Source organism: Phoenix dactylifera, chromosome 6, assembly GCF_051530095.1.
Source record: "Phoenix dactylifera cultivar Ajwa chromosome 6, Ajwa_hap1_PhDact_Kaust_v1.1, whole genome shotgun sequence".
Classification (NCBI taxonomy): domain Eukaryota; kingdom Viridiplantae; phylum Streptophyta; class Magnoliopsida; order Arecales; family Arecaceae; genus Phoenix; species Phoenix dactylifera.
In genome coordinates, this window is record NC_143195.1 from 29906655 (window position 1) to 30021939 (window position 115285).

The 115285-nt window shown below is 42.1% G+C and overlaps 6 protein-coding genes and 2 pseudogenes across 17 annotated transcripts; 6 read left to right on the plus strand and 2 right to left on the minus strand.

Annotated features, from left to right (window-relative positions):
• Window positions 1-2136: 2136 nt before the first annotated feature.
• On the minus strand, window positions 2137-10411 carry LOC103702792 (FAM10 family protein At4g22670). The gene is made up of 11 exons (XM_008785356.6): window positions 10112-10411; window positions 9915-9978; window positions 5508-5669; window positions 5316-5403; window positions 5156-5236; window positions 5009-5073; window positions 4383-4523; window positions 4186-4302; window positions 3930-4106; window positions 3764-3821; window positions 2137-2638 (listed from the first exon to the last, which is right to left on the minus strand). The coding sequence occupies exons 1-11, from the start codon at window positions 10219-10221 to the stop codon at window positions 2541-2543; spliced, it is 1161 nt and encodes a 386-aa protein (XP_008783578.1). The 5' UTR covers window positions 10222-10411; the 3' UTR covers window positions 2137-2540.
• Window positions 10412-15563: 5152 nt separating this feature from the next.
• Window positions 15564-19975, minus strand: LOC103702791 (non-specific lipid transfer protein GPI-anchored 7-like). The gene is made up of 3 exons (XM_026802876.4): window positions 19597-19975; window positions 19011-19031; window positions 15564-15983 (listed from the first exon to the last, which is right to left on the minus strand). The coding sequence occupies exons 1-3, from the start codon at window positions 19913-19915 to the stop codon at window positions 15883-15885; spliced, it is 441 nt and encodes a 146-aa protein (XP_026658677.3). The 5' UTR covers window positions 19916-19975; the 3' UTR covers window positions 15564-15882.
• A 5713-nt stretch (window positions 19976-25688) lies between these two features.
• Window positions 25689-43385, plus strand: LOC103702789 (uncharacterized). Of its 4 annotated transcripts, XM_088723605.2 has the most exons (10): window positions 25695-25933; window positions 26017-26135; window positions 26223-26319; window positions 29636-29882; window positions 29987-30077; window positions 30213-30293; window positions 33533-35501; window positions 35585-37018; window positions 39953-40073; window positions 42695-43385. In XM_088723605.2, exons 7-10 carry the CDS (start codon window positions 34482-34484, stop codon window positions 42907-42909), a joined length of 2790 nt encoding a protein of 929 aa, XP_088579731.2. In that variant the 5' UTR covers window positions 25695-25933; window positions 26017-26135; window positions 26223-26319; window positions 29636-29882; window positions 29987-30077; window positions 30213-30293; window positions 33533-34481; the 3' UTR covers window positions 42910-43385. The 4 variants fall into 4 exon arrangements, 3 of the variants coding, with proteins under 3 accessions (XP_088579731.2, XP_088579730.2, XP_089780134.1); XR_015988013.2 differs by having other exon boundaries at window positions 25689-25933; window positions 26223-29882; window positions 39862-40073; XM_088723604.2 differs by having other exon boundaries at window positions 26223-29882.
• A 144-nt stretch (window positions 43386-43529) lies between these two features.
• On the plus strand, window positions 43530-57213 carry LOC103702788 (nitroreductase family protein). Of its 2 annotated transcripts, XM_008785353.6 has the most exons (4): window positions 43530-45052; window positions 48213-50011; window positions 50088-50277; window positions 56812-57213. In XM_008785353.6, the coding sequence occupies exons 2-4, from the start codon at window positions 48299-48301 to the stop codon at window positions 56937-56939; spliced, it is 2031 nt and encodes a 676-aa protein (XP_008783575.4). In that variant the 5' UTR covers window positions 43530-45052; window positions 48213-48298; the 3' UTR covers window positions 56940-57213. The 2 variants fall into 2 exon arrangements, with proteins under 2 accessions (XP_008783575.4, XP_089780135.1); XM_089924009.1 differs by lacking the exon at window positions 43530-45052 and having other exon boundaries at window positions 45147-50011.
• A 686-nt stretch (window positions 57214-57899) lies between these two features.
• Window positions 57900-60091, plus strand: OTP70 (Tetratricopeptide repeat (TPR)-like superfamily protein). Its single transcript, XM_089924010.1, has 2 exons — window positions 57900-59592; window positions 59758-60091. Exon 1 carries the CDS (start codon window positions 57960-57962, stop codon window positions 59556-59558), a length of 1599 nt encoding a protein of 532 aa, XP_089780136.1. The 5' UTR covers window positions 57900-57959; the 3' UTR covers window positions 59559-59592; window positions 59758-60091.
• A 1777-nt stretch (window positions 60092-61868) lies between these two features.
• On the plus strand, window positions 61869-63861 carry LOC103702787 (cytochrome P450 CYP94D108 pseudogene; annotated as a pseudogene). The gene has a single exon (XR_015988014.2). The product of XR_015988014.2 is annotated as a cytochrome P450 CYP94D108 pseudogene (transcript).
• A 32621-nt stretch (window positions 63862-96482) lies between these two features.
• On the plus strand, window positions 96483-105222 carry LOC103702786 (protein GRAVITROPIC IN THE LIGHT 1-like). 6 transcript variants are annotated; one of them, XM_026802874.4, is made up of 6 exons: window positions 96489-96776; window positions 101311-101375; window positions 101541-101588; window positions 101666-101793; window positions 101869-101964; window positions 103593-105222. In XM_026802874.4, the coding sequence occupies exons 5-6, from the start codon at window positions 101892-101894 to the stop codon at window positions 104897-104899; spliced, it is 1380 nt and encodes a 459-aa protein (XP_026658675.4). In that variant the 5' UTR covers window positions 96489-96776; window positions 101311-101375; window positions 101541-101588; window positions 101666-101793; window positions 101869-101891; the 3' UTR covers window positions 104900-105222. The 6 variants fall into 6 exon arrangements, with proteins under 6 accessions (XP_088579732.2, XP_008783571.4, XP_026658675.4 ...); XM_088723606.2 differs by having other exon boundaries at window positions 96483-96776; window positions 101311-101588; XM_008785346.6 differs by lacking the exon at window positions 101311-101375 and having other exon boundaries at window positions 96500-96776.
• A 4455-nt stretch (window positions 105223-109677) lies between these two features.
• LOC103702785 (pectinesterase inhibitor 9 pseudogene) lies at window positions 109678-110562 on the plus strand (annotated as a pseudogene). The gene has a single exon (XR_015988016.1). The product of XR_015988016.1 is annotated as a pectinesterase inhibitor 9 pseudogene (transcript).
• Window positions 110563-115285: the final 4723 nt, after the last annotated feature.

Below are 115285 nucleotides of genomic sequence, written 5' to 3' on the forward strand. Positions count from 1 at the left end.
AAATATATGAAAATAGATAGCTATCAAGTACACTATTTCAACAAAGATACATAAATCTAACAAAGATAGATAAGAAGTCTTTTTAATTTAATATAATTCTTGAATGAAAGCACATAAAAGTAATTACTCTAAATGAAGGGCCATGAAACTGATTAAGTAACTGAGATAATGCTTGGCAATACTGTTTACCATGTCAAGCAAGAGCCGAATAGGAAAAGGTCATTCCATGGCACTTCATGGTCAAGGTAAAGAAAAGAATTTGTCCATAAACGAACCTCTCTATAAGAGAAAGTAGGGTCATTATGGGAAATTCACTCCATCTAATTAATAAAAGTCCCGTCCCACCATCTCCCCTTCAAGTGAGTACCCAAGCAGCAACTGCAACATCACAGCACAGCAGCCATTCAACCCCCCCCCCCCCCCCCCCCCCCCTCCTTTTCTCTCTCTACCACCCAAGAGGGGAGAAGAAACCGAGAGGAGAAAACTAAAAGAATCTCCACCCTCCAAGAAGTCCATCTCCAATCCCCCTATCTTTCTTCCGGATGGCCCAGCTGGATCAGGAGTAATGTGAGGGAAGGAAAACCAAGACCAAAACCAAAAAAGAGAAGGGATGAAAGATGAGAGTGGCTTCAGGCGTCTTTCAAGCCAACCAAATCCCTCCTCTCTCTCTCTCTCTCCCCACCCAAAACAAAACTACAGTCCCCTCTGCAGGCCAGGAAACTCTCCACCTCCCTTCCATCAAGGGGGAAGACTCGTAGCCAGCTCTTGATCCCGTTTTAGAGGGGGCCTTTGCTTCCTTTTGGTCAGCCTCCCGGGGCTTCCATTGGCTCGGGGCCTTAGGCGACCGCCTCGGTCGCCTAGGGCTCGGGCCGGCCCTGTTTCCAATTGACCTCAAGGTCGTCCGAGCTACACTCCCACCTCAGCTCGAATTATGCGGCAACAAATTCTAATGGACACCATATACTTTATAATATATACCAGATACAGATGGAGGAAGCCATCTATCGGCATAAACCATGAATGAATGATGCAAAGAAGATGATGGAATAGTATTTGCAGTAGAATCATCGACTCCTACTAAGTGCCCATCTTCTCGTAGCTCTGGTATTGCTTGCATTGTGCCTTTTTTTCAATATAAATGGTTTGTGCTAAGTTGTATATCTTCTACTCCAATACTGGAGGCTCTTTCTTTGCCCTTCTAGCTTGCTTTGGTACCCGGGCAATTCTTGTTCCTACAGACATCAATATATATCTTTAGCATGATATCATCCTTTATTTCCATACAAAATGAGCCTTATGCGTGCACAGAGCCAGCTCCTCATTGCATTCCTCTTAATTGAAATTTGAAAGACACCATGTCCAAAACCTAGCCCTCCTTGAGTCTAGGATATCTGATACACAAAAAATCCAAACAGGGGATGATATCAATCAGAAGACCCCATGCCACCAAATGCAAGTTGAGCTTCACTTTTAGTTACAAGTCAAATTTGGCTTCTCAAATTTTTCAGTAACAAGTCAACTTTGGCCTGTACGGCACTTCGTTTCAAAAGACTTAAGCATGCCTTTAAATTGCTTATTTCGGTTACTCCATAAATTGCAGGTGCATTATTCAAACTTGAAATAGTTTCACTTCCCCCACCCCAGTAATGCTCAAGCTTGTCCTGCCTTTATCCTCTATCTTCCCTGGTGACCTATTTCCTAATAACACAAAGTATTTATGATCTAGTGGTTATTTTAATATTTGTATGAACCCTTAGATTGAACCATCCATCCATTCCCTAGCCGAGCAGATCCAACCATCCTCGAGTTCTCCCAAACATCAATCAACTGCAGTTGACAGAAGTACTATGCCTAGAATCTCAATAATAATGCAGCAAGCTTCACCCATCTGAAGCATTAATATGCACCATACAGTATCACACAATGCACAACACGAGCCACACACCCGCTCAGAAGATATTTCTCTTAGCCAAGGAGGCGGGCATGGGCAGCGGTGAAGTCTGGCCCGCATGCTCTCAAAAATATACTAAGAAGAAAATATAACGCAGTCTCAATCTGAAGGCATTTTGGAGCAAGTCAAAAACCTATTTAGCAGCAGTTATATTCATTAGATAAAACGATATCACCAATAACAAATGTTAACAAGTCATACTCATCTTTTTATTTTCTTTTCCTGAGCCACGCAATGTCACCTAAATTCATACTGGTGGTTACATTAAGATCACCCGCATGCAAATAAGCTTTAAATTTGGATAAGTAGGCAAGGTTAGCTCAAGATGACAGTTACGGAGAGAATCTGCCTGCAGCAGCCTTGCTACCTTATCCGGTTAAGGTTACTTTACAAACCACAGGAAGTTCCTGTTAAGAACCAACTAAACTCCAAATCACCATTGACCAACAAACCACCAATCACGAAACAACTGCTGAATCCACTCAATAAACATTGATCAAACATTAACTATAGGAATCACGATTTAACAATTCTGAATCACGTCAACCTATTCAAACACCTTAAAGGGACTGCGAACTGTTAAATGCTGTTACTTAGCTCCAGCAAATTTCCCCATCATCTTTGCAATAACAGGAGCTACTTTGGGATTGGCTTGGTGTTTGGCGAAACTTGCCGGGTTATTCATCACTGCACCACAAGAAAACAAACATGAATTATCAGAGAGAAATGGCAGCATATAAATCGCATCAACTAAAGTGGTGATAGTAAATGCATAAGAACAAAGATTGAACTCAGAATCAGACACAAAGGTCATATTTGTTTGAGTGAGTGATTAACCAACAAGAAAACAAATAAAAGGTTGGCCTCCACGTGCACCCTATAAACTAAACAATATTTTATTCGCCCCACTTCCCTTTTCAACTAATCTTTCCAAAAATATTCAGCTATAATGTTAAAACTGTCAGAATTAACAAGTGCAGGTCTATTTTTTTCATGAATGAACTTGTAGTGTTTCCTTTCTCTTTCCCTTTTTTCTTTAGGGTGGGGTGGGTGGTAGGATTCCTATCCTGCATATAGGACATCAAAGTGGTTAACTTAAGGAGCATGAAGTAGGGCATAAACCCGAAACTCGATGGCAACATAGACCTAGCCATCTCTCAGGGTTACTAGAGTACATCTTGTCGGCAGATTTTTGGACAGTAGTTATTAATTTAAAGCTAACAAAAGCATTTATGAGACTAAGACAGCCTTTGGATGCCAGACAGATAACCAGGTGATAGACCTCTTTAACTTCAGGCAACCACCCATAATCACTTATACACGGGTAAATAACATCCCTTGTTTGGTTTGAGGGCTAATGGGTTAGGTTGTGGAAAATAGCAAAGAGGGAGAAGTGACTTCTGGTGGTAAAACTTATTTCACCTGTTTAGCCAGGTTAATAACCAGTAAGAATTGACGCCCAACTTATTGACAGTTCTTGGCTACTTACACGGATAACCATCCACTAACCACTACTTAACTAGCAGCCAAACACTGCCAAGGGGTTTATTGTCGATTTGGGTGAAACTAAAGTTGCAGTTTATTGCTACTGCATGCACCCATAATTTTGATTCGATTATATCCATGTCTACAGCAAAGCTTGTTAACTTGCAGATTTCCTCACAAGGATATCATAGAAGTTCACAGAACAGTTTTATTTAGTAAAAAATAAAGTCAGAACTACTACTAGCACAAAATAAACATTTGATAGAACAAATTAATATAACCAGGATAAAAAATTAAGAAGCAACAGAAGCAAGGAAAACAGCATACCATCTTGGAGAGCAGCCATTATCTCTGGATCATTAAATGCCGCCATTAGTTCAGGATCCTGTTTCAGATAAGAGAGCTTGCCCAATCAGTATGATATGGTAGACCTAGAACTATCATGTAATGATGCAAACAAATAAGATAAGTTAAAATGAGTTCAGTCTCTTACATTCAGAATTTTGCTCATATCAATATTTCCAGGTACACCACCAGGCATGGCACCTGGGAACCCTCCAGGCATACCTCCTGGGAACCCTCCAGGCTTAGTACCAGGGAACCCTCCTGGCATACCTCCTGATGGTCTACTTGATGATTGTTCTTCCCTTTTTGCCTTCTCATAAGCAGCCTGGAAAAAAGGTCAAAGTCAGAATGTGTAACCTATAAGTTACATAACCTTGTGAGGGCACTAGTTTTATGCCAACAACCTGAGCCTCCGCTCGGCGACGCTGCCTCTCACGCTCAATTTTCTTTTCTTCTCTCTCCTTTCGCAATCTTTCATACTTTCTACGATGTTCTTCAATCTTGTGTGCATTGGGTTCAACCTGCATGCCACCACAAAAATGTAAAATATTAAATAGTGTTATAACTAGCAATATTTACAATTGTTTGGAAACTTTTATACCTTCTTAAGCACAGCATTTATCTCCTCGTCATAATCCAATTTGGATGCCAGGTGAAGATCCTTGGCAGCTTCCTCCCATTTCCCAAGCATAGCTAAAGCCATGCCGCGGGATTTGTAGCCTTTTGCAGAGTCAGGGTTGATCTGAGACAATGACCAAAGAAAACGTAAACCCAATTCAGGCCATAGTAATGCATTAAATGGGAAGCGTAGGAGTTCTTGTTTAGATCACAAGTGGAATTTTCACAACAGTAAGCATTGGTTTAAAGAATTGTTTACATATGGAAAGAATATGTTCATATATTATGATAAGACACATCTCAAGCTGAAACTGATGACATGCAGGCATGTAATAGATGGCATAAGCAAGTTAAAACGAAACGATATATTATGCTATCAATGCATGCGAAAAAATACTACATTATAATATAAGCATGAACACCGGAATGGATTATATACAAGATGGCAGAAGCATGGGGAAATATATGTCCCTAGTGTATTTCTGGTGCCCAATTTTGCAGGGATAATTAGATAAGATACATTTAGTGAAACAAACATGTACATAAAATGGAATCAATAAAAGCATGGCAGCATTATAATAGCACATTGATTATACTATATAAAATTACCTCCAAAGCAGCATTTGCATCACGAATTGCAGCATTCGGTTTCTTCATCTTGATATACACAGATGCTGCATGAAAATTTATCAAATGCTAAGTAGGAAGAAATCAATAGAAAATTAGTGTTAATAAAAGTGATCGAACAGCATTTACCTCTGGTTGCATACATGATTGCTGATGTTGGATTCAGCAAGATAGCCTCCGTAAGACGCTCGATGGCCTCATCCAACTTCCCTGACAATTAGCCAACACCAACGATTCACAGATTCAGATTAAGTATGGCTAAAATATGATACAACAGATGCTGCTATACCGTCTGAAATTGCTTCTATAGCTTTCCCTTTGGCCTCTTGAGAAGCATCACGACTTTCCTCTGTTACCTCGGTAGATGGGTCTCCCATCTGGAAGGAGAAAAAAAATAAAAATTGGCAGAAGCTGATATTGCACTCATTCATGACTTTTAAGTCACTCATACGCAGTAAATATGATATCCATTGCAAATCACCTTTTGTGGTGCATCATTGTCAGGTTCTACAGTTTCTCCTTCAAGCTCAATGTCAGATTCAACAATCTCATCGTCAGATTCATGCTCTACTGAAGCAGCACCCTTTGCATTGAGATCATCCTCATCAAGATCTTCATCCATTTCATCCACCATTTCGCTTTTCTGTAATTGGTATCAATTAAACGAGAACTCTGGCCTCAGCTTTCCAAATCCTAAACAAAACAGAAAAGTAGAGAAAGCCCAAAAATAATACATGATGCATGATGTCTCTCTAATGTCTTAAAAACAGATACTTCCATGACACCTGAGGGGAAGAGGAACAAAAATACAAAATATCAACAGTTAATTGCAGGAAAAAAAGCCTTGGTTTCAGCACTGCAGAAAAGGTTGCTGATGTTATTTTCTATATAATCTGCACCCTTATGGAAAGAAAGTATAGCTCACTTTCTGGTCGTAACAGATTAATTGACTAATGATACCCAACAGCAGAGAAACCGAACTGAAATTTAATCTGGACTACAAGAATAGGGAACTCATGACCATTCCAGAGAGGTAGGCTCCTCTGCCTACCAGTGTATATCTTCTGGGTTAACAGGGTCAGCGATTGCCAACTTTAGTTTATGATCTAGATAAGGCTCGGTTATTCGTTTCTAAGAGTGAAGCGCAGTCAGGGTGTCCCAATGGTATTGGAAACGCTGCAGAGAGAAGCTTCTGTGTACATTGCATCGTAGCAGGCTTTTTTTCAATTTGTCCAATGATGGAAGCAATAAGGCTAGCACAAAGCAGGGACAAGGCATGTGAATGATTAAAGAGAAGATGATATTTTGATAGAAGGTAAAGAAGATTGATGAAGACGAGCGGAGATGGAGAGGCTTTATATCGATTTTTCTATTTTTAAAAAAATTATTTTGGTAGACAAGGGATATAGTCAACTTAATTCCAAAACCTATGCTCAACCACATGAAACAAAGGTGAGATTCTGTCCTAAATTTCTGATGCAATCATATAAAGACTACTTCCTCTTCAATAAAGATTTCTATAAAAGAAGATAAAAATATATAGTTTTAAGGATTAAAAAAAGAATATAGGTCATAACTACACCAAAAACAAACCATTTTAACAAACTACCCAAGTCGGGATGTATTGAACCAAACCAACATTGGAACCACGGTGATTCTGCATATTGGTTTGGAACAGGTGTGAACCAATCCGCACCGAGCAGAAATACCCAAATTCGCTTGGTTTGACTCGATTCTAATTGACGGCTACTGGTTCAAGGTCCAACCGATCCCTTAAAAACCCCAACCCTCCTCGAACCCTCATTCACTTGATCCTCTCTCTCTTGATTGCTAGTTCTCTCTCTCTCTCTCTCTCGATTTCTCTCTTGATCCATCCATGAAGGCTCTTTGCCTTGCCGCTGCAGCTCCTTCATCCAACCACCTCCTAGATCAAGCTTGGCACCTCACTATGCTCATCCGCCTGGGCCACCAGTAGGATGCTGGCCTTCTCCTCCCCACCATGCTCACCATCACCATCTTCTCTGCCGCTTTACCAACCACTAGTAGGATGCTGGCCTCCCTCCCTCCCCTATCCCACTCTATCAAAATCTAGGCCAAATCCTAGATTGGTTGGCCTCCCTCCTGCACTTCCCTTCTCTAGACAAAGGGCAAAATCCCCGATTGGATGAATTGGAGCCTCATCGGCACCAGCATGCATACCATGTGTGGCATGCATACCATATGTCAGTATAGTATGATACCCTACCCCAGTACCTGACAAGTATGGGCCACGATATCGGTTTTGCGAACCGAAATTCTAGGCCCGAAAAGCACTATCAATTCGTAACATTGCATTTTATTGTGTATTATGACATATCAATCAAGAACCTATAAAAGAAAGTGATACGAGTCAACACATACTCAAAAAACATGATGACATATCTGCCAGAACTCCAAAAGTAATGAATCACATATACCACACTAGCACTTCGCACATGTTGTGCATGTGATAGGAAGCATTACGGCTTTGAATCTTACTAGATTAAAGATTAATAACATTTTATATAGCTTGATAACTACACTTTCAATTCTAGTTGACCTGCTCTTGTTTCTTTTCCTTAAAGATAACAAATACTAAAGCAAGGGATGTCATGGAAGTATCTACAACTATGTAGTAGACAGATATTTCTAGATTTCAATGGTGTCATTACATGGGACTCATGGGCAGGCAGCTCAAGGAATTATTACAAAAAAATGGAATAGATTTTATTTTAGATACGGATTTTATTTTTCTACTAAATTTTCATTGTGCAGATTAATAAATTAACCCCTAATTTTTGTAGTATAGTTTCCTATTTGATTTAATACATTAGACAGAGAGTGGCATGCACTTATTACAAGTGTCGTACCAATAGGAGTTAAATGCAAATAATGGAGGTCACACGGTTATGGTAACTCTTCAAGGTTAAAAGGGAATTTGCGTTACATATAGTTATATATGATACACAATGGTCGTATACTAAACTAAAAGGAAAGTTCTTTAGAATTATCATTGTGTTTTTGGAAATGATTTTCTTTTTCTCTGTAGAACAGCATGAATGTATAGGCCCTGTTTGGTTCCTGAATTAACATAGACAAGCCTGAACAAAGTCAGCTTTTTCAGTTTTCTCAGGTTTATCCAGCCAAACAACTTTTTTCTGGTTCTTGAATAGAGCCCCAATAATGAGGGGCACTTTTGGGTTTTTTTCAGAAACACTGAAAAGCATGTTTTTATTTTACAATTTTAACCAGATTAAAACTATCCAGGGGAGGGTTCCAATAGTCTTAGCTGATTAACATGGAAGCAATACCTTTTCGAATAAAATTAATAAGATATGCCAGTTAAAATTATTCAGGAACCAAACATATAGAGTATTTCTCCTCTTGCTGGGTCAGATGCTTGCAGACCTGTGAAATCTGACTCCAATGTCCATGTTCATGAAACAATGCTTCGTGGTAGTCAACTAATGTTGAAACATATAAAGACATGATATTACATTCCCAGGCAGATGCACATAAGATATACACAGATAGACACATAAGAATAGATTTAAAGAGAGAACGATGAGGAATATAGAAATAGAATTTGTGAACGTACGTATCAACTGACTTATAAGAATACACTCTTTATTACTAAGACAAAAAAGTGATGCACTTTTTCATAAAACAAGTTTTTTATTACTTTAGATAAAAAAAGAAGGTAAATTCTGTTCATAAGAACAAAGAGAAGCAGATCCCAATAAATACACTCTTTAGTAAATATACCCTTCCCTTACCCTTTAGATAATAGTTTACATAGTGAAGGAGGCAAAACAGATAAATTAAGTCTTAGTAAATACACCCTCCTGTTACAAGTTTCTGGCTCATTAACTGCAGCACCTCTAATCAGTCAGGATAGCTCTCAACCTCAGGGAGTTTATTTTTGCACTTTGTTTCTTGCAACATGGAAAATCCTCAACATTCCTAAAGTTAAACCATGTCCTGGAAATTGGTTGTAAACCAACTTTTCTTGCTACCATCAATGTTTTGACCCGGTAACATTGAAGGATTGAACATTGTGCCTTCAAAGGAGTATCCCAAATATAATGAGAAAAGCATGTTGTAATCTTTCAAAAAACTATAAAAAGCCTCCTCAATCGACACGGTAAAGAATCATGTTCACCACGTGATGCCAGTTCACATGTTGATAATGTTAAAATAATGCAATTACCATACGATTCCTATCCATTTGTTCCACAAATAGAACAGTCAGCTGAATCAATCATCTAAAATACTCCCTCATGACAATCCAGGCAACTCATGCCGTTCCAAGCCAACTTAAATCTTACTCAGTGTTCAATGCCACGTGACTTTCTTTATGAGAGTGCATACAAAAAGAGCCACAGTTCTTACCAGACTCCGAGGTCTCTATCAGAGTTAACCGAAGGATTCACGCATTTCCGGTGAATACTAAAAGCTAGAGTACAAGATTCTGAAACTTCAAATGCTCACATGCGCTATGGGTGGCCAACACTCGAATCAACAACCTTGCGAGGAAAACAAAAGATGCGCAACTCACCACAAACATTAGATATATCATCTCGGTGAACACTTTGAAATTGAATGGAACAATTTCTTGATGCACTAATGAAACATTTGGACAATTAACCCAGCAACAAGTTATCTACAAAATCAACTCTGACCCTAAGACTCTCCCAAGCGAACATCACCACATAAATGTCCATGACAAGCAAAAAAAAACAAAAACAAAAAATAGCCCGAAAATCTCAATAATATTCACCATATATGATGTGAAGATTCTCATCTGCACGAATAAATTGTATAGTACGACTAAAGGAAGGGAAGGAGGAATTAGGGCGAGGGAGAATACCGCATCCCGAGTTTGGGGAGACTCCCCGGGCATGTAAGCGGCGGGAGGAAGCTTCGCGCCCAAGCTGAAACACCATCATCCGGCATTGAGTCCGGATCCAAGAGATCGCATCAGACAGCACGAGACGACAATGGATCGATCGACGCAAATGGAAAGCAAAAAATTTTTGAGGAGAAAAAAAAAGGATCGACGGATACCTTTCGAGGTAGTCTCGGAAGAAGGCGATGGAAGGGTCACTCAGGACGGCCGGATTCTTCTCGCACTGCTCAACGAAAAGCCGCAGCTCCTCCACCTTCGCCGCGTCCATCTCCGTAAACTCCGAGAGACCGATCGAAGTAAAATGGACTCAGAGGAGAGGCGGTGGGAGAGAGGAAAGGCTGACCTAATGAGAAACGGATGAGAACCAGGGGGATTGGTGTGGCGTTTTGTTGGGGTTTTTTGTTTGCTTTTTCCTTAAACGGGAGTTACGGCCCGCTGTTTTGTTTCTCGCCTTCGATGGATTTGGGGGGGAGGGCCTAGCGGTTTCTAGCAGCTTCCGAAGGTCCAGATTGATTGGGAACGTCTGATTTTGATCCGACGGACTGGGAAGATGCAATGAATCGTTTGAGCTCGGGAATGGATGATGGGGTCAATGATACTAATGGTGGGCCATCGTCACGGGAGCATATGATACGAGGCCCAACTTTTTTCTTCTTCTTTTACTCCTTTGCGGGTAAACCATTTGTACAAGAAAAATCAAAAAAATAAATAGCTGGCCACATAAGCAACCATCCAATCCATAGCTTCATTAGCTTTTTGAAAAATATGTTAGCATACCACATTTACGCAAGAGGAATGCCAATTCTAGCTCTGATACATCCAAAAAAAATTACTAAAATATTTTTAAAAAAATATAATCTTTAAAAATATATATTTTATAAAAATAATTTTAATATATTTGGTTGATAATAGAAAACTAGCATTCCTGTTATATTATATTGTAAAATAGTATACACTATATTATATTATTATTATATGCAACCATTATAGGGTTTGGGGCATTTTAAGAACAAAATAAAAATATTTTGCTGTAACATATATTACATTATATATTATAATATATTACATAATATTCTTACACAGTATATTATAATATATTATAATGTAATGTAATATAATTATATACTATAATATAATACTATAATAATATATAACATATTATTATTATATTATTATATTGTTGTGGTAGGGTTAGGGATATTTTAGGAATAAAAAAGATTACAATGAAAAATGATTTATCCATCTTTAACATAAGTAATATTTTTTATTAATAAATATTATTTATAAAATGATAATTTAATTTTTTAGAGAAGTACCAGGATATGGACAAATTGATCCAAAAAGAAATGGATTTATGTTTTCTATGATATTATTCATCAAAGAAAGGGTTTGTGTGGAACTAGGATGCCGATCCTAGGATGAAATCATGAATAAAAGTGAACATAGACGAACAAAAATCATGTGGGGAGAGCATTATAAAATATCTTATGGGGCAGCGAAACTCTTATTTTGCCACGTTTCCTCTAAGCCTATCTTAAAGAGGAAACCCAAAAATTAAATAAGAATAAGACTTTTGCTACTAACGAAGTCCGTTAATCTCGTAACTTTAAAAAAAATAAATGCAAGATGATTAATTGCTTAATGTATATTATTTGGCCATGTAACATTACTGATAAAAAGCATGTTCTGAAAAATATATATCAATTTATCTGAAAGTATATATTTGATCACTATTAGGTATCTATCAGATAAGCTTACAGTATATATCAGAAAGTCGATAAGTATGTATCACCAGCCATATGGCGTGTATTGGCGAATATGATATTCTGGAAAGTGTGTATTAATTTGTTTGGAAGTATATATTGGATTTTATAGACGACAAATTTACTAGGTGTGTATTATCTAACTGTATACTGTGTATTAATAAACAACATATTTTAGAAATTATATATCGATTTACTAGATGTATGTATTGACTTGCTAAATAACTAATTTGTTTGATATGTATTACTTAGCTATGTAGTATATACTATATTTTTTTATTTTTTTAATTATAGAATTGACAACTATGTTACTAGATGAAATTTATAATTTTTTAATTTCTTTCTTAAGATGTAAACTTACAAAAATTTTATAAAATAGGAAGTTTTTTTTTCCCGCCTCATCTGATTTTTGTTTAACAGAGACAAAACAAAGTACAGATGAATATTCATAATTGGTAAGCATTAATATTGCTTTCATCCATTTTATCTCTTTAATTGTCACACCTCAAACCCATAGCATAATAAAAGCCCCAAACCTATAGGGTAGACTATGCAAGCATGCAAGACTATAGATCAAATCATAATAATCTCAAAGCAACAATAATAATTCTTTAATCCTCAAAAACTAATTTAATCAATATCTAAAAATAAATCATTCTCATAATCAATTACTCTAAAGTGACATAAGTCAAAATATTCAAATCAAATAAGATGTTCTAATTAAACTAGTCTAAATAATCTACAGTAGAACTCCAATAATTATGAATATCTCCATAAGATCTAGCGCACTCTCTCAAATTCTGAGTAATCATGATTCAAGATGTAAAAAATAGAGAAAGAAGAAATAATAAGCTACATTGGCCCACTAAGCAACATAATACCACAAAGTAGGGTCTAAGTATGCCAAATAAATAAATAGTTAAAGAGCATGATACTTATTGAGAATAAAAAAAATTTCAATTAATAAATATATCTTTTATGAAAATTACTATTATTTTCATAAACTAATACTAGAAATTCAACATCACCCTATGGCTACGTAACCCAATGGTATGGATCAGATATAGAATGCACAAAATGCTAAATACCACTATTCTAATCACCGGTGGTTCGGTATCTAAATATCACTATTCTAATCATCAGTGATTCGGTGTCAAAACTAATTTCTCAGATTACAAATCGATAGGGCCAACGAATAATCTCCATTGCCGAGGCTAGATCATAGCCGTGCGGAGAATTCATATATATAAAATAATTTTTATAATTTACCTAGCCATATTTTTCAAATTTCATAACATAAGACATAACATAATTTAAAATAATTACTATCGTAACAATAACATACATGACCGTTTAACCAAGTATAAAATAGATATCATAATCAAATTTAATAAAGTAATTATTATTTTATCAAAAATTCGAAAAATACACTTTGAAACATCGGGTTACTTACCTCTTCTTGCTTTAAAAGCCTACTTCATGTTGGCAAGTCAAGCTCACCTATTTTAATATCATTAAAAATATAATTAATTTCATCGTCATCTTAGAAGTCAAGTAAAATTATAAATTAAAATACTATTAGAAATACGATCTCATGCCCAAATCAGGATGAAGAAAAGGCAAGGTCGATCAAGGGCAGTACCTAACTGGATGGGTTGGTCTGAACAAAGCGAGCTAAATTGATCAAGATGAACTATAATTTAAGTGGCTTGCTAAAGGTCAATGGTAACCAAATTCTAGAGAGTACTTGACAAAGATGAGATACAGGGTCGGTATGATGTCTGGCTCCTAGGACGATTTAGGGTTTCCACCCATAGGTCAACTTGGATCTAAGCAAAGGGAGTCAGGGCTTTGAACTAAGATCCTTTGCTCTTGCTTAGAGAGAGAAAGAGGAAGAAGAGAGAGTCTCAGTTCAAGTTCAATCAAGGGTCTGGATTTGGTTGTCTATGGCAAAGATCAGCTATGCATCATGTATATAGGCTACAAAAGAGAAATTAACAACAAAAGAAAAGAGCAATATATATATATATATATAGAAATTAATAACTAAATGAAGAAAACTAAAATGGGAAGAAAAATGAGAACTAAGAAGAAGAAGACGGAAAGGAAGAGAGGGAAAAGAAAGAAGAGAGGAGAGGGAAGAGGAGAGAAGAAGATCCGGCAGTGGGTGCCGAGGATCCGGCGGCCAGTCACGGTGGAGCCGACTGTAGAGACAGTGGTGACTGCGATAGCGGCTAGCGAAGGTGGCAAGACCAAGAAGAAAGTCTTGGTTTGGCCCAAAAACAGAAAAATGGGGCTCGGTTTCGAGTTTGTTCACCAAATAACTATATGGAGGTGAGGGACTTACCAAGTGCGGTGGTTACTTGGTGCTCGACCAAAAATGGTGGTTTCCGGTGAGCTTTGCAACGGTAAGGCTCAAAATAGGGCACAAGAGAGCATTTAGGTTTTAGATGGGAAAGAAGGGGTTCGGTTGACCAGGGTGGCACGGCAACCGCCGAAAATTAAAAACAAGAAGGGGGAGCTTAGTGGTGGATCAAGTGGAGGGAAAGAGGAATTTATAAAAGGTATTAAGGAGGTGATAAGCTCGAATCAGGCCGGCCGTTCATTAGTTGCAGTGGCCCGAAACGGCCCCTTGCTGTTCGCATCAGCCCTTCAAATCTCCATCAGCCATGGTTGGGGCGTCCTTATCCCAATGGCCCAGGGATCGGGCAAAGGAGGAACGCATCCTCCTCTATTTCGATCCCAAAAATTTTGAACTTTTTCAATTGAAGTCGGTGAGCATTGTTGTCTTCAATATGAAAATGAGCCTAATTGGGCCAATTCTCACATTAATCACGGAGGCCCATGGCCTGGCCTACGTCAGCAGCCCTCTGGAGCGTGCTAGCCTACACTCTCGGAGCGGGAGAGTGGACATAATGACACAAGCTGCAGTAGACTTGTACATCTTCCACCGGGTAGCTTCCCCGATCCTAGTCTCTAGGCCGCTTTTTTTTTTTTTGCTAAAATAAAGGGGGGGGGGGGGGGGGAGGAAATCTCATCCGCGTAGCAGCCCCCACTAGCCCCCTTCCACCAGAAAATGTTCGATGCGGGTAGAAATTTACTCATACCCTCCTCGACCTGTAGGTCACCCCACTTGTGAGTACGTCACTCTAGCGCCACCTGGACCAGATAGCATTCCCACCAAGCGAGTCCAGGTAGAGGGCATCCGGTCCCCAACATTTAATCGACGCCCATGCGTTTCGAACCTGGACCATGCTAGTGGAAGCAAAGTTCCGTTCCAACTGTGCTACCACCTTGGTGGCAAAATCTGAATGAACCCAGCACCATTCACAATAACAAAAACATTTTTTATGAAAATTATTTATGATATTTCTTATTTTATGCAACTAATGTTTTTTTTGTCATGTGATAATTTTCATAAATATTTTTATTAGTAATATTTTATTATAAAAACTTCTATAATTTTTTATGACATATAATTTCAAGTGCTAAAAATTAGAATTATTATTATAGTATTTAATTAACATACTGATAAATAATCATATAATTTATAAAATTTTAAAAAATCGACGTTGAAGCTAAAAATGTTAGTTATTTTTACAAATTTTAAATCTAGTCCCTCTAAAACCATCAAATATGCTTCTCTATGCATTATAGTGGTCATCAAAATTTTGATATGAGCAATTACTTCAAAATTTTCCAGCTGCAAAACCTGGATTTGTGTCTTACACTAGCCCTACTACTTGCTCAATGGGACTTCCCTCTTAATATATATCTCTTCTCACAGATTAATCCCAACGGCATGGGGTAAGAATTTATAAAACCATCATTACAGCAGACACACAAATTTGCAATTGGATCAAAATACGGCAGTATTTGCACACCAAATCCCAGTTTCCGGACATGTTCTGATGATTATTTTATGAGGAAAAGAAGATAAAATCATGAAACCAAATATATTCTGATGTAGATGGATAACACAAAGGAACTGCTCATCAAACAAGTGACAGGATTTACTACCAGCCGTGAGCCCGTCACCCAAGTCCAAAAAAATGAAATCGGAAAACTGACAACAATATGATGACCAAACAGCGATTCTAATGGAACAATCCTTCTGCTAGTTTCTCCAGTCAGGATGGGAGATAGGATAGGATAGGATACCCCTCCTATGCCAAAATGGACCACCAGAAGAAGAGCAAGCTCGTCAAGCCTGTGATTCCAAACCAGGACGCTCTATGCCCGCTTCCACTTCCACCTCCAGGAGTAGCTGCAATTTAATACAACCAAAGAAAAAGGGGTCACAACCACAAGGATCAACACAACATCCTGTTTCTCTTCCTAGACTAGATATAAAAGTACTGTTCTCAGCAAGACAGCAATATTTAATGCCATTAAACAAGACCATAAAACTGGTGGTTGAGTGATGCCGATATGGACCCATACAGACAGCCATATACTTGTGGGAAGGTAAAGAAATAATCATTTGCTCCCTTGGTCCCTCCTAATTCAATCAACTCACTTTGAATGCCTTCAAAGATCACACTTTATTTAAGCTAGAGTAATGATGCTGAATGAAACTAGACACAATACTCCAAGGCTCCAGCATGCTTGCAGTATTCAATAAATCACGGGAAATTTGAAAATTATCCTGACAATCTTCAACTGAAGCTATGCTATGATCAATTATAACGCAACATGACAAACTTCCAGCACTCTTACTGTTTGGAACATCTACAGATAGGTATTTAATGTGACTCAGGATTTTTTTTTTTTCCTTCTCAAAAATAGTCTAATACTATCCTCTCAAGCACATGATTGTGTACTTCACTAAAAACTTGATATCCTATCTCCAAACTTTTGCAGAAATGAATCGATGACATTTTTGACTAAAAAAATCATTTGTGAAAAGTACTATGATGTCAACAAAATTGCAGACTCATTACAGTGTCATAATTTCTAATCATAATTTCTAAGTAAATTATGATAGATGGTGAAAGGTTCAAACTGACCTGCGGCAAAGATGATGCTCAAATGTCAATTCCAATCTTTTGCCATTTATACTTGGTTACCAATTCTGATCAATTCTTCTCACAATCTTTAACTTAATTCACAAAGGCATAATATGTGCATTAACAAGAGTAGTATAGATGAAAACATAGATCATCTACCATCCAAGTCAATGAGGACATGATCTGACCAATATCTTATTAAGCATTTGGTAATTTAATATTTTATGAGGACTTTATTACATTCGCTACCAGATTATATCACTATTTATTTATTTGGTTTTGTATTGGGCGTTTTTGGGGTGGGTGGAGAGGTGCGGATGGGTTTGGGTTCAAGGGCACAAGGGCTAAATGTAATCTATGAATAAAAAGACAGATATTGACAAGTATTCATATAAGTTGGTCTAGATAATAGTTTCGGCAACCTTGCGATACAAGAAAAATAATTCTATATGGTTTAAAATATATCTTTTCTGTGGCGTATGTAGGATTTTGTAATTCAACAAAATGTGATTAAAGTTCATCTAGGATGAGCTATCGGATCTTTATAAATATGGAAGGGTTAAAAATATACTTAGGTTTATGATATTCTTGCAGATTAAGCTTCATGATTCTTACTGTAACAGCCAACAATATTTGGTGCGTGTGAGTGATCCAAGAAGAAGCATCATCTAGTGGATGGGAGTAAATTAGGGGTGGCAATTTCTGACTTTACCTGTTTACCCGATCCAACCTGGACCTGACTTGCCTAACCCGACACATCGGGTTCGCAGGTCAAGTACAGATCAGCCAATCTCAACTCACCAGCAGGCAACCCATCAGGTCATAAAGGGATATGCTATATGATTATTTAATATTATATTTATATATTTTAAAATTACGTAATATATGAGCTGCTGGACCATTGAATCAATGGCTTAGAACTAAAAGGAGAGATGAGCTGTAGCACAAATAATGCAAAATAATGAAAAGCGGTCTATCCATTTAATATAAAGCCCTAAACTAAATAGCTTGGGCCAGGTCAATGGGTTGGTCGCAGTTTGGTAGGTTGGCTGCTAGTCAGGTTTGGATCGGACATTCTCGACAGGTTGGGTTGGGTTTGATTCGGGCCCTATGAGCTTCGCTATATGAGATCAACCTGACCCGCTGATTGCCACCCCTAGCTGTAATTCCTTTAACCAACAAAATGTAAGAAGTTGGATCTTTTTTCATGAAAATCCTTTATGTCAGTTGATAATAACACTCCCGCTCTCAGTTAATGCACTTTTCTAACTCCTTTAAAACATTATCCATAGAAAACGAGGGTTTCACTATTAAAGAAAATAGTTATAATGATTTATTAGTTATAAGCAACCTGATTGTAAAACATGCTAAAGATACAAGATTGCCTTAGTCATGACTAGGGTTGGAAATAGGTTGATTCAAACCGATTCATGAGTTACCCCAATCCAACTCGGTTCTTTGTTTGGATCCTAATATTAGACCCAGACCCAATCCAATAGAAGATCGGGTCGGATCCATTGCTAAAATTTCCGACCCAATGGGTCAAGTTGGGTCCATATATAATCTAGCCCCAACCCAAAAAATTCGGGTCCAAGTCAGATCCAGTTCGAATCCAAATCAGGTCCCAATGAACATGAAAGAGTATAATTGTGTCTGTAAAGCAAAAAGCAGCCTCAATAACTTTCCTTTTGGATATTGAAGAACAAAAAATTGCAAACCAGATAAGGTTGACTAGCTGCAAAAATAACATACAGTACTCATTAAATTAGATTATCTGGACAACAGCTCGTGTCTTCATATTCAAGACTTTTCAAGGCCCAATTATTACTTTGTTGCTACGAATGCTTATTATCTTTTAATAAGCCTTCAAAACCATACAATGAAATTGCATGAATCATGTTATGTTTTGAATTGGAGCTATAAACTCAAGATGCAAAATACTGCTCATATACAGGACATGCACATCAGTCATAAGGCATAACTTAGAGAACAACACGAATTTGGATTTTTTTGGGGCTCAAATGGTTTATCGAGTTTGGGTAGTAGTGTTGGAAATCCAAAATTGTCCAAAATTTAAACAGGTTGGGTCGGGTTATGTCTAAATTCAGTAAATTCAGATCCGATCCGGAAAATAGAAAGGATCTAATTTTAGAATCTAGCCCGGTATCAAATAAAAACTTTTATGTAATAGTAGAGAATGTAACTCTTAATCAATTCCATTAGCTAACAAGAGTTTTTTTTATTTTGTTCGAACTGCCTTCAAAATAATGGAGTGGGTAACATACCTGGAGGAGCAGACGCCGGAGCTGCAAGAAATTAATTGACAAGAAAAACAACGAGTTAGCAACTCACACAGCCGCAGGTAAGAACATAAAATCAAAACGGAGTAGGTGAGGAAATAGCTAAACTTCTACATGTGCATCTATTCATTTTATTTATTTAATTTTTTTTTAATACTCATAGCCGTGATCGACCGTGAAAAGAGTCGTTTCCCCCCTCAAAACGTTACAGCAGGGTCGGAGCGCTCAGTTCCCGAACGGCTGACAGACTTTTCAGCAAATAGGACATTGAAACGTACAAAAATCAGAGAGAAGCCACAGTGCGATTCGCTAAAAAGCCTGTCTGCTGCGCGGAACAATACAGCTGAGCGAGAATACATTCCAAAATGGTAAAGGCCACCGGAAAGCGACCCACTGAGATCCGATTGCCACACGATTCCCATTCGTCGCCCACGCCCGATCAGAAGATCACCGGCCGACGACCGGCATCTTAATTCACGGGAGCCAACAAGGCTCCGTGATCGAGAGGGCGATAAAAGAAGGAGAAGAAGAAGTGTCGGGGGTTCAGGGTATCCGATGGGGGCGAGATTACCTCCGGTGTCGCAGGAGAGCTGGTTGGTGATGCCGCAGCGGCGGGAGAGCTCGCGGCCCTTCTCGAGGGTGATGCCGAAGGCTTTAAGGATTTCGGGGCTCTTGTAGAGCGCGCACAAGCACGACGTCTCGTTCGTCTCTGCAGTCCTCAGCGGCCCGCAGCACGTCTCAGCTGGCGTGTTCGTATTGTTCACGTACTGCGCGCACGGCACCAGATTCGACGCGCACGACGCTGCCGTCTGCCCCCTCGCCGCCGCCGCCATCATCGCCACCCACACCACGACCACCATCGCCGCCATCTTCTGCCCTAAAAATCCCATCTCTCTCTCTCTCTCTCTCTCTCTCTCTCCCCCTCCGTCCTCTCTTATTTTCCTGGACACCGAATAGGCTACCTTGTGGGGGCTTTAACATAGCTTCCCGGGCGCGCTCCATCTTCGAGCACTAGTCGCCGTCGTGACGTGTGCGGCTCCTCGTTACCTCCAAGTCGATCGACTTGCCGTCAACGAGTGTTGGCGTTTTTTGACCGGTGGAAGAGTAGGTGGTTATTGCAGGGCCTTGAGGGATAGTTGATTGGACGGTCTGTGATGACCGGAGATGGTAAGCCGATAAGATGGACGGTCGTGGTGAACACTAAGAGCAGTCAAAAGTCCAGTCCCCCACGCAACACAAAAGCAGTTATGAAAAGGGCGTTTACAAATTAATAATGGCGACGCGGAATAGCAATTGACCGTTGCATCGTAGAGACTGGTGACATCTGGAACATATTGTTTACGGATCCATGTTTTATAATAATGACGTAACTTTTGCCCGAAACAATATCTTACACAAATTTTAAAATATTTTAATTTTTTTATCTATATGCATAGATTTTAAAATAATTATTATGTGATCCAACGGATGATATTTTAAAAAAAAAATTATAGTAGCCATGGAAATAGCTGGAGGCCAAGTTAAGATGCGTGGCTATTTAGCCGTTTTGTTGTTGGATTTTGTATTTTGTTAGTGCATAATAGATCTTTTGCATCATCACCCATATGCGTATTACTATCAGATTTTGAGACGTATGATTAGATGTGAATATGCTCCAAATAGCTCTGTAATGTGATTGGAACAGTCGAGCATACCAAAACTAGGGATTGTCTTTCACGCAAAAGACCTTAAGGCAAGGAGGAGTTTATTTTTTCACCCGAGAAGAACAAATTATACAGACAATATCAAATTGGTTTGGGTTTGCTTTTTTTTTTTTTGCTTTTTTTTTTTGTCAAAACGGTATTTCATTTCGTATGCCTCTAACGTGAATACAACCAGATATATCAAAAGAAAGTAAACAAAATAAAGCATGTGGAATGCAATCTAAACTGGACCAGAAGACCTCCTTATTATGCCGAGCAACATAAGAGGCGATCCAGTCTGCTGCACTGTTCGGGTTTCTTTCTCTCTTCTTTCTTTTTCCTATTTTTTTTGTCTCGATCGAAGGATGAAAACGTAATAGAGATAGAAGAAAAAAGTGTCTAGATGGCCGACGCGTGAACATGTTTGGTCATACTCCTATAATTGTTTTGCTTTCGCTGAAGTTGAAACTTGGAAGTTGGAACACGTCTCGGCTACCAGTTGGCAGGACTTTGAAAGTCTTTGGAACGAAATGTTTGTCCTTCAACTATGGTTATATATTCCAATTTTCAAATGATTTTGGGCCTTTCAAGGGTATAGAGAAATCCCAAAAACGAGGAATCATACCGGAAGAGTCCAAACATATAACTAATTTCATACTACATGCATTTGAATTCTAGAATAGAATGCTATATTATATGATTGTTTTGTTGGAGTGGTGGTCTCAAATGAAGACTGCAATTGGTGCATGTCACAATTCTGTGAACCTCATAAAAAAATAGGTTAGTCGGAAAGTATTATTTAAATTTCTTAGTCATATATAAATAACTAAGTTTAGTTGATATAGGAGTAAATGTCTGGCTGCACGGATCTCTCACATGATCCCACCTTTAATTCCTAGCATTTTTGTTAGACTAAAGGTCTGAAACCATTTAAATTCAATCGTAAGTATCACAAATTCAATCACAGACATCAGAATTAGCTTGTGACATGTTGTTGTGTTCCTCGATGCACATGGGCCTGAGTTGGATCCGTTCTCATATCATTAGCCTATATGGGGCTAAATACACCCATGCTGGCCTTCACAAATCTAAAGTTTAAAAGAAACTACAATATGTGGTAGGAAGAAGCTAAGCATGCACGAGTACGTAAAGAATGCATTAGCTCTTACATGTAATGGAGTATAATAGCTCAATCATGAATTAGGGGACACTGCAGCATGGATTCATTGAGGCTGACTATGGGCCAATCATGGTGCTTGTGGTCAGATTTAAATAAATTTGAGTTCTTAGCATGACGAGGAGAGCTTGCATGTGTTTAGTCCCATATCGGTTATTCGCTAGGTAAATTTTGGGTATTTATATAAAATCAACGAACTCAAATAATACCTTCGGATTAGTCTTTTTGGGTGAGGTTCAAAGTTATCGCAAACTCTCAACTCTAGAATCGCGAGAACCACCAGCCGACACTTGTAGTCAGCCTCAGGATCATATAAACTCACCTCTCCATACTATCTTTTATGATACCTCCATGGATCATATAAACTCACCTCTCCGTACTATCTTTTATGATATAAAGAGGTGGTGTCATTGAATAATCCTAAGATTCCCCTAGTTTGAAAGGGTTTTTTCTCAGCTATGATCTTGGCGAATTTGTGAGCTAGAAAGTTCGCCGTTACAAGTTTACAACACCAAGGCGTGGACGATTCCAAGTTAATTAAATCACCCATGGGGAGGAGGTGGTGTCGTTGAATAATCCCGAGATTCCCCTAGTTTGAAAAGGTTTTTTTCTCAGCCATGATCTTGGCGAATTTGTGAGCTAGAAAGGTAGCCCCCAGAACAATATGTGCTAGAGATTTGTTGTTATCTTGGACAATCAGATAGAGTATTGAAGATAATAAATAGTTATTTTCTTGCTTAGCGGATGTGATATAGTAGGTATTTCTAAGCTATCGTATAAGAGTATTAACGTGGCATGGAAAGAGAAGTGCCATCAAAGGGCTCATTTGGTTCGCGGAAAAAGAAGGGAGGAAAGTGTAGTCAACAGAAAAGTAATGAGATACCTCTTGTTTGGTTGGAGTTTTCAAAGGAGAGAGACGAAAAAGTTGTATTCCCATGGGAATATGATTCCCACATTTCATGGGAAAGTCTTTCTTATGAGAAACATGGGAAAATTACTTTCCCATGAGGAGAGAATTACTCCATTTTTATTTTTTTCCAAAAAGGCCCTTTAGCAATAAAGAAGCATTAAAAGACATTAAAGACCTAATTTTTATTAAGGGCACAGTAGGAATTATACATAACTTTCTCAAGAAAGTAGATGGCCAACCAAACATAAGCACTTTGAAAATTTGTCACTTTCCCATGGTCAACCAAACATGCCAAAAGTACTTTCCTAAGCATCCTCTTCTTAGGAATTTGTTCCCAAGAATCATATTCCTAGGAGGGAAAATGCTTCCCACGAACCAAACGAGCCCAAAATGTTAGCAGAGGACTAAACCCGTTGAACTACTCTGCATTAAACGAGCACAATATGTGAAGACACTTCTCCTGGGCCATGCATGAATTTCCAGGCTGGCGAACAAGCCAGTTATTTGCGGGCTAGTTTGAGTTTGGCTTGAAATTTGATTTGAGTTTAGCTTGCTTGATTGAGAAGCGAGCCAAGCTAGATCAAGGCTTTGCTTGCCCGAGGTGTGCATAAATTAGGTCAAACTACTAATATATAATAATATGTATTTAATTATTAATATCTATATACATAAATATTTTATAATATTTATAAATTAATATAGATTATGTAAAATAGAATGCATTCTAATTATAAGATCACACTATAGTAAAAAATACTACTCTACACTATATAAATATCTTAAATGATATCGAGTTCTTGCTAAATCTCTTAGATGAAGAAGAGCTCCCTCGCACCTTCGCCAAATATCCTATCACAACATGTACCCAATTCCAGAGCCGAGGCAAGAATCCATTCTTTTCATGGGCTGATTGCTCTTTTGGAAAATTCTAAGGACATCCTCTCAATGTAAAATTGTTCTCAGAGACACTTCCTTGATTTTAAAAAGTTCATTTAAGTTTCCAAACTGTTTCTAACTGGTCCTTTGGCTTACCCACCAGGAGACCACATTAGCCTACCATTTTAATTGATGAAAATGCCTTCTCCCTCTTTTAGCCTATTTGAATATCTTTTTGAGATCCATGCTGGTGGACGAATAATTTAGATCGTCCACACAACCGCTTTGAGATCTATGTAGGTGGATGAATAATTTTGATCATCCATTGCTTGCCTTGAGATTTGTGCAGGTGGGTGAATATTCAAATCGTACATGCGATTGATTTGAGATTTATGCAGGTGGATGAATAATCCTGATCATTCATTGATCGTTTTGAGATCTATTCCGACGGATCAATATCATGATCATCTATATGTTTGCTTTGGGATCTATGCAGGTGGATGAATAATCTTGATCATCCATTGACCACTTTGAGATCCATGCAGTCAGATGAATATTTGGATTATCCATGATGTTGCTTTTGAGATCTGTGCAATCATCGACCTCTTTTTTTATCTTCTTCCTTTTCCTCTATATTGCTAGCAGCCGGTGGATGACACACACAACAATCCCTCTATTCAAACCCCCATCTCTTGTGCTCAAACCATCTCCCTATGCCGGTGGATGAATAAAGAAGTTTGGAGTACTTTTAGATCTGACACAATAGGTCGTGTAAACCCAACAAACTAGGCCCGGTCCACTTAATTGGCCCAGCCATTTTTGGCCCAAACCAAAAAAAAGGGAAAAAATTTCGGCACGTGTTGCGTGCCTGTCTAGAGAGAAGAGACTTCCGATCAGAGTCTTCTTTCTTTCGAGATTATTGGATGGAATCTGACTTCGGGTCAGATTTTGGTCGCGACCGAGCCTATTTAGAGGCCCTCCCGGTCTCTCTTCCACTCCACTAGAGGTCCAACCTCAATTGGAGCTCCATGTCGGAGGATTTCTTCGAATCCTTCTTTGACCGTCGATCGCCTTTACACTATTGCCGCAACCAATTGTTGCCGGAAACCAAGAAAGGACCCAACCTCCCTAGAGCTACTCTTTCTCTCCTTCCAATGGTCGTTGGGAGCCCCGATTGGACCAATGATCGTCGAATTCTTGGTGAAAAAAGACATTGCCTCATTTTCTTTGTTTTGATAGGTCAACCCCTGTTTTTCTTGATTCCGGCTGTTTCTGCCACCGATGCTTATCGTCAAGGTCTTTCTCTAATCCCTTGCAGTGGCAGGACACCATAGTCGGAGCTCCCGCTATTGGGATGCTCGATTTCCATGGTTAAAAAGGCTGGAACTCTGTTTTGAGTGGTTTTGGCACTGGCTGCAGTCGCCAATCGCTGCTAGCTATTATTGTGTTATATTGCTTATTGGACTGGTGTAGTTCATTATACTATTTTTTTCTATTATTAAGATTCTGACATATAATTGCTCGGGACTTGGAGAGTGCGTTATCTTCTGAAGATATTCACGATCATTTGAATTTCTATGTTAGCTTAGTTAGACTAGTTTAGTTTAGTTTGAACATTTTGTTCGAACTGAATCATAATAATTAGTTAGCATATTTTGACTTATGTTACTTTAAAATAATTGATTATGATAATAATTTATTTAGATCTTAATTAAATTAATTTTTTGGGAGATTGCAAAGTTATTATTATTGCCTTAAGATTATAATGATTTGGCTGGTAGTTTTGCATGCTCGTAAGATCTGTCTTGCAAAAATGTGGCGTCTATTATACCTCGAATTTAAGTCCTGGCGGATAATTTGATTATAATATAATTTTATATTATGATGTTATAGTTACTCGAGATGATCGGTGGGATCAATTTGGGAAATGTCTAAGAACCATTAGAAAAATTTTAAAATGGTTGTATATTCTGCTTACCAACCAGCCGAGCCTGCTGCGGAAGCTAAACCAATCTGTTCCCCGTCTCACTCTTGCCTGGTGACCTTCCCTCCGAACCAGTGCAGTGCTCGGTGCTCCCTGTTGAGAAGAACAAGGGAGTTTTTAGCGAAAAAAAGAACAGGGGAGAAAGAAACCCAAACTTCCTTCCGCGGTTGGCGAATGGCCGCCCTGGGCGTCGCTTCCACGAGCTTGGTCGCCCGCAGTACAAGCTCCAAAACAGTTTCGTCGAGGCTCCCAAGCCGAAGAATTTCACGCATCGGATGAGTGCGAATCCTCCTCTCTTCCACCTCCCTTTCCCGAGCTCCACCGAGCCACTGCTTCATGGTTCCGCTCGTTCTTGTTTCCAGGATTTCGAAGGAATGCTGGTCCCGCCTCGGGGGCCACATAGCGCGGCTGGAGTTAAGCGGCGCCTCGAGGAGGACGCCGACGCCCGGGAGGAGAAGGGCGCCGCCGGGCTCTTCGCGAGGTCTTTCTCACCCATTTCCTCACCTATCTTCCCTGCACACAATCTTTCCCCTTTCTTTGACCTTTGCTAATCCACATCTTTCAACAGGCGAGGCTGGTGCCGGAGACGAACGAAGGGCTGGTGGAGTATTTTCCGGACACCGAGCTCGGGAGCTTGAGTTCGAGATCGCGAGGCTGAGGCCTTGGTAAGCTGCCTAGGAATCATTCTCTCTATCACCGTTCAGAGCGTCAGGGCAATGCGATGAATTGATGCGAACTGACACTGTTAGTAGAGATTGTAGTGGAAGGAGAATAAGGAATTTAATCGGCTGGTATTGTTATGTTAATAATTTGTGTGAGATTGCTGTGACAAGACATATGATTGGCCAAAAAGCCAGTAGCTCTCTTATACATAGGGCTGAGAATCAGAATATTCTGTCATGGTAATATTGTTTCGTGCTTGGTCATATACAGGTGAATGAGATAATACCAACTAGGTAAGCTATCTAATGATCTGTGGATCATCATTACTGGTTTTCTTGTTTCGATTGAATGTTATGTGATTTTGTTTGAATTCAATATCAGCACAAATCTCCTGATTTCCTTTTTACATGATGGCTTTCATTTAGTTATACAGTTAAACAGTGCCTTACAAGAAAATTAAGATATCTTGTAATGATTAATGTATTCTTAAAGTTCCCTGTTGTGTGGTTCAAAAGGTTGGGAAGTAAATAGGGTGGAAAAAAAAGATAAAGAATGTAAAGATGGGAAAGTGGTAAAACTAACAACTAACAAGGATGTGGTGGGGAACAAGTAGTTTAAAAATTGGGTTCATATTGCTTAGTTTTGAACCAATGATTGAAAAGATAAATATTTAAAAATTTGAAAGTTAGAAATTTTGGAAATTACTTATGATTATAAGAATTATGCATGCCTGCATAAAAATAGTAGTTTAAAAATTATGGATCCGGCATAAATTCTTGTTCTGGCATGGTTATGAAAACATCGATTTATTTTCATAACTATAGATTTTGAAATGAGACGATATCCCTGTTTTAATATTGCATGATATTTAAAACAAATGATTACTCTTATTTTAATTCCGCATGAATTTTTGAAAGAAAATGAATTTTCTGCTTTTGGAAATAAGATATGAAATTCTAGTTGTTACTATTATGTTGTTGAAACAAGTATATTTACGTTATGTATGAGAAAACGATTGTTATGGATATTATGCAAAACTCTCTAGTTTGACTATGATTTAGGTCTAGCCAATGGCACTGATCGTTGGCCACACGTCAAAAACTAATTTCTTTCGAATCTAGTCAATTGGGGTTGATCGCTGGCAGAGCTTGTCCTTTCGGGCCTAGCCAATCGAGACTGATCGCTGGCACACACAAATTGTTCGCGTGTTTTGTTCTTAGGACCAGTCTCTTTGCCCTATTATGGGGTGAATTGTGGCTGTGTGATTCAGAGTTAGTTCTCTTTTGAGCCTAGCCGGTTGGGGTTGATTATTGGCACACGTTGATGAATCACATGTTCTGTATTTAGGGGCTAGTCTCTTTCGGACCTTGTCATGGGGCTGATCGTGGCTATAGTTATCAATGGTTGAGAGAGAGTTTATGATTTACCATTATGCAGGGCATATTTTAAAAAAGAAATTTATGTTGGTGAATGCATCTTAATATTGTGAAATTGTTTATATTTGAACAAATTATAAGTTATGCTTGATCCAACTACAGATTTTGATAACTTACTAAGCTTGTAAGTTTCATTCTCTCTCTTCTATTTTTTTTTCAGATGCAGAAGAATAGACGAGACTTGGAACTGAACAGTGAGGGGTTTAGGATCTAGAAGACATCTAATTAGCTTTTCTTTGAATAAATTGAATGGATATTTGTATGAGTTTTCTTATGATCCCTTGAGATTGTAGACTTTCTTGAATAATCATGCTAAGCTACTTGTTGCTTTTCTTACCACTGTCCGAGTTTGGAATGACACAAATATGTATGAATAAAAAGGCAGGCCTTGCATATTCTGTGGGGTAAAACACTAAGGAGGTGGCTGTTTGTCACATGCTTGGCTTGTGTTAACTGGTCGGGGCGTGGCAATATTTACAGAGTGCATGAATTATGTTAAAGGATTTTAGATTGTAGGGGTGGACAAGTTTGAATTTGTTTCTTGGAAACCACTTTTCCTACATTTAAGTTGAAGTGGTTGGGTTTAAAGAAAAGATAAATCTTTGTTGGTGAAATTATTGGACTTATTTTTGTAACAAAAACTAGTACGCTTGTGTAACTAGGCAATACCCTTATGAATCTTAATGTAATACTTGCATTTGTACAAGTATAGTGTTTGATGTTTTAGAAGATATCATATATTACTTAACTGCTAGATATGTCTTTCACTGCCAGTATTGTCATTTAATTTGTGCATGCTCATTTTAAGCCTCATCTTTTTGTGCATTTCATATCTTTGGTATTCAAAAAATGCTCCAGGTCAAGGTCGAGGTTTTCATAGAGGAAGAAGAATTGTTTTAAAGACACAGGGCTATTGTGTTTCTTTATTAGACAAGTTTTCCCATTGATACAAGATTGATTATGGGTTGTCTTGTAACTAAGAATTTCAATGAATTTCTGTTGTAAGGTCTAGCCACTAATGTAGAAGTGAAAAAATGAGCCATTTCTTTTGAAAAGTCCTTGAAGTTTTGTTGTGACAGTGAAATAGATGTTCAATCTTGTCATCTGTTTAAGAAGAATTTTACTTAAGCTGAAGGATAAGTTGTTTCATCTTACATTAGGTCAAAGGATCAAGTTGCTGGTATTGTCGACCAAATTCTTCTTTTTCTTCTTCTTTTCATTAGTCTCATGTTCCACAGATAAGTTCACTATGGGCTGGATTGCCTGATCATTCTTTTGGTTCACCACATAAGTTACTTGTTATATGCTTGAGCGACATTTAGAAGGCCCTTTTCTTCCCACTGTTTGAGAAATGCTAGGTCTACGGTTGCATGTGGATCTGGAGGAGATCAACATTCTATTTATTTATGAGAGAACTCTTCAGTCCCTGAATTTACTTTGATATGTTCAAACCAAAATCTATTATGAAGTCGTGATCTGATCCTTCCTAGAATTGAATGGCGAGGAAGGATAATTTGCAGTTACTGTAGTTATCTTTATTTGTATGCACAATCATCTATTTGATTGCTTGAACTTGGATATATTCAAGAAAATGTAAATAGAAGTATGAAAAAAACTCCTTTTAATCGCTATACATAAAACACAACCTGACTTTCATATAAAAATTATAACCAGTGTTTTGCAGCTACCAGGCATGGATAATTCAACACCACATAAATGTGCAGATTAAACAAAGAGTTCTTCAATCGCCTACGACTCTGAACTTGGGCAACTTTGATTTGCAGTGACCAGAACTATGGTCTTTCATTGAAATAAGCAATTTCTGATTACTTCACTGGTAGTTGGATATAAGTATGACTGACTTTTATAATGTGTTTTGCAGGAGATGGAGGATAGATTGATTGAGCTGGAAGCAATGCAGAAAGTTTTGCTAGAGAGAACAGGCCTGTTGACACCCCAAAAGTCCCTTGCATCAGGGGTTGGTCTGCTCTCTTCTCCAAACAACACCAGTTCTGTCTTAATCCTTACTGCAGAAGCATATATGATAAGACAGAGAGTCAGAGACTGACCTTCTATTAGCAAAACAAAGGCTTATGAAAATATTGCAATCAAAAGATTGGGAGGCAACTGTATGATTAATACATTACTTCCCCACTCTTCAAAAATCATTGTTTTAGTTTCTCATTAACTAAATCTGAATCTTGTAACTGGTGAAATATTTCTCTATAAGCAGTTACTGGAGATGGTTGAACAGAATGAGCTAAACAGATCTGTATTGGCTCTTCTTGATGATAACATTTAGCAAGGCACTATGTAACGATCAGGTTGGCTGTTTCTTTCTTTCTTTTCTTCTTTTGGGTGTCTCTGTTTTTTTTGTCTTGGTTTGTAGAATAGCTCAATAGGTCAATCAACAGAGGTGTTTGGTTACTCATTGGTATGTTGTATGGCTTATTCTGCAGAAAGAAGCTGCAGCTTTTGTGGAGAATGTCCGTTCATCTATTCTGAAGTATATCACGATATGAGACATAAACAAACATTTTGTAAGCCACTTTCTTCTTTTGTTTTACCTCTTAATGCAAATTCAGCTTGAAAATTGCATATATACTGCCCAGTGTTTTTTTGTGTCTGATGTAATTATATAAGCTCATGTTGCTCTAACAAAAGTCGGAGGATTATTTTTTTTCAGATCAAGTTTTTTATTTTTTATTTTTATGTAAGCCTCAAACAAACTGACCTGGTAGATTGAGTTTATTATTATCTTGATTAGCTAAATGAATTTATCATTGCCTTGTGCAACCAATTCCTGATAAACAGTGCATATGGAGATGAAATAGATCTTGCACAAAAAAAGTATGGATGATATGCTAAATATGGATTTAAGAAAATAAAGGATTTAAATATGGATTAAAGAAAATAATGAAAAGTATGAATCGCTCAACTACACTGAGATAATAAAAGAAAAATACCGCTGATCAGAAAGAAGCTGTTGATTTTTGCAATTCTAAATTATTTCATACCCTTAAAAAATGGAAAATCTAACCTAGTTCATCAATTGTGGATCTTTTGTATTGAAATTTATACTAGTTCTTTCTATAGGTCTATCTCCATGAAAAGGTAAACTTCGAAATTAGTGAAACTTTGTTTCCCTTTGAAATGGAGGATCTATAACATGATGGTATCAATTCAAGTCTTCTAGTAGTTTTGAGATAGTAGATCATATTAATGGCTTGGATCATCGATGTGGGACCCCTATCATCCAATTCAGAAAAGGTGTAACTCTATAAGAATTACACCAGGTATAACTTGAACTTGATCCATACACATACATATATACATACATATACATACATACATACATACATACATACATATATATAGATACGCACACACACGTACATATATTATCTTTGAACTACTTAGACATAAAAAAGATTTGGAGATCTTTAGCCTATGTATCAAGTGATAAAAAATTGAATAGTTTAAATAGCATGAAACAATACATATTTTTTAACCACTCGGTGCATAGATTAGAGGCCTCTAAATTATATGATCTTTGATATATAAGCAATTTAGAGGTAGTAGATCACATCCAATAGCTTGGATTATCGGTGTAGAACCCTCATTATCTAATTTATGACTTTATAAGAGTTATATCATGTGTAACTTGATCCATACCCACACACACACACACATACACACACACGCACACATATAATTGTGTTGTATGTCATATTTTCATCCTTCAAGGGTTTTCTATCGTTTGATAAGCTCTGGGATTTTTATTTGTAAGTAACCCTATACAACGCATGTCACGTATAACATATCACAAACAAATTGTTGTATCAAGTACAACATGTGCCATCTAGCTATGTCTCTTTCATTTATAGTAAAGGCTATGCAGAAGGTCCAGAACCAGTGGCATGGGTGTGCTCAATAATGGCTCAATATTTTACCAGAATAAGCTTTACAAAACAAACATGGCCTTTAAATATTGACAATATCTCAAGCCGGCCGGCCTTTGCCTAAGGAGGCTCTCTTGGCTTAAAGTTTTTGCCTGAAGGCTAGCAGCAACTCTGTCTATCGATCCCCAACAGATTATTATTTTCAGCATTTTAACACTACTGATGTTGGTAACAAAACAAAGAAAGTCGGCTAAATTAAGAGATTTATGTAAGTTACATACATACTCTATAGCTATTTCGATGATAGTATTTATCCTCTATAATGCTTAACTGAACTTTTCCCATGCCACTGAGGCTTCAAGACTCTGAAATCTCTTTCACTACATAGTTTATTTATGCAACATCTCCTATTAACTATAGCTTATTTAGTTCAGTTTGTAGTCCAAGGGAGAGAAAAAACTGCACCTTCCAAACTGCAAGAATATTTTATCAAATTACATAAATAAAAAAGGAAAAATCTCTAATTAGATGAAAAATCATAGCCACCCATTCATCTTGTCACATGCAATACTTGGACTCTAGTCATGTAATTAAACCTGAAAATTACTTAACATAGCCTTACGCTCCATGTGTCCCAGACTTGTCATAGTAATTTAGGTGAAGATTTTTTTGTAATTAACCTAGACTTGAGAGTAACCAATTTTAGCCCATCAAATTTTGTTAGATCTTAACAGTGGTTATGTGGTTTGATGCAGTAGATCATAGAAGTTGGAAGTTACCAAAAATTTTCTAGACCTGTATGATATATCCATGAATTAATTATTATATATGCAAGTGTGGTTATATACTTGTAGGTATGTGGATTTTACTCCTTTAAATCTTGAGGGAAGATAGAGGAGCCGTAGCAAATCAACCAATAGATCCAAACCAAACCTGAAAATGTTGTGTCAACTTGTCACACCTGCACTACACCACCCCAGTTGCATCTTGAAAACAATCACTGTATGTGTATGTGAACCTTTGATGAGACATGAAACACTCATTACTTTTTTTATTTTTCCCATCCAAGATGAAAGATTAGGTAACCCACCATATTCATATTCATGTGAAAACACTTTATTACTAATCCAGATATGAGATTCTAGTCTCTTGCTTTGCTCAGACAAAGCATATCAAAGATGCACTTTTAAGAAAGGCTCATAATGGGATGCTTATTCAATGACAATACCCACTTAAAATTTTATGTGCAAGCCTATATCTCATGCACTACTTTTCCCAAGTCCATCACCTTTTGATCATGTATTTTGTATTCAGCAAATAACAATTAGCATAAGACATGACAGCAATTGTTACACAGGCATCTAGAACAACAATTGTTAGAATTATGCAGGCATCTAAACAGAACAGTTGATAAGTTTTCTTAGAAAAATATATTCGTACTCTTGTTATAGCATAACATCAAACTGCAGTATACACTTGCAAATCGAAAAAATTACTAAAACAAAATTTAAATGAATAATGCTCCTTAGAAACCAATCCAGATGAACATGCAATGCATACGAAGTTTAAAAAGGAAAAACAACAAATTTTATAAAAGAAGTTGGGTAGGGAGAAGAGGAGTTGCATGGTGTACATTGAGAAAGAAAGAGAGAGAGAGAGCACCTGAATTCATTCTGAAATTTTGAATGAAGTTCTATCCAGCAGAGGATCCTTATTTGGATTTTGAATGGAATTATTTAAAGTACGTGTGGCTCCAATTTTATGTACTATTTAGTTCATGTTATTTCAAATTTCAGTAAACTAATTAGTTGTATGTCATGCGCAAATTTGTCAGAACAAACATCTCAATTTGTGCTTTGTTTAATAATCCAAAGCAGCTTTAAATAATTCGAGACGGTTTGGGCCTCACCGACTGTAAGGCACTTGGCCCGAGAGAGGGCTGGCCGTCCAACGTCTAAAGCTATCTGATGCCCAAAAGGACCGCTCATGGGAGGCCCACCGGGGATGGGCCCACGGCGTAACCTCTATGGCGCGATAACCCCAAATTGGCTGTCCGCTGCCCTTATCACATCGCCCGATCGATTGACTTTTTTTGTCGTGCGTCGCCGTCCTCCCGCTGTCGCCTCGGCTTCCACTACCGTTCGACCGTTCGTCAATAATCGAAATTTCTGGGAAACACTGAGAAATTCCTTGAAATTCTTAGTTTCTGCCACGTAGGAGGTATAGAAATTTCTCGACGGACATTAGATCGCAGCAGAACGCATACTTCCCCGTTAAGTTCTCGGACCGAAAAATCCCGCTACCCGTTTAAAATCCCTCGACGGGCGGAAAGGCTACCACGCATTTCTTCTCCGCGCATTTCGTTACCGTTCGATGCGTCCCTTCGCGCGGGCGTATATCCTCGGTCAGATCTCCATCGCACGGTCCGCACAAGGCGGTGAAAGGTTACCGCTTCCACTCTCTCCCCCCCTCTTTTTTTAAAAGAAAAAGGAAAAAGAAAAACAAACCCTAGATCGTTCGTGCTGCCGCCTCTATCTTTTCTCTCTCTTTATCTCTCTCTCCCATTTCTTCTCTCTCCTTCGACTCTTCGTTGCTACAACGCCGAATTCGTGAAACGCCATAACGGCCAAGAATTTGAGATAGTGCAAGAGGAGGTAACAAATAAAGAAAGAGGCAAATTTCCGGAAAGGGGCGAAAGAGAGAAGAACATAGGGCATTTCATCGGATCGTCGGTTGGGATCCGGTCACCGTGGGCGTCGTCGAGGGGGCGGTGATGGGATCCCGCGATGGGTGGGCGCCGGAAGCCGATGAGGACGCCGACGAGTGATGAGACGGCATGCGAGATCTGAGAACCGGAAGATCGTACGGAAGCTCGGGGAGCCGGCGAGGGAGGCGGAGGGGGCAGCGGAGATTGGGTCGAGGATCTTCCCCTTCCGGGCGCCGCCGGCGTCGATGCCGTCGGTCGGGACGCGGCGGTCGACCAGGGTGTTCGTCCTCAAGGCTGCGGCCAAGGCTGGCGGCGGTGGCGACGGGGAACCCGAGGCGAGGGTTCTCCGCTCCGGGAAGCGCCTCGCGGTGTCGGAGCAGGCTCCGGGAAAGAAGGCGGACGGTGGAAACGGCGACGGGGTCGAGTGGCTGCGGGTTCTCGGAGGCGGTGGCGGCACGGCGGATCTACGGTGGTGGAAGGGGGGAGGGAAGAAGGTGGATCTGGGGGCCGGGGATGAGTGGCGCGAGCCCGTGGCGCCGGAATCCAACGCCGGTGGGGCGGATGAATCTGTCAGTCGAAGGAGCTTTGTGGATTCTCCCGATGGGGAAAAGTTTGGGATAGTTTACAGCCGGAAGCGGCGGAGGCCTCGGTCAGACGATGCGGTGTCTTCGCTTTCTGGAATAGGGGACAGGGGCTGCGAGAAGGATCGGAAGTATGGAATCGTTTTTGTGCGGAAACAGCGCAGGAAAAAGCCCAAGGTGGAACCTTTAGTTCAGGAAGTCTCAGGAGAGACAGGGAAAATAGATAGGAAGCAAGAAGATTTCTCAAGACGAACAGGTAGAGGGGAGAAGGAAATTAGGATAACAGAGTCTGCAAGGCATTTTGCTGAAAAGGTGGGCATTTTAGAGGATGATATCTGGACTGGCGTGAGTGGTTCTATGGTGCTCGCCGTGCTCATAGATTCCTCCTGTAGCAGTAGTTCACATCGGTTTTCTCGTTTCCTTATCTCTGTAATTAGCGGGATGAAGAGGGCTAGAGTGAGAATCTGGCAATTTGCTGCTTTTCTTCTATCTGAATCGATAGCCAGTGCTTTCTCTCTAAATGGCGTCCATTTCTTACCAGTTCGGCACTGCAACAATGTAAGCTTTCTGTTTTTGCTGCCCTTTTCATTGTTTCTGTTATATTTTTAGGTTTTGAATGTTTATTCATGTTTTCTGTTCAGAATGTTTTCTTCAGCACTGCTTTACCTGCTTGTGGACTTTTCAAGACGTATGGTGCCAGACAGTTTATACCTTTGTTCTCGCTTAATTTCTCTGCCATTCCATTCTTCTTCAAGAGTTTGCATGTTAGTATGGTTCTTGGTTCTCAATACTTGCCGAGAGTTCTTGCAAGATACGTAATGGGTTTGCACGCAAGTTTTCCTGTGAATGTGCGATTTGAAGAATATGATTCTCATATTACTTGGGATACAGTTTATTCAGGAACGGAAATCCCAGTTTCTGTAGTTCCTGCTGTGAAGAGGAATGAATCACATAGTGCATTGGAAGGCCCTAGACCAGTTGGACGAAGTGCTGTAATTTTGCATGGTTCAAGGCTACGTAAACATCAGAGAAAGAGGAGCTCCTCTAGGCATTCCAGAAGTCGCCATCCTGTCCTAATGAATTCACATCCTGGTTCATTGCGATCTAATCCAAACAATGTTGGAGTTTTTCCAGAATCCAGAATACTTTCCCTAAGGGACTCCTTTGTGGAGCCTGTCCATGTGAAAACAATTGAATATTGTGTAAGTGATTTTTTAAGTGCTAGAGATGATAGTGATGCTTGGACTCCTCTTGGATCTCAGGAAAAGCACAGAAAGTCATCTACAAAGAGCCCCGTCGAGCTTAAGTCGGCTTTGGTTGAGTTGAAGCAAAAAATAGACTCAGCACATTGCAGTGCAAATATCTTGGTTACTATTTCTGATAGGTGCTGGAGGGAAGAAGGGGCTGATGTTATGTTGGAATTCTCACATTCTCAAGACTGGTGCATAGCAGTGAAGGTAAGGGGCATGACAAGGTACCTGCATAAACCTCAGGAGGTGAGGCCCTGTGTCGTCAACCGTTTTACTCATGCCTATATGTGGAGTGGAGAGGATGGTTGGAAGCTTGAGTTTTGTGACAGGTGGGATTGGCTTGTGTTTAAGGAATTGCATATGGAATGTCGTGAACGTAATTCACAGAACTCACAGGATGTCTTTATAAGGGCAATACCAGTGCCAGTGGTTTGTGAAGTTGATTATGAGGACAGTGCCACAGCTTCTTTTGTGCGCCCTGATGGTTACATTAGGGTGTTGGATGATGAAGTTGGGCGAGCTTTAAGAAGCAATGTTGCCATATATGATATGGACTCGGGGGATGAGAAGTGGCTCGAGCAGCTAAACACTAGCTCTTCTGATGTGGATAATAGTGGTTTTAGTCACATTTCATATGAAACTTTTGAGAAAATAATATCTGTCTTGGAAAAGGATGCTTATAACAATCCCAATGGCATTTATGATAAAGAGAGGGCATTGGATCTTTGTCAAGATTTGGGAAACAGGGATATGCTGGCTGCTGTGTATGTTTATTGGGTAGAAAAGAGGAACCAGAAACGCGCAGCTCTGGTTAGGGCCTTTCAGGTAACTATTATGCTTCAGTTCTTCTCTTGCATATCCACAATGCTTTGGTCTCCAACACTAATGATATGGAATTTGTTGTGTTGGTATCCAATCGTTTTTCACCTATTTTTACATATGCGATTCATTATTATCTCTGTCTACTGTTAGATAGTTTTGAGACATGATGCTATTGTTTACTATTAAAAAATATGCATTTATTGGTAACGAGAGCAAATTCAATAGCTTAAAAAAATCATGAATTCTGAAAGTTGATTAATTGCATCATGTTTAGTGTGGCACATGAACTTTGAAGAATCAGTCGTGTCAAAGCATACTGTCATTTGAATTTGAAAGCAAAACTCTTCTATCATCAACTAAGATTAGTTATTTAAAGTTGATTTGCTGCACCAAAGGATAGGTAATACATGCTAGTCATCAAGTCTTAAAGAAGGCTTATGCAACATCAACCTTCTACATCTGTGAAGGACTTCACTATTATATATGTTAGTTTATTCGCTCAAGCTATAGTCACATGTCCATTATCATGGTATTGCTTGGTTTCTTCCTTGAAGAAAAATATAAGCAATGACAGCTTTGACTTGTTAGATAGCAAAGAGAACAAAGCTTCTTTTTAACAGTACTGAATGGCGATCATAACCAAGGTCCTAAATCCTGTGGGATGGGGCGGTCTTGGTTTTTCCTTGAAACTGGACATGGATGTGTCATTTGGGATGCTGGGCCGATAGCGGGACGTCCCCGTTCCAACACTTGGGACAGTACTTTGCCCAGTATCTTGCAGGATGTTCCACCAGATTTGAAACAATGGTCATAACTTGTATTGCTATCTTTATGTACATACATATTGCAAAAATAGAAGACAGTTCAATGTCCTTGTCGCTATAACATGTAGATATAGAAATGCATGTGCAACCAAAATGTTGCATGCATAAATTCCCGGATATGCGCGTATACCAGCTTCTTACCATCAAGAAAATGATTTGGATCCCGAGTTAGCTGACTACTGTGACCATGAGGTCTAGTTGCTGCTTGCCCATGCAACTGCCTTGGAAACTATTTAAGCTTGTAGTGTTGCCATGATGTTGTTTCTTGTCTTAGCACAAGTCATTATCTATGGCTTATCAAAGCCCCTAAAATATGAAAAATTAAGCAGTTAGTCTTTTTACTGAGGACTGGAAAGCGTAGCACGGCAAAGTCAATGATTCATTAATACGCCATTTTAAAGCAATTATCGAGAAAGGAAAAGGTTTATACCCCTTCAGTTGAGAGTTGGAATATTACACATCAAATGTGAAGACAGACAGAAAATAAAGCCCCGTTTAAATACACGTAGAGACTAAAGCACACATACAAACTAAAGCCTCTTTTCACTAATTATAGTGATGAGAAAATAAGATGGTCACATTTATGGAGTTGGAGTGAGGTACGAGGATATGTACCGGTGGTGCCTATCAAGGGATTTTCAGAGGGTTACATGCAAAGAAAAAGGGTTTTTTGTTTGTGTTTGTGGGGGGAGGGGACGGGTAGGCTAGGCAAAGGCTGCCTGCTTGCGATGTTGCTTGATAGTGGGCTCTTGACTTGTGTGGGTGCTGGTGTTGATAGATGCGCGGCTGTTCATTGGATGGGAAGGGGCCGACAGGGCAGATAGAGAGAAGGGGATGGGGATTGAGGGAGGGGAGGAGGAATGGAAGCGGTAAGTGGGCTTGAAGCCTCTTTGTTGTTGTTAGAGTCGTGCATTTGGGGCACATGAAAGTTTGTCAAGAAAGCGAGGAGGGTAGTTTTGATGTATTGAAAATTTTCACACAAAAGAAATATTGACATGTTATAGGAGTTTTATGGTAGTGGCAATATTTGGAATATTTTCTAAATACTATGCTCCATTGTAGTTGTTTCAATGCCACTATGTTTTTCTTTTATAGTTTAATTTATTTGCTCTTTGAATTTCTGTGGAAGGATCATGCAAGAACATCAAGAGATTATTCATCACTTTTATCATGCATTCCATCCTCATAAGGATTTTTTCTTCATACTATATTTATGCATCAATGAATAGTTGGGCTTTTTGAATGGTGGAAGATAAAAATGCTTTTAACCATTTATCAAAAAACTATGGAATACATAAATAAAACACTGATGAGTGCTTATGTGAGAATTATGAAAGTAATGGAGTTTGTTAATGAGAAAGGTGAAATTTATCTGGGTTATCTCGGTCAACTAGCAACATAAGTTAAAATTTGTCATACATCAATGCACCGGGTGCCTTAGGACATACAGCAATGCACCTAGCCTTGTGCCTCTCTACGTGCCGAAGCTATCTGTGTCAACCAGTAACATAAGTTAAAATATGTCATACATCAATGCACCTAGCCTCTTAAGACCTTTTAGTACCTGTGCTTACTGGTTGTTTTATCTTTCAAAATGACTTGTGTGGCTTATTTTGTGTTCATCTTTAGACATACTAGTACTTTGGATTGAAGTGCTTATGTAAGTTGTTTAGATGCATTGATATTTTATTTTGTTCCTAGGTGGATTGAGGGACATGACTCTTTATAGAGTATTGGGAACACTACATTGTTATAAAACTGTGCTTACCTAAATTTTATATTACAGGCCTCCATAAAATCTTGCAATTGTCAGAAAGACAGAATGTATCCATATTTGACATCTATTTAGTGTGCAATAGATTGCAATTTCTATCATATTGATTGTTCAAACTAATTATAGCTGGGTCTTCTTACTTTAGTCTCTTAAATTTTTATTAATGTAGGGGTTATTGATAGGTACTAATGAATATGACTTAGAACATATTCTTCTTATTTTCGTTCTTGATGTTCATTTTTTCACAGGTAATTTATTGGAGGTTTGTTCCTTTTGCATGTGGTAGTTTGGTACATAACTTTGTATTATCACGTAATTGTGTTCTTGATACTGTCACAGTATGACATCCCAACCCCAAGGAGAGCACAATTTATGCAGAGACCATTGTTTCGGAAAAAAAGATCTTTTAAGAGGCAACATAGCCAGTCTGGAAGAGGGAAGCCAGAATTCTTCTTGGAAGGTATGTTTTGCGATGTCATTAGTGAGGTGTTTTCCTTGTTTGATTTAAACTTTCATTGCATTTGAGCTCTTTCCAATCTTCTTTTTCCCTCATGCTTTAATTGACCTGTTCAAGCCCGGGGACTATGTGTTGGCTAGTCTATTCTGAGAACCATTTTTTTCTCCAAATGAATGGCTTTCCTGGAGTCCATTACTACCATAAGTATGGACTAGGCACCAGGAGAGAGAAATTTAGTCATTTTTCCAATATTGGTCAGCACTAGAAATTAATAATATTTGTGCTATATATAATTTAAGACTCTTCAAGGTTTATATGTGATCTAATGTTCAAAGTTTGTTGGTTTTCTTTCTGGGGTTGTCTTGAAGGCTTATCGGAAGAGGTTTGTGATGGAATTAAGCTTGACATTGATGGTGGTCTCCTAGGTGTTGGATATTGGCCCTATATGGTATTTTCTCGAGTGTCAAAAGAAAATGAAAAGGGGGGTGGGGGTGGGGGGGATCGCAGGCTGACCTGGCTTAACTCATCCGACATATGTCACTGCTGGGAATTCCTTTTTCTTGATTTTTTAAAATGAACTAGCTATTTTTTCCAGAGTTCACTTAGAAATATATAGAATCAATGCAAATAGAAGTGCATATCTGAAAAAATCATCACTTGCAGAAAAGCTTGTATCATGAAATGCGTTGTAAATGTCCACGAATCTGTACAATATTAGCTTTAGAATAATACTTCGAACCATGCGATCCGTGCTCTAAATGTCTAGACTGCATTACTAGTGATTCTTTCTTGCAACTTTACTATGCAAAAGGAGTTATTCGTTGGCACTCGACCTATCCATATTTGAATCTCTCAACTGTTTCTTTGAACTTGTTAGGAAATTAACAGGCTCGTGAACTATATTGTTAACTTTTGCTTCCATGTTTTCGAATCTCCAACAGTATCTTTGAGCTTATTAGGATGTTAACAGGCTTGTGAACTTCGTAGTCCAGGGACAAAACCTTATGGGATGGTTAAACTTTTGTTTAATTCGTTAAGGCAGGCCTGGAGTCTTGATCTTATTTTATGGCTCTAGGCTCCGTAAATCAGTTGACTAATCCTCCTGCCCAAATCTTACTCAAAGACCTTTTACCTAAACTGATCGACCAGATAAGGAGGGTACAGCAAAATGTCGTGCTGTTAAATAGCACACATTTTTGCTTGGGTGCCAAGAAGTGTCGAACGACATTGTCATGGGTTCTGTTGTCCAACATATCCTGAGAATATGTGTTTGTAGGTTACACAAGATCTAGATGAAACCTTGGATGTCATATTTCTCTGGCTCTTGCTCGGTTTAGCAGGTGGTCGAGCAAGTTTTCATGCCAGTTATTACTCTCTACTGCACATGATGTCACTGCTGGGAATTGCTTTTTCTGGATTTTTAGAAAATAAACTAGCCATTCTTTCCATCATTCACTTAGAAATATATAGAATTGATGCAAATATAAGTGTCTCTTCAGATTTACTGCTTTTATGAGAATTTTACATTATCAGGTGAACATGGTTTTATCAAAGAAGAATTAAAATTAATGTGTGCATTTGCACATATGAAAAAATCATCACTAGCAGAAAAACTTGTGTCATGAAATGTGTTGTAAATGCCCACGTCAAATCTGTACAACATTAGCTATACAATATTACTTCAACCCATGCGATCTGTGCTCTTAATGCCTATACTGTGTTACTAGTGATTCTCTCTTGTAACTTCACTATGCAAAAGGAGTATTATTCATGGGCGCTCAACCTATCCATATTTGAATCTCTCAACAGTTTTTTTGAACTTGTTAGGAAATTAACAGGCCCATGAACCATGTTTTTAACTTTTGGTTCCATGTTTTTGAATCTTTAACAGTATCTTTGAGCTTGTTAGGATATTAAGAGGTTTGTGAACTTTGTAGTCCAGGGACAGAACCTTATGGAATACTATAACTTTTGCTTAATCCATAAAGGCAGGGATCTTCTTTTATGGCTCTGGACTCAGTAAATCAGTTGACTAATCCTCCTGCCAAAATGTCAGTTGCAAAGACCTTTTACCTAGTAACTGATTGACCAGATAAAGAGGGTTCGGCAAAATGTCGTAATGATAAATAGCAAACAATTTTTGCTTGGGTGCCAAGTAGTGTTGAACCACATTGTCATGGATTCTGTTGCCCAAGATATCCTGAGAATACATGTTTGTAGGTTACACAACAGTCATGGGTTCTGTTGTCCAAGATACCCTGAGAATACATGTTTGTAGGTTACACAACATCTAGATGAGAACTTGGATGTCATATTTTCTCCGGCTCTTGCTCGATCTTGCAGGCGGTCTAGTATTTTCTCTGGCCCTTGCTCGATCTTTGTAGGTGGTCGAGTAAGTTTTTATTGCCAGTTATACTCTGCCTTGTGCATGGTGTTTCATGATGATAGGCAGTTCTTTTACTAGGTGAAAGATTTGGATGGTTTCCTGATCCATCTGATATTATGTGGCTTTGTTATTTGTTTCTCCTCTTCTAATGAGTTTGGGTGATCCCTAGGAAGTTGTGTAATTTGAACTACTTGAATCCTGTGGGTTTGTGTTGATTTTTCACTATTTCCATGTGTAGCTGGAGGTAAAGAGGAGGCTTCACGGAGGAGGGTCCAAGAAGCAGAGAATGCGGCTGATAGAGCTATGGAATCGGCCATCCAACTCCGTATTAGGGCTCAAATGCTGATGGCAAATGCTGAATTGGCTGCATACAAGTCTGTCATGGCTCTTAAGATTGCAGATGCCATGGTGGTATCCGAATATCCAGATCTTGCTTCTTTAGTTCTTGATTGAATCTCGGAGCTGGATATATCGCACAGCAGTGATGCAAAAGCTGTCATTCCATTTGGCTGGAAGTGATCAATGTTTGTTGCTGCCTTTGTTGCCAGAGTGGGATTCTGGCTGATTTAAGCCGTGGGGCGGTTTTTGAAAGCCAGTTTTGGGGCGGGGTTCCAGGAACTCTGCAGACGAGAAGCTGTAATTTTGTATAAATGATAGCTGTCCCTAGATTTTGTATTTGTACCATTATCTCATTTGTAATACCGAATTCTTGTGATTCTCAAGGGATAAGAAAGGAATACGGGAAGTCAAATGACTAGAAGCATTGGTCGATCATTCTCGGCTCCTTGGCCCCTCATGAGACTCCCATATCGACGATTTGGATCACTGGATGGATTACTTGTACCGAACAGCCGTATTATTATTTTCTTGGTTTCTGCCGATGACTCGGATGTTTGCACTTAAATCTATTTCCTGAGGTTGTTCTGCTTTTTCTGTGGCACTTTCCTTGCGTAATCTGAGCAAGCCTATCTTCTCTTATATTCTGATATAATTGCTGAATAAATATGAAACTGGACGAGTGTTTGCAGAAGGAAATGTATCCGTCATCATCGTTCTCTCTCTCTCTCCCTCTCGCTTGCTCTTTTATTCTCCTCTTCGATGCAAGCCAGGTGGGAGGGGAAGGTGAGCTCGATCGCTACTGCCTCTGTTTCTTCATGGCCAAATCTCTTACGAGTTCTCGTCTTGACTTTTCAAAACCAGAATCGCGGTGCGCATGGGACTCGCTGAAGGTACTTCTTGGAACTCAAATTGTTTCTTGGGACTCACTTGTTTCATGCCGCCTTCTGGTCCTTTTCAATATCTTTCTTTTAGAAAGAAACTATTATTTTATTTGTTACCACGGGAGGGTTTCGGGTTGAGTCAGGTCTAAGATCAGGTGAAGTCCTCTCTAGCTTGGAGAACCAAATCCGTTTCAAAATACTAGACCGCCTGCTAGATCGAGCAAGAGCCAAGATAAAGATATAGAGAGGACTTCACTCGCTCTGAATCAGTATAAAGATACAGCTAATTCCGTTTCAAAACATAAATCCATTGAAATTTGTATCTTTCAAATAGCTGTTTATATAATCATATATCTGATTCCAAATAAATCATATTCAAGTTGAGAGTTTATAACTATGATTACACTTATACCCTGTAGCTAGGTCAGAAACAAAATTGCACTTATATTCTGCGGAGTAGGCCAAACTATCATACTTATATTCTATAGTTGGGCCAAAATTGCCAATGCATAATCCCAATTGGTAGAGTCTAAAACATAGTCAAGCTAAGAGTTCCAAATATGATGCGTGTTAAAGTTCTTTTTGTAAAATAATAGATATATCATAATCTGATCAAAATATGCATATATAATGCAAGAACAGTAAATATAACAATAGTTCGAAAAATGTTACTCCAATTTATCTATCTATTTTTCATTCAAATCATCATCTCATAAAATTTATAAATTATATAAATTCATTAACAATTTATTCGATGCAACAATATTATTATATAAATAAAAAAATTTAGAAAAGGCAGATCGTTACTTACCTTGCAAATGCGATCCAATTAATTCTGAAAATTCTTTTTCGAGCTTAATATTCCAAAATTATACTTTTTATCATAATTTTATCATAATTATTTTAGAAATAAAAATTCTAAATTCTGACACCCCCACGCAGGAGTGCCTGACATTTGATCAAGATGATTTTATTGAATCATGCTCGGACTAGTGTTGGCAAAGACCAGAATGGGCCTGACATGCTACCCAATGACACGCCGCCCAACAATTCGGAATCAAGATCCTTTACTATGGTCAATTCAAAATTACTGTGAAGAGTTTTTACTACATCCAACTACTTTAGAGAGAGAGTATGGTGAGAAAATCGAGTAAATAAATTTTACGGAGAGAGAAAGATTGAAAACTTCACCAAAAGCTTGATGACCTGGTGTGGCAGCGAGGCTCAATTTGTGCGAGGGGGGGGAACGGATTATAAACTATAGGGATAGGGAAGGAAGTTTTTCCGACACAACTCCGATCCCTCATTTGGTGATAGATCCTCATCTTCTTCTGGCTCAAATCTCACATCCAGGGCACTCATACCAATAGCTTCAGGTATGCTTTAGTTTGAGATTATTAAAGATATGCTCGACCTCGTTAGAATCTCAGTTTGGGTTTAATCATAGCCTCAGAGGCCACGGGTCAACATATCTGTCCATAAATCAAGAGAGAGAATAAGAGAGAAAGTATGGAAGAGAGAGAAAGTCCAACGAGAGAGAGAGAGAGAGAGAGAGAGAGAGAGAGAGAGGGGGACCCCTTTCTCTCTCTCCCCCCCCCCCCCCAACCGCCAGGCCCGACGGCAGAAGGAGGTGGCGAGGTAGGCTCGGCCAACCTCGGCGGCCGACGGCGGCGAGCGAAAACAGGCCGAACGGGGCTCCCCTCTTTCGGGTGAAATCCCGGCGATTTTCCGGCTCAAATCCACAACGAATCACTTCTAAAATACCAGGATAGGAAGAGAAGAAGACGAGGAACACTTACCTCGGTCCGGCGAGGTTCCGGCGGCCCTTTCCGACGCTGAATTGCGGAGGAGATTCGGAGAAGAATCGTCGAGATCGGCGGCGACTCTCGGAGAAACCGGTGATGGAGTCCAAAGGAGGAGGAGAAGGCCTTAAATAGATGGAAATCCCGGGATTTTTTATAAGGTTTGCTTGCCCTCGAATTCTTGACTTCCGGCGATATCGGGGGAGGAATAAGACTCCGATTGGGAGTCTTCTCCTCCGCACGCCCGCTCAAGTGCTAGTAGGCCGGCCTGACCGGCCCACTAGCCCAAAAACGGGCAATTACATATATACAAAATTGATGTGCTTCTCGATATTCAGAATACCTAACTTTCATGAATTTGAGAATCGAAAGTGCGAGTTAGCTAATTTCAACAATGGATTGCATAGGTCCAAGTGGCTTGAATAAAGAGCTGTTCATATAAATAACCAAGAAAGGGACCATGGAAGTTTGCCATTCAATGTAACAGACTTGTCAAAATCAAATGGTATCTGTTCAGCCAGGTGAACCTTAAATTCTGAGACCCATTATGTTCAACTACAGTAGTTTGCCTCTCAACAATTGTTTGGAGTTGTCAGCCATTACTTGGTACCTTTGCTATTGAATAAGGACCTGATTTTTTGTTTATAAAACATTAATTGGCTTCTTTTAGAACATTTTGAGAGAACATATAGGTCTTGTTTTTGGGGGTTGGGGAGTAATCAGAGAATGTAGACTCTTTAAGGGTTATGTTCACCTAAAAATAGATATCTAGAAACATAACCTCATTCAAGGAGATTTTAATTTTAATTATGCCTCAAGAGCAAATAGACAGCCTCCTTAATATCTGTACTTACATAATCCATTCATGTAACATCATCTCTGATCTCTGAGTGCATAACTTGGCCAAGCCTATGGCCAACCACTTGCACAGATGAGAGACCATTCGGTTTGAAGTGAGAACCCATAATGAGATACCATTCTTAATCATTTATCCATTCATAGGCCATCTACTTCTACTGAGGGAATGAGCTTGCATTTCCCTTGATTGGGCCCATTTCTAAACCCTCTTAGATCAGGAAATTGGAAAAGGAGGGATCCAACTACCTTCTACTGAGGCATCATGTCTCTTTCCTCTATACATATTGGTGCTTTGTGCTACCTTATATGGGTTTTAGACCTACAGCCGTAGAGAATAAATTTTGCTCATATTGTACCTTGAGGGAGTTTGATCATTACTAGTTTGGATGCAGTGTTATAAAAGATGATGTAATCTCAGGCATGGGCAGGGTAAATGAAGATGAACTTGTGTGCAGAATGCAGGAGATATGTTGTATCGGCACTACTGTAGAACTCGAACCTATGCCGTTGTGCTTGTCAGCCCAAGCCCTTTATCATGATATATACATATCATATTTATTATATATAAACATAAATATGGAAATGTGTGTGTAGACATTTAGCGTGTTAATACATAACTATGTATCCACATGTATATATGGATACATATGTATATTTATACATGTTGTTTTATAAAAGTGTTTTCTTGTAGTTTCCTTTTGTAAAGATACAAACAAACAAGAAAAAGGAATTCAGGTTGTATTAAAATTATCGCTGTATCTGAAATTTGTGGTTAGATCGTAAGTAGAAGCAGGGCCGGACGAGGCTAACTTCCCTCCCAATCTCAAGGGAAGGGGCAGCCTCAATATCCATTAAACTACACTCCTCTCCATCTGTTGTTCTCTGGCGTTATCTGTTCATGGGAATCAGTCGGAGGGGATTTCTCGATCAATGATGAGGCTTTGGCACAGTTGTCACATAGAACAATTTGTGGCCACAAGAAGGTATTGATTCGAAACCTTCGACTAAAGCTCTGGTGCCAATCATGATTCAAAGACCGAGGAATCACAACAATCTTACCACTTCATCTTAGACAATAATGACATAAGTTATATTTATGTTTATTTATTGGTCCAGTGTAAATTTTATGAGCCTCAATATATCTCGAAAATAAATTATTATAAATTTTGTGAAATACAATATCTAGTCTTTTTCATTTTTATTTTCGAGGTAGACCTTAAGGTCTGTTAATATGTCAATTTATGCAAATGGTACAAAAATCTGATAACATAGTTTTGTTGAATTGAAGAATTGATTAAGCGGCTTTTACCAAGGGTTTCATTTGGTCTATTTGGCAACTATGCTTAATATGATAAAAATAAAAAAAAAGCTACAGATTGACAAGAGCAGATTAAATCTATAAACAAGAAGAATATCCATGGAGTTTCGGGCCACCTATTGTTCGGTTTCTTTGTGCACTATCAAGTGTTGCTAAACACTCGAGCCCCCTTACTGTCCTCTACTTTTCTAAAACAAAGAAGAAGCATCTTTGATGCCCGAAAGTTTCTAATTTCTGGCGTAAAAGTGTGAGAATGCGTGCGGAATATATGTTTAGTCCCATATAGATTATTTACTGGATAGATCAGAGTATTTATATAAAATTAAGAAACCAAATAATATCTTCCGGTTAGTCTTTTTAGATGAGAGTCTGAATTGTGATAAATAGTATTAACTCATAATTTATGTGGACTAGAGGATATTGCAGCATAGATCTATTAGCGTCGACCATGAATATCGAGATGATCGTGGTGCCTGTGATTAGATTTGAATGAATTTAAATTTTGACAAAGATTAGATTAAAAACTTATTTTTTTTTTATATTTTTTTTTTGGGTGAGATTATGAGCTGTGACAAAGCGCCCGCCCAATTTTGGTGGGCTTTGGTATCGTGATTCTATTGGGCCGGACCCAACAATCCCTCCCTATGGCGTGCATCTCGGCCGCGCCGAATCGAACATTCTTCTCCCTTCCTACAATTCCTTCTCCTCCATCGCGCAACAGAGGAGAAGCAAGAAGTAGAAGAAGAGGAATAGCGAGGAGAAAGAGAGGCATGTGCCTGTGCTTCTTCCTTCCTCACTCTCCTTCCCGAATCTCCTTCTGCTTCCCCTCCCCTCCGATAATGTCAAGAAGAACGCTCCGCTCCACCGCCCCAGCCATGCACTCCAACCCCTCCCCTCCTCCTCTCCCTTCCCAATATCACCAAGAAGAGCAGCTTCAAAGCCAGCAGCAGGCCCTAAAGTACCACAACCAGACCAAGCACTCCCTCACCAATGGCTACGCCCTCGGCCCCCGCGGCCTCGACTGGGCCAACCAGCCCAACCCTTTCCTCCGCTTCCTCTCCTCCCCTCTCCATCCTCTCCTCCACTTCCCCCCTCTCCCCGGCGACTCCCCTCTCTACCACTCTCTTTTCTCTTCCTTTCCTTCACCACCTCACCCGCTCTCCCACGCCTTCCTCTCCCGCCTCCTCTACGACTCCCTCTCCCTCTCCGCCTGGAAGACCACCGGCCTCTCCACCTGGTCCCTCCGCGTCAACCCCAGCAGCGGGAATCTCCACCCCACCGAAGCCCACCTCCTCTCGCCACCTCTCCCCGACGGCAACTCCCCTCTCTCCTCTTCCCCTTTCCTCGCCCATTACTCCCCCAAGGACCACTCCCTCGAGCTCCGCGCCCGCCTCGAAACCTGTTCCCTCTTCCCCAATCATGGCGGCTCCGTGCTTCTCCTCGTTCTATCTTCCATCTTCTGGCGCGAGGCTTGGAAGTACGGCGAGCGCGCCCTCCGCTACTGCAACCACGACGTCGGCCACGCCCTCGCCGCCGTCGCCCTCGCTGCCGCTTCCCTCGGCTGGGACGCCCGCCTCCTCGACGTCCTCGGCCACGACGACCTCGACCGCCTCCTCGGCCTTCACCGCGCCGACCATCCGCCGCCTTCCCAGCTCCCCCACCGACCCGTCCGCGGCCGCTTCCCCTGGATCGAATCCCAGCATCCCGACTGCGCCCTCCTCCTCTTCCCCTTCGGCGCTGCGCCCTCCGTTGACTACTCCGCGCTCAGCGTCGCCCTCTCCCGGTTTCCGTCTTTGGAGTGGCTCGGGACCCCCGATTCTCTCAGCAAGGACCATGTTTGCTGGGATATCATCTACCGGACAGCCGAGGCCGTGAAGAAGCCACCGACGCCCGGCGATCGTTTCTCCGTAAATCCCTTCCACGAGAGCGGATTGATATCAGAAAGTTTATACAAAGGTCTCACGGTTCGGGAGGTGGTCAGGAAGCGGAGGAGTGCGGTTGATATGGATGGCGTTCATGTGATGAAGAGGGAAACTTTCTATCAGATACTGTTGCATTGCCTTCCTTCGGGGGAGGTGGGACCGGGGGAGAAGCAGGGGAAGCAATTCGCACTGCCATTCAGGGTTCTGAGTTGGGATGCGGAGGTGCATGCTGCTCTGTTTGTTCACAGGGTCGCAAATTTGCCTCAGGGCTTGTATTTCTTGGTGAGGAATGAGGACCATTTCGATGGCCTGAGGCGGGCGATGAGGCCGGAGTTTGAGTGGGTGAAGCCGGAGGGTTGCCCTGCTGGCCTCCCCCTGTATAGGCTTGCGAGAGGGAACTGTCAGGAGCTAGCCAAGCAGCTGTCTTGCCATCAGGTATGGTGCTTTAATATTTCCTATGTGCTTGTTAGAGTCTTTCTTTGCTCTCATCCATCTCTGTCCTCAAATGCAGGATATTGCCTCGGATGGGTGCTTCAGCCTAGGCATGGTAGCTCGTTTTGAGCCTGTTTTGCGGGAAAGGAATGCTTGGATGTATCCTCGTCTATTCTGGGAGACTGGAGTTCTTGGTCAAGTATTATACCTTGAAGCACATGGTGTTGGGATATCTGCAACTGGAATTGGTTGCTACTTTGATGATGCCGGTATATGTTTTTTTTTTAAAAAAAATTCTTTAGCCTGAGTTTTGAGTACAACATACGGATGACTCGTAACTTTTCCTAGCATGCTTTAGGAATTCTAAATGTATTGTTGCTATATAATGTGAATTTCATATTCCATGTGGTAAATATATAAGTAGCGAAGGAAAAGTGGCACAATATACTATGTTTTATGAAAAACAGACTGATCCTATCATTACCAATTCTAAGAATTTCATTTTTTTGTTAAATTTGTATTCCATTTGCAAAAACTTACTTAAATTTCAGCAACTAATGTGATATGACTTCTTCCATCTTCTTGGTGAAAAGGGCTAGTGAAATGGTGGGATGGGCAGATTGTGGAGAATTGACAAGGATCTGGGTAGTTGTCAGAGTGAAAAGAGGAGGGCTTTTGGTATGTCCTTGAGGTTAAAGATAGAAGAGGTTGGCTTCTATCTCCTTTTTCACCTTTTTCATGTTAGAATTAAGATGGTTGGCTTGGAAAGTTTAGAGGAGGGTCTGGTAGTTATGGTGTGGGAGAAAGATGGGGAAGATGCTGATATTGAAAGCTGATTCTGATAGCTTCTTAACCAGTAAAATCAAGATCAAGGCATCATGGGATGGAGGAACTACAAAATTGGAGTTGGGCTGTAAGGTAATGAAAGTTATGATTAAAAGAAAAGAGAATTTGACATCTAGGAAGTTGACAATGTTTGGATGATAAAGCAATGGAATTTTTTGTTGAAGGAAAAGCAAAGCGTAAGCTAAGTACTAATATAGGTAACTAATGAAAATTAGACCTACAGTTCGAGGGATTAGGAGGATAGTGTGATAAGAGAATAGGTGGTATACAGAATTGCAAACATGGTCAAGTTAAATGCGGCATGTATTTATTCCAAGAATAAATTGAGAAACTTAAAGTTGCAATGAGAAATCAGGTGGTCAGATTTTATGGACTTCGCTACAAAGTGGCTTTGGGAGATTAAAGGAGTGTCTGGGTTATGCAGTATTTGGCTGAAACAGATCACAATATCATTTTTCTATTTCTTTCCAGCGATGATATTATAGGGAAAAGTTGTTGCATGTTAGAAGGCTGATAATTTTGAGATTATATGAGGGTTTGTGATGATAATGGAATTTGTAGAGATGGGATGTTCTGGAGTTGGGGAAGGAAACGTTGATTTCATGTATACTTTGTGCAAGAAAGAATGACAATGATATGAATGGGGTTGTTTGTTTGTTTACATTTAGTTAGAGGTGCATTTTTTGCATATCCAGACTAGTTAGATTAATAGTTAAGAATTCCAGTGATATAAAACTTTTGACAGATTCTTGTTTTTGAAGGTTGAGAGACACAAATCCTTGTTGAATTATTGGTCATGCTCTAGTTTATTTTGATCCCTTTAACAAGGATTGGTGACTCAGATTTTCTAGTCGGAGGACCGTATGCTTCATTGCTGTGACCTGTGGTATGGTTGGATATGATCTCTTGATTTTGTACAGTTTTTGATCCTTGCCCCTCGCTATAGATATAAATGTAGAGATTAATTGAGAAGATAAACTTAAGGTGCCCCTTGATAAACTCAGCAAACCTTATTTTTCAATTTTTGACAATAAGTGACTGATTTAATCAAGAAATGATGTAAGAGACCTATGTAAAAATATCAGACTCTGAAAATCACAGATTTATGTTTTTTGTGATAAGCATCTTGAAACCAATAAACACCACATTGACAACTCCAAACCACTACTTAGCTTCTTGTTAACACTATTATGCTCAGATGATTAAAAATCAACACGTCGCCCACAAACAGGGGTTACACACATGAGATGTGGTCTGTTATTTGTTGTTTAGCCCACAGCCCTATTTATGTTAACCAGAATATTCTAGAATATGCTGTGGTAGGGAGTTATAAATCACTTTTATGCATACGAAAAGACAAACATGAAATATATTTAGACTACCTTTTCATCTGGTGGTCCCTTAGTATTTTTGTTAGCTGATGATGGAATATGTACTTTGCATGTTTTCTTTTTGCAAACGAATCCTCCTTGTGCCTTATAATCAAGCATCAATAATTCTTAAATTTGTTATGATTCTATGGTGGCTCATGCATTGTCATTGATTTCTAATTCAAGTGTTGTAGTTGGAGCAACTAGGGGTAGCAACTGGATAGGGTCATATTATCTATAAGATGCATGGGCTTGTCTGGTATTTAATTCATTGTTGCTTGATCTGTACCCACCAGCAGGTTAAATCTGCTGATCCTCATTGATCTTGCTCAAAGCTGTTTGCCCTTTTCCTTTACCGTCTTCTTCTTGTTTGGCCTCCTGTAGTAGAGTAGTAGACTCTAACCTTGACCCTTGAGCTGTCCATGGACCTGCATGGTGATATTGTACTAGGAGTATCTTTATAAGCTATTGTTACTTTGACTGTGTGGTTACTTGATGAAACTTATTGTTATTTATAAACTTATTGTTGCTCTGATCAGAACTTTGCCATGAGCTCTCAGAACTTTGCCATCAGCTCTCGCAACAATGACCTAATAGATCATGCAGGTGTAACAATGCATAATCTGTTTTAGTCTTAAGTTGTTAGTGCCCAATTACTACTTGACCTGCAAATGAAATAGCCTCTCGATACACATGTTTTTGTAGGCGGAGCCTGTCGGGTTAAAAATTCCGGCCCCATTTGGCAATGTAGGTCTAATCTTTGATTTGCCTGACATAAAGAACACCTTGTAAGTGGATAACAGAAAGAGGTAAACTCAGCAATGCTAAGAAAACTTCTTTTGACACAACTATTATAAGGCAGGGTACTTCCCTTTGGACACGCTGGCATGGAACCCTTTTTTTGTGATAAAGGTAGGTGGGCTAGCCCACCGAATTGTCACGAAGCCTTTTTTTTTTGTGATAAAGGTAGGTGGGATAGCCCACTGAACCGCCACAAATGACAATACAGATCATGGCATTTAGCAAAACTAGGGAGTGCAACTTGCTGGAGTTGCAGAACTCAAATGAGGGGATATTTTTTTTTTTTAAATAGACCTTAATTTGAAATATGTGCAATCCATCCAATTTGCTGGAACATAGAAATGAAATGGCATGACCTTCCATTCTATTTGACTTCGCTGCGCATCCAAGAGTGGTTGATGGTCAAATGTTGATGCCTTTCTTAACGCTCCTGTCTGTACATCTGGGAGGCAATCATGTATCAAAAAACCTTTATTGTCATTCTACTGCTAATGGTATGTATTTCTGCTGGCATGTGCCAATTCGATAGATAATGGTTCACACTATAGCATAAGACTGCATCAAATTTTTAAGAATGATATGGTGAATAAGAAGCCTATAAAACCCACAGTAAAGATGCCAGTGTCTAAGCATCTGCAATTCTGCATTCTTGTTTGACTTTTATAAAACCAGTATTCTTTCTTTAAGGTACTCAAGCCCCTCTTTGTTTGGCTGGAATTGGATGCACTATATCTAGAAAATTTATTTAGAACTCAGAAGTAAAAGTTTGTTAAAAATGAAGATGAGGCAAAAGAAACAATGAAAACCATACATGTGGGGTGCTTATCTGGGCTGATCAGTTACTTTGAGAATACCAAGTTCCGTAGTGGGTGGAAATTGTGCAGGTCTCCATGCAGGCTGAAAAAGAATGATGTTTCTCCTTCGTGGGCCACTTTTTACATAGCATGCCCGAGTAATAGTTGTAGTTGCTAATGCCCTGCTGTGTATATGCGGTCTCTTAATGCACTAGATATTTTGATAATTTAAAAATTAGGTAGGCTGCTTACTGGAATTTTTGATCAGAAGTATAGCCCTCTGGGGATTTTTTTTTATAAAAAAAAATTTATTATACTTGAAACTAGGAACTTCACTTTCATAAATGGAGAAGAAGAAGAAGAAGAAAATATTATGCTAAAAGTTTCCAATGGTTCTAATTCTATTTTCTTGCATGAGAAGCCCCATGCGGTGCCGACTTTGCAAGCTTTTTAGGTTTATACGGTGTTATGATAAGATGCATCCCTTTTTCTTCTGCTACATGTTCTTATATGTCTTTTGTTCTAGATCTAATTAATTGTTGAAACCTTAGAGTTGAGCTGTTTCTCGAGTTCATGCTAGATACTGCAATAGACCCTAAGTATTAACTATTGCAATTAACATTTCCATAGGTTCAGTTTTCTTAGCTGCGATACTTTTCTCCCTTCTATCTACAACTGCAAACATGTGAAAAATATAATGTCTTCATTGTTCTTATCTGTAGAACAGTAATGATTCATGTTTGTTTGCCACTCACAGGCCATAGATCTTTCTCTGTATGCAACCAAATGCTACAATTTGTGACACTTTCTGTGCTTAATAAACTAATTGTGCTTCATTTTCAAGATGACAGTATTATGAGAAATAAAGCAAGCTCTGAGATAAAATTTGGGCTTGTACAATATAGAGCCTTTCAGATATTCAAACTGACGTGGTTTTATTTAGCCTGTTAGAGCTATATGTTCATTGCATAAAATCTTTTGGCCAGATATTTATATGTTTCCCTTTTTAGGTTATCTTGGCATTTTATGAATTGCCATGATGAGATAAATGAGGATTGTTGCAGTAGTAGAATTGAAGTACTGGAAGTAAAGATGCACCTTTGGATTTCGATATAATAGCCTATTGCAATATGATAACCTAATCATTCTAACTGTATGGAACAATAACGAAATCCTTGTTATGCTTTATGCCTTAGAATGTTAGGTTGTGGGTTTGTGCAGATAAGATTGGCATAGCAGGAAGATGGACATTAAGTTAAATTTTAAATTTGTTACTAGTACAAATGACGGTCGTATTAATAATTTGAAAAAAGGAGAAAGGGACTTGCACTAATGGAGGGCAAACAATTAAGAATTTTTGTTTTTGAAGTTGAAAACTTGAATATCATGCTTTTTTTTTTTTTTTGGGGGGGGGGGGGGGGGGGTGGTGGTTAGTTGCTGCTAAATGCTTATTGTAAACTAAGTACAATCACTAAATTGCATGCTCATTATGGCAGTGAAGGGGCACTGTTTGCATGATTCTAGCTTTTCCAATAAAAGTTAATACATCTGGTATTTTCCCCTTAACTCTGAGGTGCATCAACACAAGAATTATGTTATCTTCGAACTCCCTCTTTTAAAACTCTCATATCCATAACTATTCTATGTATCTTTTTTATTTGAAACACCCCATTCTAGTTCTATGTCCACAACTTCAAGCTGCGACATTGCCAGAGATCGGTTTGCGCAAGTTATGACACCTAACTGAAGGACTTACAGTATTCAATGATACTTTCTAGAATCACCTCGATGATACAAAAACTTAATTATCGCTTTCATTTGTGCTCAAGGATCAACAAGAATGTTGGCAAGCTTGAAAAAACCTTGTTTGGAGGTTGTCCTTCACATTGCACATTTAGCTCGTAATTTAATGTCTCTAAACCTCAAAGCATGGGAAACATTGGGAATATCCTATATGTAATGTCAACACATGATTGGTTACATGCCATCCAAGGTTCAAACCCTCAGTTTTAGTTTTGGTTTTCACCGGGCAAAATGATTTCTGTTTCGTTATTTCAGTCAAAAAAATTACAAGGAAAATGATAAAATAGTATATAAAAATAGTCAAAAATATTATAGGGAATCCAAAAATTATAAAAGTGATTAAGAAAAATAGATAGAGAAATAAATTGAATCAAGTAAATAAAAGACAATTCATCTTAAAATATATTGAGTTGCTTATGTGCTTTGGGTGTTTCAGTTCAATGACAATTATGATTTTTTTTTTTTAAGAAAAAGGTTACTTTTACATTATTCTTCTATAGGGTAATGTAGCATTTTACAGTTTGATGACAATGTACATCATTGTGATGTTAGCAGTAGGATAACCAAATCCTTGGTCCAAAAAAAAAGGAAAAGAAAAGAAAAATAAATTTCTTTGAATTTCTCTGACCCAACATCACGTTCTCATTTTAATCTCAACAAAATGCTTATTGAAATTTAGACTAAATAAAGAAATGACAAAAATAAACTTAAGTCACCCATATATACAATACATTTGGTGCATGAGCTAGTTTTCGCCAAAATTCTCTGCTTCCAGATTGGCTCAGACTGAAACAAAAAAGTTTTGGTTTTGGTTTTGGAATCTCTGCATAACTTGTCTATTCCTGAACCTCTATGTTGTCTTATCAAGTAGTTCTTTGCCTATATATATCTGACACTTTTATGGTAGGCATGAATTAATATAAAATAAGGTTAGCAAAGTCGAGGGCAAGAAAAAACATGAATTCAGCAAACCATCTCTTGCCTTGCCTCCATATGCCAGCAATCTATCTTGTGAGCTTGATTACTATAAATGCAAATTTTAGGGTGCCTCTAATTAGGGTGTAGTCTTGTTGGAAATGTCAGTGATTGATTTTCCATTTCATTCTCAATATTGCAGTTAAATGTTTCATAAGATCAAATTGCAAGATTGTTTAAATAATTGTTTAAACTTTTATCTTGTATCATGCAGTTCATGAGGTTCTTGGCCTGAAAGATTTGGAGTTCCAGAGTCTCTATCATTTCACTGTTGGAAGTCCTGTGTTAGACAAGCGAATTATGAGTCTTCCTGCATATCCAGGCCCTGGAATAGATGCATAACTTTCTTTTATGGCACATAGCCGAAGAAAAGCAATTGACAGGTACTTGGGGACCAATCCTGCTCCCAAATATGCTCGTTTGTATAAGCATCAGTTAACTGGCAGTTCTCCCAAAACCTTGTTTTAGACTAGGTGGATGTGCTGAGAAACGAAAAATGCAAATAAAAAATGTATCTATATGTATTACTGTACATTGGCATTAGTGTTACCAAGATACAACTTTATTCTTGTGCTGCAAATCATGAAGCTACCTCAGGGTTTCATTTTGTCTTTCCGTATGACATTCTGCTACATGTTTCACAGAATTCCCTGTGGGCATTGTTGATTGTCATTTCCTGTGCCACTGCCAGTGTATTGTGCTGCCTTTGCTTCACGCAGCCTGAACCTGATGGTCTCAAGCAGGAAAAGAAATTGGCATCTTAAGGGTAAAGAATTAATAACAGTTTGGACAAAAACAAATTTCACGCAGTCTCTATTTAGTTGGCAACATAAAACCCGGTGAATATACAACTGCTATGTTGGAGATGCAGCAGGCGTTGCGGAACATGGAAAAAAGAAGATGCATGCATGTTTTCACTTACAAGAGAGGCTCAGGACATGCAGGTTTTCAAGCGAAAGCTAATTATTTATCTATTTTTTTTTACTCTCTCAAAGAAATATATCATCATTTTCAGGCCTAGCAGAGATGACGGTCATATTAACGGTTATGAACGAAGTGAAAAAAGGACTGTTAAGTTGGTCTCTTCTTTATCGCCTTTCTTATCTCTTACTTTTTCAATAACAACTAAATCAATTATAGTAGTTAGAAAAATATCTAAGAGCATTTGACTCCAATAAAATTTATTTTTATTTTCTAAAACAACGATATATATTATTTCAAATCAAATGTAATAATATTTTTTACAAAATTTCAGAAAAAATTAAAAGGGGAAAACACTGAAACCAATCTTTTGATTTTTTTTTTTTAAAATGAGCTAAGTAGTTACTGGTATAAAGGCTCGCACACAATTACCGTTGGAGCATGGAGCTCCACGCGGGTGCTTTACCCGCTTCATTTGCTCCCTCCTTCCTCGTTCGCAGCAGCTCCCGCATAAGCAAGCGGAAAAAGGGCGAACCTCCCCCTAAACTCGTTCCCAAACGCGTCAACACCCTCGCCTACCCCAAATCCTCGCCCACTCCTCTCCTCCCCCTCCCCCACCGCGCCCCCCTCACCCGCGACCAAGCGCTCGATCGCGTCCTCGCCGACCTCGACTCCGCCCTCGCCCGCGGCGTCCATGTTGACGCCTCCATCTTCGCCTCCCTCCTCGAGACATGCTCCCGGATGCGCTCCCTCCGCCACGGCGCCCGCCTCCGCCGCCTCATCCCCTCCGCCCTCCTCCGCCGGAACCCCGAACTCGCCGCCAGGCTCCTCCGCTTCTATGCCTCATGCGGCCGCGTCGAAAAAGCACACCAGCTGTTCGACCAAATGCCGCACCGGTTTAAGAACAGCGCCTTCCCTTGGAACTCCCTCATCTCCGGCTACACCGAGCTGGGCCTCTACGAAGACGCCATGGCCTTATATTACCAGATGGAGGAGGAGGGCGTCGAGCCCGACCGGTTCACCTTCCCGCGAGTTCTCAAGGCCTGTGCTGGAATCGGGTCGGTGAGCCACGGCGAGGCCCTCCACCGCCACATTGTCCGCTCGGGCTTCGGCACCGACATCTTCGTGCTCAATGCGCTCGTCGACATGTACGCCAAGTGCGGCGACATCCAGAAAGCCCGCCAGATTTTCGACAAAATCCCCGACAGAGATCCTGTCTCATGGAATTCGATGATAACGGGTTATATACGTCATGAACTTCCTCTCGAGGCCATGGGCATCTGCAGAAGCATGCTTGGAGCTGGGATCGATCCAGACTCTGTAACCATCTCATCAATGCTCTCCGGGTCCTCCTCGTCTTCTAGCAACAAGCTCGGGCTTCAAATTCATGGTTGGGTTCTCCGACACGGGCTCCAGTGGGATTTATCAGTCGCAAATTCTTTGGTCGGGATGTACTCCGAGCACAGCCAATTGGATCGAGCTCGGTCGATATTTGAATCGATGCCGGAAAAGGATTTGGTGTCCTGGAATGCTATAATCTCTGCTCACCGTAGGGATCATCGGGTACTCACTTTGTTTCAGAGCATGGAGGATTCAGGGGTGCTTCCAGACCGAGTCACTTTCGTATCGTTGCTCTCGGCGTGTGCGAATTTGGGCTTAGTGGAGGACGGCCGGAGGTTGTTCTCGGAGATGGAGGAGAGACACAAGATAACACCGGGGATGGAGCACTATGGGTGCATGGCGAACATGTTGGGAAGAGCAGGGCTGGTGGGCGAGGCTTACGAGCTCATCTCGAAGCAGATGCCATTCGACGGCGGACCGACGGTGTGGGGGGCGTTGCTGTTTGCTTGCTCGGTGCATGGGGACGATGAAATTGGAGAGGTTGCGGCAGGGAGATTGTTTGAGTTGGAACCTGACAATGAGCTTAATTTTGAGCTGTTGATGAAGATTTATAGGAATGCAGGAAGATTGGAAGAGGTGGAGAGGGTGAGGATGTTGATGAGGGAGAGAGGATTGGAATCAGAGTACTTGAGGGTGTGAAAAATGCGGATTCCCCACCATTTCCTTTCTCCTTGTAATTAATATTTTCTTCTAAGTCGTTGCATGCAAATATTATAATTTGCAAGAACAGTATCTGATTTTTTCCTGGAAGCTTGTTCACAAAATCTGCTGACTTATCTCCTTTTCTTTTCTTTTTTTTCTTGGATCGGCTGTTCATACTGCTCTCGCATGAGCACAGTCTGCTGCATCACTATCTAGAAAGTTACACAAAGTAGAGAAAACTGAAGACTGCTGGATCCATAAAAATTTTTCAGAATGATGAGCAACAAATGAGGTGATTCAGTCAGCAGCTTGGTTCATTTTTCGAAGAACGTGCCTAATCTGAATAGTCCGACCCTTCCAGAAGCAGGTGCTTCATTTCCTTCCGCTCCTCCACCGAAGGTGCTCAACCAACGAGGCTGACTTACCTCCTTCAAGGCTCGGTAGAGGCCTGCGGTTTCACTGTTTAGGATGTAATTTTAGCAAAATTTTATTTTAATGAATGACAAAAATGAAATCTATCACTTGATCCAGAGTTCCTTCACCGGTAAATGAAGATATAAGATGAAGCAATAATGAACAAGCTTCACTACGAGAAAACTCAGTAATTAGCTGTATGGTAAGTGGGCTCTAACATGCAAGGTGTTACACGAGATCTGGTGCTCGAGCCATTTTCTTCATGTCTTTGCCGGAATTGTTACTGACTTTTATAATAGTTATAACAATTATTATTTGCACAAAAAATAACTTTTCAAATTTTTAATAATAAACTAACTATTGAAATAAAAGCTGTTATGATGTAAAATAATGAATAGTAATAAAATTAATGGTATTATCTTTTCCTTTATTCTCTGTTAGATAAAATAACACTCTTTGAGGGAATTCTAAGGAAAAGATATAAAATGTAAAAGTACTTTTGTTTAAAAGAAGGAATAACATGAAATAACGACTACTATTGTTATCTTACATGGTTCATTGTAATCGCCATATTTTTATATTATATATCTCAATAATTATCATAAAATTATTATTTAAAATCATGATGGATTGTAGCCGGCAAACAGCTGTTATAATTGCGTCAACTGCGCCATTCTTGACGTACCCGGCAAGAATGTTCGGCGAGAACGATGAAAAAGTCAACCAGAGAAGCAACTTGAGAAAGTCTACGCTTCCGTTTTTGTCATTCTCGCATTTTCTTCTGACATTTTGGCTGTGCTCCCACCCCAAGAAAACAAAAAAAAAATCACTTTACCGGTGTGTTGTACTCTCAGGACGTGGTTAACCTCGCGTGCACCGGCTTCCGCGAGAAAGCGGATCGCCAATGCGAGACGGACGTGTCTTAAACGAATAAACCGGACCGTGGTTCAGTTGGACCTTCTGGTTCCGGCTCTCCCCCCCCCCAACCACCGTCCTCCCCCTTCCCCTCCACCCATCGTGTCCGCCCCTTTCATCGTCACCGACGCGACGCAGAACGGCGATCTGGCGGTGGCCCAGCACCGCACCCTCCGTGGAGGCGGCCGCCGCCGCCGCCGCCGGCCCCGGCGTCGCCATTCACGGCCGCGAGCGGCTCTTCCTGTCGGACCCCGGGCCAACCCCACCGGTTACCTCTCCGTCCTCGAGCGCCTCAATGACCACTCCCACGCTCGAATCCCTCCTCGCCACCCTCAAGACCTTCTCCTCCCTCCTCGACCAGTAAATTAACGGCAGATCCCCAGCCTAATCTAAGCCCCCAGTCGAGATAAAAGACTCCAAATTCCCATCGCCTATTAGCCTTGTAGCCCCTCCCCCGCCCCCCTTGATCCGATCCGGTCTACCCCCAGTGGCCCAGCTTCAGCTTCGCTAGGGGGTGTTTCCAGATAGCGGCGATGTTGCCGGAGGCGGTGGATGAAGAGAGTTCCAGAGAAGCTTTTCTTTTTGTTTTCTAATTATATTTTTTTAATTCACTTATGGACACGACGTTCCAGTGCCATCACGCACTGCCTCTCCGCGTCGGCATCGTCAACTGTTGTGCGACGCGGTAATGAAGGCAAAGCAACTTGCAATTCCCTTTGCTTTCCGAGCTAGTCATCTAGTTTATTAAAGCGGAGCAGGCTCCACCATTGAAAAGCTGTCTCCAATCTACACCTTTGTTTTCACACATAGAACTCATTTGGTTCGATATATATATATATATACACACACACAATTAATAAAAAAATAGAAAACAATAAAAATATTTTTAATTTAATTGAAAAAGTTTTTTTTACCAAGAAAAAATTATTTTTGAAAAAAAATATATTTTAACTCATTAAAAACTAGGTATTTTTTTATTAAAAATATAATAGGTATTTCATATAATTTTTTAAAATAGTAGATGTTTAACTATTTTTTTTATGATCAATTAAATATATTAAAATTATTTTTTAGATAATATAATTTTAAAAATTATTAAAAAAAAATTTACGAACCAAACGAGTCCATTATATATATCCTCTGCTGCGGCCTCCTCAGACACCATTCTACCATCTCCGAGAATTAAGAAGAGAGAAAGAAATGGACTTATCTCCTCTTCTACCTCCCATCCTCTTCCTCTCTTTCCTCTCCCTATGCTTACTCCATAGAATGAACAAATCACATATTGGCTCAGCGACCAAGATCAGCTTCTCGGAAATGGTCAGAAATGGCCACCGGTTCTTAGAGTGGACGGCGGAGCTGGTGCTCGCCAGCCCCACCAACACCATCATCCTCCCCTCCGGCATAATCACAGGCAACCCCAAAAACATCGAGCATGTTCTCAAGACGAAGTTCGACAACTACCCGAAGGGCGACGCCGTCACCGTCTTGGAGGACTTCCTCGGCCGCGGCATCTTCAACACCGACGGAGACCACTGGAAGCTCCAGCGCAAGATCGCCAGCCTCCAGTTCAACACCAAGACCATCCGAAACTTCGTCCTCGACAACGTCCACCTCGAAGCCGTCGATCGCCTCCTCCCCCTTCTCTCCGAGGCCGCTGCTGCCGGCGAGACCCTCGACCTCCAGGACCTCCTCGACCGCCTTGCCTTCGATAACGTGTGCAAGGTCGCCTTCGACGTTGATCCCGCCCGTCTAAAGGGTGAGACCGAGGACACCGGCAGATTCGCCCACGCCTTCGAGGTGGCCATGGATATTAGCGCCAAGAGATTCCGGCAGCCAGGGCTCCTCTGGAAGCTCCGCCGGGCGCTTAACATCGGAGATGAGCGGCGACTGGGCGAGGAGCTGGCGACGGTAAACGAATTTGCCATGGGGGTCGTCAAGGAACGTAAGCAGAGGAAGACAGAGGAGATGGAGAGCAGCAGCGACCTCCTCTCGAGGTTCATCTCCGAAGGAGCCTTCTCCGACGAGTTCCTCCGCGATGTCATCATAAGCTTCGTGCTGGCCGGGCGCGACACCACGTCGAGCGCCATGGCGTGGTTCCTCTGGCTGGTCTCCACCCGACCAGGGGTCGAACAGAAAATCTTGGACGAGATCAGCTGGGTCCGGTCGAGACATCACAACCCCCCCGGCGGCACGTTGACGCTGGACGAGCTTAGGAAGATGAACTACCTCCACGCGGTGGTGTCGGAGGGCTTGAGGCTTTATCCACCGGTGCCGCTCCAGCCACGGCAGTGTGCGGCGGTCGACGTGCTGCCGGACGGGACGGCGGTGAAGAAAGGGATGTCGGTGACGTATAACACGTACGCGATGGGGAGGATGGAGGGGATATGGGGGGAAGACTGCAAGGAATTTAAGCCGGAGAGATGGCTGGATGGCGATGGGTTGTTCCAGCCCAAGAGGCCGTTCCTGTTTCCGGTGTTCCACGCCGGGCCGAGGACGTGTTTGGGAAAGGAGATGGCGTACACCCAAATGAAGGCGGTGGTGGCGAGCGTCATTGAAAGGTTCGAGATCGAGGTGGTGGGAGAGAAGGAGAGGGAGATTGAATTCACCACCATCTTGAGGATGAAGGGTGGGCTGGCGGTGAAAGTGAAAGAGAGAGAGAGTGGAAACGGCGGTACGGCAAGAGCTTTTGATCATTAACAAAAAGAAAAATCTCTCTTTTTGACCCAAAAAAAAAAGAAAAATCTTGGGTCACGACGGTGTATCGTACCTGTGGTCGTTATCGTTGTGGACTTGTGGTGCAGATGGTCCAAGCGAGCCTGTGGATGATATTTTCTTGGGGAACTTGTAATTTCCCCTATTTTCTTTTGGTAATGAGCAGGTAAATAACCATTTGCAGGGTTTCTGTACGATGTTCCTACCGTATTCATGTGGTCTTTGTACTTTTGGCACTATAGACTCGTTTGGTTTATGATTTTTTTTTTCTTCCATATTTCATTGCTTGAGATGCCTAGGGAAAAGCGGAAACCATATTGGTAAGAAGCCATGCATTTGCTGATTTATCGGATGTATTTGATGGAATTAGCATAATTCTTTAGCAATCAAGATAACCATAATAGCTTAAAGCTTATTGAAATATAGGATAAGGCTTTCAAGACCACACCAAACATAAACATTTTGAAAATCTGTCACTTTTCCATGATCAACCAAACATACTAAAAGTACTTTCCTAGGCATCCTCTTTCTACGAATCTATTTCCAGAAATCATAGTCCTAAAAGGAAAAATGCTTCTCGCGAACCAAACGAGCCCTTAGTGATGAGGCACCCCGAACACATGTGCAATAACATTGGGCTTTTCTCCGGCGGTTGGGGTGTAAAAGTCGAATTTACCATCGGTGACATCAAATTGCCTTTTCAGGATGTTTCAAATGGCGAACTAGCTACACACTTGCTGCCAGTGCGGACTAGCTCCACAGTTGCCCCCATTTTTTTTTCAAGAGTAACGAGACGGGAAGGGGGGAGTTCACTCGAGCGCATGCTTGCATCAATAGTCGTGCATGATCAAGTTTCTAGGTATTTGTGGTAATGGCCGAGAGAGTGGGCAAGGCGGTGGGCGGCTCAGTCGTCGAGGACCGCCGGCACTGGGCGAAGTCGGGGGGATGGGCGACGCACCGGAATTTCAGAGGAGAATGTGGAGAATCTCCGGCGGCACTTCACGTAGGTTCTCGAACTATCGGAAGATCGGATTGAAACCTTGAGGAAAGCTTGGGAGAACCTGGCGGTGGTGTAATAACCCCAAAATATTTTTTTTATATAAAAAGGGATAGAATAGTCCTTTTCAATTAATATAAGGGGTAAAATAGGAAAGAATCAAAAGATAATGGCATAGTTGTAGATGCATTGAAGTGGTAAGGGTAAAATTGGAAGGAATCAAAAGTTAATGGCATAACGGTAGATATGTTGAAGTGTTAGGGGCAAAATGGGAATTTAATAATATTAAACAAAGGGTGAATAGTGTTTTGATGTGATTTAATTAGGGGGTTTGCTGTGGCTTTTGGATGAAACCGAGAGGGAGTCTCAGACGGACAGAGAGGAAGAAAAAGAAGGAGAGGAAAGGAAAGGAAGAAAGGAAGAGGAAAGGAAAGGAAGAAAGGAAGAAGAAGGAGATCCCGGTTGCGCTGCCAGCTGATGGAAAAAGTGTAGATCTCCTTCCCCTCTACGCAAAGACCTCGATTTCCAAAAAGAAAAAGGTAAATATCCGTCCCTATCTAGTCTTTTGATGACATTAGGCTATACAAAGGGTGGATATAGTCTAGAGGGGTCGGATAAGGGTTGTAGAGGTGGTTAAAAGAGGAAGAATCGGATTTTAACAAATTTTTCCGGCACTACGGAAAAACTGTGTCGAAGTCCCAACTTTGGCGAATTATTTAGGGGGTCAAACGGCCTCCGATGATGATGCATGTTATCTCTTTGGAATCCTCTATGAGTGTAGAATGTTAGGTAAAAATTTCATCAAATTTGGAGTCCTGAAAGTGGATCAAAACCGGGATGAAGTAACCCACTGTCAGTTCGGGTTACTGTTCATCCGGGTGGAAAATAAGGGATTTCATGCCATAATAGGGTATTAAGCCTAGATTAGGCTAAGGGAGACCTTGTACTCGTGCAAGGGAGTCCCTAATACACATAAATGATGAGTTAATTAATAGAAAAAGAAAAAGAGAAAGAAAAGAAAAGATTTAGGGAACGGGGGAGTTGAATCAATTAAAGTTCCCTATATTATAATTGGCACGTAGATTATGACCTTGATACAAGACTAAATGTATGGTAAATGCATGTCACAGTTGGGCAAGAAGCTAGGGAACGAGAGGAAGAAGTTCCCCACTGCCTGCTGTAGAATTCTAGAGGCGTATCGAGGCCGTGCCGGATTGGCAGGTGAGTGGGAGTCATGTACTTTGCACTATGAGCATTCTTAATTCATTTTCATGAATGTCGCCAAGTGTGAATTGATTCCACTTGAGCATATTGATTGATATTGTAGTAGATTCCTCTATAATCTTGATTCTCCATGCTTGATTATTCTGTACATGCATGTGAGGGAACATTGAGAGGAATTACGAGGGGTTGATGAGTAATCAAATTGATTCCGAATTGTGAAATGACTTCTTTTGTAAATTGATTTCATTTCCTCTATTTCAAAGACTTGTGAGTGGTAGCCTTGATTATACTCTTTTATGAGTAGTTAAATTGGATCTGAATTATGAAATGATTTCTTTTGTAAATTGATTTCATTTCCTCTATTTCAAAGACTTGTGAGTGGTAGCCTTGATTATACTCCTTTATGAGTAATTAAATTGGATCTGAATTGTGAAATGACTTCTTTTGTAAATTGATTTCATTTCCTCTATTTCAAAGACTTGTAGAGCCCTTCTCATGGTATATTGAGTTGCATTGTACTCCCGTGATTCCTCACTCCCAACCCTGATGTTAGTTTATGATTGGGTCATGATCGAGTGAGTGGTAATCTTGATTATACTCCTTTTTAGTAGAGTATTGGGAGGGTGCATTATGGCATTTATGCATGGCTTGACAGTATCTGCAGGACACCTATAGTCGATGGGGTTGAACATCGGCCTTTGTGCACATAGTAGCCTTCTGGGTGGGCGGAGCCCAGTCCCTTCCTAGGGGGGGACACGGCCCTAGGCGTAGGATCGGCCGGTCCTACGACTTATATTCTGCTTGCCGCCGGGCATAGTAAGACCCCGCGAGGTGCAGTATGGCTTTCCGCGGATGTAGAATTCCCGCGAGGTGCAGTTTAGTATATAGATGTGAGATGGATTTCTGTTCTGGATACTGGCCAGCATTTACATCATCAGTATGGTGTCTTATCCTGCATATGCATGTGACAGTAGGGAGTTGTTGCTGGTTCGCCTGGGGCGTAAAACCCACCTCCCGATAGCTGTCTAGCATTTATGTTATTGGTATGGTGTCTTATCCTGCATATGCATGTGACAGTAGGGAGTTGTTGCTGGTTCGCCTGGGGCGTAAAACCCACCTCCCGATAGCTGTCTAGCATTTATGTTATTGGTATGGTGTCTTATCCTGCATATGCATGTGACAGTAGGGAGTTGTTGCTGGTTCGCCTGGGGCGTAAAACCCACCTCCCGATAGCTGTCTAGCATTTACATTATCGATATGTGTCTAGCATTTACAGCTGTCTAGTGATGATTTACATATTGGTGTGGTGTCATATTCGATATAAGCATATGGCAGTAGGGAGTTGTTGCTGGTTCGCCTGGGGCGTAAAACCCACCTCCTGATAGCTGTCTTGTTGATGATTCAGCCTATTGACACCTGATTTATATGATTCAGTACTATGACCTGTTGAGCATATTCATGAGTAGCATATATGTTTACTTGATTATTCCATATATGCTTCAGATGAGTTGATATTGATTGTGGTGGTATTGATGACTTACTCCATATTTTCTATGTTGAGATCATGTTCATCTTGTTATTGATCTTGAGATTTCACATCGAGCCATGATTATATTCTGTCTCATGTGCATAGTACTCTCTACTCCACTCACTGAGTATTCATATACTCACTCCCCAGTTTGGTGTTTTTGATTGCAGGGCAGGTATTGTATAGAGAAGAGCAGGGTTAGAGGTTGCCTGCTAGCTGTGCCGCTCCATAGTATAGTATAGTATAATGTAGATAGAGGTTTATTCCCTTTTGGTGTATTATAAACCTTCTGTTGTATTTAGTGTATAGTTACAGTCATAGATCCTGTTGTGGATATGGGTTTGACCATGGATAGAATGGGAACCAGATTTTTATACAGTTGAGTTATATGCATGTGATGATGTATTGATATATATTGTCCAGGTTCGTTATGTGACAGGTTATGTGATTGCTGCTCTGACAGGTAGCGTTGTTGTATGTAATGAGATAATCCTGACAGGTCACCATAGGAAAGGTGATCATTTTGTGCATGCATCATGCCAAAATTTTCAGAATTTATTGATGATTGATAGGTAGTAGGGTTCTACGTGGTGGCTGGTGGCCTTATGCCTACCCGCACCCTAGGACCGTCGCGGCGGCCCGCCGGGAATGGGGCGGGGGTCGTGACAAAGCTTGGTATCAGAGCAAAGGTTAAGAAGAGTCCTGTCAGAGCAATAGGATGAGTCAGGATTAAGTATAGGATTATACTATGGAGCATAGGGTTTTTCTGTATGTTAATTTATGAGTCATTTACAATTCAGTAAAATATATTATGACTCAGTGTGTAGCGACTGCCCTCTTTTTTTTTAACTCTTTTAGAGACATATAAAGAATACTTCCAAGGAGAATGGAGCCAGATATAGCATTGGATGCGGGTTCCGCACATGTCGAGCCCCAAAGAGAAAAATCTCCTCCTGCTGATAGACGGAGGGTTGATGATAAAGGAGACGTAGGAAGTAGAGATGCATTGATGGAACAGTTACTGGCGGAGAATCAGGCTCTGAGGGAGCAGATTGCTCGGGAGAAATCTCCTGTCCCGTCAGTAGTATCCATCTCACCTCCTGGACCTGTGCCAAGAAGTTTGGCCAGGCGAGCTCTAGATGATGAGGGGATTACTGTACAAGAATTTCTGAGGCTCAGAACCCCGGAGTTTAAGGGGGAAGAAGGTGAAGATCCTCAGAGATTTTTGGAGGAGACTGAAAAGATGATACAGAGACTGCCCTGTTCTGATGCAAGAGCTATAGAACTTGTAGGGCTTACAATGAAGGAAGATGCCTGGGGCTGGTACCAGAGGCACGTGGAGGACAGATTGTACAGTAGGAATCCTCCAACCTGGAAAGAGTTCAGGCAAGCAGTGATGGATGAGTTTTTGTCTCCGGCTGAGAGGCAGAATCGGGCTCTTCAGTTTGAGAGGCTGAAGCAGATGCCCGGAATGAGCGTATCTGAGTACGCTCGTGAGTTCACTAGATTGGGGAAGTATGCTTCTTACATCATCTCCACTGAAGCTGCCAGGATAGAAAGATTCAGGCGGGGTCTGATTTCCCCGCTTTATAATGCAGTACTGGCAGTAGAGGTCCCCACCTTGTCTAGGCTGATTGATAAAGCAAAACAGTGGGAGATCAGAAACAAAGAGGAAAGGGCTGAAAGAGAACAGAGAAAAATGAGTAAGGGGAAAGGGCAAAGCAGCCGAGGTAGATCTGAGGGAGCAAGTCTCCCGGAGGGCCCGACAGAGCAGTCTGTATGCTCAGCTCCACCTGCCCCACGTAAGAGGAAATGGAGGAAAAGAGGTCAATCACAAGATACTTTTCTACCATCAATACCTCGTCCTCCGGTCACTATGGCCAGAACTGAATCCAAGTTCCAATCATGGCCAGTGTGTGGCATATGTGGGAAGCAGCACCCTGGCAGATGCAGAATGGGTCAGGGAGTGTGCTACAGATGTGGACAGCCGGGTCATTTTGTCAGAAAATGCCCGCAGGGTGCCACCCAGCAGTTTGTGCCTTTGGCATCCTATCCTTCTGTGCAGATGGACAAGCCTAGTAGTAGGGAGCCTGTAGGCAGAGGTAGAGGTCAAGCACAAACATCACAGCAGAGTGCTGGACCATCTCAACTGTCAGCTCCAGTAGGCAGAGGGCAAGGAAGGGTGTTCACGGTAAATCCACAGGAGGCACAGACATCGAATGCAGCTATGACAGGTAATTTACTCTTTTAAATTCGAGGACGAATTTTATATAAGGAGGGGAGGATGTAATAACCCCAAAATATTTTTTTTTATATAAAAAGGGATAGAATAGTCCTTTTCAATTAATATAAGGGGTAAAATAGGAAAGAATCAAAAGATAATGGCATAGTTGTAGATGCATTGAAGTGGTAAGGGTAAAATTGGAAGGAATCAAAAGTTAATGGCATAACGGTAGATATGTTGAAGTGTTAGGGGCAAAATGGGAATTTAATAATATTAAACAAAGGGTGAATAGTGTTTTGATGTGATTTAATTAGGGGGTTTGCTGTGGCTTTTGGATGGAAACCGAGAGGGAGTCTCAGACGGACAGAGAGGAAGAAAAAGAAGGAGAGGAAAGGAAAGGAAGAAAGGAAGAGGAAAGGAAAGGAAGAAAGGAAGAAGAAGGAGATCCCGGTTGCGCTGCCAGCTGAAGGAAAAAGTGTAGATCTCCTTCCCCTCTACGCAAAGACCTCGATTTCCAAAAAGAAAAAGGTAAATATCCGTCCCTATCTAGTCTTTTGATGACATTAGGCTATACAAAGGGTGGATATAGTCTAGAGGGGTCGGATAAGGGTTGTAGAGGTGGTTAAAAGAGGAAGAATCGGATTTTAACAAATTTTTCCGGCACTACAGAAAAACTGTGTCGAAGTCCCAACTTCGGCGAATTATTTAGGGGGTCAAACGGCCTCCGATGATGATGCATGTTATCTCTTTGGAATCCTCTATGAGTGTAGAATGTTAGGTAAAAATTTCATCAAATTTGGAGTCCTGAAAGTGGATCAAAACTGGGATGAAGTAACCCACTGTCAGTTCGGGTTACTGTTCATCCGGGTGGAAAATAAGGGATTTCATGCCATAATAGGGTATTAAGCCTAGATTAGGCTAAGGGAGACCTTGTACTCGTGCAAGGGAGTCCCTAATACACATAAATAATGAGTTAATTAATAGAAAAAGAAAAAGAGAAAGAAAAGAAAAGATTTAGGGAACGGGGGAGTTGAATCAATTAAAGTTCCCTATATTATAATTGGCACGTAGATTATGACCTTGATACAAGACTAAATGTATGGTAAATGCATGTCACAGTTGGGCAAGAAGCTAGGGAACGAGAGGAAGAAGTTCCCCACTGCCTGCTGTAGAATTCTAGAGGCGTATCGAGGCCGTGCCGGATTGGCAGGTGAGTGGGAGTCATGTACTTTGCACTATGAGCATTCTTAATTCATTTTCATGAATGTCGCCAAGTGTGAATTGATTCCACTTGAGCATATTGATTGATATTGTAGTAGATTCCTCTATAATCTTGATTCTCCATGCTTGATTATTCTGTACATGCATGTGAGGGAACATTGAGAGGAATTACGAGGGGTTGATGAGTAATCAAATTGATTCCGAATTGTGAAATGACTTCTTTTGTAAATTGATTTCATTTCCTCTATTTCAAAGACTTGTGAGTGGTAGCCTTGATTATACTCTTTTATGAGTAGTTAAATTGGATCTGAATTATGAAATGATTTCTTTTGTAAATTGATTTCATTTCCTCTATTTCAAAGACTTGTGAGTGGTAGCCTTGATTATACTCCTTTATGAGTAATTAAATTGGATCTGAATTGTGAAATGACTTCTTTTGTAAATTGATTTCATTTCCTCTATTTCAAAGACTTGTAGAGCCCTTCTCATGGTATATTGAGTTGCATTGTACTCCCGTGATTCCTCACTCCCAACCCTGATGTTAGTTTATGATTGGGTCATGATCGAGTGAGTGGTAATCTTGATTATACTCCTTTTTAGTAGAGTATTGGGAGGGTGCATTATGGCATTTATGCATGGCTTGACAGTATCTGCAGGACACCTATAGTCGATGGGGTTGAACATCGGCCTTTGTGCACATAGTAGCCTTCTGGGTGGGCGGAGCCCAGTCCCTTCCTAGGGGGGACACGGCCCTAGGCGTAGGATCGGCCGGTCCTACGACTTATATTCTGCTTGCCGCCGGGCATAGTAAGACCCCGCGAGGTGCAGTATGGCTTTCCGCGGATGTAGAATTCCCGCGAGGTGCAGTTTAGTATATAGATGTGAGATGGATTTCTGTTCTGGATACTGGCCAGCATTTACATCATCAGTATGGTGTCTTATCCTGCATATGCATGTGACAGTAGGGAGTTGTTGCTGGTTCGCCTGGGGCGTAAAACCCACCTCCCGATAGCTGTCTAGCATTTATGTTATTGGTATGGTGTCTTATCCTGCATATGCATGTGACAGTAGGGAGTTGTTGCTGGTTCGCCTGGGGCGTAAAACCCACCTCCCGATAGCTGTCTAGCATTTATGTTATTGGTATGGTGTCTTATCCTGCATATGCATGTGACAGTAGGGAGTTGTTGCTGGTTCGCCTGGGGCGTAAAACCCACCTCCCGATAGCTGTCTAGCATTTACATTATCGATATGTGTCTAGCATTTACAGCTGTCTAGTGATGATTTACATATTGGTGTGGTGTCATATTCGATATAAGCATATGGCAGTAGGGAGTTGTTGCTGGTTCGCCTGGGGCGTAAAACCCACCTCCTGATAGCTGTCTTGTTGATGATTCAGCCTATTGACACCTGATTTATATGATTCAGTACTATGACCTGTTGAGCATATTCATGAGTAGCATATATGTTTACTTGATTATTCCATATATGCTTCAGATGAGTTGATATTGATTGTGGTGGTATTGATGACTTACTCCATATTTTCTATGTTGAGATCATGTTCATCTTGTTATTGATCTTGAGATTTCACATCGAGCCATGATTATATTCTGTCTCATGTGCATAGTACTCTCTACTCCACTCACTGAGTATTCATATACTCACTTCCCAGTTTGGTGTTTTTGATTGCAGGGCAGGTATTGTATAGAGAAGAGCAGGGTTAGAGGTTGCCTGCTAGCTGTGCCGCTCCATAGTATAGTATAGTATAATGTAGATAGAGGTTTATTCCCTTTTGGTGTATTATAAACCTTCTGTTGTATTTAGTGTATAGTTACAGTCATAGATCCTGTTGTGGATATGGGTTTGACCATGGATAGAATGGGAACCAGATTTTTATACAGTTGAGTTATATGCATGTGATGATGTATTGATATATATTGTCCAGGTTCGTTATGTGACAGGTTATGTGATTGCTGCTCTGACAGGTAGCGTTGTTGTATGTAATGAGATAATCCTGACAGGTCACCATAGGAAAGGTGATCATTTTGTGCATGCATCATGCCAAAATTTTCAGAATTTATTGATGATTGATAGGTAGTAGGGTTCTACGTGGTGGCTGGTGGCCTTATGCCTACCCGCACCCTAGGACCGTCGCGGCGGCCCGCCGGGAATGGGGCGGGGGTCGTGACAGTTGGACATCTGGAGCCTTGGCCGCCGGGTTCTAACGGAGTGGGTGGCCCAGGGCGTGGCACTACGGGAGAAGACTCAATAAGAGATGGAGGTCATTTCACTCGTCGAGAATCACTTGGCCCTCTGATTAAAGATGGAGGCCGACTGGGACAACACCCTCACCGACGGCCCCTGGGTGGTGGCGGGGCAGCTGCTAGCTATGGAGTCATAGGTTTCCGACTTTGTTTTAGGGCCGGACACAGTGAAAACGATAGTGGTTTGGATCCGGATGTCGAAGCTTCTGGTGGAGTACTGGGAGAGGAAAATCATCCTGCAGATCGCTGCCGATGCCAACAGGCCAATGGTATTGTTGCTGGAAATTGGACCCGGGGGCAATCTTCGGTCGAAGAGAGGGAGCGGATGTGAGTTCTCACGGCGGGGCGGTGGCCCGTCGGCTGGCGGCGTCCTCTGTCTGGGTGCCTGCACACGAACCGGTGGCCGGGTTTTCCGGCGCCGGCCCTCCGACGGTCAAGTCAGTGAGGGGGGCAAATAGTATGGAGAAGGAAGATAAACAGTGAATTTTTGGGGGTACCAATGTTCCCTCCCCCTTGAGAGGCCAAGGCTCCCTTTTATCTGCGGGGGTCGGTTTACCTGTGATGTAACAGGGAGAGGCCGTAGTATGGCTCGGCATGTTGTTCAGGTCGGTGCTCGGTCAGGCGAATCATTGCACTGATGTTGGCGGTATGGCCGAGATCAGAGACTTATCATAGTCGACTAGACCCTGCTGGGTCGATTTGCCGTGGAGAGCTGGGGATCCGTAGATGTCAGGAGCCACGCGCATTTATTATGGAGTAAGCCGGAGATCCGCATTAATGGTGGAGTAAGCCGGAGATCCGCATTAATTGTTGAGTGTGCCGGAAGATTACAGCGGCCATGCGCAATAAATGCCGGAGGGATGTTAGAGTACGGTCCTCGGACATCGAAGTTTCTCTTAGGTCGGAGGTCTCGGGGTCGGTCGTCTCGTGGCCGAGCGTTCCGAGGTCGGACGCCGACTACTGCTGTCCGGGGTCGGAGGTTGTACGGCTTCTCTGGGGCATTTATGTCATTTGGGGGGAAACTTTATTCCCCCCAACACTACCCCCCGACTTCCGAGTTCGAGCGGCTTGTGGGGCTCGGACGTGGGAAGTAAAATCTGTCACTATGGTTGGGGGGAAGGTCTCGCCCGCCCCCTTGTGTTTTCCGGAGTCTTCATGGTGAGATATGCGCCCTCGTCTCGAGGCTGCTTTATTCGGTGAGCTAATGATGGGGCTCGTATCATCATGCCTCTTGAATCGCCAGGATCATTTTACGGCGGATTAATGAGGGGGGACCTCGAGCTCGTCGAGGCGATGTCTCGATTCCGTAATCGACGCTTCTGGCTCATTAATGAGTGTGCCGTTACGGGGTTTGGCGCGACCCGAGGTCGGACGCTTTCGATTCCATGTTACTGGATCATAATTCCGAAGAAGTGGAGGCCTCATCGGGGCTCCACGTGTCCCAGATCTTATTAAACGAGGGGAGCGGGGGTTACGTCCGCTCGTTCCTCAGGACGATTTGATTCTGTGGACCCATGATGAGGCCCCGAGATCCGATGGGACAACGCTTCGATTTCGTATCCGATTTATTAAACCGGAGTGAATACGGTGCCTCGGCTTCCGAGGTCGACACGTGGCGCAACTCGGTCGGGGGGATGAGAACCGACCCCGTCGATCTGGGCCGTCAGGGGGGTCCATATAAACCCCACGAGTCTGCCCTAAAGGTCTTGCTTGGCTGCCTCTTATTTTCGTCGTTTTTCCCCCCTGCTTCCTCCCTCAGCTGAATCTTGCTGGTGGTGCCCGGAGCGATTTCCGGCAATGTCCAGTAGGTTTTCTTCCTGTTTTCACTAGGGTTTCCTCTTTTTTCCTCCTCGTCAACTTCCATTTTCTACTCTTAATTTTTGCTCCACTCTTCCGTGAGAATGGGTTCCAGTCCCGAAGAGGTTGGGTCGAGTCTGTCGGGAGAGGAGCTGGAGTTAATCCGCTCCCGCTTCTTCTTCCAGCCCGGGTTTCGCCTTGAAACCGCAGGGCCGGAAGACAGGGTGACGCAGCCGCCCCCAGGTCGGATCGCGGTCTACCGCGAGACACTTTGGGCGGGCCTGCGTTTTCCTGCCCATGAGTTCGTGAGCGACTTACTGGCCGAGTACCAGCTCGTCCCGGCGCAGTTAGCTTCGAACTCATGGAGGACCATAATCGGGTTTTTATCCCTGTGCCTCGGGCACGGGATCCCGATTTCGGTAGGCCTTTTTCGTCGGTGTTTTCTGTTAAAGAAAAACCCGGCAGACGTAGGGTGGTTGTACTTCGCCTTTCGGGGCGGTATGTCACTCTTCCGGGGCGCCCCTTCCTCGATCCACGAGTGGAAGAGGAAGTTTTTCTTTCTGGCGTCTATGGCGCCTTGGGGGTTTGAGCCGAGGTGGGGACACCCACGGCTGAAGGCCCTCAACAGACTCTCCGAGCCCACGGGGAGGGAGCTGAGGATCCTAGACTCTGTGCGAGCCCTCGGGAGGGGCAACGACCTGACCGAGCTCCTGCGGGAGGACGCCCTGGCGAGCGTGGGTCTGAGCTCGGCGCGCCCCGAGGGTAAGGGCGGCTACGTTATTTTCATTCTTTGTCTTTCGCTTTTACTGCCACTGGCCTGATACTTAACAAAATTTTTGATTTCAGATATTCCCCGTATGCCGACCAGTAACACGTCACTTTTTTCCCGCCTGAGGAGGCGGGAGGCCAAGGCCGGGGGGGCTAATCCCCAGCCTCGGAGGAGGGCGAGGACAGACGGCGCTTCCTCGTCGGCCGGGACGAGTGGCCCCGAGGCGGGGGCCCCTGCGGCCGACCCGAGGCGGGAGCGGGTGGTCAGTGATGCGGGCCCATCGGCCCCTCCTTGCCCTGCCCCCCTTGCCCAGCGGGGGGAATCGTCCGTGGCCCGGCCGCAGCAGCCAGGACCCGGGCCTGCCCGAGGCCCCGAGGCGCGCGGCTCCGGGACCTCGGGTTCGATCGTGCCGAGTTCTTCCCGAGCTTTCCGAGAAGAGTCGGTTGAGCCAGACTCTTCCATTCCTGAGGGGAGCTCGGCCTTTCAGGACGCCGAGGTCGCACGCTCCATGTTGCGGCGTGCAGTGCTTCCAGCGGACCGGGCCGTGTTCCGGGGGATTTCGCTGGAGGAGGTCGCCGGCAGTGCTTACTGCAGCACGGCCCGGGTAAGTTCCCTTCTTAATTTTCCGGAGTTATTAGCGTGCATACGTGCCTTTCAACTCACAATACTCTCGCTTCTTCTCTTTTTTTCTTTCTTTTTTTTTTTTTTCAGCATATTCTCGAGCTCGACACCATGGCGTTCCTCGCCCACGGGTATCGGGAAGAAGTTCGGCAGCTTGGCCAGCAGCTGGAGCCGGCCAAGAAAAGAATCGCCGAGCTAGAAGCGGTGTCGGCCGCTGCCGAGGCTCGGTGGGCGGCCACCGAGGCCGAGCGTCTTGCCGTGGTGGGGGCGCTTGAGGAGGAGAAGGCGGCTCACGCCATGACCAAGGCAACCATGCGCGGCACGGAGGCGCGCTTGGGGGAGGTCCAGGCCAGGGTCGCGGCCCTCGAGTATGAGGAGAGGGCCCTTCGCCTCCGACTCGAGCAACTTGAGGCCCGGGAGAGGAGGGCTCTCGAACGAGCCGAGCACGCCGTGGAGCTCTTCAAAGAGTCGCAAGAGTTCCGCGACATGTTGGAGGAGGAGACGGTCGACGGTTTCCTTCGAGGCTTCGAGAACTTCCGAGAGCAGGTGCGCCTGTACTGCCCTCAGTACGACTTCTCGACGGTCCGTCCGAGGGAGGACTGGGGCTGGGGGTCCGACGTGCGAGCCCTTCCCACCATCCTGACATCCGAGGCGGGAATATACGAGCAAGACCCCGCCGAGCCTTCGACGGGGGTAGCCGAGGCGGACGGTGTCATGGAGGTGGCTCTGGCGGCCGAGACGGACGCTGTCCCGGAGGTGGTGCCCGAAGCTCCTGCTCCCGACCCCGAGCCTGTTCCGGAGGAAGGTCTTGAGGTCATCAATGTGCCGGACGACCCCCCGGATGTGGCTCCCGCCGCTTAGGACTTAGCATATTTTTCTTTTCTTTTTCATTGTATCCGGGGTCGGCCCTTGAGCGGCCGACTTCCAATTTTGTAATTGGCCTTCCGGCCCTTTGTTAATGAAAAAGTATTTTTGCCATTCCGGGTTCATCTTTCCCTCTGTTGTCATGACCGAGGCCAGGGCCTTAGCGAACCGCCTCGATGGCCTAGCTTTGCATTTTAATTTCCGGGCTGCTTAACAAAGTTGTCCTTCTTCCCGGGCTACGTCTTAGCCTTCTCGGGTTCCAGTCATCCCGACGAAGAGGAGCTCCGAGTCTTGAGTTTTTTTTTTTTTTTTTTTTTTTTTCAGAAAATTTCTCTAAGTCCTATAGCTCGGATTTGGGAGTCGTGGAGGTCATTGCGTTTAGCCTCTAGGGGAGTCCCAAGGCGTCGAGGTCGGGCCTTAGCCCTTTAACTAAGACCGGACTAGGTCTGTGCGTGCCGCTAATCGGGGAGTTTAGTCGGGTCTCCGAACTTAACTCCAAACCCCTCAGAGGGAGCGCGGGCCAATAGGCAGGTTATTACCGACGGTTTTCGTAGTTATTGTTCTCGGACTCTGCCGAGGCTTCGGTGAGCAAGGCTGGGTTTCCAGAGATTGCCTTGGTACCCGCGTTTGGCTGGCACATTCGTGGCCGGGACCACTTTTTCAGCCGGACGTAGGAGTTTACGTCGAAGAGCCGAGTTGGGCACTAATTTATGAAATCCTCTGTACCAGTTTCGGAGGCTTGACGAACGGTGCATGCATAATGCAAATAGGAGGTCGATCCTAAGCCGACCCGTTAGAGAGGCCCGACTTTGGGGCGAGATAAGGCTCCAACATTAAGATTCCGCTCAGTAATATGTAAATAAAATTTGACAAGGAGGGCGTCCAGTTGAATGTACCTCTTTCGTTCTCAGAGTTATGCTTCGCATGGTGGAGTAGGCTGCTTCCCTTCCTTGTCGACCTGCGGAGTCATTTTTGACTTTAAGGGGGCTCGGGCTTCTCACGGACCCGACAGCACCCGCCGAGGCTGAGAGGGCTTGGGGAGACTTTATTGATTTGTAGCTCTTTGCGAGGTCGAGGGAGTTTGAGACCCTGTGGTCGGACCTCGGGGCACCTCAACCTTGGTCGAGGGGTCTTGTGTCAGGTCGGCGGGTTTGCGGACGCTTTGCTGACCTGTGGTACTTCCTGAAGTCGAGGGAGTCTGATTCTCTACGGTCGACCCTCGGGGCATCCCGACCTTAGTCGAGGGGGCGCTACGGGGGGCCGCGAAGGTACTACCCCGTTGTTGGTGATGAGCGCCACGGGGGGCCGCGAAGGTACTACCCCGTCTTCCCGAAGTGTCGAGGGGTCTGGGTACGCACTGTCGACACTCGGGGCATCTCGACCTTAGTCGAGGGATCGCTCGCTTCGGGGATCGGGGATCGTCGACCGCTCCTGGGGGTCCACTTCGTGGCGCCCCAGGTGGAGCCACCCTTTCCACCCCTCACGGCGCCTTCCTGAGGTCGAGGGAGTCTGGTTCTCTACGGTCGACCCTCGGGGCATCCCGACCTTAGTCGAGGGGGCGCTACGGGGGGCCGCGAAGGTACTACCCCGTTGTTGGTGATGAGCGCCACGGGGGGCCGCGAAGGTACTACCCCGTCTTCCCGAAGTGTCGAGGGGTCTGGGTACGCACTGTCGACACTCGGGGCATCTCGACCTTAGTCGAGGGATCGCTCGCTTCGGGGATCGGGGATCGTCGACCGCTCCTGGGGGTCCACTTCGTGGCGCCCCAGGTGGAGCCACCCTTTCCACCCCTCACGGCGCCTTCCCGAGGTCGAGGGAGTCTGGTTCTCTACGGTCGACCCTCGGGGCATCCCGACCTTAGTCGAGGGGGCGCTACGGGGGGCCGCGAAGGTACTACCCCGTTGTTGGTGATGAGCGCCACGGGGGGCCGCGAAGGTACTACCCCGTCTTCCCGAAGTGTCGAGGGGTCTGGGTACGCACTGTCGACACTCGGGGCATCTCGACCTTAGTCGAGGGATCCTGCTCCATTCCACGTCTCATCGTTCTTGCGATTCTTCCCGAGGTCGAGGGAGTTTGGGACTCTACGGTCGAGCCTCGAGGCATCCCGATTTTGGCCGGGGAATCTGAGGATCACAGACGACCCAATATTAAAAGAGGATTACAGTTATCAAGGTGAGAGAAATATTTGCAGAAAAAGGAGCTGAGTCCATTGTCCTGATTGTTTTGAACCCCTTAGGGTTTCATTGGTAATACATCCGTAGATTCTCGGAGTTCCAGCTTCGTGGGATCAGAGTCCCCTCCAGGGACTTCAATTTGTACGCCCCTGGTCGTTGTACCCGGGCGATTTGATACGGCCCTTCCCAATTTGGGGCGAGCTTTCCTTGCTCGGTCGGTTGAGAAGCCTCGGCTCTCCTGAGGACGAGGTTCCCTACTTTGAAGAGCTTGGGCTTGACTCTGGAGTTGTAGTATTGGGCCGTTCGCTGTTGGTATCTCGCCATGCGAACCCGGGCGATCTCTCTCGTTTCTTCGACAAGGTCCAAGTTGCTCCTTAGCTGGGAAGAGTTGGTGTCGGGGTCGTAATGCTCCACTCTGGGAGAAGGCAGGCCGATCTCCAACGGGATGACGGCCTCAGTGCCGTATGCTAGGTTGAAGGGGGTCTCTCCCGTGGGTAGTCGGAACGTGGTCCGGTACGCCCAAAGGACATTGTACAAGTCCTCGACCCACTGTCCTTTGGACCGATCAAGCCTAGCTTTAAGTCCCTGCAAAATAGTTCGGTTAGTTACCTCAGTTTCCCCGTTTGTCTGGGGGTGAGCGACCGAGGTGAAACGGTGATCAATGCCGAGTTCAGAGCAAAATTCCCTGAAATGAACATTGTCAAATTGTCGACCATTGTCAGATATAAGGATACGGGGTAGTCCGAATCTGCAGATTATGGACTTCCACACGAAGTCCCGCATCTTTTGCTCGGTGATCCGGGCAACGGGTTCGGCCTCGACCCATTTGGTGAAGTAGTCGATGGAGACGACCAGGAACTTTCTCTGTCCGGTGGCCAGGGGAAAGGGCCCCAGGATGTCGATCCCCCATTGGGCAAACGGCCAGGGGGCGATGATGGAGGTCAGCAGAGCTGAAGGTCGGCGCTGGATATTGGCGTTTCGTTGGCACCGATCGCACTTGCGGACGAAATCTGTTGCGTCCTTCTGGAGTGTGGGCCAGTAGTATCCCTGCCGCAGGATCTTATGGGCCAAGGCTCGACCCCCTAGGTGATTTCTGCAGATCCCTTCATGGACCTCTCGGAGGGCGTAGTCCGCCTCGGAGGGGCGGAGGCATCTGAGAAGGGGAGAAGTAAATGATTGTCGATAGAGTTTATTCTCGTACAAGACATACCGGGGAGCCTTGCGCTTGATTCGACGAGCCTCCGTCTCGTCATGAGGTAGGGTTCCGTCCTGAAGGTAGCAGATGAGCCCATCGATCCAACTTGGCTCGGAGTCGACGTACATGGTAGGCTCGGGTTCCTCCGTGCTGGGGGTCTGAAGATACTCGAGCGCTGTTCCCTTGGGAAGCTCGCTCATGCGGGAGGTGGCCAGTTTGGATAGCTGGTCTGCCCTGAGGTTTTCCGCTCTGGGAATGTACCGAATATTAAAAGAATTCAGGGCAGATGTGAGTTCCCGCACCTTTTGGAGATACTTTTGCATGGATGGCCCTTTAGCTTCAAAGTCTCCTTGGACCTGGTTCACCACCAGCTGGGAGTCGCTGAAGGCCGTCAGATCTCCCACTTTTAGTTCTCTCGCCAGCTTGAGCCCGGCGATGAGAGCCTCATACTCGGCCTCGTTGTTCGAGGCCGGGAACTCGAGGCGCAGAGCTTGCTCAGCCACCACTCCATCTGGACTGGTGAGGATAAGTCCGGCCCCGCTGCCCCCCGGGGTCGAAGACCCATCCGAGTGCAGGACCCATGGCTGCTTCGGGGTCTCCTCCACGGACTCAGATGGCAGCTCGGGGTCGTCCGGAAGGGTGCACTCCACGATGAAGTCGGCGAGTATCTGAGCTTTGATAGCCGGCCTGGGCCGATATTCGAGGTCGAATTCCCCGAGCTCGACCGCCCATTTGGCGACCCTCCCCGCACGATCCGACCTCTGCAATATTTGCTTCATGGGCTGGTCGGTCAATATAGCTATCGTGTGGGCTTGGAAGTAAGGCCTGAGTCTCCGAGCCGAGATGATGAGAGCGAAGATGGTCTTCTCAAGTTTAGAATATCGGGTCTCGGCATCCCTGAGAACCCAGCTGGTGTAATAGACCGGCTTTTGGAGCTTGTCCTCTTCCCGGATGAGAACTGAGCTCACTGCGGCTGGGGAGACGGCCAAATATAAGTAAAGGACCTCGCCTTTCCGGGGCTTGGTGAGCAGCGGGGGAGAAGCCAGAAGGCTTCGAAGCTCTTTAAAGGCCTGCTGGCATTCTTCTGTCCACCGGAAATCTTTCGGCCGTTTGAGGCTCTTGAAGAAGGGGAGGCAACGCTCGGCCGACCGAGAGACGAACCTTCCCAGGGCGGCTACCCGCCCCGCGAGCCGCTGCACCTCCTTAACTGTCTTTGGAGGCGACATCTCTTGCAGTGCCCGGATTTTCTCCGGGTTGGCCTCAATTCCGCGCTGGGTCACTATAAAACCCAGGAACTTGCCCGAGGTGACCCCAAACGCGCACTTCGCCGGATTGAGTTTCATTTGATATTTTCTGAGCTTGGCGAACGTCTCGTCGAGATCGGCTATGTGGTGTTCCGCCGCCCGGCTCTTCACCAACATGTCGTCCACGTAGACTTCCATGTTCCGGCCGATCTGGTCTTTAAAAATCTGGCTGACCAGCCTCTGATAGGTGGCCCCAGCGTTTTTCAGGCCAAAGGGCATCACCTTATAGCAGTAGGTGCCCTTGTCGGTGATGAAGGCCGTCTTCTCCTCGTCTTCTGGCGCCATTCGGATTTGATTGTATCCTGAAAAGGCGTCCATAAAAGTTAGCAGTTGGTGTCCCGAGGTGGAGTCGACGAGTTGGTCGATGCTCGGGAGGGGGAAACTGTCTTTTGGGCAGGCCTTGTTCAGGTCGGTGTAGTCCACACACATACGCCATTTTCCATTGGCCTTCTTTACGAGGACTATGTTGGCGAGCCAGTCCGGGTAGGAGACCTCCCGGATGAAGCCGGCTCCGAGGAGTTTGTCCACCTCCTCGGCCGCAGCTCATTGTCGCTCGGGGGCGGAGCCTCTTTTCTTCTGCTTTACAGGCTTGCTGGTTGGTTTCACCTGAAGTCGGTGGACCATGACCTCAGGGTCAATTCCTGGCACGTCCGCGGGCGACCAGGCGAAGACATCGGCATTATCCCGCAGGAAGCTGACGAGGCGATCCCTCTCATGGGCGCCGAGGCCGGAGCCGACCTGCACGGTTAGCTTGGAAAAATTTTCTCGTAGTGGGATTTGAATAAGGAGCTCACCGGGCTCTACTTGCTTCTTCCAGGGGGTGTCCCTCGCATCGAGGGTTTCTATGGGGAGTGAAGGGCGCGTCGGGCGGTCTGGCGCCTCAGCTGGTTGTTTGACTGTGTGGGCCGCCATGTAGCATTGCTTGGCGACCAGTTGGTCTCCGCGGACCTTGCCTACTCCTTGGTCGGTGGGGAACCGCATGAGTAAATGGCGAGTTGAAACCACGGCTCGAAGGGTGTTTAACCCTGGGCGCCCAAGGATGGCGTTGTAGACCGAGGGCAGACGGACCACCAGGAAGTCCATCCTCACAGTGCTCTCCCGGGGGGCGAGGCCAACTGTGACAAGGAAGCTAGCCTCACCTTCAACCGAGACCGCATCTCCGGTAAACCCGACTAGCGGGGCACTGATTCTCCGGAGATGTCCTTCTGTCAACCCCATTTTTTGGTAGGCGTGGTAGTACAAAATGTTGGCTGAACTTCCATTGTCAACTAGGACACGCTTTACATCAAACCTATTTACAATCATTGAGATGACCACAGCGTCATCGTGAGGGGTCTCGACCCCTTCTAAGTCCTCGTCCGAGAACGAGATGACTTCATCGGTACGTGGGCGCTTCGGGGGTGTTCCCTGGGCGGCCGTTCCTGCCGAGGCCCGCCCGATCATGTTGATGGTGCCGGCGATGGGCCTGTTGTCGCCTGGATTTTCGGTTGGTGCGACATTCTCCGCCGGCCTTCTTTCCTCAGGTCGATTCCTCACGAACCGGTTGAGTACTCCCCGTCGGATGAGCGCTTCTATCTCGTCCCGGAGTTGGAAGCAGTCCTCCGTGTCGTGTCCACGGTCTCGGTGGAAGCGGCAATACTTCCTGGTATTTCGGGGAAATCCCGTGTCTCGCATAGGAGGCGGGGGTCGGAAGAAGTCCCGACCCTCAATTTCCATCAGGATCTCGGCCCGGGGAGCATTAACGGGTGTATAGTTCTCGTACCTCGCCTGGTACATCCGGGGCCGTGGTGGAGACCTCGGACGAGGAGGTGTCCTCTGCTGAGGTCGCCCCTGCTGACGGGGCGGACTCCTCAGTCTGGGGAGATTTTTCTCTCTGCGGGGCGACCGGCTCCTTTGTCGGCCGCGTTCCTCGCGGCGTTTCTTCTGTTTCTTCGAGGCGGGCTCAATTGCTCCCCGCCTGGAGGCGACTGCCTCCTCGGCCTTGGCGTACTTCCGGGCTCGGGCCAGCATTTCGGTGAAGTCGGCCGGGAAGCTTTTCTCGATGGAGAAGAGGAATCGGTAAGAGCGAACCCCAGTCTTCAAAGCCGACATGGCTATCGACTGGTCTAGCTCGCGAACCTCCCATGTGGCGGCGGTAAAGCGGTCCAGGTACTCTTTGAGGGACTCCCCCTCCTTCTGCTTGATGTCCAGGAGGGAGTCTGATGTCCGTCGCTGGCGCCGGCTGGCAGCAAAGTTGGTGGCGAACTGCCTGCCGAGCTGCTCAAAAGAGGACACCGTGTTCGGCTTCAGTCCAGAAAACCAAAGCCGGGCGGTCCCTCGGAGGGTTGCTGGGAAGGCCTTGCAGAGTATGGCCTCCGAGGACCCTTGTAGGGCCATGAGGGCCCGATAACTCTCCAGGTGGTCAAGGGGGTCGGTGATTCCGCTGTAGGGCTCCACCTGAGGCATTTTGAACCTCGCGGGAACTGGCTCGTCCTCGATCTGGCGGGAGAAGGGGGACTTGGTAGTGAACTCAAAGTCCCCTTCCTGTCTTGCCTTCTTGCTGTGGAGTGCCGCGATCTGGCGCTCCAGATGCTCAACTTTTCGATCAAGCTCCCCCACCCGTGGGATTGTCGCTGTGGTTTGCGCCAGCCCACGGCGGTCCGGGGCTGACTCCGCCTCAGAGAGTTGGGGTCTCCGGTCGAAACCTTCTCCTGGTGACTCTCTCTGGGGAGAAGCTCGTTCTCCGTTGTTGGCTCTGGAGGAGCCATGCAAATTTTGGCTGGGGAGAACCGGGCCGTTGGGGAGACACTCCGGCGGGGCCTGGGCCTGCGGGGGAAGTGAGGGTAAAGCCTCCTCGCGCCGTAGACCTTGAACGACGGCGGCCAGGGCCTGGACTTGCTGCACCAGGGCGTTAAACTGTTCCGGCTGGACCTGAGGAACTGGATCAGCTGGAGTTGGAGAATTCTAGACGGAGTGTCCAGGACTTTGCGAGGGACGCCGGGAGATGTTAGAGGCTCCCTTACTTCTCAACTTCATGACTGCTACTCAGTCCCTTCCTCTAGCGCCAACTGTTGCTGGAAATTGGACCCGGGGGCAATCTTCGGTCGAAGAGAGGGAGCGGATGTGAGTTCTCACGGCGGGGCGGTGGCCCGTCGGCGGGCGGCGTCCTCTGTCTGGGTGCCTGCACACGAACCGGTGGCCGGGTTTTCCGGCGCCGGCCCTCCGACGGTCAAGTCAGTGAGGGGGGCAAATAGTATGGAGAAGGAAGATAAACAGTGAATTTTTGGGGGTACCAATGTTCCCTCCCCCTTGAGAGGCCAAGGCTCCCTTTTATCTGCGGGGGTCGGTTTACCTGTGATGTAACAGGGAGAGGCCGTAGTATGGCTCGGCATGTTGTTCAGGTCGGTGCTCGGTCAGGCGAATCATTGCACTGATGTTGGCGGTATGGCCGAGATCAGAGACTTATCATAGTCGACTAGACCCTGCTGGGTCGATTTGCCGTGGAGAGCTGGGGATCCGTAGATGTCAGGAGCCACGCACATTTATTATGGAGTAAGCCGGAGATCCGCATTAATGGTGGAGTAAGCCGGAGATCCGCATTAATTGTTGAGTGTGCCGGAAGATTACAGCGGCCATGCGCAATAAATGCCGGAGGGATGTTAGAGTACGGTCCTCGGACATCGGGGTTTCTCTTAGGTCGGAGGTCTCGGGGTCGGTCGTCTCGTGGCCGAGCGTTCCGAGGTCGGACGCCGACTACTGCTGTCCGGGGTCGGAGGTTGTACGGCTTCTCTGGGGCATTTATGTCATTTGGGGGGAAACTTTATTCCCCCCAACAGGTATCACGGAGCAACAGAGGATGATGAGATTTGCAAGGGTTAAGGTGGTTATTGACACCATTGCACCACTGTTGCCTAGAATCCAGATCAAGGGTAGATTCAATGTCTTTGTGGTAGCCATTTGTGTACGAAAATGTTTCCGACTTTTGCTACGAATATGGGTGAATTAGGCATGTCGAAGCAGCTTGCAAGTTTTTGACGCCGAGCTGAAGGAGGATGTAATAACCCCAAAATTTTTTTTTATATAAAAAAGGGATAGAATAGTCCTTTAAAATTGATATAAGGGGTAAAATTGGAAGGAATCAAAAGATAATGGCATAATTGCAGATATATCGAAGTGGCGAGGGCAAAATGGGAATTTAATAATATTAAACAAAGGATGAATAGTGCTTTGATGTGATTTAAAGAGGGGTTTTACTGTGGCGTTGGAATGAAACCGAGAAAGAGAAGGAAGGGGGGAAATCTCAGGCGGTGGAAACACAGAGAGAAAAGAAAGAAAGAAAAAGAGAAGAAGAAGAAGAAGAAAGAAGAAGAGGAAGGGGATTCGAGGAGGAGAGGAATCCCGGTTGTGCTCCGAGCTGAAGGGAAGAACGTAGATCTCCTTCCCCTCTACGCAAGGACCTCGATTTTCAAAAAAGAAAAAGGTAAATATCCATCCCTATCTAGTCTTTTGATGACATTAGGCTATACAAAGGGTGAATATAGTCTAGAGGGGTCGGATAAGGGTTGTAGAGGCGGTTAAAAGAAGAAGAATCGGATTTTGACAAATTTTTCCGGCACTACGGAAAAACTGTGTCGAAGTCCCAACTTCGGTGAATTATTTAGGGGGTCAAACGGCCTCCGATGATGATGCATGTTATCTCTTTGGAATCCTCTATGAGTGTAGAATGTTAGGTAAAAATTTCATCAAATTTGGAGTCTGGAAAGTGGATCAAACCCGGGATGAAGTAACCGGCTATCGGTCCGGGTTACTGTTCATCCGGGTGGAAAATAAGGGATTTCATGCTATAATAGGGTATTAAGCCTAGATCAAGCTAAAAGGGACATTGTACTCGTGCAAGGGAGTCCCTAATACACATAAATGATGAGTTAATTAATAGAAAAAAGAGAAAGAGAAAGAAAAGAAAAGATTTAGGGAACGGAGGAGTTGAATCAATTAAAGTTCCCTATATTATAATTGGCACGTAGATTATAGCCCTTGATACAAAACTAAATGTATTGTAAATGCATGTCACAGTTGGGCAAGAAGCTAGGGAACAAGAGGAAGAAGTCCCCTGCTGCCTACTGTAAAATTCTAGAGGCGTATCGAGGCCGTGCCGGATTGGCAGGTGAGTGGGAGTCATGTACTTTGCACCATGAGCTTCCTTAATTCATTTTCATGAATGTCGCTAAGTGTGAATTGATTCCACTTGAGCATATTGATTGATATTGTAGTAGATTCCTCTATAATCTTGATTCTCCATGCTTGATTATTCTGTACATGCATTTGAGGAAACATTGAGAGGAATTACGAGGGGTTGATGAGTAATCAAATTGGATCTGAATTGTGAAATGATTTCTTTAGTAAATTGATTTCATTTCCTCTATTTCAAAGACTTGTGAGTGGTAGCCTTGATTATACTCTTTTATGAGTAGTTAAATTGAATCTGAATTGTGAAATGATTTCTTTTGTAAATTGATTTCATTTCTTCTATTTCAAAGACTTGTAAGTGGTAGCCTTGATTATACTCCTTTATGAGTAATTAAATTGGATCTGAATTGTGAAATGACTTCTTTTGTAAATTGATTTCATTTTCTCTATTTCAAAGACTTGTAAGTGGTAGCCTTGATTATACTCTTTATGAGTAATTAAATTGGATCTGAATTGTGAAATGACTTCTTTTGTAAATTGATTTCATTTCCTCTATTTCAAAAATTTGTAGAGCCCATTTCAGTGGTATATTGAGTTGCATTGCACACCCTTGACCCCTCACTCCCAAACCTGATGTTAGTTTATGATTGGGTCATGATCGAGTGAGTGGTAGTCTTGATTATACTCCTTTTTAGTAGAGTATTGGGAGGGTGCATTATGGCATTCATGCATGGCTTGACAGTATCTGCAGGACACCTATAGTCGATGGGGTTGAACATCGGCCTTTGTGCACATAGTAGCCTTCTGGGTGGGCGGAGCCCAGTCCCTTCCTAGGGGGGGACACGGCCCTAGGCGTAGGATTGGCCAGTCCTACGACTTATATTCTGCTTGCCGCCGGGCATAGTAAGACCCCGCGAGGTGCAGTATGGCTTTCCGCGGATGTAGAATTCCCGCGAGGTGCCGTTTAGTATGTAGATGTGAGATGGATTTCTGTTCTGGATACTGGCTTGCACTTATATTATTGGTATGGTGTCTTATTCTGCATATGCATGTGACAGTAGGAAGTTGTTGCTGGTTCGCCTGGGGCGTAAAACCCACCTCCCAATAGCTGTCTTGTTGATGATTCAGCATATTGACACCTGATTTGTATGTTCCAGCATTATGATCTGTTGAGCATATTCATGAGTAGTATATATGTTTACTCGATTATTCCATATATGCTTCAGATAAGTTGATTGTGATTGTGGTGATATTGATGATTTACTCCATATTCTTTATGTTGAGTTCATGTTCATCTTGTTATTGATCTTGAGATTTCACCTCGAGCCATGATTATATCTTGTCTCATGTGCATAGTACTCTCTACTCCACTCACTGAGTATTTATATACTCACTCCCCAGTTTGGTGTTTTTGATTGCAGGGCAGGTATTGTATAGAGAGGAGCAGGATTAGTGGTTGCCTGCTAGCTGTGCCGCTCCATAGTATAGTATAGTATAATGTAGATAGAGGTTTATACCTTTTGGTGTATTATAAACCTTCTATTGTATATAGTGCATAGTTACAGTCATAGATCCTGTTGTGGATATGGGTTTGACCATGGATGGATTAGGAAGCAGGTATATATATATGTGTGCAGATGAGTTATATGCCTGAGATAATGTATTGATATATATTGTCCAGGTTCATTATGTGACGGATTATGTGATTGCTGCTCTGACAGGTAGTGTGTTGTATGTATTGAGATAATCCTGACAGGTCACTATAGGAAAAGTGATCATTTTGTGCATGCATCATGCCAAATTTTTCAAGATTTATTGATGATTGATAGGTAGTAGGGTTCTACGCGGTGGCTGGTGGCCTTATGCCTACCCGCACCCTAGGACCGTCGCGGCGGCCCGCCGGGAACGGGGCGGGGGTCGTGACAAAGCTTGGTATCAGAGCAAAGGTTAAAAAGAGTCCTGTCAGAGCAATAGGGTGAGTCAGGATTAAGTATAGGATTATACTATGGAGCATAGGATTTTTCTATATGTTATTTTATGAGTCAGATACAATTCTGTAAAATATATTTGGGGATGAGACTTAAGAGTTCTTTTTGGCTCTACTTGAGACAAAATTGTATATCATTCAGTTTACAATCAAGATTTATATTTTGACAGAAAGTCAATTAATAAATTCGGAGGATATTGATCAGAGTTGTGTAGCGAAAGTATAGTGGATCGAATCAATTTAAATTGGTCAAAAATATTGACTGTGATGGGAGACTAGATTTTTCAATAATGAAGATTTGTGTTAATAAGAGAAGGTGAATATTGTAGATTCTCAGATTTATTATGATATGACTATGTGATCTCTTTGATGGTTTTTGCTATTTTACTATGTTAAGAGATAATTTATGTAAACTCATCATAAATTCTTGACTGCTAGGTAGCCATAAGCAACATGGAGGATGAAAGAGAAATAAGGGCACCTTCTCCGGACCCTGATAGCCAATCAATTTCACAAACTACTCCACACTCCATAGCAACCCAGGCAGATTTAGCAGGAGTGTACCAGTTAATAGCACAACTGCTTGAGCAACAGCAGCAGATGCAGTTAGCTGCCCAACCTGTACAGCCGATAGAATCCTATTACGAGAGGTTCCGTAGGCTGAATCCACCGATGTTTAATGGTGGGTCCGATCCCATGATAGCTGAGGCCTGGATCCGGGAACTGGAGAAGATGTATGAGTTACTTCAATTTCCCGAGGAGGTAAAAGTCAAACTAGCTACCTCCATGCTAAGGGGGAGTGCTGACTCTTGGTGGACTGCTATGGAGACAGCATATGAGGTCAACGGAACGGCCTGGGGAGATTTTAAGAGAATATTTTATGCTAAGTACTTTTCGGACTCGGTTAGGCAAATGAAGCAGAATGAGTTTTTATCGCTGACTCAGTCCGAGCATATGACTGTTTCGGATTACGTCAATAGGTTCGATGAGCTGGGTCGATTCTGCCCCCAGTTCATGGAGGATGATATGAGTAGAGCCAACCGGTTCGAACAAGGGCTTAGACATGAGATCAGGTCCCGGACATCCTCACAGTTAATTACCAGCTATATAGATATTTTGGACAGAGCCTTGAGAGTAGAGGCTGAATTGAAAAGATCTGATAGAGAAAGGGCTGACCTGATGAGATCCAGATCAGATAGAAGTCAGAGTGGCAGGCCATGGGATTTCAGGGGCACTCCAATTCAAGAGAAGCCCAGGGTCCGCAATTATTCTAGCAGATCTCATAGTGGAATCATCAATATCACTATAGCAGATCCCAGAGCCCGCACTTACTCTAGCAGATCCCATAGTGGGCCCTATATGAGGAGAGCGAGGGCATGTTATAGTTGTGGGCGGACTGGACACCTGGCACGTGATTGCCCATACAAGAGGAGGAATGAGCTCAGACCTCCTGTACCTGGTGACCAGAGGCCAAGAGGTAATGCTCGAGTTTTACACTGACCTACCAAGATGCTAGTGCCAATGACCGGGTGGTAACAGGTATATTACTAGTCAGCTTGATTGATCCCTCTATTTTGTTCGGTTCTGGCACTATGCATTCCTTTATTTCAGTTAGTTTATCTAGATAACTACACTGCATACTTGAGGAACTAGAAGAATCACTGTGTGTTCCTACACCCCTATAGAAAACAGTAATTGTTGACATTAGTGCAAAAATTGCATAATTCAAATAGGGGTAGGAGAGTTAGTGACAAATCTTATATAACTTGACATGCAAGATTTTGACATCATTTTGGGAATAGCTTGGAGGTCTCAGTACCACACTCATATTGACTGCTACAGTAAAAGAGTGATATTCTAGATACCTGAAGAACCAGGGTTCTTCTTTCAAAGCGATGCACCCGTGTAATGTAATTCATCATAACATTAGTTTCTGCCCTGAAAGCTAGGAAGGCATTAGAAAAGGAGTATAAGACTTATTTAGTCTGTGTAATGAATACCTGAAAGGAGACCAAATTAGAGGATATTCCAGTAATGAATGAACACCTTGATGTTTTTTTTTTCAGAAGATCTTCCTGGTTTGCCACCAGAGAGAGAGATTGAATTTGCAATTGATTTGATTCCCAATACCATACCAATCTTCAAAAAACCCCCTATAGAATGGCTTCAACTGAAATAAAAGAATTAAAGGAAAAGTTGCAAGAATCGCTTGATAAAGGCTTCATTCAACTTAGTGTGTCATCTTAGAGAACTCTAGTATTGTTTGTAAAGAAGGAAGATGGAAGATTGAGGTTATGTATCGGTTATCAAGGATTGGACAAGGTAACAATAAAGAACAAATATCTTCAGCCCCGGATTGATGAATCTTGTAAGATGTATACTGATCATAAGAGTTTAAAATACCTTCTTAACTATAAGGAACTCAATATGAGACAGGGAAGATGATTGGAATTGATAAAAAATTATGCCTTGTCTATACACTACTCTCCGGAAAAGGCTAATGTTGAGGTAGATACACCGAGTTGAAAAACTTCTGGTAGTATTACTGCTCTACTCACATCCGAGAAAAGCTAATGTTGTGGTAGATGCACTGATCAGAAAAGATGTCAGTGATACAAGAAAGGTTGAGGACAGTGTTTAGTAAGCTGAAGAGCTACGCAGATGTTAGAAGGAGAGATGTGCAGTTTGGCACGGGAAATCATGTGTTCCTAAAGATCTCTCCTATGAAAGGAATAATGAGGTTTGGAAAGAGAGGCAAGCTTAGTCCTAGATACATTGGCCCCTTGAGATATTAGACAAGGTTGGCACTGTATCTTACAGATTAGCACTGCCTCCAAACCTCAGTCATGTGCATTCAGTATTTCATGTATCTGTGCTCCGGAAATATGTGCCAAATCCATCCCATGTGCTGTCAGTGCAGGAAGTTACAGTAGAGAGAGACCTTTCTTATGAAGAGCTTCCTGTAGCTATCCTTGATACTCAGATCAAGAAGCTAAGAAATAAGGAAATATGTATGGTAAATGTCCAATGGCACCGGCACAATGTTGAAGAATGCACTTGGGAGTCGGAGCAAAGTATGAAGAGCAAATACCCTCACCTCTTTGAGTAATCAGGTAATTTACTCTTTTAAATTCGAGGACGAATTTTATATAAGGGGGGGAGGATGTAATAACCCCAAAATTTTTTTTTATATAAAAAAGGGATAGAATAGTCCTTTAAAATTGATATAAGGGGTAAAATTGGAAGGAATCAAAAGATAATGGCATAATTGCAGATATATCGAAGTGGCGAGGGCAAAATGGAAATTTAATAATATTAAACAAAGGATGAATAGTGCTTTGATGTGATTTAAAGAGGGGTTTTACTGTGGCGTTGGAATGAAACCGAGAAAGAGAAGGAAGGGGGGAAATCTCAGGCGGTGGAAACACAGAGAGAAAAGAAAGAAAGAAAAAGAGAAGAAGAAGAAGAAGAAAGAAGAAGAGGAAGGGGATTCGAGGAGGAGAGGAATCCCGGTTGTGCTCCGAGCTGAAGGGAAGAACGTAGATCTCCTTCCCCTCTACGCAAGGACCTCGATTTTCAAAAAAGAAAAAGGTAAATATCCATCCCTATCTAGTCTTTTGATGACATTAGGCTATACAAAGGGTGAATATAGTCTAGAGGGGTCGGATAAGGGTTGTAGAGGCGGTTAAAAGAAGAAGAATCGGATTTTGACAAATTTTTCCGGCACTACGGAAAAACTGTGTCGAAGTCCCAACTTCGGCGAATTATTTAGGGGGTCAAACGGCCTCCGATGATGATGCATGTTATCTCTTTGGAATCCTCTATGAGTGTAGAATGTTAGATAAAAATTTCATCAAATTTGGAGTCTGGAAAGTGGATCAAACCCGGGATGAAGTAACCGGCTGTCGGTCCGAGTTACTGTTCATCCGGGTGGAAAATAAGGGATTTCATGCTATAATAGGGTATTAAGCCTAGATCAAGCTAAAAGGGACATTGTACTCGTGCAAGGGAGTCCCTAATACACATAAATGATGAGTTAATTAATAGAAAAAAGAAAAAGAGAAAGAAAAGAAAAGATTTAGGGAACGGGGGAGTTGAATCAATTAAAGTTCCCTATATTATAATTGGCACGTAGATTATAGCCCTTGATACAAAACTAAATGTATTGTAAATGCATGTCACAGTTGGGCAAGAAGCTAGGGAACAAGAGGAAGAAGTCCCCTGCTGCCTACTGTAAAATTCTAGAGGCGTATCGAGGCCGTGCCGGATTGGCAGGTGAGTGGGAGTCATGTACTTTGCACCATGAGCTTCCTTAATTCATTTTCATGAATGTCGCTAAGTGTGAATTGATTCCACTTGAGCATATTGATTGATATTGTAGTAGATTCCTCTATAATCTTGATTCTCCATGCTTGATTATTCTGTACATGCATTTGAGGAAACATTGAGAGGAATTACGAGGGGTTGATGAGTAATCAAATTGGATCTGAATTGTGAAATGATTTCTTTTGTAAATTGATTTCATTTCCTCTATTTCAAAGACTTGTGAGTGGTAGCCTTGATTATACTCTTTTATGAGTAGTTAAATTGAATCTGAATTGTGAAATGATTTCTTTTGTAAATTGATTTCATTTCTTCTATTTCAAAGACTTGTAAGTGGTAGCCTTGATTATACTCCTTTATGAGTAATTAAATTGGATCTGAATTGTGAAATGACTTCTTTTATAAATTGATTTCATTTTCTCTATTTCAAAGACTTGTAAGTGGTAGCCTTGATTATACTCTTTATGAGTAATTAAATTGGATCTGAATTGTGAAATGACTTCTTTTGTAAATTGATTTCATTTCCTCTATTTCAAAAATTTGTAGAGCCCATTTCAGTGGTATATTGAGTTGCATTGCACACCCTTGACCCCTCACTCCCAAACCTGATGTTAGTTTATGATTGGGTCATGATCGAGTGAGTGGTAGTCTTGATTATACTCCTTTTTAGTAGAGTATTGGGAGGGTGCATTATGGCATTCATGCATGGCTTGACAGTATCTGCAGGACACCTATAGTCGATGGGGTTGAACATCGGCCTTTGTGCACATAGTAGCCTTCTGGGTGGGCGGAGCCCAGTCCCTTCCTAGGGGGGACACGGCCCTAGGCGTAGGATTGGCCAGTCCTACGACTTATATTCTGCTTGCCGCCGGGCATAGTAAGACCCCGCGAGGTGCAGTATGGCTTTCCGCGGATGTAGAATTCCCGCGAGGTGCCGTTTAGTATGTAGATGTGAGATGGATTTCTGTTCTGGATACTGGCTTGCACTTATATTATTGGTATGGTGTCTTATTCTGCATATGCATGTGACAGTAGGGAGTTGTTGCTGGTTCGCCTGGGGCGTAAAACCCACCTCCCAATAGCTGTCTTGTTGATGATTCAGCATATTGACACCTGATTTGTATGTTCCAGCATTATGATCTGTTGAGCATATTCATGAGTAGTATATATGTTTACTCGATTATTCCATATATGCTTCAGATAAGTTGATTGTGATTGTGGTGATATTGATGATTTACTCCATATTCTTTATGTTGAGTTCATGTTCATCTTGTTATTGATCTTGAGATTTCACCTCGAGCCATGATTATATCTTGTCTCATGTGCATAGTACTCTCTACTCCACTCACTGAGTATTTATATACTCACTCCCCAGTTTGGTGTTTTTGATTGCAGGGCAGGTATTGTATAGAGAGGAGCAGGATTAGTGGTTGCCTGCTAGCTGTGCCGCTCCATAGTATAGTATAGTATAATGTAGATAGAGGTTTATACCTTTTGGTGTATTATAAACCTTCTATTGTATATAGTGCATAGTTACAGTCATAGATCCTGTTGTGGATATGGGTTTGACCATGGATGGATTAGGAAGCAGGTATATATATATGTGTGCAGATGAGTTATATGCCTGAGATAATGTATTGATATATATTGTCCAGGTTCATTATGTGACGGATTATGTGATTGCTGCTCTGACAGGTAGTGTGTTGTATGTATTGAGATAATCCTGACAGGTCACTATAGGAAAAGTGATCATTTTGTGCATGCATCATGCCAAATTTTTCAAGATTTATTGATGATTGATAGGTAGTAGGGTTCTACGCGGTGGCTGGTGGCCTTATGCCTACCCGCACCCTAGGACCGTCGCGGCGGCCCGCCGGGAACGGGGCGGGGGTCGTGACAGAGGATGTGCAGGATCGGACGCGGTCCCCGGCTCCCATGGTGGTAGAGACGGGTGGATATTTGGGGCCCAAGGGGAGGGGGGCGACGGCGAGCTGAATTCCAATTTCGATGAAATGGCTCGGAGACCGATATTTGGCACTTGGTTGGCGGCTACGAAGATTCGACCGTCATAAGCTGTGAAGGGACCACTGCGGCAGGGGAAGACAACTGAGTCAACCTCGGAATCGTTGTTTTTACGGCCGTGCTCCTCCCTAACCGTCTGAGCTCCCCTGGTTCGTCGTTGAACTCGGATGGGTGCGTGGTAATGATCACCCTCAAAGGACCAACAGACTGACAAGGGAGCCGACTCGAGCACTGGATCTGGGGTGACTCAGGGAAGCTGTCGAGCCCGGTCGAGCTTTGACCCACTGAATGAGTTGGTTGACTCGGCTGACAACTCAGGCAGAGTTGGGCCGGGCACTGTGTAGGCCAGCCCAAAGATAGCGATGGTGGAATTAAGCCTGGGCCATTCAAATAAGAGGGCCAGGAGCCCAGCAATAGGGTTAGTGGGAGTGGGCCTATGCTCGGCGGACTCGAGCTGGCTCAGTGGCATGGATCGAAATACCTAGGTGGATGGGCCTTACACATCCAAGGTGCCTGAGCCGGAGGTTAGGAATGGATGGGACCCGGGTGAGCGGGAGCCGTCTGCCACCCCCTCTCCGCCTAAGCGTTGGTGTCTTTCCCAGCAATTGTACCTCTGGCTTCGGTGACCCTTGGTTCTTCTCTGACACCGCTGGAGATTCGCCCGCTCTCCAAAATTGATTGTATAATTTAAAAATAATAATATCTTTTACTCAATATAAAGTGAAGGGATAGATAATAATATTTTTTTTATTATTTCCTATTAATCTTTATTTAATATCAGTATATAATATTTATAATAATTATTGTTTGAATATTGAAAGTTCAAAATGCTATTTTCCATTGAAAAGATAACTAAAAACCTTTATAATTATTTTAATGATTAATAATAGTTCTAGTGGGAGCTACAGTAACCATAGATTGCATGACTTAAAACCTTGCAATGCAAAATAGAAGAAGAAAAACAAAAGCTGCCCTAACCTCCCTTCTTTTTTTGTTTTTTTTTTGATAAAGTGCACCAACTCGTAGTTGGGGTGCACCCATCAATCACGTATACAATTCCGAAATTCCTGTAAAGTCAAATCGGATCTCATCCGTCTCTCAGCGATCAAAAAAAAAAGAAAAAAGAAAAACAGCCAGCTCTCACTCACGTGCATCCCACGTGCCCAACACCACTTTCGTAATGAGAAACCGGAGACCCACGGTCCAGTCCCAAGTTCGGCCACTAACCCTTACCGTGAGTCGGTGACAAGACTCTCTTTCTTGTCCGCATTCCTCGTTGTTATAGCTAAACCCTAGAAGCGATCTCCGCCGGAGCCTTCGCCGCCCACGGCCGTCACCGCCGCCGTCCGGCGTAGCGCCGCCCTTCTCCCTTCTCACCTTCTTCTCGCTAAGAGAATCCCGCTTTGGCCGGCGTAGCGCGGTGGAGACCCCTCCTCCTTCTCAGCCGAAGAATCTCCTAAAAATCCTATTTTGAAGCCCATCAACAGCCTATCCGTAAGATTTCTCTAAACAATTTTCTTTGTTTCTCTCTTTTCATCAGTTTCTTCAATTTTGCTCAGTGTTTCATCACATTGTTTACTTACAATATTTCTTTTTTCCGTAGTTTCTGTTCAAATTTTTGGTGGGTTGTTTTGAATTGGAAAACCCAATGAGTGCTTTTGCATCCCGTTTTAATAGATGCTTGCCGTTGATTCCTAGGCAAGGTTAAACCTAAAGTTTTTGTTAGCAGGACTATCTTATATTCTGTCTAGAACTGTAACTAGAGAATGAGGTCTAGATCAAGATAACTCTTGGTCAGCGTCCGAGCCTTCAGCATAAATCCTTAGTTCCAATCCAAAATGTGCTATAAAATAAGCATCAATTGTGCCGGTTCATTGCTAAATTCCAGTCTTGATTGTATGTCAAATCTTCCTCTCGCTGCGGAATGTGCAACTATGGGACATGTTTGATTGGTGAGGCAGATAATAGTTAAAGAATGAAGGTTCCATTGTTGATTATTATGGGTTTGGACGGTGGAATAGAAAAATGGTAATGTGGGATACATCAAGATGAAGCAAAGCTGTAGCAAAGCACGGAGAAAGAATGGAAAAGTTTTAGTATGTGCTTTTCTTGGTCAGTATTATTCATTTTATACTGCAGAGGTGGATACTCTTGTATGGTTGAGAGTAATAGTGGTGTGATTCTTGGAAAGTTGGTGAGACTAAGTGGGTAGAGTCTATGGTCCTCACGAACCCTTGGTGAAGGGAGTATTGATTAAGATGATTGGACCTCTGTTAGTCTCTGTGTGCTTGAGATGGAAAGTGGCTTTGATAAAGTGCTTTAGTTATGATTATGCCAAGAGATAATGGATTTTTGTAATTTCACAGTAGGATGACAAGTGCACGGTTGAGCTCAAACTGTATTTTAAATCCAGTTTGGGATCATGAACTTGTTTGGTGCTTTTATCCTTTTGGTTCTGCATTTGTTTGAGACTTAAGGAACTAGCAGGTCCACTGCTAGCTGCTACAGAATTTGAAAAAAAATAATCTATCTGAGGAAAATTATAACGATGGAGTAAGGACTGGGAACATGTTTTGGAGGGGAATGGTTCATGCTGTTTTTCAAATAATGATAGAGTAAGATCCAAGGACATGTTTTGGGAGGATGGGTTATACAAATTTTTCAAACATTTGTTGAAAAGAAATCTAACTTCCCAATGATGATACGAAGATGGCTAGTATTGACTTCGACAATCTTTGGTTTTCATTTAAAGGTATACTAAAGACTAAGATTACATGCATCGGGAAAAAGAGGGATTTGAAATAGAAAATGTTCAGTCGGCTATCGATGTAAGAAGAATGTAGAACCATGGAAATGAAGGTAGGTGAAAGAAAGTTGATCTTAAAAACATCACCAGACATTCTGATGGTTGTTCAAACTGCCTCTGCTATCATTTGAGTTGGCAGTTGTGGCTTGAGTAGTATCAATGAACAAATACAACTGAAAGTAAAGTTTTTAATATCATGGGGCCGGGCTATCCCATTTTTTCCATGTAATGGGATGCCCTGCTTACCAATAGTTGGGAAGTTGGATGTTTTGGCCCATCTATTTCTCAACTAGTCATACATGGTCACCTAGATCCGGATACTTAGGAAGTTAAGATGCCTTGCCATCCTACGGCTACTGGTATTTAAAATCTTGGTCGGAAGTGCAATTGCTTGTTGGAAGTTTCTTTACTTTCCTTTCATTTAGGGACACTAGATCATAAAGAAATTAAAGGATGTCTGCTTAAGTCTATGCAGCAAGTGGTTGAATTATTACTCTAATTGATATTAGTGTTTGTAATCAAGGAATCTTTTCATGGCAGTCCACAAATAGGGAGTGGTGCAGGGAAGTCAAGATCATTTTCAATTATATTATTTACCCTTTCTAAGTTAAATGTGTGCAAAATGTATGGATACATACATGCACACATATATGTATATATTGTGCTCGACAAATTCAAGATAAATTTTCTGTGATAAGTTGGTGATCCAGTAGGTGATTGGCATGTCTATGATCTTATTATCTGATGCAAAAGTTAATGGTTGTGTGCAAAACACATGATTAATTCGAGAGAAAGGAATGCTTTATCATTATGATTCTATCTCTTATCAAGCAAATTTGTTTGGAAGTAGATTTTTCGCCCATGAGATCTTTTTTGTGTGAACTCATAAATACACTCCTCGTTGCACTGAGATGATAGAATCAAAAAGGGCTTTTTTATAAGAAGGATTGTATTCGTATATAATACACACACACACACACACATAGAGAGAGAGAGAGAGAGAGAGAGAGATTCACTGTAATTGAATTTCTTTTATTGAAAAAAGGAAATACATAAAATTTAGGACATGTCTTTTGCCAGTGCCCTCATAAAGACTTTCATTCTTTATAGTAGAAGGCATGCATGATTGGATAGATTGGTAGGTCTCTGTGGCTAGACTTTCCATCTTGTATCGACATTTAGATTTAAATTTGTGCTTTTAATTGAGCTTCTTTAGTTTCTCTTTTTGTTAATTTGGTATCTCATCATTCATATTTGCTGGCTATTAATCATAGTATGTTATCTAATATGAAACATTAATATGCTAATTTTTGAAATTTTATATACATACTCTGACTGATTTCTAGTTCTTGTGGAAGGTTAGTGTTTTTGTATGAGCTCAAACATATAGTATGCTGAAATAAAGAATATTCTTTCAACATGAAAGATGGAGATATATTTGTTTTGTTGTCTTGTGGGTGGTCAATGCTATTGGATATGTATGTATAACATATGGTTTAAGCTATCCCTAGTGAAGGTTATCATTGTCATACCTTGTCGTAGGCGATGCAGGTAAGCTCATGCCATCTCAAATAGTTGTTAGTATATTTTGTCTCGTGCTAATAAATGGTTGGGCTTCATCAGTTTGTTCTCGACAAGAACTTTCAAGCTATGTTATCTTGACTAGCTGGTGAAGATATGCATGTTGATAACATCATCTAGGTGCTAGTGCAAGCTTTGAGGGCTGGATAGTCTATCCTTACTTTTCTACACAAGCCTGACCTAAGTTGACATGCTTTTCACCTTAACAGAGAGATGAAAGAGGTGGGCGTGGGATGGAGTAGAAGTTGCTTGACTCAGTGTCACTATTACCATTTTTTCTGCAACATATGCTACCTATTCTTTATTGATGTTGCTGCTGTTTTGCATGGGAGAGAGGGATTTACCATCTCTACTAGGGGAGGGAAAGGAAGAACAAGGAGAGAGAGTAGGAGATGGGTTTTCTTTGTCATGAAACCACAGTTATCCCTGAGTGAACCACATGAAGGATGAAGGCATCGTGTGCTTTCCATCGGCAGTATGGAAAATAATGGTGGTGAATGTTCTAATTAGGCGTTTTTCTCAGCATTGCCCTTTGAAGAATGGGGTTTTGATACATGCTTACTGTCACATCAACAGTTACAGTATTTTCAATTATATTTGTTTGTCACTTGTTTTTTTGGGTAAGAATTGATAGATACCTCTTTTTGAACAATATTCAGAATTTGGAGAGAGCTGATGTGTATATGTACTGAAGAATGATTGTATCTATCAGAGGAAGCCTTGTGACTTCGAGCACTCTCTGAGTTTTGTTTATTTAAATATGGTCTACGATCATCAAGAATGCATTGTGGCAAACGGAGGGTTATGCTATTATCTTGCAATACAAAAGTAGTTTTTTCAGTTGACTACCCTTAGTGCTATCAACTAAACAAGTGCAGAATTATGGAGTTGCACTTGGAAGTCCCCTTAATTTAATTTTTGAATTCTTTTTTGTTGATGCAAGTTTTCCTAATATCTGGGTTCTCATGGATTCAACTTCTAGACATACTTGTGCCTGACACTTCTAGTCAGACCCATGTAACATGGCTTGTAAATAGATAACTACTGGCAGTATTTCGTGCCTAACAATTGTCTATAAGGGGAAAACAAAAGAAGCTAGTCGGAGTTCCCTAACTTCAGAAGTTGTGTGTAAGCAGTATGTTATGAGAAAGTGAGTGAAAAATCATGGAGTATATTTAGAAGTGGAGTTAATGTTCAACAAAATCAATATACGAGTAGTATTCTGATAGATGGAAATTTATCAAAATTTCTGAGGCATGATAAATCTTCTTCCTATTCTTGCTTGAGAAAAGATTCACCAGTCAGTGTGTGCTGAAGTACAAATTGCTGACAAATTTATGTAGCTAGTAGATGTTATATATTCTACAAATATGCCAAATGCTGGAAGAATTATAGTTTTTGTGATATAATTGTTAATTGTCATGGAAGTTGCCCCTTTAGTAGGCTAGTTCCGATGCAGTATCGTGGCTCCACCATATAACATTGTAACCAGCTCTCTCTCTTAGCTAAAACTTAAGCTGCAACGGTAATCTTAAGGATCTTTGCAGACCATTCTCATTGCTTCCTATTTTGGGTGCATCATGAGTGGGCTCGAAGAGGTATTGCGACCATAAGTGATGCCCAGTCTTGCTCAAATGGCAGGTCAGTCCGATATGGATTAACATGTGCTAGCTGAGGAAGAGATGTTGGCTGGAACAGAGGACAAGGTTGAACATTGTGCAAACTGTAGAAGCTGATGAAATAGAGGATGTGGAACTTGAGTGTTGAAAACATAAGACTTTGACACCATGACAAATGTCATGTTTATTCATTTTTGTTGTAGATTTCAAGGGTTTATTCAATTCACCAATGTGTTTCGTTTTCCACCACAGGAAACTCATAAACCTGCTTCTCAAAAATAGCAACTGCAGAACAAAAAGGTAAGCTCTAGAAAAGGTGCCTATTAAGTTTTCGAGAGGAGAATGATTAGTAAAGGGTTCTTGCATGGAACTTGCAGATGTGAACTCAGTGCCTGTGGAGACCAAAGTTTTAGCAAGCTAATTTAGATGCTGGGACAACAGAGGTTGGGATTGCTAAATGATAGTTTGAAACCCCTTATTGAGTGTGCCCTGCCCCCATTACCTGGTCAGTTGAAACTATAAGCAATCTATGGCATAGTTTTCCATTAAAATTATTTTCAGCCTCACTTTTACCTTATAGATTAGCAGTGGGGTGATTAGTTAATGACGCCGGGTGATCATAGCGGGGAGGAGCTGGTTGTGCAAGCATCTTTGTCACTATTGTTTCTTTCTGCAGGTTGACACTTATCCTCACTCTGAATAGGGATATGTGTGTTAGTGCATGTTGTATTCATGACAGAGATGTATATCATCATGTTTGGTATTATATATTACTCTCGTTACATCTGAAGTATATATCAACAGTGACAGGCATTCATGCATTGGCTGTCACACATTGGACATTCGTGCTAATTTTTTGTGCGTTCAAAGCACACGGCTTGTAAAATTAACTACCATCTTTTCCAACTGTTAGCTCTAAAGATAACTAAACCGAGTAACAATTACATATTTAAAAAAAAAGTGAATAGTTTGGGGAATTGATTATATAAATTTGAGAAGAGGACTAACTCTTGACCTCTTGGATTTTTTGGGACTGCATGCAAGCTGAACTTTTATGATCGAGTTGATACCAACTAAAGTATAATCTTGGTATTTTATAAAAAAAAGCTATACAAACTCTTAAATGGATCTTTATATAATGCATAAAATATTAATTATAGCTGGAAATGAATCCAATTGGGTGGGATTTAAGGATATGTATTGTAAAATTAACTGAAATTTTCATGTGACAGATGAGATTTTGCATTTTCCGTTAGCTGTCCACTTGTCATTTGCCAAAATTTCTCTACCAGTTGTTGGAGTGGTAGGATATAACCCTGATTTAGCCCTTTTGTTACAGACAAAGGTGCGGCATCATGTATCGGTATTTGCTAATTTGCCCCGGAGAATAAGTCCCCTTCGTGTTTGCATTTCAAAAACCAAACTGATCATTTTCTGTGTTAGTGGACTTAGGAATCTGCATATGTTGTTTCTGGGATTGCGCTTCCATCAATTTTGGTTTAGACTTCATGCCTTAGAGATGGATGTAGTTTTGAATTTCAAAACTTGTGTTCTTCTCATTTAAAGTCTTTACAAATTTAGGGAAAACCATAAGTTATGCCACCCTTCACACCAACTAGCATCCTAAGAGTTATGGTTGGGCATCGGAATAATGACATCAAAATTTTTTTTAGGACTGGTCTATGCTTGACCTATTATAATGGTTGGCCTTATAAATGGGAAAAGACTTCATTCATGGCTTTGTACTTCGAATTCTGGTGAAGTAGGGATCCCTTTACCTGGGCCATGTTCAATGGACAATAAAGTTTATAGAGCCTCGTTGAACCTGTTGTATCTTTGAGCCAAATGAATTTTGGTGAGCACATGATAATTTATCAATCAAATTTACCATCTTATGTTTTTTAATATCTATTTTGTCCATTCTCAATCTCACTATCTTGGAAGTCTTTTATTCTATATCTCACCCATGATTTTATCCATGCTGTCCAGTACCTTATAACTGGCATTTGCACAGGATATACAATTTAAGCAATGTTAAGTTTTCATAGATTTATTCTGCTGACATTTGGTGTTGGAAAGGTTTTCAAGGACACGTTATTGTTGTCCTCAAGTTTTGGCATGATAGATCAGTTGATAATACAATATGATCATAAGTTTCTGTTACAGGTGTCTTATTGCTTGAGATGTTAATAGAAAAATGCTATATATACGATTGTGCTAAAATTAGTGACAAAGATCCTTTTCTAAATTATTAAATTACGTACAAGGAATTATACAGCTTACACCTGGTTGGTCATCTGGCAGAAATTCCCTGGAACAGCTGCTCCTACGGGGAAGTTATGCTAAAAACAGGACCCAAGGAAATGCAGAACCACGATAACAACAATCAGAAGGTTTATCCTCAACCAATGGATGAGAGTGTGAATCAGAATAAGGACTCCATGGAGGCCCTCATATCAAAGATTTTTAATAACATTTCCTCCCTGAAAGCAGCATATATTCAACTCCAGGAGGCTCATACTCCCTATGACCCAGACAAGATTCAAGCTGCTGATAAGCTTGTTATAGAGGAGCTCATGAAGCTGTCTGAACTCAAGCATTCCTATAGGGATAAAAACCACCGCAAGCTCACATCAGCAACACCACAAGATTCACGTCTAGTTGCGGAAATACAAGAGCAGCAAAGCCTGTTAAAAACTTATGAGGTCATGGTAAAAAAATTTCAGTCGCAGATTCAGACGAGAGACTCTGAGGTTGTTCAATTGCAGCAACAAATTCAGGAGTCAACTCAGAGAAAGATGAAACTTGAGAAGAAACTCAAGCAGAGGGGTTTGCTTTCCAAGGAACCTGAGGACTCTGAAGAAGAAAATAACTACTTCTCTGTTGAATTGACCCCAAACTTGTTCTCTTCTGCTGTTGATACTGCATACAAATCCATTCATGATTTCTCAAAGCCCTTAATTAACATGATGAAAGCAGCGGGGTGGGACCTTGATGCAGCAGCCAATGCAATTGAACCAGCAGTTGTCTATGCAAGAAGGTCACACAAAAAGTACGCATTTGAGTCTCATATTTGCCAGAGAATGTTCAGTGGATTCCATGAAGAGAGTTTCTCTGTTGAGGCAGGCAATCTTGCAATTTCTAATGAGGGTTTCTTCCATCAATTTCTTGCTGTAAGAGCCATGGATCCATTGGATATATTGAGCCAAAACCCAGATTCAGTTTTTGGAAAATTTTGCAGGATGAAGTACTTGATGGTTGTGCACCCGAAGATGGAGGGATCTTTCTTTGGTAATCTGGATCAGAGGAACTATGTGATGAGTGGTGGGCATCCTAGGACACCTTTCTACCAGGCATTTCTGAAGTTAGCAAAGTCAATTTGGACGTTGCACAGATTGGCATATTCCTTTGATCCCAAAGTTAGGGTTTTTCAGGTGAGAAATGGGAGTGAGTTCTCGGAGGTTCATATGGAAAGTGTGGTGAAAAACATTATTTTGGGCGAGGGAGATCAAAGACCTAAAGTTGGGCTTATGGTGATGCCAGGTTTTATGATTGGGGGGAGTGTTATACAGTCCCAGGTGTACCTTTCAGGTGTTGAGTGTGCTGAATGAAGATTGATACATTTTGGGAGGTTCTTGCTGAAGTGGGAATCATCATCTATCTCTGTTGTTCGATAGCTAAAGTCAATGGTTTGTTTTGTTGTTCGTCTGTAACTGTAAATTTAAGGGTTATGAGAAAATTAAAAGGATCTGGGACCTGTAGCATGCCTGTGAAAGTAAATTGAAAATATTGAAGGATTTATTGCTGTATGCTAGTTACAATTGGTATTGTACTCGGTGCAAGATAGTAATTGTAGATATAAGTTGAGCACCGTTTGTTAAATATCTGTATTGTATGCTAAATCAGTGGACTTATTTGATACTTGCTTTCCAAACGCTGCGATGAGGATTACCATATAAACTTGTTCATGTTTATAGTATCGGTCTGGATATCGTGCAAGCCCTGAACATCTAACTTGAGTAGTCTTATTTCTTTCCTTCCTCTTTGGTTGTTTTCTAGCATTTGATTTTCATTATGCTATTCAGGTTGATGATAATTATAGCATTTGATTTAATAGGTTTCATTGCTCGGTGGTTGTTGATTCTCACTTCTGTCCCTGCCTTGCTTATGTGAATATTATGGAGTGGGTTGTGTGACCTGTAATTTTTTGAAATGCGCATTTATAAACGTGGATGCACATACATGGCTGGCTCTGGGAGTACCTACCACTGGACAGGTTTGCTACTTGTTTTAGTTAGAGGAACTATGGGTTGAGAACTCCAAATATTTTTTAATTGGTATTCTACTTCATGCAGCTTGGTGTGACAGGCATTTTAGAACCATGAGTGCTCCTCATTTTAGAACCAAGCATTTGAAGATCATCATGATTCTTATCTTTATTGAGGTCACGTAGAATCTCGTAAAGATAAAGTAATCAATCCCAGACCTTAGTGGGAATATCTTCATGGTTGTTTCCTCGAGAATATGTGAATAGATTACTGCTAGCTTTAAGTTGAATGTTTCTAGTAGTTTAAGCACCACGGAAGAAGGTGCACGGCAATCCAGGTGGCCACATATAAAAAATAAAATGGAGCAAATGCAAGTTCTAATGGCTCATGGGATGGTGGGATTATATATACCAAGAATTGTTGGTCAACATTTAGCTGTATTACTCATTACGTTAATTTAACAGTAATGGTCGGCAATTGTATTGTATTATGTTATAAATGGCTTCCGAACTATTGATTCTAAAGAAACAAGTTGAGGGTGCCATTGTGGAGCTACTCTTACTACCTGGCCAGGAGTTATTCCACAACACCCATGTAACGGCTATGGAGAGGAAAGTTAGGGGATTGGTTCGAACTTGTTTCCAAACTAATGACTCATGAGCTTGAAACTGTCATTAGTTGCATTGGATTAATCACCCCACATATGCGCACAAAGCTTCTCCATCAGTCCATCTAAAAGGTTATCATTGTGTCTGATATAGTGGTCAAAAGTAAAATGAGATTAGGGGATAGAGAGAGTGAAAGCTAAGAAGTTCTGCACTTTGTGACTCAAAATAAAATTAGATTAGATGGTCTGTAGACTTTGATAAAGTTGATAGGATAGGATAAAGTTTATGGGGGAAAGAGTTGGGAGGCATCTTTGTGTCAATCATGAACTCCACATTCTGAGAGGGGTCTTCAGATACAGTCACTTTAGGACCCCAAGGGAAGTTTATCATATGGATCTAATTGCCAAAGGTTGGAAAATTCTGCCCCTCCTCAGTGGTTACGTATGTAGATTCGTGAAGAATAAAACTTTTTGAACTATGCAATATGCTTGAGAGGGACACAAAGATGTTCTACCCAATAAACAATGTTAAGATTTAGCTTCTTCTCTTAAAAGAAGAGCATTAAAATTAAAGTAAGGGATATGGTTGGGAAGCTTTTAATTTTTCTGAGCCGTCTATCCATGTCAATAATTAGATGGTCGAGATTTTAAATTTCCCCATCCTCGCCATCATTCCCCAAGCAATCATCTTTCATTTCTTTGCAAGAATTTTTGGCATAATTGTGGTTTCAAAGAGTCTGAATCTCCCCTGATCCTCGATGGAGAAGTATTAGTTGGTAGGCTTGTCATATAGCTTTGCTGCTTTATTTTCCTACGTTTAGATGCGAGGAATATGGTTGAAAGCTCTTCTTGCGTGCCTGTGTGTGTGGGTGAGAGAGAGAGAGAGAAGAGAATCTTTATTCAATCATATTTAAAGAGATCTTGTAATTAACATAATTTGTCCACAGATTCTATTAATGAAAGAATCCTGCCATATATGAAAAGATTTTATCATCGATCAATAAAAATTTGAATGATAAAACCCATCCACATAAATTTTCAATTAGCTTTTATCATTGACATCTTACAGAAGGAAAGACATCGAGAGATAAAAAAACAATTCATATAAAGCCAGATTTCTTTTCCTGTTATGTTGGATTGCTCATGGGAAAACTTCTAAAAGTAGCTAATTGTTCAGTTTCCAAAGAAGCCCTGGACTCGACTTCGTTAGCTTTAAAGAAGCTTGGAGCTTGGACCAGTCCAGTGTTTGTCACTTCTGTAAAAATATCCTCAAGTTGGTCAAAAGATGTGACGTATAGAATGTAATGGTAATCCACTTCATTGCGTTTGGTGCCCGCATGGTATATTTGATTGGAGACGAATGATACTGCGGTGAGACTGTCACACCAAAATACAGGAGAAGTTCTTAGAAAGACATTTGGATCCTTCAGAAGAATACATAGCCAAGCCAATTCAGTTGTAGGATATAAGCCAAGGATCTATACTCAATAATGGAGAAAGCTACAGCTATATGGTAGAAAGATTTTGAAAACTTTTTTTATAAAAAAAAAACAAAGAAAACATGTCTATATCTTATAAACTAGACTTTTTTTAATGGGAAAATGGTGCCTTATAAGATAGACTTACAAGGTAGAGGAAATATGAGGAGAAAGGACTAGATCTAGATGGTCTTTTGCCCCTCAAGGGGGCAAAGATATGCCCTTCCAAACTCGGCAAAGGTGAAACCATGCCCCTAAAGCAAAGCAAACCACTATGTACTCGTCCATTCCCTGCCAGGAAAAGCCCAGCCCGGGAGCCAGACATCGAGAATAAAGAACACCAGCATCCTCGTGATACTGCTCAGCGTAGAGTAAAAGCCTGTCTCCAAAACTCCACCTTTTCTTGTTTAATAAAATGTTCTATTATTATAACATATAATTTAATAACAATAATCACAAAATTTGCATGTGAATACGCTATCGTTGTAGAATATTCTATTGGCGAATCAATTCTCAGGGATTTAGTTGCCGGGGGTGTCGGTGGTAGCTGTGAAATCTATACAAAGATATGATGTTTTTTTATATTGAACTCAACAAAGTCGTATCCCATTTCAAGCTCCCCACGTCCATTTTCCAAAGGAGAGTAGATATCTATGAACGAGAAGGTTGGGCAATTTATATTGCTTGTTTGCAGTTCCTTCAAGCTGGGTCGCATGTTATCTGCTCCCCATTTTCTCATCAGCATCAGATGCTTTGACCACCAAGATGAGGTTTAACTCCTTTTAGGCTTGGAGATAGAGATAGATTGTCCATTTAGTGGACCATCATGGTTTCCATGACATTTAATTATGACTTTCCGCACCAAGATCCATTCTTTTTGTATTCAAATGTTAACTAGCTAAATCAAAACATGATGCATCATGACCTTATGAATCAAAAATGAGTTATCTGCACCTCATCCTCCAAGAGATATGCATATTTAAGCATGCCTTGGGATATCTGGGTAACGGTGGAGTGCCTACCTGTTTTCTTATACATTAAAAATAAAAATAAATAATAATAATAAAAAAAACTTTCTACTCTGTGTCATTTTTTTTGCATTTTTAAGACATTGTATTTCTGTAGTTGATAAGTGTCATCATGCAGTTGAAAGCAACTTAAAATGCAAAGACACTATACCATTTTTTTCCCCGATCGAATCACATAAAGCTAGTTAAAAATTGAAAAATAAGGCAAGTAAACTAAACTTATGCTTTTATACATTCTTTACTCTTCTTTTTCAATACTGAGTCAAGCCATTTTACCGAATAAGATCTCTTATAACAAGATTAACCATGGACTTCCTCGACCATGAATTTAACTATCTAAATGTAAGCTGAAAGGTCAAAAACATTTGTCAATTTGACCAATCACGCTAGATTCAATTAAGCTAAACATGTGTTTTTATATATTCTTTTCTTTTCTTTTTCAATACCAAGTCAAGACATTTTACCGAATAAGATCTTTTATAGCAAGATTAACCAAGGACTTCCTCGACCATGAATTTGACTAGCTAAATGTAGGTCGAAAGGTCAAAAATGTCGATCAAATCGTTTGTCAATTTGACCAATCACGCTGGATTCAAGCTTAATGGTCCAAATGGCTAAGATAATTGGTGCGAGGGAGACCATTTGTCAAATTGATGGGCAACCTCAACCAATCACGTGACGCTTAACGTAGACTACGACCTAGCTATGAAGCAATCGGTTGACCAGGGTGACCACAGACCATTTGATTCACAAGTCCATGTACAACCAAGCACATTACCACATGGCATCTATTGTTTATGACTTTAAAATTACTAAACAAAGTCATTATTCTCATGCACTACTAATTAATCATCCACCATCCAGAGGAATAGCAAGATACACCCTCGCACAATCCATGCAAGCTTTTTTTTTAAAGAAGACTCGATCGGTAGTCTCTCATTACACTATGGATCCCCTCATACGGGCAGTCACGTGACCGACACCCTTGGCCTATATAAAGACCACCCTCCCTCCTTCCAACCCAAGGAGAGAGAAGAAAAAGAAAGGAAAGGAGAGATCAAGAGAAGCTGCAGCAATGGAAGCCGCAATCGCCAGCCGAGCTCTCTCATCACTTCCTCTCTTCTTCTTCTTGGTGCTCTGCTTCTCCGCAGGCACGCTTACCTCCGCCCACTCCACCTCCTCCGCCCCGGCCGACTTCATCCGCGCCTCGTGCGGCGCCACACGGTACCCGGCCCTCTGCGTCGAGTGCCTCGAGTCCTACGCGCCGGCGGTCCGCCGGAGCCCCCGCCAGCTCGCCCTGGCCGCCCTTTCCGTCACCGCAGACCGGGCCCGGTCCGCCTCCAGCTTCGTCTCCCGGCTCACCGCCGGCACCAAGCCCGCCAAGTCCAGGGAGGCCGGCGCGGTCCAGGACTGCCTCGAGACCATGCGGGACGGCGTGGACCGCCTCCGCCAGTCGGTCCAGGAGATGCACCGCATGGGTCAGGCCCGGAGCAGCCGGTTCAGGTGGCACCTCGATAACGTCCAGACCTGGGTCAGCGCCGCCCTCACCGATCAGACCACCTGCCTCGATAGCCTCGCCGAGAACGCCAGCGGCCGGGTCCGGGCCGCCATCCGGAAGAAGGTGGTCGAGGTCTCCCAGCTCACCAGCAACGCCCTCGCGCTCGTGAACCGCCTCGATCCGAGAAACTGAACCGGTTCGGCACCTCTATCTTCTCGCGGTCTCTACTCTATAGTTTGTATTTGCTACTCGTTGTTGCCGCCCTTGGTTTCCATGTGTGTAAGAATGGAATGAATGCTTTGTGCTGAAATGTAAAAAAGAAGAGAGAAAGAAATGTGATGTTGTACAGTATGATCAGATTATTAATTAAAGTTTTGATCTGATGATGTGTCCCATCTCAGTGCTAATTACTTTTGCTTTGGTAGAGTAATGGGCGGGTTTTGGTGAATGGTAGGTGCAAGTAAATGATGAGCCCATGCTATGAAGTACAAAATTTGAGGCTGCGTATAGTGTTTATGGAGCTGGGTCTTTGTTATTATTGGTAGAAAAAGATCGAGATACATCCTTTTACATGCATGGAGTCTGTGGAAAAGCTTGGTGGACCGTGTCTGCCGTTTGGTTTCTTAGTTATCATGCTGGGTAACAAGCGTAGGCAATGGATTTTACGAAGGAGCAGATTGTATTGTAGTCGCTTGTACAGTTAAATTAATGGATGTTAAACTTTTATCGTCTACTACCTATTAAGTTCTGCATAGGTTGATCATGCATGGTGTCTTAAAAGAACCCGCCAATATATTAATGCAATTTATGTGCCCAACTAGATCTAATAGTAACTTATACATGGTATTTGTCTTGTAGACTGGTAAATTTTTGGGGGGTTTTATCTCAATACAAATGATCGGATCCAACCTCTTTCAGCATTATAAGTTGGATAACATTGGCTAGAGTATCTTCTAGTCTATGCAAGTCTGATCTTTCCTTTTTGGCCAGTAAAATTAAGCTAATCCACATCTCACTTGTTTATGGAGATGGCACAATCATATATACTACAATCCCTTAAGACGGATTTAATGCCATATATTTCGATGTCATCATCAATGCATGAGAGGTGTGTCTGAATGCATGATGATATCGTTTAATTCTATTTTGTGGTTTCTTTTCTGGCTGCAGTTAATCAACTGCTATTTAATCATTGATATCATGGTTTTACACCTTGCATGCATGAAAGAGATCGATACTTCTTCAACCTTTCTTCTTGCTTATTTCAAGGAGTTGAGTATGGGAAAGGAGGTTAAGCAACACTATGATCAACTTGAGAAGGTAATGGTAGTTATACGGAGGGAAGCTTCGGAGTCTCCTCCTCCCTTTCTTTGTGCTGCAACTCTGTTCCAAACCACTGAAATTAGCCTTTCACCTTTGGTTACACCTCACACTTGGCATCATTCTTTGCGAGATTTAGGGGTCCAGTGGTCGACAAGGTCACCGTGATTCACGGCTTTGTTTATGCTGGAATAGAAACCATGGTTTTTTTTTAAACTGGAGGGCGATTTGCTGGGCCATGTTTGAGCTCACTCTTGTCCTTTCATGTTGCCCTGTGGAGGACATCGCTAGCATTCTGTAACAACTCGGGACCTCACCCAAAATAGCTAGCCAAAAGATATTATTTGGATTCCTTAATCCTGTATAAGTACCCAAGATCTATCCAATGAATAACCAATATGGGATTAAACACACGTCCACACGGGTCCTTACATATTCCTCCTATTCAAGCTCTGATGTCCTCGTCAGGCTAAGAGTTCAAATCTATTCAAATCTAATCACAAACACTATGATTGGCTCGTGGTCAGCCCTAATGGATCCGTGCTGCAGTGTTTCCTAGTCCACATAGGTAATGGTTCGGGTCCACTCTGATACCATTTGTAACAATGCAGGACCTCACCTAAAATAGCTAGTACGAATGTATTATTTTGATTCTTTGATCTTGTATAAGTACTCAAAATCTATCCAGCGAATAATCGATATGGGACTAAACACACGCCCGCACAGATCCTCACAATCTCAATGCCTGGAGTTTGCTCTTCCATGCTGCTATAAAATATCATGGGCTGCCATCGTGGATGGTTGGTCAACCGTGCCGTCGAATTCAATTTAAACAGCAAAAGCATCGCTATCAGTTGAAACATTTAGTTCACCGTATATTATGAGTTATGACAATGATACACAAGGGGATAGCGAGAAAGAGAGAGAGAGAGAGAGAGAGAGAGAGAGAGATTAAGTTCTTCCCGAGATGTTACTAACCCAAATTAGGCATTTTTTGCGTGGGAGGGTTGGGATCTCCCATGAATGAATTTGGAAATAAGTGGCTCCCAATTTAGGTGGAAAGAGTCTCATTTTCATTTTATCGGAGAATCAATCCCGCCTCTTCTTGCAATATTTAAATCTCATTCTGTCGGATTTACTTAAAAACTATATTTTTTAAATTATTCATTTAATTAATTTTTAAAAAAATTATGTAAAAATATTTCAATTCTAATTTTACTTTCAATCACAAACGAAATGTTTGATTCACATTCCAATCTATTTCGATTCCAATTTCAGCCGCCGACCAAACATATGCTTAATCGAGGAATAGCTAAGCCTCTATAGGAGAAAGCGGCAGCACCATTTTGCTGCTAGTGGATAAAAATCTGCTATGTATAGTTGTGGCAATTGAGAATGATGATCAGCCAACTCAAACTGAGTTTAACTTGAAACCTACTATTCGCAATAGAAATATCAAATTTTGATGACGAAATCAGATATACCCAAGCTGGCAAACTGCGTTGTGTTGTTCCACTAGTTGGAGAAGGCCCAGATTCAACAACTTTTGAGCCAATTTTCTGATGTTCAGACGTTTCGAGGTGTTTTGTTCCTATCAATTTGGTGTAAAGCCCATCACCCATTTCCCTAGAATTGAAGCGAGTGCAAAAGCAAAGGAGAAAAAAAAAAAAAAAAAAACACCTCCAAACATTTGAAGAGAACGTGACATAGTATCAGATCTTTTGTTTGCTTTGTTGTTTTCTAATTTTATTGGCCGCATCCACAACTACAGAGTGTGAGCCGCCGTTCTACCCAATTAATATATAGAGCAGCCGGCCCACTTGAATGTTTGGAGTTAATATATGACTAATTTGAAGGCCCAATATGTTGATTTTTAGTAACACCGGGGGGGGGGGGGGGGGGGGGGGGGGGGACATAATTAGTAAGGTTTATTGCATAGGTATCATTCTAAATATCAGATTTTATGTGAATATCCTTTCAAAATTGATATTTACATATATACCCTCGTAAAATACTTGTTTTGCCATTCTATCCTTTTTTATTTTTATTTTTGCATATGTACCCATGCCATCTAATGCCGTTAAAAAATTAACGATTTCAAATTAAAATGACTAAAATACCCTTAATGGGTAGGCGTGCAAATAGAAATTTTTATAAGGGTATACAAACAAATAGTAACTTTACAGGGATATTCATACAATTTTCTATATTGAAAAGGGTATATACGCAAAAAAAAAAAAAAAAATAATAGATGGAAAGAATTTAGATACATTAATTAATATACAACTATAATATTTTTCAACAATCAATCAAAAATGGGTGATATTTCGCCTTTCTTACTCTCAAATAAAGTATATGATATGTGGTTAGAAACCAAGAAATAGAATTTCAATATAAGTTCACAGCGAAAAATAAAAATAAAATCAAACATGAGTAGGTCTTCTAGTGTTGGAAAAGTCATCCTTGGCACAAGCTATAGTTGATCCTTGTTATGGCACTCCCATATGCTTCCTAATTCCTATATGTTTGTATATTCCCTATAGTGCTATACCATTTCCTCTCTTTTTTTTCTCACTCCCTCACCAGAAGATGATGGTGGCGGTGTAGTCATGTCAGTTGTAGTACACCTAGAACCAGGATCCAAGGCTAATGGAGGACCATCAGAGCCAGAACGGATCACCGGATTCGGTACTCGATTGGACCAACTCCTCCTTCGAGCCTCCTTCTTTTCTTTTTTTTTTTTTTTTTTTTTTCCTTCTCCTCCTCTTCTTCTTCTTCCTCTTCTTCCTCTTCTTCCTTCAAGAATTAGCTTTTGGCCCACCAGAAAGGTCTCTTTTTAGGAGGTGAAGAACGTTATGAAAGAAGCTAAGTCCGATAAATTAGATAAAGCCCCCGGGATTTGACTTCAAGAGCTAGAAGCTGCGGGTCAAGTCAACTACACCAGATTGATAGGGCACACCATACTCTATCAAGCAAGTAAGCTGCCTATGAAGTTGAAACCGAGGAGGAAGCCGGACGCGGGGAGTGGAGGTGGAAGAGAGTAAGGATAATAATGTCATTTCAAATTTTTATTTTATTTTCAATTAATATAAATACAATTTTTTAACACCGTTAGAACAACCGTTATATTAGGAATATTTGTACAATAATAGAGTTTTATAAGAGTATACATGCAAATATCAATTTTGGAAGGGTATTCACGAAAAATCTGATATTTAGAAGAGTATATATATATAAAAAACCCTAATTAGTATTATTCCTCCAAATTTAGATAGACGGGCTGGCCATCCACTCTTTTCTGAACACAAAATCTAAACAGCATGAAAAGGATCGCCCGGCTTTCGTTAGAGATGGCAATTAAATTGGGTCAGACTAGATACGGATCGGGTTAGATATAAAATATATCAAAAATCCATCAATCCGAACGTGATGTGTTTATTAAATAGATCGAAAATCCACATCCACAACTAACCATTTTATTAAAAAAATAGGCAATCTAACTCGATCTGCAACGAGTTGAAACAAAGTTAAACGAATTAAATGATTAAGGATTGCCGTCTTAATTTTGGTTGGAAATGAACCTAAATTTATTATCTTTGCTAACTATACATTTGTAATAAAAGAGAAATGAGGGAGTTATTTATGGAATTTTCATTAGCAAAAAATAAAAGGAGTGGAAAAAGAAAAAAAGAGAAGTGTGTTTCAAGAGGAACGGAAGGATGATGCGGTCTTATAAATGTTGTATCTTGAAATATGGATGCAAGCAATATGAGCCGTGGAGGCCATAGGAGATTAGGA

Bases quoted from the DNA above. Each gene is read 5' to 3' on its own strand.
- LOC103702792 (XM_008785356.6), bottom strand. From the start codon at position 10,221: ATGGACGCGGCGAAGGTGGAGGAGCTGCGGCTTTTCGTTGAGCAGTGC. The intron at 5,404-5,507 runs GTGATTTGCAAT...TTCTCCTTCCAG, and splicing joins ACAATGATGCACCACAAAAG to ATGGGAGACCCATCTACCGA. The intron at 5,074-5,155 runs GTAAATGCTGTT...ATTTTCATGCAG, and splicing joins AATCATGTATGCAACCAGAG to CATCTGTGTATATCAAGATG.
- LOC103702791 (XM_026802876.4), bottom strand. From the start codon at position 19,915: ATGGGATTTTTAGGGCAGAAGATGGCGGCGATGGTGGTCGTGGTGTGG. The intron at 19,032-19,596 runs GTAATCTCGCCC...AATTTCTTGCAG, and splicing joins GCTCTCCTGCGACACCGGAG to CTCCGGCGTCTGCTCCTCCA. The intron at 15,984-19,010 runs GTATGTTACCCA...ATTAAATTGCAG, and splicing joins TCCGGCGTCTGCTCCTCCAG to CTACTCCTGGAGGTGGAAGT.
- LOC103702789 (XM_088723604.2), top strand. From the start codon at position 34,482: ATGAGACGGCATGCGAGATCTGAGAACCGGAAGATCGTACGGAAGCTC. The intron at 35,502-35,584 runs GTAAGCTTTCTG...TTTTCTGTTCAG, and splicing joins CAGTTCGGCACTGCAACAAT to AATGTTTTCTTCAGCACTGC. The intron at 37,019-39,952 runs GTAACTATTATG...ATACTGTCACAG, and splicing joins CTCTGGTTAGGGCCTTTCAG to TATGACATCCCAACCCCAAG.
- LOC103702788 (XM_008785353.6), top strand. From the start codon at position 48,299: ATGGCGTGCATCTCGGCCGCGCCGAATCGAACATTCTTCTCCCTTCCT. The intron at 50,012-50,087 runs GTATGGTGCTTT...CCTCAAATGCAG, and splicing joins AGCAGCTGTCTTGCCATCAG to GATATTGCCTCGGATGGGTG. The intron at 50,278-56,811 runs GTATATGTTTTT...TGTATCATGCAG, and splicing joins TTGCTACTTTGATGATGCCG to TTCATGAGGTTCTTGGCCTG.
- OTP70 (XM_089924010.1), top strand. From the start codon at position 57,960: ATGGAGCTCCACGCGGGTGCTTTACCCGCTTCATTTGCTCCCTCCTTC.
- LOC103702786 (XM_088723606.2), top strand. From the start codon at position 101,892: ATGACGCCGGGTGATCATAGCGGGGAGGAGCTGGTTGTGCAAGCATCT. The intron at 101,965-103,592 runs GTTGACACTTAT...GTCATCTGGCAG, and splicing joins ACTATTGTTTCTTTCTGCAG to AAATTCCCTGGAACAGCTGC.